Source organism: Pinus tabuliformis, chromosome 4_1 (assembly GCF_031772625.1).
Source record: "Pinus tabuliformis cultivar Carrire ecotype Pingquan chromosome 4_1, CPIR1, whole genome shotgun sequence".
NCBI lineage: Eukaryota > Viridiplantae > Streptophyta > Pinopsida > Pinales > Pinaceae > Pinus > Pinus tabuliformis.
The window spans coordinates 65,723,370-65,867,548 of NC_142303.1; the positions used below are offsets into that span (position 1 = coordinate 65,723,370).

The following is a 144,179-nucleotide window of genomic DNA, read 5'->3' on the forward strand; positions in this document are numbered from 1 at the left end:
ACTTTTCTTACAGTGTGATTAGTGCCAGGCAGCAGGTGCTGAAGTTCCTCACCAGGGAATAGGGTCCTGTTCCTGCTATGGTTGAATGATTTCCTTTCTTGTAGATTGATTTTCCTTTACTGTAACAGAGAAATCGTTTCTGCTATAATTTGATTGACTTCAGCTTTAATTCAGTAGAGTATGAATTAGTAGATTAATGAAATTAACAGGTGTGTGTCTTTCTTTCACTACAACATTGATCCCGCTTTTGAAATTGAGCATATCCAGTGCGCCATTACCTTTGAAATAAAAAGACCTTCTCGGGTTGACAATTTATGTGGAGCTCGAATTGTGAAAACAATTAGAGCGACCAACATTTTGGCGCCGTTGCCGGGGAAGGTAATTATAGATTTCAAAAGCATTTATTTTTTCCTTTTAATGTGCAGATTGTATGAGAGGACGAGGAAACCAGAAGAAAAATAACCGCACAGGTGGCAAGGGCTGGGGAGGACGAAAAACGTTTATTGACGAGATTGTATCGAAGGCTGAATCATCACAAAGATTAAGTTCTCGGAAATCAAAATTTCAGTGTTCTCCTCAGTCAGATTACAGAACAGAGGAAGTTGTGGGTCCTGAAAATACAGAAGAACCAGCAGCCAGCGCTGAAGAGTCAGAGGGAAGTATTAGCAGATCAGTAGAACACATTGAGGAAATAGTAGAAAGCGTTGGACGACCGGTAGAAAACATTGAAGAACCAATAGAGGATTCTGACGATCGAGAAAGTGCAGTAGGAGGACCAACAATGGAAGATAACAATGATGCATTCCTCTTTGGAGGAGGACGTGCAGGTCCTGAAGAAGAAAGAAGGGATGAAAATTCCCTTTCTACCTTGGGATTTCCCATCAGTGATCTTCCTGCAGGAACAATGAAAAATATCCCATTGTCTGCCCTACCTAACTTTCATGGTTTATCCACTGAGGATCCTGACGAATTTCTTTTTGAATTTGATATTTTATGCAGAAGTTATGATTATGTTACTAATGCTTAGAAGTTGAAGCTGTTTCCAGCCACTTTAAAAGGAAATGCCTTAAGGTGGTTTATGAGCCTTGGAAGTCAGGTAGTCACAACATGGGAGCAAATGAAACAAAAATTTCTGCTTAAATATCAAGACTACTGCCGGACGAGAGAGAAGAAGGATGAACTATTCAATATGGCACAAAAAACGGATGAAAGTCTGGAGGATTACATAGAAAGGCTGCAATACAACATACAGAGATCCGATCACCCGGACATAAGTAAGGAAATTCGTAAAACAATATTACTTAGAGGTTTAAGGGATGATTGTTTAAATATGTTAAATATGCTTGCTAAGGGAGATATATCCAAAGAATCATATGATGAGATTTGTGAACTTGCTAAAAGGTGCTCTAGGGGAGCTGCAAGAAACAGAATAAGGGATTCCACCTATTCAAGGGTACAGAAATCAGCCAATGGAGGAGCAACAAGAGCAGAAATAGGTAATCTACTTGAAGAATTTAAAACCGAAATGTTAAGTTCTTTTGCTTCGCAGATTGACACTTTGCAGGTTAAGAAGAAGCAGGCCGAAGCAGAAGCAACTCTGGCTGTCTTCTGCCCGAAATGTAGAGACAAGCATCCACTAAGGGAATGCCCAAGAGATAAAGTACCAGTTTGCACCCTTTGTGAGAAAGATCATGAGACAGAACAATGTCCATCTCTACCAGGAATAAAAGCAGCGTTGCAGCCAACGGAAGAAGAAGCTGAGGCAGTTTACCTACTAACTCAAAGAAGACAATGGCAACCTAAAGGGCAAGGTACGAACTCTGGTATGCCATTTAGTCGTTGGAACAATTATTCAGCTTTTGGCCAAACAAGTTACCCCCCCTTCAACCAAATGCAATACCCACTTTTCAATCAAATGAATTTCCCACCCATGCAAATGCAAAACCCTCCCTTTGTTGACCCTTCAATGTGGACTCCTTGGCCTCCACAGCAACCACCTCCTTTCAATCCTTGGAACCCAAATTGGAATAGTCAATCACTCCCGTACCCAAATCAAATGCCTCAATTCCAACAATCACTCTCTTTGCCATCAAATGCTCCACCAAATAACCAAATGAGACCCCAACTACCTGCGCAACCAAATCCTAACCCCAATAATAAAGTTGTGCAAGTCATTGATATTCAGAATCAGTCTATATTTCCTACTATGCAATGTAATGATATTCATCTGAGATCTGGAAGAATAGTAGAACCTATTATTGATGACATAACTGATTCAGATAAGAATGAAACCGAGAAACAAAAAGAAGCTCAACCACCTCCTAACAAAAATGTTGAATTAACAGAACCACCATTCCCCGAGCGTTTGGTTTTAACCAAAACAGCTGAAACACCTGCTTTCAATTTTATGGGGGAATTGCAAAATTTGTATATTAAAATTCCACTTTTACAAGCATTAAGAGATGTACCAATTTATGCCAAAACATTAAGGGATATTTGTGTTAAGAAACCTGGTAGGAAAACCAAGGATCCCCTTACAGTACACGTGATGGGAGACTTGTCTGCATTAATGTCCGGAAAAGCCCCTCCTGTAAAATATGGTGATCCTGGCCATCCTACTGTCACAGTTCAGATTGGTAAAGCAGTGATTCCCCGAGTTCTGGTAGACTTAGGTGCAGCAATTAATATAATGACTCTGGAAACTTCACAATTGTTACAGCTGAATAACACAATCAGAGATACACCCACCATCTTAGAGTTAGCTGACCGTTCCACAATTACGCCAGAAGGGATTGTTGAAGACCTGCTCATTTCAGTTGAATCCTGGAAATATCCAGCTGATTTTGTTGTATTGCAAACTAAAACAAAGCTGGGGGGACATCCCTTGATTCTAGGAAGGCCATGGTTGGCCACAGCTGATGCATTTATTAGTTGCAGATCTGGTTCAATGACAATTTCTAATGGTTATGAAACAAAACAATTAACTCTTTATCCTCACGCTACGCCAGTAGTCAATAATGAAGATTCTATATGGATGGATTATGATGATAATGCTGTTCAACCGATTCTAACTATAGGACAAGCTTTAACTCTTAAAGACAATACAGAGGATGAAATAATCAATAATTTCATTTGTGAGCCTTCTTCTGTCATTGCTGAAACACACAACCAATTAACTGCAATTTTTGAAACTGATGCACAAGAGAAGATTGAACCTGAAGATTCATCTCAAACTTTAACCACGACCTCATCCAAAAGCATAACAGTCGAAATTGAACCCGGTAAGACATTAAACATAAATCCTGATCTAACAGATTCTGAAACACAGCAACTAATGAAGTTATTACACGAATATAAGGAGGCATTTGCCTGGGATTACACGGACATGAAAGGTATTTCTTCTGAATTATGTACTCACCGAATTTACATTAAAGAGGGATGCCGACCTGTTTGTCAACCCCAAAGACGAATGAATCCTAATTTACGAGAAATTGTTAAAGAAGAACTTCAAAAACTGCTTAACGCAGGATTTATATACCCCATATCTGACAGTGAATGGGTTTCCCCGTTAGTAATTGTTCCTAAGAAAAACGGGAAATGGAGGGTATGTGTCGACTATAGAGCTTTAAACAAAGCTACTCAAAAGGATCACTTTCCCTTACCTTTCATTGATCAGGTGTTGGACAGTCTTGCAGGGAAGAAATTCTTTTCTTTTCTAGATGGATTCAGTGGGTATAATCAGATAAAAATTGCACCCCAGGATCAAGACAAGACCACTTTCACCAGCCCCTGGGGAACTTTCGCCTATAGAGTTCTTCCATTTGGGTTGCGCAATGCACCAGCAACTTTTCAAAGAGCTGTTATAGGAATATTTTCCGATATGCTGAATGATTGTATGGAAATATTTATGGATGATTTTACCCCCTATGGTGTGTCTTTTGAAGAGGCATTACAAAACCTTGAGAAAGTACTTAAAAGATGTATTCAAGCTCACCTCTCCTTAAGTACCGAAAAATGCCATATGATGATGAGTGAGGGAATAGTGCTTGGACATTTCATTTCATCTCAAGGTATTCAGGTAGATCCATCTAAAATATTGGTCATTCAGAATCTTTCTGTTCCTAAAACTCAAACTGATGTGAGAAGTTTTCTAGGACATGCTGGTTATTACAGGAGATTTATTAAAGATTTCTCTAAAATAGCTTCTCCATTATTTGTATTGCTTATGAAAAATGTTGAATTCAAGTGGACTAATTCTTGTCAGAAAGCTTTTGAAGAACTGAAGCATCAGCTGTCTACTGCTCCTATTTTGAGGGGGCCTGACTGGAATCTTCCATTTCACATATCTTCTGATGCTTCAGACATTGCTATTGGAGCGGTTTTGGGACAAGAGGAAAATCATCTTCCTTATGCTATATACTTTATCAGTAAGAATATGACCTCTGCTGAGCTGAACTATACAGTTACCGAGAAAGAGTTCCTTGCAGTAATCTATGCCATTAATAAATTCCGACACTATATTACTGGTTATCCGACTTTTGTGCACACTGATCATTCAGCTATTAAATACTTAATGAACAAATCTGTCACAAATGCTAGAGTTACCAGATGGCTATTACTATTGCAGGAATTTGATATTACAATTGTAGATCGGCCTGGTAAAGAAAATGTGGTGGCTGATTTTCTTTCACGGTTAAAAACTGACAATGATATTCCAGTAGATGATAGTTTTCTTGATGAATACTTGTTTGCAGTTTCTGCTCATTCTCCATGGTATGCAGATATTGCTAATTACTTGGTTGCAGGAAAACTACCAGCACACCTGTCATATAGAGAAAAGAGAAGAATTGTTCAACAAAGTGCCAGGTATAGCTGGATAAGCGGGTGTCTCTTCTATACTGGGCTTGATCAGGAGATCCGAAGATGCATTAGAGAAGATGAAGTGTATGACATATTGAAAGCTTGTCATGATGGCCCTTGTGGAGGCCATTTTGCTGATAAAAGAACAACACATAAAATTATGAGGATGGGTTACTATTGGCCCTCATTATTTAAGGATGCAAAGAAGTATGTAAGGGCTTGTGACAGCTGCCAGAGAATGGGTCAACCCAATCATAGAGACCAAATGCCATTAAACCCCTAGGTAGTTTCTGAACCATTTGAAAGATGGGCCTTGGACTTCATAGGACCCATTAACCCTCCATCCAATCAAAGAACCTATATATTAGTCTGTACAGACTATATGACTAAGTGGGTGGAGGCCAAAGCACTTATTAGAGCCAATGAAGAGGCTGTTTTGGCCTTCTTGTTTGAAGACATTTTCACTAGATTTGGAATTCCCAGAGAGCTAGTTACTGATGGAGGACCTCCATTCAATTCTCATGGTTTTAAATCTACCCTTCACAAATATCATATTCAACATAGAATGACTACACCATACCACCCCCAGGCCAATGGGCAGGTGGAAAGCACAAACAAAGTTTTAGAGGCCATTCTAACTAAAACAGTGAAGGACAACCGAAAGGATTGGTCCCAAAGGCTCCCTGAGGCATTATGGGCTTACAGGACTACTTGGAGAAACACTACAGGTTTTTCTCCCTATGAATTGGTTTATGGTAAAAATGTTGTTTTTCCTGTGGAATTTGAAATTAAAACTTTAAGGACTGCTTTAGCTGTTAATCTTGATTTGAATGATGTGCAGACAGCTAGATTGCAGCAGCTTTTGGAGTTGGATGAAAAGAGATTAGATGCCATTCACCAAACAAACATGATTCAGCAACAAAGGATGAAGTGGCATGACAAAATCATCAAACACAAGCAGTTCCAAAAAGGTAATTGGGCCTTGTTGTATGACTCTCGGTTTGAAAATTTTCAGGGAAAGCTACGTACACGTTGGCTTGGACCATATGAAGTAGATGATGTCTTTCCAAACGGAACGGTAAGGCTTGTAACAATTGATGAGGCTAAAACACCTCTACTAGTCAATGGCCATAGGCTCCGTTTATATAAGCGCCCTGTTTCTAAAGAGGATTTCAAGACTGCTTGCATGACTGATATTCATTATCTTTTTCTAGGGGAGTCTTCTGCTCCTCACAGCACTTAATTTTCTGCACTATATTTTTAGTACTAGATTAGATTTAGCACTAATAATCCCTGTCAAGGATTGGCATATTACAATTGAATTTTGCAGATTCTGGAAAAGCAATAAGGAGGACAGATTCATCATGAGAAGATCTGAAGCTTTCAATCAAGAAGCTTCTTCCCATCATTTTACCTCTTTCCTAAAGCAATATCCCTCCATACCCACATTACTTCTATCATTCCCACCACTCCTGAAATATCCTCCTTCAGTCAGTATTTCCCACCCCTTACTGCTGAAATAATCCCTTATCATTCACGGACCTAAGTCAGTTATCCCATTTCTCTGATTTTTCCCGTTGCTGAAACACCTGTTTCAGCAACGTATCATTGACTTTTCCCGTTGCTGAAACACCTGTTTCAGCAACGTATCATTGATTTCTCCCGTTGCTGAAACACCTGTTTCAGCAACGTATCGTTCATTTTTCAGTAGCTCAAACACCAGTCTCACCAACTGGTTATCATCAAAACAGTATCCCTCTTTGCTCTCATATAAGCTTTCTGGTTCTTCACGATTATACTTCAGATCCTTTTGGTGAAAACTATTCAGCATGTACCAGATTGAATTACACTCTGTTCTAAAAATCAACAAATTCTTCCATGCATATTAGAGCTATTTTGAAGCAACCGACACTTCGAATTATTAAATTAAAGGTAAAATGTAAGGTATAAGGTTTTAATGTAATTCGGTTAAATCATATTAAAGAGAGGATTTCATTTCATAATGATTGCATATCTTTACATGTCCAATCATTATTACACCATACGTAGGGGGGGGGGGAATTCCGAAAATTGAGTAATTATTTCGCATGAACCAAGCAGCCGCCCGTTGTCATATCTATTTCTGCCGTCATTTAGACTATGCAGCCTCTGTTGCAACAACTAGTGCGATCAGGGTCTGAGCTTACTGTATTGGTGCCTCTGCGGAAAACTCAAAGCTATAGCCATGGGAGGGTCGGCCATTAGAAATGAGCCCGGCTCCATAAGTCTTCTTCAGTTGTTTCCTGAAGTTTATCAGATCTTCCAACAAGTGGGATGGACAGTATATTTTGAAAGGTTGGGGGAATTTAACCCGGAACAAGTATTAGAGTTTGCACAAAACCTTGAAGACAATTTCTCAGTGGTCCAAGGGGTTCGCATTTCAGTGACAGAGGATGACATAGTTCAAGTATCAGGGTTGCCAGCTGAGGGCACTCGCTGGTTTAGCAGGAAGCAGGTCGTTCTTAACGCACAGCAAGAATTTCTGCGCCCGGACGAGCAAGTGGAACCCAGAGGCTGCGGGGTTAGTCTGCACTCACTTCCTCAACCATGGCCATCAGTGGCAGAGTTCATCAAACACTACTTAACATGTGAGGGGCGTTATCAGGTAGTGTACAATCATGATTTTGTTTTGATGAATCACTTGAGGAATGGACGATTGATTAATATCCCCTATTATCTGCTTGGTTGTATTAAAAACATGTCTTATTATTGTAAACGAGCCAAATCTCCAATGTCATCCCTTACCCATCACCGTTTATGCCAGTTGCTAATACAGAGGGGTTTTGCTCAGCAAAATCCCCCTCTGCAAGCCCCACCTGAAATTCCCCAGCCGGCCGAAATTCCTCTGCAAGCACCCGAAATTCCCCAGCCGGCCGAAATCCCTCAACAAACCCCAGTACCCCAACCACCCGAAAATTCTCAGGATATTCCGGAAATTCCTCAGCAGGACCAAATGCCTCAACCATCTGAAAGTCCTCATGACATTCCAGAGATTCCTCATGAAGAACAATAGGAAGAAATTCCGCATTCTCCAGTTGGCCCAACCCCGAACTCGCCTCATCTAGCAGAGCCAACTGCCCCCACTATTCCAGTCCCTAGTGACGATTCTCTAACACCCCCTTCTTCACCCGTTAAGAAAAAGAAGAAAACCTCAGCAGTCGCAGGCTCCAGACCACGGACAAGGTCCACATCTCAAATTCTTACCCCTCCGGAAAACCCTGTCCCCAGAAAAAAGCCCTCCCTTTCAAAGAAAAGGAAGGGCAGCAATTTTGCTGCCTTCCTACCAAAAATAAAAAGGAAAACGACTGTTGAGACAAAATCCACCTCCATTTTCCCTGACTTTGCCACTATTCTATTAAAATCTTTATCCCCATTCCAAACTTCCCAACCCGGCTCGTCCGAAGGCACTGCCACACAAGAACCAGCGCCCCGGGATAATATGACATTGTTTATAGGTCAGGAAGTGACTGCTCCACAAGAACCAGTCACTAGCCCAGTGACTGAAACACAAGAACCAGTCACTAAGGCACAAGAACACACCAAGCAGGATGATAGTAGGAAATGCCCAGTGACTGAAACACAAGAACCAGTCACCAGCCCAGTGACTGAAACACAAGAACCAGCCATTGGAGCACAAGAATCCATTCCTAGCCCGGTAGATGAAACACAAGAACCACCCACTGTGGTGCAAGAACCAGCTACTACCGTGCATCAACAAAATATTCCAACAGAGCCAATCAGCACACAAGGTCCACATACTATGACATCTCTACTGGAGGAAAATGAGTTCTTGAAGTCTGAATTAGAAGCTTACAAAACTGAATTAACCATGGCTCGGGAGGCTTTTGAAAGAGAACTCAATCTCCATACATTAGCACATGTAGCCTCAATGCAAAATAGGGAGCCATGTATGGAATATATGTGCAAGGAGTGTGGCAGCATTTATCAGGATGCAGGATACAAAGTAGTTAAGATTCAGCTCCCTGAAGCATCTACGACAGGTGGAATAAAAGAGGAATGCCCTACTGCTCCACAAGAACCAGTAGGACCCTCTATAAAGCAAGAAGAATAAGTCAAACCACAGATATCCCATCCTTTGCAGGCGGATGCAGCCATCCCGACAGAAGAAACGATGCCACAACACATTCCTTCTGATGCAGCCATCCCAACAGAAGAAACAATGCCCCAACGCATTACCTCTGAGGCAGCCATCCAGACAGAGGAAACAGTGCCCCAACCCACTACTTCTGCCAAAAAGACACAGACTCTGCCATGGGACCCATTGGAACAAATGAACAGATGGAAGAAGCAATATGCTGAAGAACAAGATATAATATTACGACAGCATAAGTTGCAATGGCAGAACCATGCATATGCTAACTGGGATAGCTGGGAACAAATACTGCAAGAGCACAGGGAATATAAGAAGGAAGCCAGATAGTCTAAGGCACGGATAGCCTTGATGTTTTCATTAGTGCGGAAATTGATGGTTACACGTAAACCTTCTATAAATTACTCTCTCTTTCTTACTGAACGATTAGTTTATTTTCAATTAAAAGCAATAGCAAATGGCAGACCACATGAGTTAATGACTTCAGAGAAATTTGTTGAGACCTTTAAGGAGGCCCCTGAAAGTGACCAGCATCTGCTGTGCGAACTCTACCTTCATAATGAGGCCATTCCTGAAGATAGGAGAGTTAATCTCATTCCAATTGCAGGCGATATACAAATTAGGGCATTTGCTTCATTTTTGTCTAATCAGCTCACTTGGCAGACTGCGTTCACTGCAAGCAGTCATAATGAGGAGAATAAACTCCTATGGATTAGACCAGAGCCTGTAGGCCCGGCCATGTTTATAGCACAGTATTATGAATTCTTGCAGAAGCCAGGAATGAACGAGCACATACAGCAATTACAGGCTTCAATCCTTTTTAAGTGTCAAGAGCACATTAGAATGAAGGGTCCTGCTGCATTGAAGGCCAATGATATCTTTTGGCAGCAGTCATGTAAGGAAAGACAGGATTATCATCCTTTTAACCCGCTCAATCTTCAAGCTGCATTATCCAGGGTCCCTAAGTACATTGATTGCATTCAACATTGTGGAGCAAACTGGATTGGGTATCATTTCCGTTTTCCAATTTTATGGCTGCCTTCAGACAAATATCAATGTCATTATCAGTTGACTGACAGAGAGGAAGCCTCGGCATGGCAACAGTTGCAGACCAACAGCGGATTCCGAGCTCCTACAGATGCCACCTTCTCCAGCTACTGCTTGAGTAATTTGCATGCTCCGTCCCAGTACTCAGACTCTGATTCAGACGAGGGGTTGCCTGAGGACATGCAACATTTTTAGCTGGGGGGGATGTTAGGACTCCACTATGTACCATTTTTGCTATATATTTTGACATCACTTTACTCTTAAAACCATGAACCTCAATGTCTTTTTCATTCACTTTATCCCAAGGTATATAGAAACCTCTTCTTTATTATATGGTTAATCTGTCTTACATTTAATTCCACAATACTCTTATATTTTATCATTTATTGAAGTGCATTGTTGCTAACATAAGCCAAAGATCGCAGATATGTATATGCCTTGGTGGGAACGAGCGACCGTTGCTGAAACAGCTGACTCCGTTGCTGAAACAGCTGACTCCATTGCTGAAACAGCTAACTCAGTTGCTGAAACAGCCGTCAAGCATGCAAATCCCGTTATGCGTAATTTGCGATTCTGGAAGAACTTTTTGTGCAATAGTAGCAACAGCCTGAAGATACGGTTACCTGGATCATCCTGAAGATAGCACTTATGTTGTCTCGGTTGTAACAGTATCTCTTTTTAAGAACAGAATAGCCCTGTTTTGGAAACAGAATCGAGATACTCGCTCTCATGTAAATTGTAAATGATGTCTCCTCTTTAAAAAGAGGAGACATCATCATTAGAGGGGGATTGAATTGTGAGTCACAGAACAGTATTGTGTGAGAACAGGAGCTAGTCTCCTTTTGTAATGTATCAGTTACTTTGACAGATGAATAAAAACTTCTTTTGAGCGTTCCAATTTAATTCTTTCTCTTGGGGAATCTTGTGAGAAGGAAAGGGCCCGCCTTCCTCACAAGATTCACCCGTTTGGTTCCTGTAGTTGTTTATTTCTTTATGTGTTTGCACTTTCCTTAATTCTGTTGCTGAAACACTAGTTACATGGTTTGCAATACTCTGTTTCTTAGCGCTACACGTATTGAATGCACGAGTGTATGATGTTGAGAGCATGTGCTGAAGATCCCTGTATAAAGGGATAGGGTCTTGCTCCCATTGATTGCTTTCCTTTGCCTGCAGTGTGATTAGAAACAAGAGGACATGTGCTGAAGGTTCCTGTTCCTGGGAATAGGGTCTTGATCTCTTGAAGTTACTTTTCTTACAGTGTGATTAGTGCCAGGCAGCAGGTGCTGAAGTTCCTCACCAGGGAATAGGGTCCTGTTCCTGCTATGGTTGAATGATTTCTTTTCTTGTAGATTGATTTTCCTTTACTGTAACAGAGAAATCGTTTCTGCTATAATTTGATTGACTTCAGCTTTAATTCAGTAGAGTATGAATTAGTAGATTAATGAAATTAACAGGTGTGTGTCTTTCTTTCACTACAACATTGATCCCGCTTTTGAAATTGAGCATATCCAGTGCGCCATTACCTTTGAAATAAAAAGACCTTCTCGGGTTGACAGTTTATGTGGAGCTCGAATTGTGAAAACAATTAGAGCGACCAACATTCATCTATGAGATACTCTGTTTTAAAACATATTTTTGTTATTTTCTCCTACCACTTTCAATATCAATGTTGTCTAAAGATATGTCAACTATCTTTCTCATAGCCTCTGTCGCTACAGCTAGTATCCTAATGGTCGTTGATTAATTTTCACTTTGTGTTAATCCATGCCCAAGGATACGCTTTCTCTTCTTTACCTTCGTTTCTAAAACCCTAATGAACTCAAGATCTAGCCACTGCATTTAAGGAAACATTTAGTTGCTAAATACTTAGTGGTTAACTTGTCATAGAGAACCCTCTTTGGGTTGGAAGGGCCATATTTCAACCTCAAAGTGGTTTGAGGTTACCTCAGTGATTTCCCTATATAGTGAGGGTTATTTGTATGTCATAATAGTGAGGGTTATTTGTGTGTCATAACATCCTGGCGCCATTGACGGCGAGGGGAAAGATTCATGCAAATATCTTAGAAGAATGACAATGATCAATTTTGACTTCTAATGGTGAAAATAGGTAAAAAAAAAAAAAGCCATTGTGCACTCTTCACCTGGTGACTCCATTGTCAAATTCTAGAATTTAGAACTTTTAGGGTGACTCCAATGTCTTAAGAATCAGAGCTTGAACTGTAGATGTTGAATATCCTTTGTCTACTCAAGGTTTTGGGGAGTATTTTGATATGTTTTATGATGATTAAGTGGAAGATGCTTTCTCAAATTTTTTACCGAGATATTTAACATTATGCAAATGTTGTGAGAAGAAGAGCTATTTTTTAGAATCATTTGTAGAAATTTTTTAGAAGGATAATGAGTTCTTAGATGCTTAAATTCAATCCCAAAGTTTCCATTATGAAAATAAGTCTTTTGAAAACATTTTTCTGCCAAAACAAGAGAAGGAAGTTTTGTCTTTTAATGTCTAGATTGAAGAATGTTTTGTTTTTTAACATGATTTTGACAACTCACAGCTGGAACCGTATGTTGAAGAAGAGAGTACAAATGAGCAATCCATATATGATAATTTAATCGTAGAATACCTTGAGCATCAACCAAAAAAAATATGTTTTCTATGGTCCTATAGTTGTCTATATGGAAGGATTTGTCAGCCCAAATTTTCATTTATGTCTTCACTGTGAGAACCATAAGCATCATCAGTTTCCATTGCCTCTAGAGTCTACATGTTTCGGTTTTGATTTTTCTAAAGCACAATAAAAAAAAATGTTATTTGAGTAGCTACTTGACTCGTTGCATTGACATTTTAGTGTCACTTGATTCACAAAATTTCCATCATCTTGGAGTGGAATGGTGATTAAGCTCAACACTCTCAGCATCCCTTTCAGAAGTGTGTGTTTTCAGTTTTTGGTAGCGAGTTTTTCAGCATTCAGTTTGCAGTTGTGAGCTTCCGACAATGTACAGTAGCATTTTCAATTTGATTTTGGTTTCATTTGTAGGGTTAGTTGATTGCAAGTCAAGCTACATATTGCAGGATAGATGTTGGAAGAATCCCAATCGATTAGGCACTTGTTCTATGAGTTCTTTGTTGCCTCACATCAAGGACAACCTGCCTATTGGAGCTGACCATAAATTACGTTCAAATTCATGACTGTTATTGATTTTTGTAATTTCGTAGTGCTCCTAGTGGGCTAATCTCGTAGCACTCTTAGTCTTGTGATTTCGTAGCGCCAATGTGCTCCCATAACAAAAAAATTGGCATTTGGGAAAAAATGTACAACGCTGTTTTTAATGAATTCGATAGAAGCGCTATAAATTAAATTGCAGCGAAGGTATTTCATTTCAGGTGTTTTACACTACCAAGTCCATTGTTAGCAACAACCGACAGATTTCAAGGTTAAGAATAATGGGAGGGAAGAGATAAATGTAGATGTTCTATTGGAAGCAACAAAAACACATAGCTGAGATTTTTGAACAATCATTGCCAAATTATTTGTCAACGATTTTTCTTATCAATTGACACTTCAAAAATAATCATCAACACAACCGAATCAATGATTATCACATGGTTGTTATCTCAGTTAAAGCTTCAATGGTAATTGTCTTGGGTCGGATGTTAAAAAGTTTCTTAAAAACTCGGGCCGTGACAGTTAATTTGACAGCGCTAGTTTATTAATTTCAAAGGAAAGCACTCGCAAATTAACTACTAGCGTGACAGCGTATCTTTTCCTGTTTTAGACATTATCTTCAATTGGAAACATTATCTTCAATTGGAGTTCCCGAGCAAAGGGAGTTGAATTTTTTAAAACCAAAAGAGGTTTTGGGAGGGAACTAATTAATTAACAAAAAAAAATCCCCCTCCTTTATAACAACTGTCATGGTTTGAGATATTTTTATCTATCTTTGAGGCTTATTTTTCCATATTTTCAGAAATTATATTTCCTATAAAAATGTAAAGTCAACAACTAAAAGTCACATGATCAAATTTGACTTGAGGATCAAAAATTATCTCCTTGAATTATTTTTCTATTTTGATTTAGTATGTTATACATAGATGAAAAGGTTTGGGATCTATTGATTTTGGATATTGAACCAGTAGTTTATAACGATTATTATTTCTGTAATGTACATGGTTGGAAATTTCATAAAAAATTGCAATGTAGGTGTGTTCTATGTTTATTCTTGTTAATCATAAGTGACTAGTGATTAGAAAAATGTACTGTTTCAAAGTTTAGAATTCATGTGTTGATATGTCCTAGTTTGTTTCTTGGTGAATGTGTCTTTCCTTTATTATTTTCATTACAAGTTTTTCTTCTTTATGCTTCAATGAAGGTATTAAAGATGGAATTCATGTTTCATTTTCATTCTCTTTCTTTACCATTCAAGTATCAACCTTGTTATCTAAACCGAACGAAATTCATGTATGACATGTGTGGTTTTAAAATAGTGTTTTGTTATTTTCTTTTACCACTTTCAATAGCAATGTTGTCTAAAGATATATCAACTATCCTGCTCTTAGCTTTTGCCACTACAACCAGTATCGTAATAACCATTGATCAATTTGAATTTTATCCAAATCCATACACAAGGATAAGCTTTCTCTCCCTTACCATCTTTTCGAAAACCCTAATGAACTCAAGATCTAGTCATTACAGTTAATGACACAACTACTTGCTAACCATTTAGTGACTAAGCTATCAGAGAGAACCCTCTTTGGGTTACTGGCGATAACCTTCAGCGTGAAAATCTAGTTGTAAAAGATTTTCCTTTCACGACTAAAATAAATTGTGACGGATAACAATTAATAACAAAAATATTAATGCTACATATTTTGATATTATAATTAAAACACTATGTTATTAATATCTTAAAAAGCTAACATATTCACATGTGAATTATAAAATCAAAATAAATAGTATTTTTAATAATAACTTCCGTAAGAATGCACTTTCAAATAAAGTACTTTGCATTAAGATGATATTAACTTGTGACCACTAAATAGTGTTTAAAATAATAAAGAACTTTGCATTGAGATGTTATCACTTCGTTCTCATTACAATGTTAAAATTTAAATACTATTTTATCATTGTATTAGTGTTTAATGGAGTGACATATTAACCATTCCAATTATAAAATGAATTAACTATATTTTTATCAACAACAAAAGGTTGGTAAACCCGAGCCAAAAAAATAAAAAAATTCACATAAACATTATATTATCTTGTTTACATGACCACTAAGATTATATTATTTTGTTTTCATGACAACTAAATAGTCTTTACGGTAATACAGAACTTTACATTGAGATGGTAGTATTACTTGTTCTCGTGACAACTAAGACTAGGCTAACGAAATTATAACAATATTATAATATTTTTATAAAATAATCGTTTTATTTTTAATATAATAATGTTTTTTTGTCTAATGTATAATTGATTAAGATTAAATTATAATTATAATATTTTACATATATATTAATATTTTTATAATAATATTTAGATTTTGAATTATTATATTAATAAAAAAATATATAATATAAATACACATCAAATAAGTGTTAATGAATTCAATATTTTTAGTGATAAAAATCATGAAGATAAATACAACCATTGTGATCAACCCACTTGTAATAAAGAAAATAAGGATAACCTTCTTATCTACTTGCATCGTTCTGAATGAATTCAATATTTTTAATGATAAAAATCATCAGGATAAATAAAACCATTGTGATCAACCCACTTATAATAAAGAAAATAAGGATCATCTTCTTATCTACTTGCATCGCTCTGAAGGATGTGAAGGCGTTATTACGGTGGGATACATTGTTTTGTTACCTTCGATTGCAATGGTGATTTTGGCTCTCGTTCTCGATGTACTCATGGGATGGTTTTTCTGGCCACTTTAGTTTTATAGTTTCCTTATTTCTTTTTTCGAGTTTAGTCATTTTGTATGTATCTTTTTTATTTCTTTTTTAATGAAATATAAGGTTACCTCAAATTTGTTTGAACAAACTATAGGAAGTGTTTACAAGTTCCTAGCAAGTAGGGATAGCGAAAACTCTATTTTGTATATTCTTTCGTCACGTTAATAACACAACTATTTTTCTAGGAATGAAACACAAGACTCTGGGCTAGATTTTGTCTCCATTTCTAAACTGGTTATATTTTGGTGAGCCATAACTTGTTTGTAATAGATTTTTTTTCAGAGAGAAAATCCATATATGGCCGAAGGCCTCATGATTACAATATAGCCGAAGGCCTCATGATTACAATATGGCCGAAGCTAGAATGCAATACGGCCGAAGCCAGAATACAATAAGGCCGAAGCCAGGCAGAATACGGCCGAAGCCGGCAGATACGGCAAAGCCATCACATATCGCCGAAGGGGGGACCAAGGTTCGAACTCGGCTGGGGGAGCGAAAGCCATCCACCCCAGCGGTCATATCATGCACGCTGGGTGCAACTTGTTTGTAATAGATATCAATGTATTGAAATAGATATCAATATAAACTATTCCATTATAATAGAAATTTACTACAAAAATTTACAAACGAAAAAAGAAAATAAACATAAAAAATATTGTCTAGAACTGATGAAGAGGATGGTGCTAATGAATATGATTATGGAAACGGAGATGGTGATAAGTAAGAGAAGTAATGAATATAGTTTTCAGAATAATTTTTGAACGATATTATACATTTTTATACTCATTAATCATTTTATTAGTAATGTGTTTATAACTAATAATATATAATACCCTTTATTTTTATTTTTTTTAGTAAAATTGCAAAGTGAACCATTTTTCAGGTTCTCAAGTAATTTTGGATGGCCTTCACATAAAGTTATAAAATTATATACACATTTAAATATTAATAATTTTTTAAATGATATATTTATACTCAATATTATAATTTTACTTCATGGTATTACTATGATAGTTTGAATATATAAATGGAACCATATTTTGGAAATAGAAGCGTTTTCTAAGATAATATACACTTTTTTCTAATAATATCTTGCAAAATAATTATGTAAGTTATAATTTTACATATTAAAAATAAATGGATGATAATCTATGGGGTTGGTTTAATTATTGTTGTCAACATTGTCATGCATTTGGTTAGTTCATTGAAAGGACATGTTTGGTTCAAAAACCCTCATACATTTAGATAGTTCATTGGTAAGAAGTGTTTGGTTGAAATTTTCTTAAAAGAGGCATATTATTTTATGTCAAAATATTTTCTAGGAAATTCATTTAGAAGTATAGCAAAGAATCTCTTATATGTCTTTGTAAAAAATAACCACTCTTCACTTTGAAATTGGATGATTCAAACTAATTAAATTAACCTACCAAATTTGTCACAATCTTCATATGATTTTAACTTCGAAAATGTAATTCCTACTTGTCTTAGTTGTGATGCTTTATAAGTATAGGAGTTTATTCCTAAGGATTAGAAGTTTGTTGAGGTCTAGTGGGTTGAAAGATTCTCTTCAACAAGTTAGCTTCCTAGATTAGTCTGCGATTGAGATATTCACTCAACCAAGAGATACGTTCAAGGTAGATTAGCTATCTTGAGACATAGATTCATGCATTTATATTGCAGTATTATTTCAATGTGAATAATAATTTTTGAGTGAATTATGAAAGTTTAACTTGGTATCAAAGCCCGTATGGGTCTGGCCTACCCTCCCTTATAGGATTGTTGAGGGAAATAGAGAGTATGTGTTCTTGTGTAATATTCTTTGTAGAATATATTTTCTGCTAGGGTTTTTTATTTTTCCATCATCTTAATAAGAACTAGACCAGTCAATCATACATATGTGTGAGGAGCTAATTGTGTGCTTCTTTTCTCAAGGCTCTAGAAGAGTTTATTTGTATTGGTTCTCTTGACATTTGGAAAGTTGAAATAGGGAAGCAGCAAAGTCATTCCATAATCATTTTTGTTTTGGAGAGGTCACATAGTTTGACCTCAAGGGAAGCAAGGTGTGGTGTCCTCGCTCAAAAATTGTCTTGGTGAGGCATATTTAGTTAAAGAGTACTGAACACCAATCGAGTTAAACATCGTGGAAACTCATTGTTTGTTTTGTGTGGAGAAGAACATCATTTCAGTACGATTGTTTTAGTTCAAATATGGTGTTAGTGGTTACTTGTGCTGTTTTGGAGGGAAATATATATTGGAAAATTATTTTGTGTTTGCTATTGTGTATCAAATTTTGGGTAGATAAATCCTCTACAGAGGCAGAAGATCATGGGACTAGTAAGTGGTGTGACCCATAGTAGGTCATTGAGATTGTTTCTCATGTCACATTATTTAGTGGATTCTACTTGTTTTAGGTTTGTGACCATTTTGGCTATGTTTTTAATGGGAAGGATCGATCGACCCAACTATTTCTTAGCTCATTAAAGCATCTGAGATTTCATGCTAGAGAAAACATTATTTTCTAGATCACATAGTTGTAGACATTTCAAAGCATTGTCAAGCAATCCACAGTCACTATGGCCAACTTGACACTACTGGGGTGAGTGTGGATGCTATGGACACCGACAATGATATGCTGATACAAGGTCTGTCTCTACTCTCACCTTCCACTCAACAATACCATTGACAAGATCAAATAGATTTTGTAATTTGTGGTGGAACAGTTAAGGTTCAAATCTTCGCTACAAATCTATAATTAAGTCTAGTCAAAGTAAGTTGTTACAATGTATTAATTGATGTAAAAATGTATTGATATGTGTTTAAAATATTTTTTATATTTGATGTGACAATTAATCTGGCCAACTATTGTTAGTATTTTTAGCCTCTATTGGAATTGGCCATTCTAACAATAGACACATTTACTTGTAGGAATTATTGACTACGAGATATGATGAAAGCATGATAGTGAGGATGGCAGCAAAGGATAGTGGTTGGAGTTGCATCTATTATGTGTCACATACATGTATTAGTAAGCAAGTCTATGATGTTTTGTAGTGGTCCTTGAAAAATTTGTGATTGTATGTACCTAAGTCAATTGTGATGTAAGTGTACCCCTATAAAGTTTGTGGTTATCTTTAAACCACTTTGTAAGTGCAGGTTTGTGGTAAGCGAAAAACCACTTTGCTATGTAAGTTTGTGGTAAGCCAGAAACCATAAGTGTGAGGGGGAAGTGGATAAGGATTCCTGTAGCATGGTTTAGGGTTAGCCAAGAAAACCCTAGTTATGATTTAGGGTCAGTTGACAAAACCCTTAGCATGGTTTAGAGTAATCCAATAAAACCTAGTGCATGGTTATAAGTAATTTGAGAAAAACTAGGTTGATAATGATGGAGGGATATTTACAAGTACATGTACATGTATGCAGATATAGTGGTTGACTAAACCATGTACACAAAGGCCTTCCTAGTAGATTGTTAGTTGCAGTGGTTGGTAACCATGAATTCGAGTAGATGGTTGTTCCTTTATATGGACATCAACATATTATATTTTATCATATCTGTAAACACAAGAAACACAAGTAGACTTTTTTATTAAGATGGGGACAAGAAGTAATTAAGGGGGGACTTGGAAAATATAATTCCTACATGTCTTAATTGAGATTCTTTATACGTATAGGAGTTTGTTCCTAATGTTTAGAAGTTTATTGAGGTCTACTTGGTTGAGAGATTATCTCCAACTAGATAGTTTCTGAGATTCGTGCATGGTAGAGATATTCACTCAACCAAGAGATTTGATCTCTAAGATACATTAGCTATCTTGAGACATAGCTTCTTGTATTCATATTGTATTATTATTTTGATGTGAATAATAATTTTTGAGTGCCTTATCCAAATTAAACTTTTCATAACACATCGATATTTTATAAAACTTATTTATTTATTAATTTTTGTTCTCATAAATTTTGGTTATGATCACCTGCTCCTTTTGGCATTTACATTGATAAGTTAGAAGAGTGTTTGGAAGCTACAAAATATGATGGCCCCAAGCTTGCAGGTATAGTGATTACTCTTCTGTTTATGCTGAAGATATTTTTCTTCTAAACAAAAGGAATGATGATCTTGACAACCAAATTAAACTCCTCCATTATTATTGATGCAATATGGGTATGATTGTTAATACCAATAATGAGTGTTTTTATTGATGTTTCAATATCACGAGTTATACACCACCTTTTAATTTTGAAATGGGCAAGTAGACTTATGAGACGTTTGGTGCAATATGCATAGATGACAAGAATTTTATCTTATTTAGTGATCTATACTGAATTCATGATGGTTGGCTATTTCATTCAAAGGATCCCACTCTTTAACTTCCATTTTAGTGGCTCCTCAATTACCCGATAATATTTAAAAAGTATTACTCAGTCTAGCAGCTTGACTTAGATAATAAAAAAGCATTATTTCTATTTCCAATAGTTAATTATTGCCCTTACGGAAGGAAGGAAAGTTCAAGTGTTGTGAGTGAAGCTCAAACTCAAGTTCAAGTGCAATTTTAGTCACAATTCACTTAAATTCAAGTACTAGTTTCTTAGCTTAGAGAAAGCTTTTTTTTGGAAATAGAATATTTCCCTCTCATATGCTCAGTAGTGTTCCCTCTAAAGTGAATCTCTTTAAATATTTGTAAACAAGTTATCCTTAAAAAATTCACATACTCACTCAATTTCTTGTATTTAAAAAGGGGCTTAAATCTTAGTCATTTCTAAGTAGAGATAGATCTGGCTTTAGGATTTTGAGCAAGCACTTCCGATTTTGGAGATCAGAGACAACTAGAAGAAGGTTTTGTCTTTCAGTTATGGGAAGAGTTCAAATTTTAGTTCCAATGCCTACCAAATCATGTCCAGATACAGGCCAAGTGCTCCAAAGGCCACTAAAAATTGAAGTGAGGGAAAGTTTAATTAAATTGTTGTGAATTCTCAAGTGAAAATAATCCCTATAACTGGTGTGAAAAGTGTTTGAGTTCCCTCAATGGCCATCGAGGAGGGTTTAAAAAATTTCCTAGCATTGGAATTTGATTGATGTGTTGTGATGAGAGGAAGAGTATGTGTGCCTAGTCACCTTGTTTAGAAACTTTTGGAATCTGAGTGAACCCCAATGATATGCTTGATATCTTCAACATCAAGCATTTAATCCATTGGCAATCAAATTTCTTAAATGAATAAGAAATTATGTTCAAAGAACTAAACCCATGCCTTGTTGATCGAGCCATGGGATAGGACTTGTGTCATGTAAAGAAGTCCACAAAGGTAGCCATGACCACTAGATGTGATATAAAGAACAATATATTTGACATACATATCCAACTTAAAGAGCACGAGCAAGATTCCTAAATTCATTCAAGAAATATTTAAAAGTCTTTAGACGCTCTTGCTTGACTTGTTGTTCATTCTTAAAAAGGTCTACAACACTAGGTGAAAAAAAATATCCATAAATGTTTCATCAGTCACAGTAAATAGGTACAGCCCTAGTTCCACTACTAATTTGTTTTGACAAGGAGTTAGTAAACCTACATTCAGAGCCTGTGTCACACTTTGTTTTATGAGGGCTTCACGGATTCTCCCAAAATGTTGGGAAACTAAAGAACAAACTTCAGTGTATGCTGATGAAGAGTTGTTTTCCCCAAATAGAACATTCGAGTTAGAATTTTTAGGCTCCTTGTTTTGACATGCACGAGAATTTTAACCTACACGAGAATTAGATACCAATGGAATTTGCCTCATCCATCCTCCAAATTTAGCTCCAATGCACCCACTGGGAATTACATATTCATTTTTCTTTGTTGCACCGATCTCACTAATTGGTTGATCTAGCAAAGGTGTGTCAGGTACAATCATTTGAATTCATTTAAGTGTGATATATGTGGATATTGGCGGCCACCTCATTATTCCTCCTAGAACCCTACAATCAGTTTCATCTATTTCCTTGTTCATTTGAGAATTTACTATTTTTAGAATTTTTTCCGTTCGTGTGAACTTCTGGAGCAGTTTTTACCCCGTAAATGGAATTTTCTTGGGGTCCACGACAGGTCTGTCAACATAGACAAGGGCATACGATGAAACTTGTAGTACTCAGATAGACATTTCCAAAAAGGTATCGTATGTGCCAAACAAAGATAATATGACCAAGTTATGACCCCAAGAAGTTGGTTGCCCAACTAACCCCAATAGGGCCCACAAACTCTTGGTGTTAAATCTCCTGGGTTAAGGTTTTTTTTGTTTAGGGTTTTCCCATGATTTTCAATAATAAATAGGCCCTTGAGCCTCATTGTAACACAGTTCAGAGGCATATAGCCACCACATCTCTTCTCATAGATAATTTCCCTCGCCTGAGCTATCTTATTTCCATTATGTTTGTAAGCATAGTTCAGTATTTTCCTATTAATGAAATGAAGTGTTTTTCTACTACATCTCTATGTTTATGATTATATTTGTATGTTGTTTCATTCTTGGATTAGTGGTATCATAACGATTTTCTCTTTCTCCATTTTTCCTTGCATGTCCCGAATGAGGTCAGGGTATAAGGAGTTAGGGCTTGATCTTCTTGAACCATTACAAGATGAACATCACGAAACCCAATTATCTCCCATGGTGGAAGAAAGAAATATGAGGGTGCAAGAGAACCTTTCAAAATGTTGCTCGAGGAATCCCTCAAGCGACAGAGGGACATGATGATGGATAACTTTGCTCAAATCCTTCGACGACTACCCACAGGGGATGCATCTTCATCCAGTAGCCACTCTGGATGTGCCACTCCTTTTAAGGTACAAGTTAATTTTAATATTCCCATATTGGAAGGCCTGATAGATGCAGACACAATAGATAAATGGTTAAATCTATTGGAAGGATATTTTTCATCCCATGACTTTTCCAATTGGGAAAATATTACTTTTTCACTTCTCAAAGCCACTCCACATGTCAAGGACTGGTGGGAAACCTACTCCAAACAAAAGGACGAGAGCGAACCCTCATTGTTTTCAGCCCCACCCACTTGGAATTCTTTCTGAGATACCATCAAGGAATGATATTATCTTTGTCGGGAGCTATGAAGACAAATACATAAACTGGACAATGCTCCGGTAGGGAAGGGACCAAGATGCGCCAGAGTTCACAAATATTTTTCATACCCTTCACATGAAGCAAGGTATCAAGGATACTAAGCGGAGTTGTTGCTTAAGTACCGTGGATGTCTACACAAGTACATCCAGGATGAGATGGAGTTCCTGGACATTTCCTTGCTCGATACGACATATTAGTATGCTATCAAGATTGAGCAGATATTTAAAATGAAGAAGCGGGACTTTGGATTTGCATATCCAAAGTAAGAAAAAGCTGCCCCTAAACTAATGAATAAAGGACCAAGCCAAGGCGGGGCTACCAAGGATAGCTCGCCAAAGCCGTAAGAAAACAACAACACCACAAACGCAAAGAATGATAGGGGAAAATGGTGTGAATTCCATAAGAGCTCCACTCACAATACAAGTGTGTGTCTCACCATGCATTCACTCATGGTCGAGCTTAAGGCTTCCGAATCAGACACAGGTTCAGACTTTGAATTGGAACCCAATAAGGGAACTGACAAAGGGAAGCATATCATTGATGTGGAGCCCAGTGCCACCGTGGCCAACACCAAGATCCAGAAGATTGAGCTTGAAGATCCATAGGAGGTGGAACGCCTCTTCCAATCACAAATGTGGGTGAAGTGTTCTCTAATAAAGTTCATTGTCAGCAGCGAGAGTAAAAAGAACCTCATTTCAGTAGAGGTCGTGAAGTGGCTAGGCTTAAAGACTACAACACATCCTCAACCATACACCATCAGGTGGCTTCACCAAGAATGATATGTTTGCATCAGCCACTAGTCTTGCCTTCACTATAGTACCAAGCCCTTCAAGGATGAGGTATTGTGTGATGTTTCTCCTCTTGAAGTTTGTGACGTATTGTTAGGACAACCATACTTGTGGAAGCGACATGTTGTATGTGAGTTTAGACCATGCTCTGTGATTATTACTTTGGCTAATAAGTTGTACAGGATACCGAAGGTAGACCCACCTACCTCCATCTCTTTGATAACTACAAAGAAATGCAGTAAGATCATTTCTTAGACCAAGATTTTTTTGTTATGATTTGCCCCCATTGCAAGAAGAAGGTTGTCACCATGGCTTCCAAGGAGGGCTCCTCTGCACAACAAAAATAGGTTGTAGAGGAGTACAGAGATATTTTCACCTCACCCACATGGGTACCTCTTCACTTTCGGGTTAAGAACTCCTTCAATATGACCCTGGGTGCGTCGTTGCCCAATGGACTAATATATCGACACTTTGTTCTAGAGAATGATGATATCAAGAGTAAGCTTTAGGAACTATTTCTGAAAGGGCACATCAGGCCAAGTTCATCACCTTGTGGGAGCTCAATTGTATTGGTGCAAAAGAAGCATGGGACTTGGAGGCTTTGTATTGACTATAGGCTGCTGAAAAAGATCATTATCTAGGATAGGTAACAAATTCCATAGATTGATGAGCTTCTTGACCAGCTCAAAGTGGCCAAATATTTCAGAAATATTGACTTAAATTCAGGTTAGCACCAAGTGCCTATTGAACACTCCGATGTGTGGAAGACTACCTTCAAACCCAAGGAGGACCTTTTCGAATGGTTATTCATGTTGTTCGGATTGTCGAACGGCCCTACAACCTTCATGAGACTAATGGACAACATCTTGTGACCCTTTACCAATGCATTCATGGTGGTTTATTTAGATCACATCTTGATCTTCAACTAGAGTTGGGAAGAGCACCTCCATCATATTCAATAGGTACTTCAAACCCTGGGATAACACAAGATGTGTGCTAACTTGGAGAGATACACATTTGGCCTGAACCAGGTTCAATATCTGGGATACATCATTGATGAGAAGGGTGTACATGTGGACCCATCCAAGATACAATTCATTCAGGATTGCGCAGCCCCAACCACTCTAACAGAGCTCCGCAAATTTTTGGGTCTATCCAATTTCTATTGTAGGTTCATGTTGGGGTTCTCTCATATCACTTGGCCTTTATGTCAAGTCACCAAGGGTGCAGAGAAAGAAAAGTTTTCTTTGTCAGAAACATAACAAAATGTGTTCTCTGAGTTAAAGAATCACCTTTGTTCTGCACAAGTGCTCGTACTACTAGACCTGCAACAACTGTTTGAGATTGAGACAAATGCCTGTGACTATGCTATTGGTGTGGTTCTTACTTAGCATGGGAATCTAGTGGCTTATCACAGTGAGAGACTTTTAGACACAGTCCGAAAGTACCCCACATACGACAAAGAAATGTATTCCATTGAGTAGGTCTACCATCAATGGAGGCATTACATTCTAGGGAAGGAAACCATCATTCGTACAAACCACTGACCTCTACAGTTCATAGAGACACAAGGGAAGTTGTAGAACAATCGCCATTAGAAATGGTCCACCAATTTGCAACAGTTACATTTTAACATTAAGTATAAGAAGGGTAACGTCAATAACATCGTTGAATTCATCAGTCGATCACTAGTCATGGCTCTAATCACTATGCTTGATTCCTATGGGCATGATACATCGGGGTGGCCGCATCTTTACAAGAGCGATCTAAAATTTGATATCATATACCAGACACTCTTGGAAGGGAAGCAAGTTACAAATTTTCACCCTCAGGATGCACCGTTATTCTACCTTGGACACATCTGTGTTCCTTCAAGTGAGCTTGGAAAGATGATTTGGGAGGCACACTATAGTCAGGTCGTTAGACATTTTGTAGTAGAGAAAACAATTGTGGTATTGCAAAAGTATTTTTTTTGGCCCAAACTTCGTCAAGATGTTGGGAAGTACATTAGATCTTGCATCCCCTATGCCATTTCCAAACCAACCGTCAAGAAGAAAGGCCTATATAGTTCTCTACCTAGTCCTAACCGGCCTTTAGAATTTTTCTCCATGGATTACATGTCGGGCCTTCCTTCTACTAAGCGTGACAACAATTGTGTTTTTGTGGTCACCGATAGATTCTCTAAGATGGCCATCTTGGCACCCTGCAAGAAGATTATCAAAGTAAAGGGCACTTCTAAGCTCTTCTTTGAGCGAGTGTGGGTACACTTTGGGATCCCATAGTCCATTTCCTCAGATAGGGATAGAAGATTCCTAAGTGCATTTTGGTCAATTCTCTGGTCGATGCTAGATACAAAAGTTACTAAGTCTGCGACATTCCATCCCCAAACTGATGGCCAAATAGAGGTTGTCAAAATGATAATCGTACACATTCCGTGCATGTAGAACTTGAAGAATCCATGCATGTGGGATAAAACTATCCCCTATGTTAAACACAACTACAATAGTTCTGTCGAAAACTCAACAGGCCACAACCCCTTTCAAGTAGGGTTGGGATTTAAGCCATTATGCCCCATTGATGTGGCCATTCTATTTGAAGCCACTCACGTAGATTCAACTCACATTCAGTCTGAAGCTAAAAGGGCTAACGGATTCATTGAGAGCATTCAACACATCTGCCATAGGTCCATGATATATTGGACATAGTGAATGCTAAGTACAAGTAGTGGCATGATCAGCATCGAGTGTCACACAAGTTCCAAGTGGGCGACAAAGTTTGGCTACATTTGCAGAAGGCGCACCTTACTGGACCCCACTGTAAGCTTCACCCACTCTAATATGGGCCATACACCATCACCAGGGCCATCAGTGACAATGCCTTCGAGGTCAGCATCCCACCATTCCTTGGTCTACACCTAGTGTTCAATGTAGATCACATTTAGTCATGCTTTCCACCATTTTCGTACACATCTCACATTGCAAAACAACTCACACCAACATAGCTCAACCTGCACTACATGGAACAGGCCAAAATTGATCATATCATGGACACACAGATCAAGAAAACTTGCCAATAGAGGATACTACTATATCAAGTTGTCAAAGCAGGCCAACTCCTTCACTATGGAAACTGGTTCACCAGGGACTTGGGTCAACAGAAATTTCCTCACGCCATGGATGCTCTTCACATAATGGGGTTCCTTGCTTCCTAATGGGGAAGGAATGATTTAGGTGGATGTTGGTGGGCACCCACCTATTCCCCCTAGACCCCCCAATCAGTTTCATTTGTTTCATTGTTCATTTCAACATTTACTATTTTTAGCAGTTTTTCAGGTTGTGAACTTATGGAGTAGTTTTAACCATCTAAACAATGTTTTTTCTGGGTCTATGGTAGGCCTGTGGCAATAGCTAGTGGCCTATGACAAATCATATAGTCCTTGACTAGAGCTTTCCAACAAGGTATCGTACGCGCCAAACAGAGATAATATGGCTAAGTTACGACCCCAAGAAATTAGCTACCCAACTAACCTTAACGGGGCCCACAAGCTCTTAGGGTTAGTGTTTTGGTTGTTTACAGTTTTTTCATGTTTCCAATAATAAATAGGCCCTTGAGCCTAATTTTAACATAGTTTAGAGGCATGTAGCCACCACATCCCTTCTCAGAGATAAGTTACCATCACCTGAGCTATCTTATTTTCATTATGTTTGTAAGCATAGTTCAATATTTTTGTATTAATGAAATTAAGTGTTTTTCTACTACATCTCTATGTTTATGATCATATTTGTATGTTGTTACATTTATATTTTATTTTGGATCAAAGTGGATCTCTTGAATCATACCCTATGTTTGGTGTTTCTTGCGGGAGCCCTCGTAGAGAAACATTCTCATGTTCCTCATCCAATCCCTCTTCTTGGGGACATCCTAGATATTCATAAAGGTCCTTAAACATTGGAGCAGATGAACAATTGAAACGATATACTATGGTTGATGGTCCAAATCAAAAAATCCATTTCCCATGTTGTCTTCTGACCTATAAACCTCAGAATAAGTACTTTTCAGTGAGTCCAAATGATGTCTCACAAGCTCTTTGTATTTCCTTATCAAATTTTGGATGAACTAGTTATAGGCTCACCTCAGAGAAGCATGAAAAGAAAAATAGCCTTGACGAGCGTTAGTATTGCAGCAAGGATGCTGCAACTCTTGGGCTACCAACTTTACTTATCAACCCAAGGTTCGTACAAACTGTTAGGCCAGGCAGTAACTCTCCAAAGGCAGAAAAACTGATTCGTCTAATTATTCCATAGGTAGGTTGTTGTTATATACATTAGTAGTGATTGTTCAGTTCATCTCCCGATGACTATTCACATTCCTGATTTATTTATTTACAAATTCTCCCACTCATGAAGATTAGGTGTCAACATTCCCCCCCTTAATCTGAAGGGATGTTGGTGAGTCCAAGCATCATTCTGAATCATTCAAGCTTTTCCTTTCCAAGTGCTTTGGTGAAGATGTCTGCAATTTGCTCATTTGTGGAACAATGACGGAGAAGGATTGTTTTGGCCTCAACATGATGCCGAATCAGATGATATTTAGTATTGATATGATTTGTTTGATCATGGAACTTTGGATTCTTGGCCAACTTTATTGCAGAGGTGTTATCAATCATGAGTGGAGTTGATTGTGCTTGTTTTACCTGCAAATCTTCAAGAATTTTCCTGAGCCACACAATTTCTTTCGTTGCTTCAGCTGCTGCCACGTATTATGCTTCTGTTGTGGAATCTGCTGGAACTGATTGTTTTCGTGATCTCCAGGAGACAGCTCCTGATCCAAGACTCATAGCATATCCTGAAGTAGATACCCCAGTTTCTTTGTCTCCATCAAAGTCTGAATCAGAGTATCCAATCAAGCTGAAGTCGTCCACCTGTGTATACTTGATTACAAGGTCTTGAGTTCCCTTCAAGTACCTTAGAACTCTTTTTGCAGCAGACCAATGTCCCTCACAAGGCTTTTGCATGAACCTGGAGAGGATTCCAACAGTAAATGAAATGTCTGGTCTGGTAGTAGTGGGGTAGATGAGACTTCCTACAAGCTGTCTATACTTTGTTGCATCCTAAAATTCCTTTCCTTCAATAGATGTGAGCTTTAAGTTTTGTTCCATTGGAGTAGAAAGAGGATTGCACTCTGTCATGCCAAATCTGTTTAACAAATCTCCAATGTATTTCTTTTGAGAAAGAAATATGGATTTTGGATGTTGGGTTACTTCAATGCCAAGATAGTAATGAACATAGCCCAAATCAGTCTTTTCAAAACTTTTCCCCAATTCCTTCTTTATGGATGCAATGTAGCTTTCATTATTCCCTGTCATTAAAAGATCATCTACATATACCACAAGATACACAAATGTTTTGCCAACTTTCTTGACAAATAAAGTTGCATCATCAAGATCAAAATGATTGAAGTTGAGTTTCAGAAGATGCTCAGTTAGTTTTTCATACCAGGCTTGTGGTGCTTGTTTGAGGCCATACAAGGACTTCACAAGTTTGCATACTTTATGTTCATGTCCTTTCACAGCAAATCCTTTAGGCTGGGACATAAAAACATTCTCTTTTAGATCTCCATTCAAGAATGCAGTTTTTACATCCATTTGATGGACTTTCCAACCGTTCTGAGCTGCTAGTGCAAAGAGTGTCCCGATGGTGGCCCATTTTGTTGTGGGGGCAAAAGTTTCCTCATAATCGACCCCTTCCTTCTGTGCAAAACCTTTTTCCACAAGCCTAGCTTTGTGCTTGTCAAGTGAGCCATCAGCTTTGTACTTGTTCTTGTAGACGCACTTGCAGCCAATTGGTTTGGTTCCAAATGGAGGATCAACCAGCTTCCAAGTGCCATTCTTTATGAGGGCATCATACTCCTTTTGCATCGCTTCTTTCCATTCATCATGAGAAGCAGCTTCTTTGAAGGAAGTTGGTTCAAAATCTGTAGACAAGTTCAATTCACAATCATAAGTAACATCCATATCAACAGGTGAATTAGAGTCATCCACATCACCTCCATTTTGTCGGTTTGAATTTCTGGTTCCTGATTTTCCAATTTCATCAGGATGAACACTTTCAAGTGTCTTTGTCAGCCACTTTGGGGGACCTTTCTGAGATGGTCCAGGCTTCTCTGTTGATTGAGTTGGGACTGAATCAAGATTGAGTCTCCCAATTCTATCAATTACATCACTTAAAGCATCATCCGTTGTTGGAGTTTCATGCAGAGGAGATTGTTCTTCAGAAGAAGATTCCACATGTTGTTCTAGTATAGGAATCCCCCCTTCAAGATGTGGAATCTGATTATCAAACTCTTGAAATGATTTCGTTTTTGCGAATCTATCCAAGCGATCAAGTTGCCGCTCAAGAACATTGTGAGATTTGGATGATTTAAGAAAAATTACATCTCTAGATACAACAAACCTTTTATTTACTTCATCATAGAGACGGTATGCTTTGGAGGTGTTTGAATACCCCAGGAAGATACACTTACGACTTCTAGCACCAAGTTTGTTTCTATGTACCTTTGGTATCAAAGCATAACAGGTGGAACCAAAGATCTGGAGATGTTTTACCGAAGGAACATGTCCATACCACAATTCATAAGGAGTCGTGTTTCTTATAGCATTAGATGGACATCTATTCTTTATATATGCATCACATAGAACAACATCAACCCAAAACATTATCTTTACATTTTTGAAGAAAAGCATGGATCGTACCATATTCAAGATTGTTCTATTCATTCTTTCAGCTACACCATTCCGTTGGGGATTATAAGGCACAATTGTTTGATGTTTGATCCCATGTTGGAAAAGATAGTTTTCAAATTCATTTGATGTATATTCTTTTCCATTATCAGTGCGAATAGACCCAATATGAGATTGTGCATCATTTTCAATCCATTTATGAAAATTCTTGAATGTTTGAAAGGCATCAGATTTGTTCTTTAATAAATAAAGCCAAGACATTCTGGTGTAATCATCAATAAATGTCATGATATATTTATTTCCATTTGCAGAAGGAACAGGCATTGGACCACATAAATCTGAATGAATGAGTTCAAGCTTCCTATGTTCTCTTGAATGTGAATCATGAAAAGACTGTTTGCTATGCTTTCCTAGAATGCAAGCATCACATTGCTTATGTTTCCTAGGAATTGTAGGCAAACCAGCAACACCATTTTTCTTCAATAAGCGGAGACTGTCATAGTTTAAATGTCCAAATCTAGCATGCCATAATAAACTTGATGGAAGTGTACCTTCTTCATGATGAGAGATATATGAGAAATGTTGTGCATGAGCAGAGGTTCCTTGCAGTTTGAGAAGCCTTTCTTCTTCTATTCCCCTCATGACAAGTGAGCGGTCAGATGCTTTTCTTACCTCAAGCTTTCCATCAAACATATGAATGGAGTGACCTTGCTGGCAGATGTGGACCAAGGACAACAAGTTTCTCTTGAGTTGTGGGAGATATAGAACATGATCTAGAAGAAAGTCTGGAAGACCAGGCAGTTTAAGCCTAATTGTGCCAGGCCCTGATGGCTTGTTTTTTGACTGATCTGCAAAGTATACTGCTCCATCAATATTGTTAGTGAAATCTACAAAAAAATCTTTTCTATGAGTTATATGATAGGTTTCTCCTGAATCAAGCAACCAATCATTTTTCGAAGAAGCAAGTGAAGCATTAAACAAATCTTCATTTACTCCAATGTTACATTGTGCCTCAATATAGTGAGCGGATTCAGGTGCTTTACCTTTGTCTGTGTCATCAGTTTTACCTTTCTGCTGGTTTCTTTTCTGCTCAATTTTGTCCCATGGTAGCTTGCATGTAGAAGCATCATGTGATCCATTTCATTTGCAGCGAATGCAATGCAGATCTACCTTTTCTCCTTGAGAATGTCTGCCCCCCCTGCCTCTGAAGTATCTTCCTCTTCCTCTTCGTCCACCTCTTCCTCTTGTAGAATCTTGAGCAGGATGCTTTTCTTTATGAGCAAGGCACACAGTCTCTTCAGAAGATTCAGGGGTTGTCTTCTTTCCAAAGGCTTTCTCTCTTTCAGCAAAGTTTTTCACAAGAGAGTCAAAGGTTATATCTTTAAGATTTTCATTTGCTTGTAAAGACTCAATATAATTGGAGTAGGTAGGATAAAGTGCCTTGAGAAAAGCAATAAGAGGGATATCCAGCTCAACCTTAGTGGATTTGATATCATGCATTATAGACTTTACTTCAGATGCAAGAGCAATAGGATCATTATTTTTCAGTTCAAGAGTGAAGAGTTTAATCATGAGCTGAACAACTTCAAGTGCAGAATGTGAGTCATAGAGTTCTTTCAACTTTTGTAAAGCTTCAAAGGCAGTTGAATATGATGAAATATGGTGACTCACCTCTTCATTTACAGATGCTACAATTAATGCATAGGATTTGTTGTTCTTGTTTTCCCAAATGACAAGCTCTCTGTCTGATGTAGGCTGCACTGGGTCATTGTCTCCTTCTTCGACACACACTCCTTTCCACAAATCATTGAAGATGAGGGTGTGTTTTATCATCCGGGACCATTCAGGATAGTTCTCCTTGCCAGTGAGAACTATTCCTACCATAGAGATGATTGAATGCATTCTGTAAAAAATACTTCTGTGGATAAAAAAAAACTTCTGCTGATAAAAAACTTCTACTGATGTACAGTGAAATTGCACCCAAAAAGGCATTCTCAAAGGATTTCAAATCTCTTCCTTACGCTACAACTTTATGCACTATATTTTCTTTAAATCCCTCTAATGTTAGATAAAAGCATCCAGAATAATACCAGCTTTTCATCCATACATTCACTCATATAATAACTTCAATACTTACAAGATTATCTGAATACTTATTACAATGATGCAAACTCGGTTTCACCTTATAAATTTCTGGGACAAAACATAGACACTAATCTTTGACTTTGAATCGTGATACCATAAAACAAAACTAGCACTTTCAAAATGGAGCACCCAAAGTGCACCCTACAACCTTCTTTCTCCCAGACATGGCTACGATTGTCCTGTGAAAACTGCAAGTCGCTTGGTTGAAGACAGCCGCTCGTCTTCTCTCTCTCTTCGATTCTACAAAGCCTCCGAAATAACCTATGCTCTAAGTCTTCCACTTTCAGCCAAAGAACACCCAACCAGAGTATGATCTTACCCGGATGTGGATGAAGACCCATGTTGAAGAAGCGCCTTGCCACTGGGTAAGGCTGAGAGCCACAATATAATTAGTGTGAGCAAACCACAATATAATTAGTGTGAGCAAACCACAATATAATTAGTGTGAGCAAACCACAGTATATGGAAAGACTGTCGCTTCCACGGTTTATGCACATTAATACAGTCAACGGTTTATTCACATTAATACAGTCCATGGTTTATGGTTTGTGCACATTAATACAGTCCATGGTTTATGCACATTAATACAGTCCATGGTTTATGCACATTGAAATACTTCTAATACAGTCCTGCGTGGAGGCACCATTTATGCACATTGAAATACTTCTAATATAGTCCACGGTTTATGCACATTGAAATACCATTACCTTCATCCGCTTCAAATCTTCATGCAGCTACAACTCTTACATAAATCACGATTCACCACCGGTGAGGTAGAGAGACGCCATCAATATGCAGAACGAAGAAGGACAGAACATCGATCTTTGCATTCCAAGGAAATGCTCAGGTCTATAGCTCCAGTTTCCAGAGAGCCAATTTTCTGGAAAATTAACTCAATCGATTCATTCACATAGCGCAGCGGAAGAGGAAACCGTTTCTCCAACAGAATGTACACAGAATAATCAAAGGAGGAATAACGCCCTTTTTTTTTTGAAACGTTTATGACATGGCTCTGACTATTTAGAGAGCGACAGAGGCAGAGGCAGAGCAGCTCTCTGGATAGAGGCAGTGGCAGCACTCAGGACAGAGGCAGTGCTCAGGACAGAGGCAGTGGCAGAGATGAAGGGAGTTACAACTATTTTTAGAACTGGCTCTGATACCATGTCAGGCCAGGCAGTAACTCTCCAAAGGTAGAAAAACTGATTCGTCTGATTATTCCATAGGTAGGTTGTTATTATATACATTAGGAGTGATTGTTCAGTTCATCTCCTGATGACTGTTCACATTCTTGATTTATTTATTTACAAATTCCCCAAATCATGAAGATTAGGTGTTAACACGAACTTGGAGGTGATAGTGTTGTATGCACAAGTAAAGTGATGGTTCTTCCTGTTGTCATTGTTCAGCTAGCAAGAGACCACTAAGGTTACAAGCCAAACTTCTATGGAGTCAAAGAAAGCTTGATTCTTTGATGGTGTTAGTGTCAGTGTTTCCAGCCTTCCTTTAGTGATCAAACATGCTCTTAAAAAGTGATTTTAAGGTGTTAAGGTCAAATTTTGTCGTTTCAGTGAGTCTTCAAGAAAAATTTGGTCACTAGGCATTAGGTATAGGGTTTTCTTTTACTCATGTCAAATTTGTCCAAATGTCGGTGCGTGTCACCATTCAGCTGAGTGTACAATCATTCAGAGGGTTGTCATCATCACGTCAAGGTCTAATGGGTCATTTTACACCTTGTTCATGCTTCAGTTGCGTCTAGGTAAGGTCATTTCCCTCTCCTAGGGTTTTGAAGGCAATTTCTCTTGGACGGTAAAATCCGGGAAATCTTGTATCCTGAATGTTCATATACCTTCCCCTATCCTTAAAGTACCTTATTAAACACTTCCCATCACCGAGATCCCCCAAATTCCTCATTTTCACACAAACCCTAGTTTCTTGCTATAAACCTAATTTTCAAGTCTAGGCATGTGTTTTGCCCTTTTTCACCCCTTCCCCTCACTCAATTTCTGAGATTAAACTTTCCCCTACTTCCTAACATCCCTCCCTACTTCCCAAAATTTCCTCAAGAATTTATAAGCTCCCTATCCCCTTCATTTCACTTCATTTCGACAAATCTCTTGTTCCACACATTAGGGTAGGTTTCGCTCAAATAATGTTTTTGAGCAAGGAAAGATGAATTTGGAAAAAATGAGAGAGAATTTTGTCCACAACAAGCCAAGGAAGAAAAACCTCCTTCAATTTTTACACAGGTGTCATGGTTTTAGAGAAATGTCAAAAATACAGTTGCCTCAGGAGAATTGATATACCTCTGAAGTGACCTTGGGGAAATCAAGTTTTATCCTAGTTTGGTTGGCCAAATGACTTTCTTGATGAGTCAAATGCTAACTAGACACAAAGATCTTTCCAATGAGCTATCATAAGCTCAATTTGGAGTTGATAAAGGCATTCAAAAGTTGACTGTAATAGCACTCTGCCTTTAGGCAGCCTCATTTGGCACATTTTGACCAGTTTTGGGAGATTTGATTTTTGACAGGGAAAATGAACTTCAAATTGAAAAATTATAGCTGGGTTGGAAAGTAGACTCAAAGGCCTTTCCAATGAGCTATCCTACACCCAATGTGGACACCAGGAAGGTCTCCAAACGTCTCCTGCAAAAAGCACTACGCACAGGCTCTATGTGCCGTGCCTCAAGCCTAGTGCGCTGCGCCTTCCCTGTGCGCCGCACCACGTGGCACATGCTTATGATAGGAGGCTCCAAATGCAAAAAAAATTATATTTTTGGATTTTTCATGAAAAATCATGACTGTTGGTGCATGGCCAAGAAGTTTGGGCAAGTTTTGAGTCCTCAGGAGGTCAAAAACACCCTAAAAATGACCTCTCTGCCCCTAATTTCACACACAGGAAGCAGTCTTGGGAGATTGAGGTTTTGGAGGGAATGGGCACAAAATTCAGAAATTCCACTTGGGTTGGAAAGAAAACAGGCAGGGCTTTCCAACAAGTACACTTGGGCTCAATTTGGACTTCAGGAAGTGCCTCAAACTCAGCGTCAAAGTGGCGCGACGCATACAGATTTTGGCGCGACGCATAGAGGATATTTGATCAATTTTTCACCTTCCAGCTCAGAAATTTGGCCAGTATGACTAATTTTTCTTTTGGATGTAATTTTTTATCTATTTTGATGTAATTGCATAAACATGATGTGATTTTGTCACATATTTACTTGTTCTAGAAGATTCATTCACCAAAAGGTGAAATGTGAGTGAATGAATCAGTTTCCTAGCATATAGGGGTAAGTTGTTTGACTACCTAGTTTTCAGTTCCTTGTTTAGAATTAGTTCAAACGACTCCTAGAATGATGAGCTCAACCCCTAGAGGCAAGGGAATGGGTTGGCCTAGTCTATATCATGTAATTCGTAAGTCATTTTCAGGGTTGGACTCTTGGGAAAAGTTTGGCACTCTATTGTACATTCACATCTGAATTTTTGGGTAAGGAAAGGCCATGGTTTTGCAGCATTGTTTGGGATCCATGTGGCTTTATGTTTTGATGGTGTTCTTCTCTAAGTAATTGTAAGTTCATTAGTGTTATGTGTATCATTTTCCTGCTTTTTCTTCTAAATTTGAACAAATGAGTGATTAAGGTAGAATCCATAACTGCTATGCTCTGCCTTTGAATTTGTTTAAATTTTCATGTTTTCATCTGTTTAAGGAGAATTCTTGAGACTCTCTTGCTCTCCTTAGCTCCTCACCAGTCTGATCTATCCATTCACTCACTTTAAAGCATCAAAGTGATTTCCTTCCTTGCCCCAATCAGAACTCTGCAGAAACTGTGCCTCATCCCTGAGCCCAATTTGCCTTTCCCTTCGAAACGCTTTTGCTTTGCATTAGTGGAAGTAGATAAATGCTGCTTCGGTCAATCTCTGGTCTAGCTTGTAGTCATGACACTTGACTTGCAATTTTCCCCAGTAACATGTATCAAGTTCAGATCTGATGATTGATGCTGGAAAACGATCAGACACTGGCAAGGCTGAAATCATTCACCTGGCAACTCTAAGTTAGTTTTGAGATCATATCTAAAGACACCACTGGAGGATGATCGTGACCAACAGAAACATGAAAGGACAATATGGACAGATTGGATATTCAAGTTGGAATTTCATCCAAGACATTTTGTTCTTTGTTATAATTTATTTCTTCTCTTTTCCCGAGAACGTCAAGAATGCTTTGCAAAGTATATTGTATTTGAGAAGAGATCCTCGGCCTGCAGTTGATTCTTTCCCTTTCAAGATTGTGAATACCAAATATTTGCATACCTTTGAGCTTGATCAAGACCTTTCTTCTGAATCTTATGATGACCATCTTAAAACTCATGAACCTCAAGAGACCAAAACTGATCCCGTAGCGCTTGTATATACTCCTACATCCTGTATAATCCCAGATAGGTATAAACCTCTTGTTTTACCTTTTGTTCTTCATGATTTCCCCAAAAACTATGATCTATACTTGTCGAGGTTTGACAGTGAATGTAAGAATGTCAACGCTGAGCAACATGTGCAGAATGTTGAGAATTTTCTAGATCTTTTTGAAGTTGATGTAGAAGATGTCAGTGTAAGGCTTTTTGCTCTTTCTTTGCAAGGCAAAGTGAAGAGTTGGTTCAAAGCCCTGCCTGATGTGAGCATCTCAGCTTTCCAGTAGTTCGTCAAAGTTTTTCTCGACATGTGGATGATCAGACAGAACCTTTTCCTTATTATAGAAGAGTATAACTAGCTAAAAAGAATGCCAGGGGAGACAGTACAACAGCTTTCAGCCAGATTTAATCAAGTCTATTTTTCGATGCCAGCTAATATAAAACCTCCTCCTAGATCTGCTCTCTTGCACTACCCAGGTGCCTTTGATTCAAAAATGGAGTTTCAGCTGAGAGAAAGGAACCTTGCAATACTTCACGAGATGCAGAACAATGCAGTAAATGTAGAGGCTCACTTGCTGCTCTGAAGGGCAAGGTTGAAGGAAGAAGAAATGAAAAACATAGATCCGAGGAATCGACATCTCTAGAGGTAAAGCTTGACATTTTGGCAAGTGCAGTGGAAGAGATGATGCAAAAAATCACTGCAAGGAATGATTATGATGTTCAATCCCATGGCTCACTGATTGAAGAAGAACAAGTTGTTGATCCAAAACATCTTCTTTCTTATCCTAATTGTTATAGATCTGATAATGATTGTCTTATTGATCATCTTGGAGAAGAGAGAACTATTGATATGACATGTATGCTTGATGATGTGTTTTATACTGATGATTTGCCTCAGTTTGATTAGTATGACGATGATTATGTTCTCCAAACAGAAGCTAATCTTGCAAACAAACAAGCAGCTAGTTTGTGGGAGGAAGAAATTCACTTTCAGTAGCTCGAATACAGTGATCGACCGATGCATATCAGCTACGATAATGATGAGGAAAGTGCAATAAATTTTGAAGTAAGTGAAGGATATTTGCCTTTTTGTTTTGATTCATGTCATTTCATCAGAGACAACTTCCGTGCGATTAGAAATCAGATGTCAACAAGTCTTGGTTTGGACCATCTTGAGGGCAATGAAAAACTTGTTCAAGACTTTTCATATCCAGATTTGCAGCCCCCGAATGCTTTTGATTGTCAAGTTTCAAATAAAGACTTGGAAGCTGGAACATATGCTCAGATGATGCAAGATGATTCCATACCATTTTGTCTCGAATCATTTAAGTTTTTGAAGGGAAAATTGCATAGTACATCTTCAGTAAAGAATGAGCAGCATGTAGGTAATCATGTAATCACATTGGAACCAATAGAAAATGGGTTGCAGCAGTCTTCTCAATTTTTTGATGATCCTATTGCTGATGTGTTGGATGATGTCTGCAGTCAAAGTCCTTCTCCATTAACTACATGTGAACTTGAAACGTGTGCTGATATAAACTTGATCCGGCAGCTGGTTTCTTTGTCATTTTTAGTAGGAATCTCGTCATAAAGCTCAGATAAAAGTTTACATTCATGTATTGAAGAGAAGAGAGGTAATCCATTGGATGAGATAAGTCCCACTGTGCTTGAACTTCAAGATCCTTATGCAATGTTCTTGGAGGTGGATAGAGAATCCATATCATTCAATGGATCCGTTTCTAAGTTGTCATGGCAGTTGCCTTTCAGTAGTTCTCTCTTGTTGTTCATAAGCAAGCACTTTTGGAGAATTCAAACAGTAGTCGAAATGCTTACTTGGTTACATTGGTTGTTTCATTTCACTTGATCGGGTGATGAATGGAACTGTTAGAGTAGGGTTTGATGAATAAGCTCAACCTTGAGCATCATTTCCAGTTTGTTGGTTGTGTTTACGTATCGAGTCAGTTTTTAGTTGAGTGAGATTCAGTTTGTGTCATCAAGTCATCAGTTTTCAGTCATGCATTTCAGCTTGCGTTTTTGACTCCATTGCCCAATGGATGAAGGCATTGCCTGCTTTCCCAAAGCTTGCGGTTCTTGGCACCTCCAAGGAGCTACCATCCCCATTGGAGCCAATGTTAGTGTCAGTCTTTCTAGCCTTCCTCTAGTGATCAAACATGCTCTACAAAGTGATTTTAAGGTGTTAAGGTCAAATTTTGTCATTTCAGTGAGTTTTCAAGCAAAATTTGGTCACTAGGCATTAGGTCTAGGATTTGCTTTTACTCCTATCAAAGTTGTCCAAATGTCAGTCCGTGTCACCATTCAGCTGAGTGTAACATCATTCCGAGGGTTGTCATCATCACGTCAAGGTCTAATGGGTCATTTTACACCTTGTTCATCATTCAGTTGCGTCTAGGTAAGGTCATTTCCCTCTCCTAAGGTTTTGAAGGCAATTTCTCTTGGACGGTCGAATCTGGCAAAGCTTGTATCTTGAATGTTCATACACCTTCCCCTATCCTTAAAGGACCTTATCAAACACTTCCCATCGCCGAGATCCCCCAAATTCCTCATTTTCACACAAACCCTAGTTTCTTGCTATAAACCCAATTTTCAAGTCTAGGCATGTGTTTTGCCCTTTTTCACCCCTTCCCCTCACTCAATTTCTAAGATTACACTTTCCCCTACTTCCTAACATCCTTCCCTACTTCCCAAAATTTCCTCAAGAATTTAGAAGCTCCCTATCCCCTTCATTTCACTTCATTTCGACAAATCTCTTGTTCCACACATTGGGGTAGGTTTCACTCAAATGATGTTTTTGAGCAAGGAAAGATGAATTTTGAAAACCGGAGAGAGATTTTTGTCCACAACAGGCCAAGCAAGAAAAACCTCCTTCACTTTTTACACAGGTGTCATGGTTTTAGAGAAATGTCAAAAATACAACTGCCTCAGGAAAATTGATGTACCTCTGAAGTGACCTTTGGAAAATCATTTTTTCTCTTAGTTTGGTTGGCCAAATAACTTGTTTGATGAGTCAAATGATAACTAGACACAACGTTCTTTCCAATGAGCTATCATGAGCTCAATTTGGAGTTGAGGAAGGCATTCAAAAGTTGACTGTAACGGCACGCTGCGTTTAGGCAGCCTCATTTGGCACATTTTGACCAGTTTTGGGATATTTCATTTCTGACAGGAAAATGAACTCCAAATTGACAAATTCGAGTTGGGTTGGAAAGTAGACTCAAATAAATTTCGAACAAGCTATCCTGTGCCCAATTTGGACACTGGGAAGGCCTCCAAAAGTCTCCTAAAAAAAGCACTATGCACAGGCTCTATGCGCCGCACCTCAAGCCCAGTGCATTGCGCCTTCCCTGTGTGCCGCTCCACGTGGTGCGCGCTTATGGTAGGAGGCTCCAAATGAAAAAAAAATTATATTTTTGGATTTTTCATGAAAAATCATGACTGTTGGTGCATGGCCAGGAAGTTTGGGCAAGTTTTGAGTCCTCGGGAGGTCAAAAACACCCTAAAAATGACCTCTCTGCCCCTAATTTCACACACTGGAAGCAATCTTGGGAGATTGAGGTTTTGGTGGGGCAAAGGGGCACCAAATTCAGAAATTCCACTTGGGTTGGAAAGTATAAAGGTAGGTATTTCCAACAAGCACACTTGGGCTCAATTTTGACTTCAGGAAGTGCCTCAATCTCAGCCTCAAAGTGGCGAGACGCATACAGATTTTGGCGCGGCGCATAAAAGATTTTTGATCAATTTTTCACCTTCTAGCTCAGAAATTCGGCCAGTATGACTAGTTTTGCTTTTGGATGTAATTTAGATCTATTTTGACGTAATTGCGTAAACATGATGTAATTTTGGCACATATTTACTTGTTCTAGAAGATTCATTCACCAAAAGGTGAAATGTGAGTGAATGAATCAGTTTCCTAGCATATAGGGGTAAGTTGTTTGACTACCTAGTTTTTGGTTCGTTATTTATAATTAGTTCAAACAGCTCCTAGAATGATGAGATCAACCCCTAGAGGCAAGGGAATGGGTTGGGCTAGTCTATATCATGTAATTCCTAAGTCATTTTCAGGGTTGGACTCTTGGGAAAAGTTTGGCACTCTATTGTACATTCACATCTGCATTTTTCGCTAAGGAAAGACCAGGGTTTTGCAGCACTGTTTGGGATCCATGTGGCTTTATTATTTGATGGTGTGCTTCTCTGAGCAATTGTAAGTTTATCTAGTGTTATGTGTATCATTTTCAAAGCTTTCTTCTTCTAAATTTGAACAAATGAGTGATTAAGGTAGAATCCATAACTGTTATGCTCTGCCTTTGAATTTGTTTAAATTTTCATGTTTTCATCTATTTAAGGAGAATTCTTGAGACTCTCTTGCTCTCCTTAGCTCCTCACCAGTCTGATCTATCCATCTCACTCACTTTAAAGCATCAAAACGATTGCCTTCCTTTCCCCAATCGGAACTCTGCAGAAACTGTGCCTCATCCCCGAGCCCAATTTGCCTCTCCCTGTTTCCAACACAAAATCCTCAAAAACTCAAATCAAACCCTTGTACTTCATACCTAGCCTAAGATTACCTTTTATTACAGTCATCTCGAGCCCCATCGATTATATTTTGCCGAGATTGACCCGGAGAGAGCCCTCTCCTGTCCTCGTAGGGCTAGCTACTAGCCCTACGGGGCTGAGCATAGTTTGATGTGGACCTAGAACCTTGTCTTTTCAGCCTGAGGCAAATCTAGGCTCTAACAGATGGAAGAAAGGTAAATCTACTTTAAGAGAGTTACTCTACTGCAGTAATGGAGAAGGACAACATGTAATGCTAAACCACATCGTAACCTAATTAACCATTTAAGAAGAAATGCTAAGCAGGAATGTGAGATCAACATAAAACAAATTCTACTATCTAAGTTGCAGAAGTAAGAAGCATCAATCAATACTAATGTGCAAGTAAAGAAACTAAACTAAATCTGTTTTCACTTTTTTGGTCTTTTTATGCAAACTAATTGTTCTTGTGGATGTGACTGGTGGATTAAGGGTGTTTGAGGATGGATATAAGGTTTATGAAGTGGTTGGATGGTGTGGAAGGTCCCTAGGAGGATTTTTGTGACTTATTAGAGGTTTTCCATCAATTCGGCCTCAAAGCAGGTCGTTTTAGGAAAACCTACAGGATGTGCTAGAAATCTATGGGATGATACTATAGGAATTATAGGAAACCTACAGGATACAACCAAGAGTTGAATGTGAGGTTTTTGAGGTGATCGAAGGCTTAGGAAAAGTGTGTGATGGGTGGAATGGAGTGTTAGAAGGTCTAGCATCATTTAGGAGTGAATATCCAAGATGATAGATGGCTAGATTCGCTCAATTTGTTTGTGAGAATTTCAATGAAAAATTATGAAAAACTAGTGAGGGTGATGGTGAAAAAAAGGGATGGATAAGCTAGATGAAGTTGAAGGTGGTTGTTGGCTAGGAAGTCTTCATCTCCTCCTGAAGCACCTACTCTGCATAAAACATGTGTGTCTTCTAAAAATCTATGCAACAAGATACATTTTCATAAACTAGAAAAGCATAATTAATGAGTCAACTGCCTATACTATGCATGAAGAAAGTTTCTAAAAGGAATGAAATCATGAGTGAGATCTATTGCTGAAATGGAGATGAAAAGGATGATAATGAAATCTACCTTGCAACATTAACCAAATCCTAAATTAAAGACAACAAACTCCAAACCTCATAAAAGAACTAGAAATCTATGTTTTTGGGGCTGTGTAAGGGTCCCTTCCTTAGGTCATCATCCCAGAGGGAGGAAGTGAGGCTGAGACACCTGCTAAAAACCTTGTGGTGATATTTTTTATCTTTTCTAACCTACTACTTAAAATGAGGCAGAAATGGAAGAAAACTATCACACAACCACTATAAGCTACACTACTTGTAATGGAAATCCATCTAATAAGCAAATTAACAATTAAGCTATGAATCTAAACTAAAAATACATGTATAATCAAGAGGAGCCTTGGCTGCTAGGGTTGGGCCCTAACCCAAGAGCTTCAACCCTCTGAGTTAACTCAGTGCTGGCTAAAAAAAAACACATTCTTATTCCCGAAACAATAAATTACATCAAAAGAACTGTCACAAGTTTTGAAGCTCAAAAATACAGTAGAGTTTTACATTCAAAAATCCCAATCTTCCTGAGGTCTTAGGAGTCTCTAATTACACATCTAAAGTCGCCAATGATTTCCTTAAAATTAGGGAGGCTCGGCTCCTAAACTCGTGATAAATTGGTGCTTTGTCTCTCAGTTTCTTGGATGCCTTCTAGTCCTCATGATTTGGTTGTTTGCACTCCGAGTTGATGTGATGAATGGAGGAATATTCCAATGGAGGAGTAGTAAATGAGGAGGATTTACCTCCTATAATCCCTCTCCCTTGTCCCTTTTGAGTGTTGACCTTGGTCTTTCCCAAAATTCCTTGATTTTCTCCTTTACTTTTGTATTCAATGCATGTTAGACCACAAAGCATAATATCCAACTCAATCTCACCTCATAAACAAAATATAATCAAAAACATGTAATACGTTATGAGAAAGGTTGGTTTGACTAAGCTAAGAGGTGAATTAAGGCCCATATAATTACCCAATGATGAGGGTCATCATTACCCCCTAGTGAAAGTGTTGCACATCCTTTGAGCAACTTAATCAATATCCATATCCTTCATGGCTCTACTAGCCTCTTTGACATCCCATGTCGCTGCTATGGTCTACCTCTTCTCACTGCCTCTTTTCTTCTTTTTATTTTCTCCCTTATAACATCCCTAAGAGTAGTGGTCGACTGAGATTTAGGCCTATCCAATTGACCTTCAACATTTTCATAGATTTCTTTTACATAGGTGTCCTATTGAGTGCCTCTCTCAACCATTGAGGAGAGTGATATTATCTTATCTTTAAGGTGTATGGCAGGGTGTTCCATCACCTCAGGCAAGCACATATACTATCATCTCCTAACAACCTGAACATGTCCTCAAAAAGTGAAATTGCTTGCTCTTTGGCAACAAGATATCTAGGTTCTAGCTGAGGATCATTTGCAATCAAATTATGGGTACTAAAGAGGGCCATGGGATTTGATTGTTGAGCTCTGATCAGAAGAGGTTCAGTTTGCTCTCTTTCTAATATCCTTTTCATCTCTGCATCTCTTGACTCTTCACGGTTCATCCATGATTCCAAAGCCATTAATTGTAGATCTCCTAGATTGGCATTAGGGTCCCATACATTCATGTCTGTGAGGGTCATCTTGTGCAAAAAAAACTAAGCCATTTTGCCCTTATCTTCTAGTGTACTTTGATCACAAAGATCAATAAACTGCCCGTAGTCCTGAAATGGCATGGTTCCTCTTTGTGCTAGGGTCTTAATCTGAAACTGTAGCCATTGTTATTTGAGGTAGAGAGAATAGGATTTAGCTGACATCCTACACTGGATTCCTTCGAAAGAGAGATTGGCCATACATTCCAATTGTTTCTCTCTTTCCTGTAGTTGTCCCCTCAACCATGCATTTTCTGTCTCTAGTTGATTTCTCATTATAGCTATTCTGTCCCTCAAGCCACTTAGCTCTTTGCCCATCTCCTTGTGTTTCTCTTCCATATGCGCAATGTCTCCACCCCCTTTGATTTGATGATTTGCATCCATCGGAGAGTTCTGGCCCTCTCCTTCTCAAGCTCGAAGAATAGTGGGATGGCAAACTTTTGAGTTATGACCATGCCTCCTTCAATAAACTGGTAATAGGAGTCTAGGTTAGGTTGGGGGCTGGTTTCTTTTGTCTCTGGGTCCTCCTCTTTAGTTTCTTGCTACTCCCCTACCTTTCTTTCCAATTTTTGTGCCTCTTGTAGATTCAGCACAATATCCTATAGGATTGTTTTTTCTTCCTATAAATTTTGTTGTGTATCTTATAGGATCGCCTTTCCCTTAGATGAAGTGGATCGAGTAGTAGGCCTCCTCACATTGGTGATAGGGGACTTAGGGGAAGGAATTTTGTCTTTTTGTGTAGGGGATTCTTCAATCACAATAGGAATTTTGGTTGATGTTTTTGGCTTCCCCTGCCTTATTCTTGCGCTCTTTCCTATCCTGAAATATAATGGGGTCTGCCTCTGCCTTTTTCCTTTTTGCTTGATTGGGGTGCTAAGAGCAGTGAGGGAAGTTGTTTCCTCTCTCTCAGTGGCTTCTGGAGACACCCTAGGTGACTCCTCCCTTTTTTTGTCCCCTCTTTTCCATTTCCTTCTTCCTCTATGTCCTTCCTATCTTCTTCTTCTTGTAGATCTTCATCATCTCTATCAGTTTCCTCCTTAATTTCCTCCTCTGTTTCTTCATCATCCTCCTTCTCTTCTCCCTCTTCTTCTTCATCTTCATCATGTTCCTCTGTGTCAGCTCCTTCTTCATCCATGTCATCCTTTTCTTGTTCTGTATCCTCCTCTTCCTATTTTACTTCCTCTTCACTAATAGCAGGACTAACATCATAAGTGAGAGCTTTGATGTCATCCTCCGCTGGCATGTCTCTGAAAACTGACCATGTTATAGGAGTTCTAAGGTTTTTGAGGGCATATTCGATGAGGACCCTAATCAACCCATGGTGAGCTAAGTATTGGAAATTCCCCTCTTTCACTTTGATTCTTGAGTCTATGAGTGATTGAAGCAGGATGTATGGTATGTTGAGCCTTTCGTGAGGGGGTTTTTCTGCTCAAAATCTTAATTCTTCAAGGATCCTGAAATGATAGCCATAGACCACACTATACCTACCCTCACATGAGATGTGTTTGATCAATTGGTAGCCTAACTAATTCCATGGATATGGCAGACTTTCCCTCCTTACTCCATTTTTGTCCTCAGTGGGTTCCTCACCTTCTAAAAAGAATTTTCTTTTTGCAACCTGGCTATCTCTTTTGTCTTCTTTTCTCCATGGTATTCCTAGGGGAAGTGTGGTGACTCTGCTGATGAGCTCAGGGGTGAGATCTACAGTGAGGCCCCTTATTACAACAGTGGCATGGATTCTAGTGAGTGGAGTGAGGGAGAGAGAAAATTCTTGAGCCACCTCATCATCATACCCTCTAAATTTTTTGAAAAACCCCATCCACTTATGTCTTGTGAAGATTTCAAGCACTTGGGGGTGTTGTTGGATTCTTACAGTGTTGGTGGGCTCTCTCCTATTAAACCCTCCTGTCATCTTGCTAGCGAAGTTTGAGGAGAAAATGAGAGGGTTGAAACCATTTTTTCAATTGCAGAACCAAAATAAAGATGACTATGTATGTAATTCCCTTTACACAGTTTCTAAATTCACTCAAACTTAGAGGATTCTTGGTTCATTTACTTGCAAAGAGGGATGTAATTACAAAGCCTACCTATTTAGATTGTTTACAGTGGCCAAATCCAATGATATCCCTTCTGAAATCTTCTCTGCCAATCCTATAGATAGTCTCTGTGTGTCCTATAGGAATTCATGTGCATGCTCCTGTACAAATTCCTGTGCAGTCCTATAGGAATTCCTCTGCAATGAAACAATGGAGTTTTGCTTTCAGTGGGTTTCCTAGGAATGAGAGCGACTTGAGTGAGGGAGTTTCGAGGAGGTGAAATACATGAATGCATGGGAACAATGTTTTATTTCCTCTTATGGTGATTCGGGGTGAGGTGGTGTGCTCGCACCAAAGGTACGTTTCCATTTTAGGTACGTTTCCATTTTTGGACTTTTGGACCTCACTACCACCTCGTCATTTCCCGCTTCTCGTAATCAGCTCCCACCTTATGGATCTGTAGTTTTAACTGCTTTTTGTCCTACTCCTTCTCTATCCTTGAGTTGACTACAGCCACATTTGAGAGGACACCTGATTGTGCATGTGTTGACTAAACGAAGGTGGCCAAGTTAACTCGCCATCTTTTCACTTATAAACCAACTATCTCGTAAACCTTACATTTTTTTGACTACATGATGCATATGAGAGAGAGCGGGATACTTACTTGTGGTTCCAATGCTATGCTGTAGTTGTCGAAGACCAGAGGTGCTGATGTGTATATTTGTTGCATGCCATTCTTGTTCCTCCTCTTGCTGTCTGCTAGTGGCTTCTTTATTTTTGCAGGTAGTTGTGGTTGAAGATATGATGCTGCTACTTTGGATCTCCTAGATCATCATGGTGAAGACTTGTTGCTAGTGTGATTGGTATTCTGTGGGGTAGGCTGCTATAGGATTTCCTACAGGATGTCTTGTAGTTGCTTCTACCTCATAACTCTTTAATCATTTTTCTTGTTGGGGCTATGATGATGGTGACATGGATGGAAAGAAGGAGTGGGAGTGTGGAGACAAAGAATATTCAGGTGATTCTCTTTATTCCTCTCTATTTCCTTTTTTTCGAAGACTCGAAAAAAAATCTTAAAACATATTTTTTTTTTGAATGGTGAGTGCAGGGATGATGATGTTGGACAAGGTGTGGTGATAGATCATGAAGAGGGTGAAATTTAGGGGCCTAACAAGTCCATCATTTGCCTTCTGATTGCTTCCTATAGGATTTTTGGGTCACTGCAATTCCTACAGAATCATCCTGTAGGTTTTCAGGGGATCCGATAGAAAACACAGTCTTTTCATAAATTGAAGCAATGGAGTGAAAAAATGAGAGAAATGATGGAGGGTTGCATGGTAATGGGTGAAAAAATAAATATGTGATTGGAAGGGGTATCCTTGGGATCCTCTTTTTTCCCTTGATTGTCCTTCTTGCCCACCTGTAACTGAAAATTTCATGATTAAAAGGAATTTTCTTTTTTGAAAAACAACTGGGCTGCCTCTGAGATGTTTTCACCCTACCTGTTTGCCTTGGGCACCTCAAGAAAGGTTTTCACCCAGGGATCTTTTTTATTCTCTTTTTCTTCTTTTTTTTTTTTGTTTTGTTTGTTTCTTTTTTTTTACACTAGTGAGCTGCCTCAAGAGGTTTTCAACCCAATGATGAGACTTAGGTGCCTCATAGAGGTTTTGGCCTCAGTGCTTATTATTTTTTCTTTTTCTTAGTGATTTGATGAGGGAGGAGCTAGAGTTTGCTCCACTATAATCACTATTTTATTTATATCTTCAATCAACTCTTGTTTTGATAAATGTCCTTTGTAAATTTTCAATTGGTGTCCATTAACAAGCAAAGGAATGGTTTCTTGATCTATGGTTCGGATTTGCACTAAACCATTATCATGGCATCTTTCAACAACATAAGGTCTGAGCCATCTCGTCCTTACTTTGCCCTTGAAGTCTTTATACCTAGAATCATATAACAACACCCAATTGCCTTCCTGAAATTGCTTCTCCTTGATATTTTTATCATGCCAGATCTTCCTCTGAAGTTGAACTACCTCTATGTGTAGGAGGGCCTACATTCTGAATTCATACAAACCGTTCAACTAGAACTGTGTCTCTTTCTACGCATTGCTGAGATCCAGATCTAGTTGGGCTACCATCCTTAATGTGTTATATTCAAATTCAATTGACAACAAGGCCTTTTTCCCATAGACTAGCTCATAGGGTGTGAATGCAGTGGTGGTTGTCCATGTGGTATTATAGGCCCAAGTGGCCTCAACTAGCCTTTCTGCCCAATCCTTCCTCACCACTTTGGTCAAGATGCCCTCTAGTGCTCTGTTGGTCACCTCCACTTGTCCATTAGCTTGTGGATGATAGGGAGTGGAGGTTCTATGCTTCATCTTGTGATGGTTGAGCAAGTCTTCAATCACGTTGGAGGTAAACTGGTTACCTTGGTCTGTGACCAGCTCTCTAGGGCGCCCAAATTTATATAATACATTCTCCCTTAGGAACTCAACCACCTCTTCTATTGTTGCCTTAATTGCCTTGGTTTCAACCCACTTAGTCAAATAATCAGTGCACACAATAATGTATTGTTTTTGCTTTGAAGGAGGGTGAATAGGCCCAATGAAGTCCATGCCCCACTTGTCAAATGGATCGAAATTCACTTGAGGCTGTAGAGGCGTTTCATCTCTTGGAGTAGGCCTTCCCATCCTCTGGCAGTGGTCACAATGACTAGTGTATTTTTTCACCTCCTAATGACAAGCTGGCCAATAATAGCCTGCTTGTAACACTTTGAATGTTTTCCTCTTTGCTGCGAAGTGGCCTCCACAAGGCCCATCATGATAGGTCAAAAGGATATCAAAGACTTCCTCCTCCCTGACACACCCTCTCAAGATTTGATCTCGGCCAAGTTTGAAAAGATTGTCCCCAATCCAAGTGAAGGGGGCACATTTCTTGACTATCTTGCTCTTTTCTTTGGAAGACAAGTTTGGTGGAACTGTGCTGATACCAAATAGTTTCCTATATTAGCAAACCATGGAGAGAGAACTAAAATAGAAAATAAGTACTCATTCGGTAGCTAGTGGTCCACCATTCCTTCTTCCCCCGTAGGCAGATTTACTCTAGACAAAAAGTCTGCAACAACATTTTCCTTACCAAGCTTATCAACAATGGTTAGATCAAACTACTGTAATAAAATTAACCATCTTATAATTCAAGCATTCACATCTGGTTTGTTCATTAAATACTTGATTGAAACATGGTCAGTATGCACAAATGTTTGATAGACTATAACATAATGCCTGAATTTGTTTAATGGATGCACAACAACCAAGAGTTCCTTTTCAGTCACTGTATAATTTAGTTCAGCCTTTGATAAATTATTGCTGACAAAATAGATAGCATAAGGAATTTTTTCATCTATATGACCTAGGGTTGCTCCTATGGCTTTGTGTGAGGCATCAACATGAATATGAAAGGAGAGGGCCCAATTTTGGCCTCGGAGAATCAGTGCAGTGGTCAACTTATCCTCTAGGATGTCTAAGGCCTCTTGACAGATGTTTGACCATATAAACTTAGAGTCTTTGGACAACAAACCAAATAAAGGAGAGGCCAACTTGTTGAAGTCCTTTATGAACCTTCAGTAGTATCTAGAAAACCCTAGGAAACTTTTGACATCTCTATGCTTTTGAGGGGGTGGGAGCCTTTGGATGATAACTATTTTGTTTGGGTCCACCTGCAGTCCTTGTTGAGATATTGAATGACCTGGCACAGTCCCTGTAGTCATTAAGAATGAACATTTTTCAGGACTGAGAGACAGGTTCAATTCAATGAATTTATGTAGTACTTTTCCTAGGTTAGACAGGGCTTCGTGAAAATCGCATCCATAAGGTGTAAAATCATCCATATAAATCATCGCCACATCATGGACTAATTTGATGGAAATACTCAAGACTGCTCTCTGGAAAGTGGCAGGAGCATTGCATAGGCCAAAAAGAAGGACCCTATAGGCAAAAGTACCTGAAGGACAAGTGAATGTGGTCTTATCCTAGTCTTCTGTGCAGATCTACATTTGGTTGTATCCACCGAATCCATCTAGGAAAGAGAAAATCCTTTTCCCTACCAAGCCATCTAGCACTTGGTCAATGAAGGGTAGAGGAAAATGATCATTCTTTGTGGCTTTGTTCAAATCCCTATGATCAACAAAAATTCTCCACTTACCATTTTTCTTGGGAACCAACACCAAAGGAGAGACTCACTCACTGTCAGAGATAGGGTAAATGAATCCTGCATCTACCAGTTTTTGTAATTCTTCTTTGACTATATCTTTAAGAGCAGGATTCATCCTCCTTTATGGTTGTTCGACTGACTTGCAACCTTCTTTGATGTATATGTCGTGAGTACACACTCAGGGGTGCACTCCCTTCATTTCTTCTAACTCCAAGTGAAGGCTTCTAGATTTTCCTTTAACATGTTGCATAACTTCTCTTCTTGGAGAGAAGAAATAGATGTATTGATCTTCAAGGTTCTCTCTAGGCCGAATTCTATGGTTTTGACATAGAGTGGGTTGGAATCGTCCAAGCATATGTCAATTGGATGATTGTTCTGGGTTTCCTTTAATGCTACTTCTAAGGGTAATGAACTGGGAATTGGACTTTGGAGCAAGCGTTCAATCAAGTCATCCTCATCATGGTATCCTCCTCCCATGGTTTCTTCTAAAGCATAAATTTGGGTGGAACAAAATTCATCTTCTTCCTCCTCCTCAAACCATAAAGCTAAGTCATGCTCTAGAGAAGGTTGGGCATGAGGGTATATGACTAACTACTTAGACATATGCCCATTCTTGATGGTCATATTCCCAGCTATGAAACTAATGTAAGCATTGGCAATGGCCAACCATGGCCTCATAAGGATGAGAGGGTAACCAATAAGCTTAGCCTTAGGCTGGAGAACTAGAAAATCTACAGGGTACTCCCAAGATTCAATGGAGACCATCACATCCTCCACAATTCCCTTAGAGGTTACTGTGGAAAGGTCTGCAAGTTACAGAACTATTGAGGTCTTCCTCACTGAACCTTGGAGGATGAGATTGAGCAAGGGGTCCTTGGTCATCACATTAATGGCAGCCCCAAGATCGATCAGAGTGTGTGGGACAATGTTGCCACTAATGTGCACATCTACTACATGTCCTCCAGGGTCCTAATATTGTGGACAGATTACCTACCCCAGAATTAATTCGGATATCTTCCGAATGACATTAATGGTAGGAGAATCCCTTTTTTTCCTCCCTGGATGCTTGAAGCAATTCTCCTTAATAAACTTATTGTAAATGGGAAGATATTTTATTTCCTGGAGAAGTGGGATCTTTAAACATAGATTTTCCAATTCTCCTAGAAGTCCAGTCTCTTTTGGGGTAGGCTGGAGTGCTTGGGCTAATCTCATAGGAAAGGGTGGATTTACATTAATGTTTCTTTCCTCTCTTTATTCCTCAACCTCCCTAGGTGGAGGTGGAGGTTGGTTATCCGGAAAAACTCTCCCAGATCTCAGGTTAATCTCCTGGATTTCCACAACATAGATGGATATGATGTCTCTCGACTGTATAGTTGCTGAGCCTATCTATTGTTTGGGTTCAGATTTGGCTGGGCAGGCATCTGGGGTTTCTTGGGTGGAGCAGAGTGTAGGAGCTATGGTTGGGAAGGTGGTGGAGGCAATATAGTTGAAGCATTGTTGTATTGGAGCCTCCACCCTTGGAGTGGTGTATTCCACTGAGGTTATGGCGAAGCGTAAGGTTGAAATGACTGGCTGGCTGGCTAGGAGTGATACTAAGATGCATAGGACCAAGGAGGGAGTGTAGACTAGGAAGGATGAGCAGGGGGTACCCAAGAAGGTATGGCTATGATTTGGTTGGTGTTGTAATATGCATGGGACGACCCTTGCATGCCCTGCTAGTATGGTCTAGGCCCATGATGTCTCCTTTGGTTAGTGTATCAAAGCTGCTCAGTGACCCCTTCAGCTCCTTGATGTACAACTTTGAGTCCAAGTAAATAAGGGCACTTGTCTGTGGAGTGGTTTTCTTCACAGACCGAGAAAATTTCAGTATAGTTCAATGGACATTCATTCCTGGGATGCCTACTCATGCATCTAGGAAAAATAATGGCCAAGGCTCTCTCTGCTTCCTGCTTCTTCTTAATGTTCATGGTGTCCATTTGCAAGGCAAGGGTTTGCAACATATCACTTTCAAAATCTTCCAGCATGTTCCTAATTTCACCCTTGATGGATGAGTTGGAAGATGATGAACTGGCCATAGGTTGACTACCCCTACCCTTTTTCCTGGCTGCCCGAGAATGGTTTCTAAAGATAGTCTTGATATCCTATAGGGTAATTGGTAGATATCTCCTCCTACTAGCAAATGTAAGGTATCTAGAAGATCTTCTATTACTCCCCTAAGCAGGACAATCTTAGTGACTCAGGGTCAAGTGTGCACCTCGCCCTTTTGTAACTAAGCTATAATCTTTCTTCGTAATCCTCTAAGGATTCATCATTGCCAACGGTAATCCTAAAAATTTGTTCTTTAGTATCCTTTAACCGACAGTAGTCCTGATATTTGTTGTAAAAGGCTTGTTGCATCTCAGCCCAAGTTATTATTCTATCTCCATGTAAAGCCATGAACCAGTGCAATGATGCATCCTTGAGGGTAGATGGAAATAGTTTTAACTTTTTCTCATCATTTGTATAGTCATATGTTTGGCATATAACAAAAAACTCAAACAGGAAAGTGTCATGGTCCTCTATGATCAGGCCATGGAAATGAGGTAAGGCAGAGGGTCTTATATTTTTCATCTTAGTGTCCCCATTGGTTTCGCTAATGGGGAAGGAAGGCACCCTCAACTCTCTCTCTATTCCCTCTGTCATTTTGCTCTTCAGCCATTGGTTCAGTAGCAATTGGTTCCTCTTCTTCTTCTTCCCCTATAGGTTCTTTAAATATGTAAGGTTGCTCACCTAAGGGTTCCTCCAGTTCACATCCACCGAAGAAGAGAGAAGGTTGGTTGTTGGATGCAGTGGGGGTATTTGGCAAAAATCTCCCTAAGTTGTCCCTATTCCTATGAGGCATGAAAGGAAATATTTTTTGTTTGGTTTTGTATTTTTTCAAACTTGGAAAGTACTTACAGAATTGAAATTGATGATTGAATGAAGATTACTCACAGAATGAAAAAGCTACTTGCTGAGTTGAAATCTTACTAGCAAAAATGGAAAGGAAGGTAGACAATGCAAATGCAAGAAAGGAAACAACTAGATTACTTTTGCAGAAATAAACTAATGGCAGAATATTGAAGACAAGAGATAGAAAAAAAGAAAGCAGTAATCACATTCTACTCAAAAGCCTCCCCGGAAACGGCGCAAAAAAGTGATGAGTACCAGTATTGCAACAAGGATGTTGTAACTCTTGGGCTACCAGTTTTACTTATCAACGGAGGGTTTGTACAAACTTGGAGGTGACAGTGCTGTATTCACAAGTAAAAGTGATGGTTCTTCTTGTTTCACTATTCAGCTGGAGAGAGACCATTGGGGTTCCAACCCAAACTTCTATGGAGCTAGAAGAAGCTTGATTCTTTGATGGAAGAAAGGTAAATCTACTCTAAGAGAGTTACCCTACTGTAGTAATGGAGAAGGCCAACATGTACTGCTAAACGAGAACATAACCTAATTAACCATTTAAGAAGCTATGCTAAGAAAAAATTCTAAATCAACATAAAACAAATTCTACTATCTAATTTGTAGAAGTAATAAGCATCAATCAATACTAATGTGCAAGTAAAGAAACTAAACTAAATCTGTTTTCACTTTTTTGGTCTTTTTATGCAAAATCAAGTATGCAAACTAATTGTTCTTGTGGATGTGACAGGTGGATGAAGGGTGTTTGAGGATGTCTAGAAGGTTTATGAAGTGGGTGGATGGTGTGGAGGGTACCTAGGAGGATTTTTGTGACTTCCTGGACGTTTTCCATCAATTCGGCCTGAAAACAGGTCGTTTAAGGAAAACCTACAAGATGTACTAGAAACCTAGAGAATGATCCTGTAGAAATTATAGGAAACCTATAGGATACAGCCGAGCACTAAATTTGAGCTGTTGGAGGTGATGGGAGGCTTAGGAAGGGTGTGTGATGGGTGGAGTGGAGTGTTAGAAGGTCTAGGATCATTCAGGAGTCAATATCCAACATGATAGATGGCTAGATTTGCATAATGTGTTTGGGATAATTTCAATGAAAAATGATGAAAAAATAGTGAGGGTGATGGTGAAAACAAGAGATGGTTAAGGTGGATGAAGTGGAAGGGATATGAAGTCTTAGTCTCCTCCTGAAGCACCTGCTCTACATAAAGCATGTGTGTCTTCCAAAAAGCTATGCAACAAGATACATTTTCATAAACTAGAAAAGTTGAATGAATGAGTCAACTTCCTATACTATGCATGAAGAAAGTTGTTGAAAGGAATGAAAGCATGAGTCATATCTACTATAGAAATGGAGATGAAAAAGATGACAATGAAATATACCTTGCAACATTAACCAAATACTAAATTAAAGACAATAAACTCCAAAGCTCATAAAAGAACTAGAAATCCATGTTTTTGGGGTTGCTTAAGGGTCCCTTCCTCAAGTCATGGTCCCAGAGGGACGAAGTGAGGCTGAGACACCTGCTAACAACCTTGTGGTGATCGTTTTTCTCCTTGCTAACCTACTACTTGAAATAACGCACAAATGGCAGCAAACTATCACACGACCAATCTAATCTACAGTACTTGTAATGGAAATTCATCTAATAAGAAAATTAACAATTAAACTATGATTATACACTAAAAGTACATGTACAATCAAGAGGAGCCTTGGCTGCTAGGGTTGGTCCCTAACCCAAGAGCTTCAGCCCTCTGAGTTAACTCAGTGTTCGCTCAAAACAAAACTCATTCTTATTACCCAAAACAATAAATTACATCAAAAGAATTATCACAAGTTTTGCAGCTTGAAAATAGAGTAGAGTTTTACAATCAAAAATCCAAATCCTACTGAGGTCCTAGGCCTCTCTACTTATACATATGAAGTCCCTAACGACTTCCTTAAAATTAGGGAGGCTCGGCTCCTAAACTCAAGATAAACTGGTTCTTTTTCTCTCACTTGCTCGGTTGCCTTCTAGTCCTCCTAATTTGTTTGTTTGCACTCCAAGATGATGTGATGAATGGAAGAGTAGTAAATGAGGAGTATTTACCTCCTATAATCATTCTCCTTCATCCCATTCGACTCTTGACCTTGGTCATTGCTAAAATTCCTTGATTTTCTCCTTTAATCTTGCATTCAATGCATGTTAGACCACAAAGCATAATCTCCAACTCTAACTCACCTCATAGAAATAATATAACCAAAAACATGTAAGAAATTATGAGAAAAGTTGGTTTGACTAATCTAGGAGGTGAATTGAGGCCCATATAATTATCTAATAATGAGGCTCATCAAGCCTCCAACCCCAACAATGATGCTTCTCTCGCAATCATAAGAGTCTTCAATTCTTGTGTGCTCAATTGGAAGCGTATGCCTCAAAGTAGGGTCAACTACCCGAATTGTGTCCAACCAAAGTGAAGAGCACCACTGCACACTAATTTGTTGAAGGAATAGAAGTAAACAGTGGGTAGGTGCTGTGAGTGTCTTTAGCATAGCTAAAATATCATCTGGCATCCTTTTTGGTTCACCCGTCTTTTCCTTGAGAACAAATCCAGGCGTATCAATGATTGCCAAATTTGGGAAGTAGGTATACTTTGCCCACATCACAATAGGCCTCGCAGAGAATACAACTCGGATTTTCTTCAAATCCTCCTTTGTTTTGCTTCTGATTGCATCAGAAATAGTAGAAGACAATGCAATTAGAGCTTCGCGTCATAGGAGTCCTCATCCTGAAATGGACATCATGGTTCTAGAGCCAAAGCATCATGCAACATTTGCAGCATAAACATACTTTGAGTTCCCATTTCAACTTCTTTGACATTGAATCCAAAGCTTATTAGAACTTCTAGAAAATAAATTTTCCATCAGAATCACCATCAAGGGCAACGATCTCCGGAATTGGGGGCTTCTCATCAAATGCCATAGCGCTAGTCTGCAACTGATTATAGGCTTCAAATAGAGATTGAAAATCGAGCAATGCATAGAAGTTGTAACGTACCACTTTGGCCTATCTCGAAATAATAGCTTATTAGTCTCCCAATTCTATAAATTTTTCTTTGTTTACAGCTAAAATCTAACTATTGCCTTACGTAATATTTGTATCGTGGTAGGAACAAGTATTATTTCTATTATTATACTCATTTCCTAACAGTTTATACAATCTCATAATATTGCATCATAATTTTATGCTTTATCGGATCGGTAATGGAACCCCTTAGATTCATATAAATAACATAAATATAGCAGAATCATTATTGAATGTGAAGGAATAATCATGGAATGCAACCTATGTAATCTTTTGGTTAATCAACACCAACATTAATGGAGTATTATCTTATGTTTACTATGGCCAGAATTAACCATGCATGATTAATATAATTAAGCATCATCAAGGTGATTTGACCAACCCTTGGTTCAACATGCATAACTAACTAATTAAACTACCCTTATCAAAAGCAATTCCTCAATTAGAAACATGATCCTGTAAGTCTCCCACATGCACGAGAGTTATCACTTGATGTTAAATGTAACAACTCTCTTAACACTATTATATGAACATTCCATAATAATGACTTCAAGGAGACATTATGGTAATCACTCAAATCACACACTATAGTTATCATTTTCCAAATGCTTAAGTATGGTCAAAGGAATACTTACATGCACCTCAAGTCCATAATAGCTGCAGTCATTACATAAGAAAACATTAACATCAGTAACCTATTTATGAATATTTGTCACGTGAAAACTATACCATGAATGGGTCATGGGACTGCTATCCATTGAACATGCTTCTACATTTAACTTTACACTAGAATGCAACATTCATAAGAAATCCATCATTCCCATAGTAGAGATAAATTTAAGCATCCTTATATCTTTGCTAACATGATTTTAATCTCATAAAAAGTAAGGAAAACACATACCATACAAGTGAATCTCACTAGATTAGTGGGAAACATCATCAAATTTGTTAATACATAAGCATAATACTATTCATCAAGCATTCTCATGGAGAAGAAATTTAAGAACTCTTCTCATAAAAAACTGGAATAATAACATAGAGAAAGAGAGAGAGTAAGAATCATCATACATACATTCCACGCATCTAACACCAACTAAACCTCACTTGGAGGGAGGACCACCACCACCCAGCCATGAATCACTTATGATTCCCCCCGACATGAAGATCTTTCCAAGGATCAACTATCGTCAATTGATCGATGCACTCAATATTTAATACCCTCTTTCATGATTTAGTTACCATTAGCCGCATCTCGCTTTATGGATTTTTCCATTTGCCTAGGTATTATCTGGAAAATCTCATCTTGATCTACCACGATGCTTTTCCACATAAAATCTTGCCTTTATCTCCCGCAAATATTTCATGTCCGATGGATCTTTATCTCCCATACATCTGATGGATATCCAATCCATCCAAGCCTATCTACAATCACATCTAGAAGCTTATCATGAAAGATTCATCTCTATCCCATTCCTCATGGGATTTGGCAAGCATCTTCTCTCTCTTAGTGCTCCAACCTCCAAGTGATTTGTTTTATTAATTTATTTAAAAACACATTTTCTTTTCATATTATATATCACCTAGCTTTCCTCAGCTTAGGTTTTGAATAGCTTAACCCACAAAGGAGGGTATCAAACCTAGCTTTCCTCAGCTTAGGTTTACAACATTTAACACACAAGGGAGGATATCACACCTGACCTTAACTTAGCTTAGGTTTACAATAATATAGTACAAAATGGAGGGGTGTTACATAATCCTCCCCCTTAAATTTTACATCATCCTTGGTGTATCACTACATCATGTCCTCATTCATAGGTTGCTGGTTTCTAAATCAATAGCTCTCATGGCTTTGCCATATGATGCAATTTTTCCGATGTACATGTGTCACAAGGAGTGCTCCAAGCATCTCTTCTTCCATAGCTACATTGGTCTCAAGGAGTGCTCACCTTTCATAGCTACCTGTAACATCTTTTCAAAACATTTGTGAGAATTTATAAATGCAAAAGTTTAACTACGATAAATATCATAATCTATTACTTAATATTATTAAAGCATCTATTGCTTATCAATTATTTTATATGAGGAATGCATGTTCTCTTCTTGCATTCTTTCAAGCCTTATTGTTTTTGTCGAACACCTACTTCTTGTAGTATCCCTACATATAATACACCAGTTATCATATTTTCCACATTAATATGCCTGCAAGGTCATAACAGATTATTTCACATCACAATATATATCTATATACATATATTCATTATAATTGTATGTATGCCAAACTGCGATTAACCATAGTTACTTATACAAAACTTACTTTCCTTCTTCTGGGTAACCTCTAGGTTTGTTTACCTAGCTAGACATGCTGTTGTGGGGAAAAATTCCTATTTAGGACGATCCTATCCACCTAAGGTGTGACAGCGCCTTAGCAACAAACGAATACAACTATTATGATTTCTTCCTTTATGAAATGTGAAAGAGGGGAGATTGGCAGACTTACCGTTGTCTTCCGGTTGTCCCTCGATATAGATCCTCTTTCCCTTTGTGTGTCTACAGCTACTCGCCTCCTCGCTTGCTCAAGAGAACAGCTACTTGAATCCCACGAGGTCACAAGAGAACAGCTACCTGTGACAAGAGAACAGCTACTTGCGACAAGAGAAGAACACAATACAAAGGCAAATATACATATTCATAAATGATTCAGGATTAGAAGTAAATCAAATACACTAATGCAATCATACAAAATACACCAGCATATAGGAAAGAATCAAGATAGCTTTATTGAAAGTAATAGGGTTCAGGAAGAGATACAACCCATAGGGCTCCAATCCAGCATCTCCTTCCCAGCAGAATGGAATTCCCTCTTCAGCTCCCTTCAAAGCATAAACACCCAATGTATCCAGCCACAAACCAACAACAATTCTTTACATTCACAAAATTCCAGCCTCCCAGACCTCTTGTAGGAGAGATCTATATATAGGGATATTTGAGAGAGGATGAGTTAGCTTGAGACTGGTATGAAGCTGACTAGTGTCCTCTCCCTCTCATAGTTCTTGAGTCCACTTGGAGGTTCTTGCTTCCACTTGGAGATTTGGAACCTCTTACTCATCACCAGTCGAATTCTCTGATCCAAGTGTCATTTTGGAAGCTTCCTGGGCATTGACACCTTGAGAAATGACTCTGCCACTTGTCCAAACTCGCTCAGCGCAGGTAGCCTTCTTTGCAGTTGACATTCAGCGCAGGTAGACAGTGGAGCATTTGACATTCAGCGCAGATGCTCAGTGGAGCAGTTGACATGATCCAGAATTGCCTTGTTTTTGAGTGTTTTCAGGTGGAGAACTTCAGTGAATTGCTGTGGTTAGTTGGCCTTGTTCCTCTAGGGGTAGGAACAACATGTTTAGGGACTTTGGATCCCTTGATTATCGACATTTCATGCTCAGTGATGCAAGGCACAAAAATGTCTATAACAGTTGCCCCCTAAAGTATGAGGCCGTTTATCGGGTGAAATGCTTTATCCAGGAGGGTCTGAAGTTCATCCATCTGCTGGGAGGAGACCTGTAATAAAATACAATACAATACATTATGATTCATTCTGCTTTCACGATCTAGCTGAGGCGGGCATTCCCATGCTCAGCTTTATAAATACATTTTGGTACATAGAACAGACGATCGTCTGGTGGTAGACTGATAATTCTGGCGAAACTATCATCCTTTGAGTAGGATGATCATATGCTGCAATGATGTACATATTAAATGTCTTTATTTTTCCTGAATATATATCGCAGCCCGGATGGATGAAACTAGATCCGGGGTCTTCAAACTCGTTCGATCTTCACTCTAAGTACAAGTCGATCCATGTGAGAATTGCGCTGAAGTCGAACATGGAAAGACATCGCTTGATTACCGGTCAATGATGCAAACCGTTAACAAGCGCGAGAGGAATCACCGATAATGATAATGACCCTCAAGGTACTGCAGTACAATTCACGTGGTGTGAATAAAGGACTTGGCGTCGAACACCACGCAAAATCTTCTGGTCGAAGGTCATTGATGTATACCTGTCACCGGAAGTGAGAAACTTGCCATTGAGGCATGCAAGCTTCAAAGTACTGAAGGGGGTGTTCCTAGATCAACTTCTTGGATAATGAGCTGATGTCGACAAGAAGCGATCCGTCACAGGAGGGCCTTAATGAATCATACATCAGTGACACGGAACGGAGCTAATGACTTTAATGGAGGTGAAAACGATCTGTGACATATGATTCAGGGTGGCGGTCATGAATGGATGAAGGATAATGTATGGTAGTGGATGGGATCCAGTTGACTCTTTCTAAACGACTTCTCTTGAACATATGGCGACACTGATGCGATGGATTGGTAGCATTACCCCAAATATGGATGGTATGGCGAGACCATGGTGGTGTGACCGGTGAATGAAACAACCCAACCCGAATGTGGTATGGAGGAAAAGTGTCATGTTCAAGAGCGACCTGCTACCATCAAAGTTTTCTTGATTTTTCCCAATTTTTCCCCAGTCATTGCTGACCAGTACCTCTTTATTTTTGTCAAGCTTGAGGAGGATAACATATGCTTGTTCTATAACCTGCCCTTCGGGCAAGCCCATCGCTATGTTTTAACGAGCCTAGCGATAGGGAAACTCGTTCTCGTCTAAAGACAAGTTTGTCGCTATTTAATCATTTTAACGAGTCTAACGACAAGGATAACTCGGTCCTTTTCATTTTTAGAGAGTCTGAAAAGGTACATAAAGTCAACTCCACAATTCCTTTTTCGTCATCTAATCCCTTAAGTCCGAAAAAGTATAAAACAATACAGAAGGGATGAGTTTTCGATAACTTTAACGAGCCGAATAAAACAAGCGCTCGACCTTTTTGTGCAATAATCCCTCAAGTCCAAAAAGATTAAAATCTAGAGGAGGGATAGCTCTTCCGGTCACTTTAACGAGCTGGAAGGCCAAAACTCGGCAATATTTTCATATTTTACGAGTCAGTTGAAAAGAGCTTAAAGAAGACTCGTCTTTTGAGGAACGAGTGATGAACAGGGATAGCAACTGATTCCAGGTACAGGTTGGAATTTTCCAATCACGGCAGTGTCACAAGGATGGCTAGGTGAAATCACTCTTCGCAGCTGTTCCTCAAAATGGGTAAACAATCATATGGGGGTGAACGATCGGACAAATGAAAAGTGAAGGTGGTAGGTGCACATACGACCAAGGCTTTTATGGCTGATAATTTTACGATCACAGTGGTTATTTACCGGGATAGGTTCATTTTTTAGATAAAAATGAGCTTAAACACTGGAGGAAACTTTGCTCACTGCTTTTATTTATATTTTAACGAGCATGAAGACCGCGTTAAAACTGCTCGGATCTTGCGTTTATTTTTTAACGAGCATGAACTTTATGCTAAAACTGCTCGATTATATAGTCAAATTTTAATTTTTTACCATAACTAGCTTTTCTCTTTTCAACGATAGTACTGCATTCTCAATTGCTGCATCAAACTTAGTTAGAAATGAATAATATTTGCATGAAAATGAGATTATCAACCTAATATTTCGCTTTGAAATACGTAAAAATCCATCAAAAGGTGTTTTTACCTTTCATTTTACCATTTCATTTGATCTTGGTTTGTTGGAGCTCTGGAGGTGCCTCTTCCCCCTTGATTTTCACCGGCTGATTTCGGGAGATTCTGTGGACGATTCTCGGCGCCGTCTGGATTAGGTAGGAGCTAAACCCTAGCTCTTTCTTTCCATGGTTTCCTTTTTTCATTCTGTGCCTGTTTTCCAGTCTTTCTGAGCCTCAGGGGTTTTGCCAGGGCGCCCTAACTTCAGCGCAGGTTGTCCATTCGAAACCTGCGTTGAATGTCAAGCTGCCTTAAGGCAGCCTGACCTTCAACACAGGAAGGACACTGCCTGCCTGCGTTGGGCTGAAAAAACTGAGTTTTTAGCACATTTTTGATGAAATTTCGCCAGTTTCTCATCAAATTCAGGATCTTACTCATTCTCTTGTTTGTTTTGCAGGAACATTTGAGCAAAATGTCTCTTACATGGCGAGAACGAGAACATGAAGAAGAAGATATGATTGCTCTCCATGACCCTGTCACGGTAAACGCATTGCGGAACTGTGGTCTACTGAAGTTCTTCCGTATCTCTAGTATGAGAGCACAGATTACTTTGCTGCAGTATATGCTTGATTCTTGGGATCCCATTAACCAAGTATTCCAGATTAGGGGAAAAACCATTCCCTTGACCATAGTAGACATTTACTTCTTGACTGGGTTGTCAAGGCGGGGTACCCCCATTTCTTTGTCAGGTTCGGCCCAGGGGAATGACTCCGTGAGAGACTATGTTCGCCAGTACTGCAGGGAAGGTTCCCAGCCGAGCAGAGACGACAAGGTTGTTATCCGTGAGATTACTGATAGGTCTCTCAGGTCCATTCTGTATACTATTGGTAGGATGGCCGGTAGCGCATCTCTACACGTTGTCAACAGGCCTCACGTGCAGCATGCCTTGGAGTGTCTCCAACCGAAAGTATTCAACTGGTGTGATGCAGTACTTGTCCAGATGAAAAGTCAATTGACCAAGGTAAAGGACGGGAAGCTGAAGAACTTTGGTTTTGGTTCTATTCTGACTGCCTTTGCCTTGGAGAAAATCCCACTGATGCAGCCTCAGTATATTGTACTCGACTTGCCTTCTCCGACCGAGCCACGCATGCAGAGGTGGGTCAATCACATGTCTAGGCATGCTGGTCAACCTCAGATTACTTTCACTGATGCCTTCTTCAGGTGGTTCGAGCGCCAGGAGATGGTCTTTTCCGAGTATCCATATGTGGGTATGGATTTCCGAGGTGATCCGGATTTGGTGTTACCGGATGGCGAACAGTGGGGCGCTATTGGTAAAATCTTTGACCATATTACTGTTTACTGTTTTTATTCATAATGTTGCTATGCTTTATTCTATCAATACTTTTAATCAAACTCTTGGGTGCATGCAGATGTTGGTCCTGTTCGTCCAGCAGTTTGTCCGAGACCGCCAGTTGCTGCCCCGGCAGTGGAGCCTGCTGGGAGAGTTATTCTTCGCGATCTTGACGACACTGAGACCCTTACAGCTGTGCAGGAGCAGGTTGAGAGCCTTACTCTCGGCATTCCAGATGTACGGATCGATGGGTTACCTTTACAGTTGCAGCGGCATACTACTGGTGTGCCTAGACGATGGACTCGTCTCTTGCGCATGATTGCACAGGCCGTGACATGCTATCATGAGCACCACTAGGCTAGGGTGCCCCCTGGCTTTTTGAGTTTTAGGTCATATGACCAATTTTTGTCTTGGTTACAGAACATTATGTATGAACAATAAACAGCTTACATATATTTTGATTTTCGAGTTTTATTCTGGTTGAGTTATGTGATCCGTATGTACAATCATTGATGATGTGTTCCTTTTATAAATGTTGCAAATGTCTATCTAACACATAGTTTGCTAATGAGTCAGTTAATGTATTTAAGTTTCTGGAAATATGCTGGTATTGAATTGAATCAAACTGTCTTTCCAAAATCTTAACCCTTAGGAACATGCGATAAATAGTTGGATTACGAACGGAATATATACCATTGAGTTGTAGTATTACAAGCTGTGAGTCTAGCCTGACAATTAGTCGGCGTATGCCATGTGTAATGGCATCAGAGAGTAGTTCTATCAACGTGCTATACTCAGCGATGTTATTCGTTGATTGCCCAATACATACACCTCTGAAACTTACTAACTCGCCGCTTGGATCAAAAATGGCCCAGGCTGCGGAGGATAGATTCCGCGTACTACGACTCGCTCCATCGGCATATCCAACAAATGTCTCCAAAAGTTTTGACATCTGCAACAAATGAGAAAGGTGGATCACTTGACCAGGATAAATACTTTAGCGAAAACAAAATACAACAAAAGCATACAGGTTACTATTTAAGCATAGTAACACTTGAGGTACAACCCGTTGCGGGGCTGCGCCAGTGGAATTCCGTCATAATCCATTAACTCGTAGGCTCCTTTTGCTAACACCCTTTTAACAATATAGGGGCCCATCCATAAGGAATTAAATTTACCTGCTCCCAATTTATCGGATTCTTGGTCATAAAGCAAGACCAAGTCACCTTCTGAGAAGACACGGGGTTTGACATTTTTGTCGAACTGAGCCTTGACTTGTTTCTTATGGGCTTCATTAGCCAAAGCGGTGTCATGACGGGTTTCATCCAATTGGATTAATTCCATGAAACGAGCCTCTTCTTTCGAAGTTCCGGGGAGGAGATCAATTGCGAGTTTAAGCGACGAAATTTCGCACTGGATTGGCAAGACTGCTTCCAGGCCATACACCAGTTGGAAAGGTGTGAACCCGGTCGCGTTCTTTACCGACGTTCGGTAGGCCCACAAGGCTGAGTACAGGATTAGGTGCCACCTTCTTTTATGAACCCCGATCATCCTTTGCAACATACGCTTCAGGACCTTGTTGATTGCTTCAACTTGTCCGTTGGCTTGCGGATAGTACGGGGTAGAGCTGTCGTGAGATAGTCCTAGTTTGGCAGCTAATTCGACCATCATGTGATTGCGAAAATGCGACCCATGATCTGTAACTATAGCCTGTGGTACGCCGAACCTGGCGACTACATGATTGAAAAATAAAAGGGCAGTTGTTTCACCAGTATTATCCAATGTAGGCATCGCCTCGGCCCATTTGGTAAAATAGTCAACAACGACTATAATATACCCATGCCCCCCGGTCGAGGTGGGGTTACATTGCATGAAATCGATGCCCCATTTGGCGAAAGGCCCAACAGCAACTATTGGCTGTAAAGGTGCGGGTGGTCTCCTGGTTTTGCTATCAAAAATTTGACAAGCATGGCAACTTCTGACTGCGATTATGCAATCTTTGAACATGGTTGGCCAGAAGTATCCTGCTCGTAAGATTTTTTTGTGCTGTAGCATATCCAGATTGATGCCCTCCACACACGCCTGAATGACACTCATTCAGGGCTTTTTCGGCCTCCTCATGGGTAAGGCACCTTCTCAGAACTGTATCGATACCACGACGGTAAAGCGTATCACCGACGATCATGTAGTCTTTAGCTTGGTATCGTATACGTTTTTGTTCTGAGTGAGAGGTGTTAGGCCTGAATTTTTGGGTTTGGAGATAAATTATGATATCTCCATACCACTCATCGCTTGTAGATATCAGAAACAAACTTTCGTCCACGATTGACTCTTCTGATGTTTCATCGTTGGATGACGATGGGAGATCGCACAATAATTCTGCGAAAACTAGAGCTTTCTTTGATTTGGACTTTACAAATTCCAGATCAAACTCTTGAAGGATCGCTATCCATTTTGAATATTTTCCCCCGAGCAACTGTCGCGACAGTATATAAGTCATGGGGTTGCAATCTGATAAAATGGTAGTTTTCTGAAAGAGGACATAATGTCGAAACCTTTGAATCGCTTGAACAGCTGCAAGCGCTAGTTTTTCAACATAAGAATATTTACTTTCTGTATCATTTAAGTTTTTAGTTAAATAATATATAGGATGTTCAATTCCATCGACTTCTTGAACTAAAACCATCGCAATGGTCGTATCCGCTGCAGCCAGATACAGGTTAAAATCTCTTTGATAGTCTGGGGCGTACATTAATGATGCTTTTACTAGACAATCTTTCAGAGCATCAAAGGAAGCTTGCGCCACCTGGTCCCAGACGAAAGGTACATCCTTTTTCAAAAGACGAGTATAACCTTTAGCAAGTTCTGCGTAATTTGGAATGAACCTCCTCAGAAAGTTTGCTTTCCCTTGGAGTTTCTGAATCTGAAGAAAATTTGAAGGTGGAGGCAAATTTATGATTGCCTGAACCTTGCAAGGGTCGAGACGAATCCCATCCTTAGAGACTACGAAGCCAAGTAAACGACCATAACCGACACAAAACACACATTTGTGCGGATTGAGTCTTATCTTGTAGTGTCGGCAACGTAGAAATATCGCTCTTAAATGCTGCGGATGATCAGTCCGCTTTCGCGAATGAGCCGGAAGATCGTCGAGATAAGGTTGAATGATGTTCTTGATGTCATGGAAGGCATAATTCATTGCCCTCTGAAACGTTGCCCCTGCGTTCTTTAAACCAAAGGGTAATTTTCTATAAGCGAATGTGCCCCACGGACAGATAAATGCAGTCTTTGACTGGTCCTGTGGGCGGATATTTATTTGATTATACCCGGAGAATCCATCCATAAATGAAAAGATTTCACATCCGGCGCATTCATCAATTATCTGGTCGATGAAGGGTGTAGGGTAGTTGTCCTTTGGACAAGCTTGGTTTACATCCCTATAATCGACACACACTCTGATTGTCCCTTGTTTCTTCATAACAGGGACAATATTTGATACCCAATCAGTTAGAGGAACCGGGTAGATGAAACCAGCATGGAGGAGCTTTTCAACTTCTGCTTTAATGGTAGCGGCTTTCTTGGGGTGCACCTGCCGAAGCCGTTGTCTTACTGGTTTGACATCAGGATACATTTTAATTTCATGTTCAATGATACTCTAGTCTATGCCTGGCATTTCATCATATGACCAAGCAAAGACATCTCTGAATTCGCGAAAAAGAGCGTTATATATTTCCAGTTCTGAAGGGGAACAACCTTTGCCGACATAAATATTCTCTACAACATTTGTCTTAGTCGAGATATTTATGGCTATAGTCTCTTCAATATTGGATAAGTTTCGCTCGGAATCCACCGTATTTACAGTATTTGATAGGAATTCAAAAACTGAAGGGTGATAAAGATCTTGTTGAGTATCTTCTTCATATTCCGGAAGAAGGGAACGATGGTGGTGATCACTCCATGGCACCCCCTCAATCAACATTGATTGTAGAATTCCTTCGTCAGTCCCATGTACTTTCGACCAAGGATCTAATGGGGTACCATATTCTTTAGATCTATCTACCCAAACGCTTGATGAGCGTTGATTTGGATTTGCCTCCCATGCTTGAAACATTGATTGCTACAATATTTCTAAAGGGCTTGGGGGCAAAACGATTGCATGATCCATGTCAACATTGTCTTTTGCGACCTTCGTGGAAGATATCATGTTGCAGGTTGCTACAAACGGTATATTTCCTATGTAAATAGGAGGTGGTAGCGCAAAAGTTCCCATCATTGTGGGGTCTTTCAATAGTCCTACTCTGATATCTTGAACTGAATGGTCGCTTCCATGGATCATGGGAATGCTTCCTGTAACTTGTGAACCGTTAGGGAGGAAGTTCTGTTGGTCGACGACTGTAATCCCTCCTTCAAACGGGAATGCGATCTTCCTAAAATAAGTCGACACAACAGCTGCCATGGCATAAATCCATGGTCTACCCAGTAGGATGTTGTAGTCAAGATTTCCATCGACGACCTCGACATCGATTTCCACTGTTTTTCCTCCCAGTTCAACCTTCAAGTTATTAAGGATACCGTACGGGGTATAAGTCCTTCTGTCGAAAGCTTTTAATGTTGTCGAAGATCGCGACAAGGTTGGAGATCCTAATGTTTTCCAGCAACTCATCGACATAATACATGTAGATGCCCCCTCATCAATAATTGTTCGGTGAACAGTTTTGTTGAGGGCTTTCACTTGAATAAGGAAAGCTAGTTGAGCTGGTAACTGAGGATCGTATCCTTTGTGATCAAAGGATACAAGATTGGAATCCTTAGGATCAATCCCGCCAATAGCCGATAACAAAGCCTGCCTTTGGGATGGGCAATTTTGTAATACTTCAAGAGTCGACATAGCGGATGGCGATTGGGCCAAATCTTCCACTATGTTATAATGCTGCGCCGCTCTGGTGCGAGGATTAAATGTCGACTTGTGTATTACTCCCTTAGGCGGTTTTATTGTTAATTCAGGAATGATGGGCGGTACAACTTCTGTCGAGGTTGTTGTCGAACTACTTGGTTGATCTTTACCTTCGTCGTTTGACTGCTGCGGATTCCCATAATCTTTGTTCCTTGTCGAAATCAAAGCATCATTTTGTTGTTTTGAAACCGACAACATAAGTACTTGTGACGGGGAAGCATTTCCACTATCAACCAGATTTTGACCTGGGTTGGGAAATGGATCAGTTAACACAGCTGAGGTTTGTGAAATTTTAAAGAACCTTTTCAACTTAGCTTTGAATGGGCAATTCTTTGTATAATGATCCTCCTCATCACATATTTGACATGGAAAATTTGGTTTCCCTTTCCCAGGAGGGTTTGAAGAATTCTTTCCAGGAGATAATTCACCCTGTTTCTTCCTCTTCCCTTTGTTTTGCTTCTTCTTGCTTCCTAGTTGATTCGTTTATTTGCCTTTATCTGCTGATACGACATTTACTTCCGAAGCAAGAATTTCTTCTTTTGCATTTTGATCCGAATTCTTACGGGCTTTCTTAGATGAAGCCTTTGTCGATTTCGTGTTTGCTGTGCCAATCACGCCATCACCGGCATGAGAGTCACTATTGGATTTAGGAGGAGGAGGAATTGAAAATTCCGGTCTAGGGGCATCAGGTATTTTGTCGTAGAGCGTGCCAGACTGAGTATAAACTAAGTCTAGGTACTGCGCACGAGCGATAACTTGCTCCTCTGTTACGACTCCCCCCTTTGCCACATCTTCCGTTATAGCCGGAAGTAACGACTTTATAAACCCTTCAGATAACAGCTGATCGGGAACGTATGTTTTAACCATCCTACGATGATGACGCCATTCATGTATATGATCAGATATATGAGTAGCAGTTGTCTGTTTAAAGTTGGTTAATATTTCTGTTCCCGTTTCATACCTTATCGGTAATTGAAAATGGGTTAAGAAAGTCGTGGCTAGGGAGCTAAAATTGTCGAAAGAGGCTCTAGGTAATTCAATATACCATTTAGCCGCTGGACCTGTCAATGTCCTCTGAAAAAGGCGAAGCCTTATCGAATCATCGTTCAGGGTGTTCGACGAACACCACAGATGAAATGTCATCACGTGATTCGATGGGTCTTCACCTGGATTTCCATTGAATTTAGGAATGTCAGATGGAAGTTTGTGAGGAATCGCTGGCCACCAAGGGGCATAAGAAATCGGATCGTTGGTTAACCGGTGTAAATCGGGTAACTCTAAAGTTGCCACAAATGGCAACTGTTGATTCAGGTTAGGCGAAGCATAACCAGGGTACGATGGAATCGCTTGAGCAATGGGTCTTTGCATACCAGCATAATGTAATTGATGCTGGTATGACTGATACGGTCGGTGGACTTGACCACTGTAAAGCGGTTGGTTTTGACCGTTTTGAATATACGGTTGTCCACTGTTCGCAAAGATCTGTTGCTCAGAACCTTGGTACACTTGCTGGAATTGTGGTTGTTGGTATTGCACTAGCCATGGTTGTGAAGCCATGTTCTGTTGCGCTATGCTAACCGTTGGACCAAGGTGTGGGGTAATTGTACCCGTTTGGACCTGTGTCGCCCCACCAGTTGGCGATTGTGGTTGTGACCCATGGTCAAGGGGCTGTTGCATTACAACCTAAGAAATCTGAGGTTGACATGCAACAGACATCGCTTGAACTTGTGACACTGTTACAATAGCAGGTGTGGTTGGGATGTTCGTCATAGGTACACATTGTTGCATAGAATATACAACCCTTGGTTATTGAGGTAGCATTGGTACCCAACCACTTGATGTAATTCCAGTATAACCTGAATACTGTTGAGAACTACCGTATGGATATCCTCCCGGAGGAGGTAATGAAAGGGCATACTGCCCCCCATACGGTAGCAATCCGAAACTCAAAGGGATTGTTTGCCCTTGGGGACTGGATGGCCCAAATTTACCTCCATAAGGATCAATCTGTCGAGTCTCAACATAAGAGTTGCCGGATATTATTCCGGATGAACAAACTGGAACAGACCACACTGTCGAAATAGTCCCTTGGTGGACTCCTTCTAGCTGTTGAGAGCTAGTCGGGATAGATGGTATGGCGGCAAACATTGTCGGAGTGACAGCAGGGGCTTCCACTGTCGCTATGTCATTTGACACAGTCCTAGATGTTGACGGTTGTTCAGACATTTTAAGTCTATCCAATAGATTGCCTAGAGATTCTACAGGAACTTCCACTTGTGGTGGATTAACTTCTGATGAAGGAAATAGAGTGACCCCGACTCCAAAATGGGTTGGAGTACTTGCTTACAGATCCTCTGCAATTTCCTCTATCGCAATCAAACCAGGTGGAAGAGGAAGACCGTCAGGTCCGTAAAATATTTCTGGTGCCGAAGAAGGGGTTGTTTCGGCAACGACAATTGTTTGAGGAACAAAACTCTCTGGACCGGTTACAGATGGAACTGGTTCAGTTACACAAGTATTTGCCCCCAGACCAGGATCAGTATTATTGTCCCTCTGTGGCTGTTGAACTTCTTCTATAGAGGCAGGGTTTCCAGAAATGCTTGGAGTAACCGGAATCTCAGACGTAGTTGGAACACTTGTTCTAACTTTGATAGGCGATTTCGAACCAGTTAAACGAGTTCGCTTTGTCCGTACTGTTTTCGATTCCGGAGACAAAGACGGTTGACTCGTAAACCTCCGCGAACGACGGGGTTTCAATTGACTTTCTTCCGCGATTGTGGATTACTCGACCAACCAAAATAAAAGGGGAAATTGGTGTTTCCGAATTGAATGAATTTTATTAGACGCTTTTAGACACAACTTGCTTTTTCACTTTTAAAGAGTCGAGAAAAAGCTAAAGATGACTCTAGTCTCCTTCGATGTTTTAACAAGCCCGAAGTGACAAATGCTCGGATGGACTTTTTCTGTTATAGAGTCTGAAAAAGGCCAAAAGGAACTGCTCTGGAGATCTAGGCAGAGGGTGTGCCAAACTTTTCGCAAAACCACAGAATACGTTTTACGGTACGGGTGGTCAATCTTCGTGAATGCTGTGTTCACTGCATTGCGATCAGTAGGGCAGCCGACACGGCTTCCTAAGGATAAAGGATATATGCCTATAGGGGTCTCCCAATATATACGCGACGGTACGTGGGAGCACAAATCCGTATTAGCGCCACCGACTCTCAGGAGGAATCACCCACCTTCTTCGAGATCGACAGTCACTATGTTTAACGACGCTGGAACACGTCTCTAGCCTAGACCTCTATGTTGTGCGTTATGTTACAAAGCGTTGTTAGGTTCATTCAGTTTATTTTAGGTTGATCTTTTTAAAGTTTTCCTTTCAAGGTTCACCACGAGATTTATGATACAAATTCCTAAATGCAGTCTAAGATGATAAGCAAGCTTTATTATCTTTCAACTTTGAAAATCCTAGCTACTAAGGGAAAAGAATAACACTATCTTTTCTCAAAGAGAAATCAGCACACTCTAATGCACTTTCCCTAAATCCAACATGCAAACTTATCAAATGCAAAATGCACAATGCAGGTGTTTGTTTTCACTTTCTTAGTATAAATGCCTACAAAGAAAGCTTTTTGCACAAATCTGAATTTTCTTTTAAAATGATCAATATAAACAAGTTCACTCTTTTCGAAAACAACAAGGGTAGAAGAGATTACAATCACTTTGCTTCTTTTCGAAATAAAGACTTGTTTTGACACTTAAAAGACACAAATTCAAACCAATAAGCAAAAGTAAATCAATAATCAAACTGCATATAGCCAACGAATCTCTCTTCTAAGATTATAATCAAATCTGAATCAAAGGCTACAGGATGACTTCTTTACTCATGCAAAGGAAGACTGTAAATGACGCTACAAACACATAAAAACATTCACAATATTTTTATACAAAAAATGAGGCGGAATCAAGCAAAGAAAAGCTTATGAGACTGGTACCTATGCTGGTCAAAGGCTACAAAAACAGAGATCAAAACAGGGCAATAAAGGACAAAGAACCCCAGCTGTACAAGGCCACACTGGTTTAGCGCAGGTCCAACACTGTCAGTTTGACATTCAGGCAGGTAGCCCCTTCGGGACCTGCGTTGAAATGCAGACTGCCTTCACAGTGTCTGCGCTGAAAGGGAAAACTCTCGTTTCCCTTGGTTTCTGGGTCACAAAATGCTCAAAAATCAACTGTTTCAGGCCAAATCAGAAACACAAGCAAGGTATAAACAGAGGGATACTTTGATAGGGTACTAAAGACTATCACAAGGATCAATCAAATCATTTGTCGATCTAGTTTAGATCATAGTCAAGTCCAACCAGTGGATCAAAGCAGCAACTTTTACTTTGCAGTTCAAAGTTGCTGTCAAGTCTATGAAGTAAACAAATGACGGAAACACAAATGAAATGAATAAACAAGTTCTTCCCCAGTGGAGTCACCAATTTGTTGTGGGGAAAAATGCCTATTTAGGACGATCCTATCCACCTAAGGTGTGACAGCGCCTTAGCAACAAACGAATACAGCTATTATGATTTCTTCCTTTATGAAATGTGAAAGAGGGGAGATTGGCAGACTTACCGTTGTCTTCCGGTTGTCCCTCGATCTAGATCCTCTTTCCCTTTGTGTGTCTACAGCTACTTGCCTCCTCGCTTGCTCAAGAGAACAGCTACTTAAATCCCACGAGGTCACAAGAGAACAACTACCTGTGACAAGAGAACAGCTACTTGCGACAAGAGAAGAACACAATACAAAGGCAAATATACATATTCATAAATGATTCAGGATTAGAAGTAAATCAAATACACTAATGCAATCATACAAAATACACCAGCATATAGGAAAGAATCAAGATAGCTTTATTGAAAGTAACAGGGTTCAGGAAGAGATACAACCCATAAGGATCCAATCCAGCATCTCCTTCCCAGCAGAATGGAATTCCCTCTTCAGCTCCCTTCAAAGCATAAACACCCAATGTATCCAGCCACAAACCAATAGCAATTCTTTACATTCACAAAATTCCAGCCTCCCAGACCTCTTGTAGGAGAGATCTACATATAGGGATATTGGAGAGAGGATGAGTCAGCTTGAGACTGGTATGAAGCTGACTAGTGTCCTCTCCCTCTCATAATTCTTGAGTCCACTTGGAGGTTCTTGCTTCCACTTGGAGATTTGGAACCTCTTACTCATCACCAGTCGAATTCTCTGATCCAAGTGTCATTTTGGAAGCTTCCTGGGCATTGACACCTTGAGAAATGACTCTGCCACTTGTCCAAACTCGCTCAACGCAGGTAGCCTTCTTTGCAGTTGACATTCAGCGCAGGTAGACAGTGGAGCATTTGACATTCAGCGCAGATGCTCAATGGAGCAGTTGACATGATCCAGAATTGCCTTGTTTTTTAGTGTTTTCAGGTGGAGAACTTCAGTGAATTGCTGTGGTTAGTTGGCCTTGTTCCTCTAGGGGTAGGAACAACATGTTTAGGGACTTTGGATCCCTTGATTATCGACATTTCATGCTCAGTGATGCAAGGCACAAACATGTCTATAACACATGCATCCAATGATTAATTCATACCTGCACACAAGGTATGTTATACACACCAATACACATTTCATTTTCCAACCTTGTAGCATATGTAGTCATACGGTCCCATATGTACTGTTGTACATAGTCTAGTTGTGGTACAACCTATAATACCATCCTCATGGTATCACCTGCATGACATAAAATTTATCCACATATTTTTCCACCATGTTAGTATCATACCAACATTCATTTATCATGGTTCATCTATGTAATTAAAAAAGTTTTATGTCATGTGTAAATCAATTCCAATTGTCATGTGGTTACAATATTAGTCGCATAGTATTGTATTCTAAATGAGACTATTAACTCATAGTTGTTGAATTTTAATATTCATCAGATCATTAATTCACCTCGTATGTTTTACTGTTGCCCTTTTTTTTATGCCTCAACAACATGTTGGCCATGCCTAATTTGGTGTATTTATGCATGAAAGTTTTTACTACTTTCAACCCTACACTCCTTGTAGTTGTAAGTGTTTATGATCTTAGGGTATTTACATGTTATCTCATCCTTAATATTAAATCACCCTTTACCAAAAGTTGAGTTATCTACTTTATGAATTCTTGTTTGAATCACACAACATTTCCTTATGTTGTGTAGACACCTTATCAAAGAAATCTGATAAGAGATCCTCTCAAAATTGCTTGGTACAAATTATGATGTCAATCTATTTAAATATATTGTAAAATATCATTTAATTGACCCAATGGTCCATACCATTTGTGTTAATTATTAATTACCATGGTTTGTACTCAAGAATACTTATAAGTTCCATTATGCATATCCATCAAAGATGCATATGTCTTGGAAATCTTTTTAATTTAAATTTCCCCTTAACCATACTTTATTCCAACCGAAGAATGAATCACATTGTATGTGGATGCATTAATCAAAGGATTAATTGAAACGACAATTTGTGCAGATTATATAGCCTTATATTATAACATGCTCTCACCATCCTTTACCTTGGTGTAATACTTTCATAGCAATTATACCATTAATAAGTTGTTTTTATAGCATGATGACCATATTTTAATCTCTGACCAGAATCATAGTCTAGTTTTATCTCTTGTATTCATGAAGGCAACATATGTAAGTGTGCCAATCAACTAATGATATCTTCCACCCATATGCAATACTTGTTATTAATTTTAACAAAATCAAACAACATTACTTTTAAGGTATTTTCTCCCTATTTTATGTTATAACATCTTTGGTTATAAGATTTTTCTTGTCAGTAACATTAATAACCTTCAATTTCTTTTTCCAGCATGACTCCTAACATAATCATGCATACTTTGCCTATTTACTATTGGCATATAACAGCGCAAGCATATATGCTATCTTCAATATAGTTCAAGAAACTCAAATCCCCTTCATGTAGGAAGAAACAAATTTCTACATGCTATGCATATTTGTAATCATTGATAGCAACATAACATTGATTCTACAAATCACAACTATGCCCAACATCTAAGCAACAAAACATATAGTTTATCACAACACAACAACAACTCCACACTACTTTACCAATATAATCATTAGTTCAGTCGCACTCTTTTCTTCTACAGAACATACTACCCCTTACTGGTCATTGGTGTAACCAACATTCTTATGATTGCTGAGCAATGACTTTTACTTCTTTCATCGCTACCAAAATTCATCAAAAAGTGCTTACATGGAAGATTCATATGACTCATTACTATGCATAGATATTAAGCATGGTCTTTTTCAAAACATTTTTATTTGAATGACCACTCCTCCAGAAAATGGTAACACATACAATTCATGACAGTGCATGGGTATATGTATCATTACACACAATACAATAAGATACAACAATGGTTTTATTTATTATTTAATATTCTTTTCCAAGGTTAGATGATTTTATTTAGCCTTGCATCTATACTGCAATTGCACCAATCACCATTTAAATCTCTTACCTATTTGAACATTCAATTCCAATATAGCTTTTCACACCATTCATCAACCGATTCATGTCATGGTTTTGGGATGTTGATCCAATGGTAGAAATTGTGTTAGAGGTTTTAAGCAAACTTTCTAATTTCTCTTTGTCACTCTTAATACCAGTTTTGCCCAAGTTTCCTTTTAGGTATATCTACTTTATATCATGCATATATATGTATCTTACCTTCACTTTCGATACCACAATCTCCACATGCTCAAACATGACTATTTTGGAGATTTACTTGAAAGTCAACCCTACAAAATAAACTAGAATTGTAGGTAGAAAATTTTCCTTTATGGAAATCCTTATACATAAAGATTTAATTCTTCTATGCAATTATAAATAAGAAATTATGTTTTTCATGCATAAATATTTATCTAACATACGATGTTCCATACTAAACATAGTGATGATCAAGTATAAATATGAATATAAGTATTTCTACTTATACATACGGTCCATGCAGATGCTTTCATGAGTATGGCAGCTCCATGAACCAAGCCATAACAACTACCTATTATGCCTCTCATTACTCACTCTACCTTTTGATACAATAAAAGACACATGCTTACTTTGACTGCTGGTTCTCATTTCGGTTTAAAATAATATGTATTCTTATGAAGTTCCATATCTAATTGTCATGGTCTTGTCATGCACCAAGCATTGTTTACGATTTTATTATGTTTCAAAGTTAGTTTAACATAATTTCCTCTCATTTAATTGTTTTCACCTGCCAATAACACGGTGATATATACGCCTTTGCTCATCTTTCAAGCTTTATACCTAGTTTGAAATCTTATCGATGGAATCAAATAAACTTACTATCAAAACCATTCAATGGAAGTATACCCTTTTTGTCTTTTAATGTTGACTTTTGTGCTGGAGATATGATTTTTTTTCTTTTTTTATAAAATACATAAACCTTTCTTTGCATCCAAATTTGCACATTTACTTTTTAGTTGAGGAAATGTTGTACTTTTTTTCATTCAATCAAATAGTCCCTACAAGCTAATCCACAAAACGAGTGCCAAGGCATGGGACAATCGAGCAATAGCTAGAAATTTCATGTTTCCTTTAAACTTGTTTAGATTCTTTAGGAGCAACAACTTAGCAAAGAAAAATATATAAAACTAGCAGCCATGAAACAAGGAACCATGAGTCTGTGGCCCTATGGCTATATCCTAGTGTTATTCATTTGTTTAATTATCCGGGTAAACCTCGCATTCCCAACTCCAGGTTTTCTTCTCTTTTAGTCTATATGCACATATACTTAGTATGTCTGAAATTTTCATGATGGATTCTTAATACCCATCACTACTCTAGTTTCTAACCTTCTTTTCTCACTACAGACCTGAAATAAAAATGAGACCCTACATATAATTCACACTCTGTTTTTTTTGTTGTTGGTAGAAGTCCCCAACCAAGGGACGTAACCTTCGTGAGGAGCATCTACATGCTCGAAAAACAGAATATTCCCCTAACTTAATGATATACAACTTATCATTTTGGACGATGATGGGTATATGCTTATACTATTTAGTTTTGGCATACCCATGACCCCTATATATGACCATATGGGTCAACATGCTCATATACCTTGTTTCATGGGCCTTTCCCTGTATAGACCTTTACTTCACCAGTACAAAGGCATACCCTTATGGCTTAGTATGGTACCCACATATTAAACAATCTCTGTGATGAAAATAGTATCATCGTTTACATAAGTTAGTTATATTCAACATGCATCAGTTATAACATAACATGCAACCTAATATACAACCCTGTATAATGGATTAGAATTATCATCCATAAGATGGTTAATCCTTAGCATGCATCAGTTATTGATTAATGTACAATTCAACAAATAACAAACATAATCATCCACAAGACAAGTAACTATCAGTAGGCATCAACTATTAATATAAAGTAATGTACATTTTGCACCTGATCAACGTAATCATTCTCAAAGATAGACAACCATCTATATGCAATCCATTAATAATAACATACAATTTTGCAACTAAGAAGGTTGGTTATCCACAAAAGATAATTCGGTCATTGGATCGCAACATAAATAACTAGCAACTCAATATAGATAAGAGCATCACAACATAGCTCTAACGTTTATTTTTTTATATATATCACCACCATCTTCCTCAGATTCTTCGAGCAACGAGGCCTTCTCAAGACCCACCTCAATGCATGATACCAATAGTCATTGAAGCCACGTGAATTCAATGCCAAAATCAGCAACATCAGATATCAGCGTTTGCAATAGATATTTGTTCAAGATAGCAGCACCCATGGAAAACATTAATCCTTCTTGAAGCTAAGACCAACGAAATGAAGGTTGTTTAACATCAAGGTAGCGCAAGTGCTTCTGTGCTCTCCCTAGAAGAATTTAACTGGATCTGCCGATCCCGATTCTCTTTATTGCTTCCCCTATATAGAGAAGTTAACAAACTTACATGGACACAGGAAAGTTAAGATAATCTTTATCCCTTTGAATTTAATTTCCGGAGGCAAAGGATCTGTGAATTCTTCATCGGGGTATTTTTGTGAGGAAGAAGGAACCAATCAGATTGGAAGAGAGGGAGTTGCATTGCAAAAGCTTTCCCTATGTGGTGATGTTCCTAAAAGCTAAGAAAAATGACTTAATGGTTGTGGAGTCATGCCGCTTATAGCAGCCTTTTCCCTATTCCACTGCTGGCATGATGATCCAAATTGGATCCATGAAACTAGCAAAGTGCTATGACTGTATCAAATCAGGATGGACTTCAAAAATTTATGAACAAAGAGCTATTAGGAAGACCTCTGGACAGGCACAGTTTGTAGCAAGTAAGGAACGACGAGGACCTTGATCAAAGCACATTGACCGAGGCCCATGGAGACTGCACAAGATGCAAACTGGCAATTAGCAAGTCTGGATCGGAAAACAGAGGTTGTTTCTGATGCACGATTAGTGCTTAGCGCTAATTGCACATTGTTGGTCAGAACCACTTGAGAAGGAAAATCCCCGAAGCACTCGGTCGCATGGGAAGCCAGGAGATCGTAAGGAAAGCGCTAAAGCAAAAGGCAGGCCCCACGCACCAAAATCGGTGGAATATCGGAGGCATATTGGGCAGTAAGTAGATTTGGCAGGAGGACGAGTGATTTCATACGTTGCACGACGCGTGTCCAGCGGATGAGAGAGAAAACCACCTCTCAGTGCGGGCTAATGGTCGAGCAAGTCAACCGCGCGATAAGAGCGAACACTGTAGGATCTGTGGGCTCCAGATGTGACGACGGAGATTGCGTGCGATGAGAAACCGGATCTGAAGGGAAAATATGTTACAACACATAAGGTTTGGAGTCTAATTTGACTACTAAGTTGGAGGATGAATCATTACACAGTGTAACTAAAGTACCGAACCGTTTGAGGAAGAGCTGGCACAGTTCGTGAGAGAACAAGTGGCCACTTCCTTGAGGGATGTTGGTGATGACGGAGAGGCAAGGAACTCCAAACGAACAGTAGCAGGTGATCCGAAGGGATGGAAGAGGAAGCAAATAGTCATGAGACAAATTAGCTTTAAGCCATGAACAAACAGAGAACAGAACACAGAAGGAGGAGAACAGAGACAAGCGAGAAAGAGGCAGTGAAGCAAGAAGCAGAAAACAGAGAGTCGAGCTAACCTATAGGGTTAAGGCAGCATCGAGTAGATAGAACCAAGCTTGAGAGGTTCAAGCAATCCCTGTGAGGATATCTGTCAGGAATTGAGCACCACATTGGACTCATCCCATCAAAGACTAGAGAGGTTGAGACTTGGTAAGGAAAGAGTCTGTGCGCTCTAGTGGCTTGGGAAATCCAAGAACCACCCTACTAAGCATCATCTATTTCAGGAGACTCAAATTGAGCTCCTCATTGTAAAGCTCTGCTTTAAAGACACAATAAGAAAAGGCCACCACTAAAAGCTGGACCAGAGACGTAGCCCAGGAGGATTGGGTGAACTCCTTATTAATTTGTTGTGTTCTTGTATTTGCTTACTATGTTTCTCTTACTTTCTTACATTTTCTAGTGTCTGTGTATTTTGTAATCCAATCGATCTGTTGCCTTAGATAACATAGACACACACCAACACATGAGTCTGTAATACCTTCATTCATTAATTATTTAACTGAGATAACTCACGAGTGATTTTTAGACCAAGTGGTATCAAGCTCAAGGCTATTGAGGTTAGACACGCTTGTGTTGGATTTAGCTGTTGAATGCTAACTAGATCAAAGCTCAAATTAGGAGAAGGAGAGTTGGTTGAAACTAATCCTGAAATTGGGAGAGTCTATCCTCAGAAGATAATGTCAAAGGAAGGTTCTATGGGGCCAAAACCTCAATTCATAGATAGTTTCCTAGCCATAAAGTCCATGGTAGAGGAAATGTATATGGACTTTAGAAAACACAAGGATGAAGATTCATCAGGCTCCAAACAAGATAAAGGAGAAGATGAGTCTCACTTCCATGACCACTCAAAAGGAAAGGGGAAAGAAGAAAGCTTTCTCACACCTCCTAATAGCCCTGAACATAAAAATAAAGCATCTTTGGTTGAACTAGATGTCGAATTTGATTTACCTATATATGATGGAGAGTTGAATGCAGAAAAGTTGGACAATTGGATTAGAAAAATTGATGTTTATTTCAGAGTGTAGAATATCGATTCAGACAAGAGAAAGATTCAACTGGCAAGCCTACACCTTGGAGGCACTGCCTTGGTTTGGTGGGAAGGCAAGACCCAAGCTGACCTGAAGAGACATGGTAAGACTATCTCTGTCTGGAGTATATTTGTTTCTGCAATCAAAAAGCAGTTCTATCCATTGGCCTACATGTAGCAAGCCATGAGGAGCTAGAAAACTCTTCGATAGTTGAAAGGGAAAATTGTACAGGGATACACTCAAGAATTTAGAAAGAGAGCATTGATTCTAGGAATCTCATTAGACTCACCTGAGACTCTATTGAATTACATTGGTGGTCTACATAGCTACATGAGGCACACCATCCTCATCTTTAATCCCACTAATATAAATGAGGTATCTGTACAAGCTACTCATCTAGAATCTAGAGGAAAGAATGGAAGTCCAAAAGTTGGGGGGATCATCCCAACCCACTGCAAGCAAGAATAAGGAGAAAAGAAAGCAGAAATGGAAAGCAAGGAAGGCTAACACTGCACAGAAAATCAAGGCTTCATGCACTCACTGTAAAAAGGATGGGCATGATGATGAGCACTGTTGGATTCTACATCCGGAGCTGAGACCTAAGAAGTTCGAGGGCAAGAAGAAGACTGTTGCAACTATTTAGAAAGATTTGGGGTCAAACTCAGGAGATGAAAGAACTATTGTAGCCACAGGTATAAGAGGTAATAATTCTTAAGCATCTACTAGTAATTCTGCACAATCTACTATTGATGAAGAAAATGAGATAAAAAGACATGAGCTTTTCCATGTTCGAGTTATTTCCAAACATAAAAATATTGATACTTTGTTTGATAGTGGCTCACAAGTAAATTTAATTTCCGAAGCAATTGTAAAGAAGTTGGGATTAGTGACTACACCTCACAAGAAACCATACCCGTTAGGATGGTTAAATGATAAAGCACAACTACAAGTGGCTAGACAATGCAAACTCAAGTTTTCTTTTGGGTCAGCATTTGTAGATGAGGTTGAGTTAGACATAATTCCTTTGGGTATATGTGGAATTGTTTTAGGAAGTCCCTACTTGTATGAAAGAAAAGCTATTTTCTATAGAGCTGAGAACAAGTATCTACTTGTTAAAGATGGAGTCAAATACTTTGTAAGAGCTTGTAAGCTCAAGAATAACTATACTCTCATAAACTCAGGGCAGAAGAAAAGAATGATAAATTCATGCAAACAATTCTTAATGATGGTTGTAAAGGAAAAGAAACCTGATAAAACCAATGTATTTGAAGGCTGTAATGCTAAACAGAAAGTTGATTTAGAAAAGGTTGTTTCAGGGTATGATATCTTGTTTCAAGAAACTGAAGGCTTGCCACCCAAAAAGGAAATAGTGAATGATATTATTTTGCAGCAAGATGCTCCATTTCCTAACATTGGAATGTACAGGTTGTCCACTTTAGAGAATGAAAAAATGAAGAAGCAGGTGCAGGAGTTGCTCGAGAAAGGGTTCATTAGACCTAGCACATCACCATGTGGGTCACCAATCGTTTTGGTGAGAAAGAAAGATGGCTCGTGGAGAATGTGCATTGATTACAGAGTACTGAATAAGATAACAATAAAAAATTGTTATCCCCTTCCTCACATAGATGATCTTTTAGATCAATTGAAAGAAGCCATTTATTTCTCCAAGCCAGACTTGCATAGTGGATACCATCAGGTCAAAGTTGCAGAACAAGATGCATGGAAGACTGCTTTCAAAACAAAGCAGGGATTTTATGAGTGGCTGGTTATGGCTTTTGGCTTAACTAATGCTCCTGCTACTTTCATGAGATTAATGAATGATGTACTCAGACCTTTTCTTTATGATTTTGTTATGTGTATTTGGATGACATTATGATATTTAGCAAAATGTGGGAAGAACACTTAAAGCATGTTAAGCAGACACTAGATGTTTTGAAAAGAGAAAAACTTTATGTTAAACTCTCAAAATGTGAATTTGGCAAAACATCTCTGAATTATTTGGGTTATATAGTAGGGGGTGGTGAATTGAAGATAGATCCCTCTAAAGTGGTAGTCATTGTGAACTGGCCTAAACCCAAATCTACTACGAAAGTTAGAAGCTTCTTAGGAGCAGCACACTATTGGATAAAGTTCATTTCTAACTTTTCCTCAATTGCAGCTCCCTTACATGCTTTAACAAGATTGAACAAGGTGTTTCAATGGGGAGGAAAATAGCAGAAAGCCTTCGACACCTTGAAAGAAAAGATTAATACAACACCTGTACTAGCACTGACTGATCTTCAAAGACCATTTGAGATCCAAACAAACGCCAGTAACTATGCCATGGGAGAAGTGTTGACACAACACGATAAACCCATATGTTATCATTCTGAGACATTTAATTCTGCAGTAGTTAACTATCCTACATATGATAAAGAATTATATGCATTAGTACAGATTGTGAAAAGTGGAAACATTACTTAATGGGCAAAGAGACAGTAATACATACTGATCATCAACCACTTCAATATCTACACTCCCAAACTAAATTGCAGAAATCAAGACACTATAGATTGATGGGTTTTCTACAACAATTTCATTTGGTCATCAGATATAAAAAGGGCATACACAATAAAGTTGTAGATATGTTATCAAGACCAATTATAAATGCATCTACTATACTTATACATAATTTTGTGTTACATGAGAGTTACATTGAACAATATGCTCAAGATATAGACTTTAAAGATGTATATCCAACTTTAAGTCAAGGGAAATGAGTAGAAGAATTGGATTATTATGTAAATGACCGACTCTTATATCATTGTGGGAAGTTATGCATTCCAGAAACTGAAAGAGTAAAGATAATTCGAGAAGCACATACTTCTCTAATACCAAGTCACTTTGGGGTAAGTAAAATAGTTGCACAACTGCAAAGATTTTGTTATTGGCCAAAAATGAATGAGACAATTTCTAGATATGTAAGAGGGTGTACTATGTGTGCAAAAAGAAAGCCCAACAATAGAAAACTAGGCTTGTACACTCCATTACCAGTTCCTTCTCACCCTTGGCAGAGTGTTTCCATGGATTTTGTTGGAGGACTGCCTAAATCTAGGAAAGGTCATGATTATCTGTATGTTGTTGTGGATAGGTTCAACAAAATGTGTATTTTGATACTTTGTAATAAACAGATTACAATTCAACAAACTACAAAACTATTCTTTCAAGATGTATGGGTTCATTTTGGATTACCCACTTCCATTGTATCTGATCGAGACACCCGATTTGTAGGAAAGTTTTGGTCAAGTCTGTGGGAATTGATGGACACCAAACTGAAGAAAAGCACAGCTTTCCATCCAAAAATTGATGGCCAGACAGAAGTAGTTAATAGGACAATGATCCAGTTACTCAGGGGATATTGCAGCAAGCATCCTAAGCTTTGGGATGAACATTTATGTTATATGCAGCATGCTTACGACAGAGCAAAACATTCTTCTACACAGAGATCTCCTTTTGAGACCTGTTTTGGTTTCACACCAACGTTTCCTTTGGATTTTGTCTTTGGTAAAGACACCACAATTGAGTGACACAATGATGTGGATAGGGAAACTAGGTTCATTGAACAAATCCAGGAGATCCACCAGGCAGTACAACAACAATTGGAAAGGAGCCAAGCCAAATACAAGGCAGGGCATGAAAAGCATCAGATGGAGCATAGTTTCCAATTTGGTGACCAAGTCTGGCTGTATATCAGCAAGGACAGGATGCAAGGTGAAGGTAAAAAGCTAAAGCCTATGAGGTATGGACCCTTCAAGATATTTGAGAAGGTTGGTGAGAATGCTTTTTTCCTTGATCTACCAGCTTACATGCACATATACTGAGTCGTAAATGTATATTGCTTAAGCTTGTTTGAACCTTCGGTAATTGAAGATCCCGAAGTGCAGAGTCAATTGCCTTCTATTGATGACCTGTTACCTGAATATCTTAATGAATTGCAAGAAGACATAGTTCTAGATAGGAAGGCGAGGACGACATGCAGGGGAGATGTTGAGTACCTCAGAGTTGGGCTCAAGGGTTCAAAGCCGAGCAGTGCAAAGTGGATAGAGATTGGACAAGTGAGACAATCATACCCTCACTTAGCCGATGCTTGAAAACCAACTTTTGGTGGTCCAAAAGCCTTTTTAGTGGGAAGGCTGTGATTCGAATTGGATCCATGAAACTAGCAAAGTTCTATGACCATATCAAATCAGGACATATGTAAAAAATTTATGAAAAAAGAGCTATCGAGAAGACCTCTTGATAGTGGAAATTTGTAGCCAGCAAGGAACGACGAGGACCTTGGCCAAAGCACACAGACCGAGGCCCATGGAGACTGCATAGGATGTAAGTTGGCAGTTAGGAAGTCCGGATTGGAAAACGGAGGCCATTTCTGATGCTCGATTAGCGCTAATCTCACCTCACTAGGAAAAAGCCGTTGAGAAGGAAAATACCTGACGTGCTCAGTCGCATGGGAAGCTGGGAGACCATAGCGAAAGCGCTAAAGCAGAAGGCAGGTCCTGTGCTCCAAAACTGGCTGAATATCGGAGGCATATTGAGCGGTAAGAAGATTTGGTAGGAGGATGAGTGATTCCATACATTGCATGACGCGTGTCCAGCGGATGAAAGACAAAACCACCTCTCATTGCGGGCTAACGGTTGAACAAGTCAACCGCGTGATAACAGTGAACACTGTAGGATTTGGGGGCTCCAGATCTGACCGCGGAGATTGCGCCCAATGAGAAACTGGATCTAAAGGGAAAATAAGTTACAACACATAAGGTTTGGAGTCAGATTTGACCGCTGAGTTGGAGGATGAATCATTACACAGTGTAACTGACGCACCGAACCGTTTGAGGAAGAACTAGCGTAGTTTGTGAGAGGACAAGTGGCCACTTCCCTGTGCGACGTTGGTGATGATGCAGAGGCAGGGAACTCCAAACGAACAACAACAGGCGATCCAAAGGGGTGGAAGAGGAAGAAAACGATCATGATACAAATTGGATTTAAGCCGTGAATAGACAGAGAACAAAACACAAAAGGAGGAGAACAGAGACAAGTGGGAAAGAGGCAGTGAAGCAAGAAGCAGAAAATAGAGAGCTGAGCTGACCTGCAAGGTTAAGGTAGCATCGAGCAGACAGAACCAGGATTGAGAGGTTTAAGCAATCTCTGTGAAGATATCTGTTGGGAATTGAGCACCACATTGGACTCATCCCATTAAAGACCAGAGAGGTTGAGGCTTGGTAAGGAAAGAGTCTGTGCACTCTAGTGGCTTAGGGAATCCAAGAACCACCCTACTAAGAATCATCTATTTCAGGAGATTCAATTGAGCTCCTCATTACAAAACTCTGCTTTAAAGACACAATAAGAAAGGCCACCATTGAATGTTGGACTAGAGACATAGCCCAAGAGGATTAGGTGAACTCCTTATTAATTTGTTGTGTTCTTGTATTTGCTTATTGTGTTTCTCATATTGTTTTCCATTTTCCAGTGTCTATTTATTTTTCAATCTAATTGATCCATTTCCTAAGATAACATGGACACACACCAATAGATGAGTCTGTAATACCTTCATTAATTAATTAATTAATTGAGATCACTCACGAGTGATTTTCAGATCACATGATGGAAACCTGCCACCTTGCCATCTTAAATGTCCCTGCCCCATGTGAGCAATGCTTGTATACCGATGGTGGTTAGAATTCGACTATAGGTAAATCTTAAATTCTTTTGGATAAACCATATTCGTATTATATTTAATTAATTTTTCTACTTTTATGAGCACCATTCTTTGAGTTTTTTTTTTTTTTTTTTTTTGGGGGGGGGGGGGGTGTAAGTCTATCCGGCCTCATGTAGTGATCAATACGATTGATGTAGTTTTATTCTTTAAAAGGTGTTGTTTCTATGATTTTGGGGCTCATTTTGTGATAAGCATCCAAAAGTCAATCATCTAAAAGAGAGAAACAACAATATGGTGGCATTTTCTACAGTTTTAAACCACTCATTGCCAATTTTTTCATTTGCATGCATCTAAGACCTCTTCTCACTCGGTGCTTCAATGGTGATGCTTCCCTCCATGACTTGGCTTTCATGGGTTTTTTTTTTTACAATCTTCCTCTGTATCGTTGATCATCCGAACAGATCTACACACTCCATATCGATGGTGGTGTGACTATCCATCTCTGCACAACGTATGAGGAAAATACCGCATCCGCTAATTCGGATTGGGTAATGAATGAATAAAACCCTCGCCGTCTTATGGAAGAGGAGAGACCGTAGTTGTATTTACGGTTGTATACTCTTTTCGTGAGGGAAAAAAATTCATTTCCTACCCTAAAATGCAGTTGAGCCCTTAATGAATGGCTCTTTGGCTAATTGAGCACTTAGTCTTGAATCTGTCACCTTTACTAAAGACCCTTCCTTCTTGGCAAGTTTAGCATTGGTTAGTAGCAGTAACCAATTAAATATTGACACAAGTGGAAACTACCCTTTTTTTGTCAACCAATAAATGGCTTGATATAGATGGCTTGATAGTTAGATTGCATTTAAGGAACTGTAATTCCCCTTGATGCTACAAATTCTCCATACATATACAACCTCACATGTGGTTTGTTAACATAGGTGAACCTTAATTTGGATGGGTAACCAAATCCTAATTTTGACACCATACGGTCCATCCAGAAGACATGTTCTAGTGGTGTGGCATTTAAGGGTTTCCTTTAACATACTCTTCCCATGCCATAGAGCCAAACCATTAGTTTTAAATGCTTTTACATGTGATATGTAGTGTACTATTATTATTATTAATTGTGTTAGTAATTGGATTCATCCTTAAAAAATCCTAATTTCCTTTGCTGGCAAGAAACCAAGATAATATGCACATGCTTTAAATTTTAAATTTACATTTTTATCCTTTTGGCATGCAACAAGAACCATGCATATGTGCAAGAACAATTTTAATATTTAGTTTTAAATCCTAAATAATACATATTTAATGCTTATACCAGGACCCTTTTGTAGACTTTGTAGGAGGGAGGCCAACTTAGGGCTTAATTTTTTTTCCATACCCTATGGAGGCGTATTGACCCATATGCCTTAAGGTTTGAACTTGATGCTCTGATACCATTTGTAACATACCCCTTTGGCCTATCCCAGAATAATAGCTTATTAGGCTCCCAATTCTGTAAATTTTTCTTTGTTTACAACTAAGATCTAACTATTGTCTTACGTAATATTTTTATCATGGTAGGAACAAGTATTATTCCTATTACTATACTCATTTCTTAATAGTTTATACAATCTCATAATAGTGCATCATTCTTTTATGCCTTATTGGATCCATAATGGAAACCCTTAGATTCATATAAATAACTTATATATAGCAGAATTGTTATTGAGTGTGAAGGAATAATCATGGCATGCAACCTATGTAATCTTCTGGTTAATCCACACCAGCATTAATGGAGTATTATCTTACGTTTACTATGGCTAGAATTGACCATGCATCATTAATATAATTAAGCATCATCAAGGTGATCTGACCAACCCTTGGTTCAACATGCATAACTAACTAATTAAACTACCCTTATCGGAAGTAATTCCTCAATTAGAAAAATGATCCCCTAAGTCTCCCACACGCACGAGAGTTACCACTTGACGTTAAATATAATAACTATATTAATGTTAGGATATTCCGACACATAGGATATAGTTAAGTTCAACTTGGTCTAGTATAGAGTTAGGTTAGAGTTAGGTAAAGTGTGTTTCTTTACCATTGTACATTTTGTAACTTACAATCCGACGGTCACGATATGTAGTGATCCGACGGTTCACTCTCACCTCGGTATTACCGACACTTGATCCGTGGCTTGACACCCGATTGGTCCATGAGTTCTATTTAAAGCGCATGGAGGGTCATTGTTCGGGTAATCCGTGCATGAGAGAAGCTTATGTAAATTTTCATTCTTTGATTAATAAATTGCCTGTAGTACCCACGTTCGGACAGGCCGTGGACTGTTTCCCTCCTTGCACTTTGAGGGTTTTAACCACGTCAAAAATACTGGTGTATTGATTTGAGATCTGGTTGTGAGTGGTGTCCTTTTGGTGTTCTTTCTGAGGAACTTACCCTGTAAATTCCTACATGGTATCAGAGCTATTTGAGGGCCGCGTCCGTTGGTGATCCAAATCTGAAGCCGGTAGAACTGCATGCGGCTATCGTTTCCTAGATCTGCTGTTTCTGACTGCTTTCGGGCCGAGAGGACTGCTTTGTTGCGTTCGGAGCATCTGTTCCAGTGAGGAACCCCTTTCGTTTCACGCGAAAAGGTTTCCGTTAGCCCTAGGTGCGTCATTTTTCAGATCGGGAGGTATACAGTGTTTTTTTTGCAGTTTACTGTTATTTTCTCTCTGCTTATTTCGGTTTCGGTTTATTTAGCCCTTTTTTTTAACCGGATCTATACCTTTCATTTCTGCGTATGCTCTTTGCCCTGCGACTTTGTGCGATCTGGGCAAATCAGAAACAGAAAGGAAGGATTTTTCTCATGCGTATGCTCTTTTCCCTGCACCTTAGTGTGATCTCGGAAAATCAGAAACATTGAGAAAAATATTTAGTTTTTCGGCTAAAGTTAACTTTGAGATTTTTTTTAAAAAATTTCTAGTTTTTTGGCTAAAGCTAACTTCGAGCCGCAAGGTTTGTTTTTCTTTGCATATTCGTGTTGGGTTTTGTGTTTTGTGTTTTGTAGGGAAAAAGAGCTTTCTCAAGGCAAGCACGCAAACCAAGGCCCCCCCCCCCCTCTCTCTCTCTCTCTCTCTCTCTCTCAAATTTTTTGTATAGATCAATTGGTTCAAAGCTATTTTAAGAGAGTAGAGGTCTTGGGTTCAAGTCTCCATTTTGTGGGGGCGGATTTTTTCATTCCCGCACATTCGCGCACTTTGCCGGCAACTTCAACAATTTTTTTTTTCAAAAAGCCATAACTTCTTCATCCGGAAGCCTTTTTCAGAGCCGTTTTTTTAAAACCGCCTATTTTTTCGAGATCTATCCATTGGAACACTTACTTTCAGCATCTTCAGCTTCAGTTTTTTTAAAAAAATGGAAAGTCCATGCCAAGTCATTCTTGACAGCACTAACTACTTCCAATGGGTAGCCTACATGGAAGATTTACTTAGAAGTAAAGGTCTCTTCAGAATAGCCACAGTCCAAGAGAAGAAACCAAAAGATGAAGACAAGGTTGCAAAATGGGAAAATAGACAAGATCAAGCACGTGGTTTGATAGGGATGTCTATTTCTCCTGATCTTAGATTCCACATTGCAGACCTTGAGACTCCTCATGAAGCATTAGAAAAACTCGCTAAAGTTTTTGGGATTAAAAATGAAATTAGAGCCCATCAACTTGAAAATGAGCTGCTTACTTTGGATCCTAATAATTTTTCTTGCATTGAAGATTTCTTTTCCAAATTCAAGACCCTTAGATATCTCTTGGAAGGTGTTAAAGTTAAGAAAGAAGATGGTAACCTTATTTATTCCATCCTTACTAAGTTGGGACCAGCCTACTCTGTATTTGTTTCCACTTTCCATTCTACAAGGGAAGCTTTCATTTGTCAAGGAAAAGACTACAAGGCCCCTTCCTTTGACTCCTTTTGTGATTCCTTAATAAGAGAACAAGAAAAACTCTTACACCTTGGTCTTCTTAATCTTGGAAACTCTTCCACGAAAGCGTTAGCCGCCCAGCAGCAACCAAATTCAAAGAATCCTAAGAAGTCATATCCTCAAAAGAATGGTCCTAAACCATCTCAGCCTCAAAATGAAAGATCATTTCAGCAAAATGATAAGACCAATAAAAACAAATGGAAGAAGACTGATAGACATTGTAACTTTTGTGATCGAGATGGCCACTTAGAATCTAAATGCTTTAAGAAGATGGAAGCCTTGGAAGCCGCAATGAAGAAACATAACATCCATGTGGAGCCTACTTCAACTTCAACTTCCGGAATGGCACTTTCTGCATGTCATTGTCAATCATCTCAGTCTGGTTATGCATTAAATGTATCTTCTTCTTCTTCTCATTCTCATGAGTGGCTCATTGATTCTGGAGCCTCTTGTCACATGGCCAAAAACCAAGCCATGTTTTCTTCTTTAAATGATTGTAACACCAAAAATATATATGTTGGTGATGATAGATCTCTTAATGTTGTAGGGACTGGAACTGTTCATCTAGACAATGGTGAGTTTAATGATGTATTATGTGTTCCAACCTTATCCTGCAACCTTCTATCTGTCTATCAGATAACTCATTCAGGTGAAGGTAAAATTGTTGAATTTTCACCTCATGATGTTGTAATCAAGGATCTAAAAGATCCTAAACAGATTCTAGCTACTGGTCTTGCTGATGATTCCAAAAGGTTGTATAAGTTTCACAACTTTGGGTCATCAAATCTTCCCTCAGTATTTATTGCTCATAATGATGAAGTGAGCAAACTTTGGCATGAGCGATTTGGTCACTTAAACTATCGCTCCCTTCAGCATCTATGTAAAGAAAATATGGTGACAGGTCTTCCTATGGTATCATGCAGAGATGGTGTTTGTTCCGGATGTGTACTCGGAAAACATCATCGGGACAGTTTTGACAAACGTGCCTCTTGGCACGCCTTAGCCCCTTTACAGCTTGTGCACAGTGATTTATGTGGTCCTCTTCCTGTTGCTTCATTCTCTGGCTGCAAATACTTCTTAACTTTCATTGATGATTTCTCCAGACGCACTTGGGTATACTTCTTAAAACTCAAGAGCGAAGTATTTAACACCTTTTTGGCCTTCAAAGCCTTTGTTGAAAAACAATCTGGACATCAAATTCTTAAGTTAAGAACTGATAATGGTGGAGAATATGTTAAAAACACATTCATCAACTTTTGAACCGAAAATGGAATTCAAATGCAACATACTGTTCCATACACTCCACAACAAAATGGTGTAGCTGAAAGGAAAAATCGCACCTTAAAGGAAATGGCTAATTGTATGCTGCAATCTAAAGGACTCAGTCTTAGTTTTTGGGCCGAAGCAATTAATTGTGCAAATCATATAATCAATCGCACTCCTACTAAGGTTCTAGAGAATATCACTCCAGAAGAAGCTTGGAGTTCCATTAAACCAGATGTAAGTCACTTTCGTGTGTTTGGAAGTGAAGCATGGGCCCATATTCCAGATGAAAAGCATAAAGCTTTAGAACCTAAGAGTGAGAAATGTACTTTTGTTGGATATTTTGAAGATGTAAAAGGTTATAGACTTATTCCATTTAAGTCCAAAAATGTTATCATTAGAAGAGATGTAAAGTTTGATGAAAATAAATCGGCCTGTGAGCCTAGTCCGGCGGATGTGCCACCTCTTCCTATCTCTTCTATTTTTGAAAACATTTCTTCTTCAGATGATGAAAGCGAGGATGATAATCCTCCCCCACCTTCTCAGGATCCTCAACTTCCACGATGGGTCCGTGCTACTCGGGATGCAGCAGGTGATCTTGCCGGTGATCCTACAGATCAGCGACGTACACGTTCTCAGTTTGAAAGAGCCTCTTCTTTACTGGCTCAAGCTCCAGTAAATCATGATCCTGACACTTTTGCAGAAGCTTCAGGCCATCCACATTAGGAAGCAGATATGAATGAAGAATATCATTCATTGATGACAAATGATACATGGGATCTTGTTCCTCTACCAAAGGGACGCAAACTTGTTAGATGTAAATGGGTTTACAGAACCAAGTATGGACCAGATGGGAAAGTTGATAAACATAAAGCTCGTCTCGTTGCTAAGGGCTTTTCACAGGTTGAAGGCATTGACTACACTGAAACCTTCTCCCCTGTTGCCAAAATGAACTCTATCCACCTTGTTCTTTCCCTTGCTGCCTCTTTAAAATGGGAAGTCCATCAGATGGATGTTAAATCTGCCTTCTTGCATGGGGACTTGCAGGAAAAAATCTATATGGAACAACCCATTGGCTTCATACAAATAGACTCCAGCCTTGTTTGTCGACTTAAGAAATCCCTTTATGGCCTCAAGCAAGCTCCTCGGGCTTGGTATGCCAAAATGGATAGCTTTCTTTTAGAATCTAGCTTTTCTAGGTGTCATTCTGATAATACTGTCTACACCAAGAAAGTGGGCAACTCTCTTATCATCCTTTCTCTTTATGTTGATGATCTTATTCTTACTGGTAGTGATCCCAACCTTATAAACCATGTGAAGTCCAACCTTAAAAAGAAATTTGAAATGACAGACTTAGGACACTTACACTATTTTCTCGGTCTTCAAGTCTTGCAATCCGAGGAGGGTATTTTCCTTTCCCAGTCCAAGTATGCTTGTGATATTCTTCGTCATTTTCACATGGAAGACTGTAAGCCAGCCCCTTCTCCCTTTCAGTCTGGAGTCAAACTTTCAGTCTCTTGTACTTCTCCTGAAGTTGATGCTACCTTATACTGTCAACTTGTCGGAAAACTCTTGTATTTAACCCATACTCGTCCTGATCTTTCCTTTGCTGTTGGCCTTGTTGCTCGTTTTATGCAAAACCCCCGTGAAAGTCATTGGAAAGCAGCTAAAAGAATACTTCGTTATGTTCGAGGTACAGTACAGTTTGGGATTCATTACAGTGCCAAAGCAGCCCTTCTGTTAGTTGGTTTCACTGATTCTGATTGGGCTGGTGACCCTGATGATCGGAAGTCTACTGCCGGTTATGTCTTCACTCTTGGTTCAGGACCTATTACATGGGCTTGTAAGAAACAGGCTGCCATTTCTCTTTCGTCAGCAGAAGCAGAGTATCGTGGTGTCGTGGAAGCTAGTAAGGAAGCCCTGTGGCTTCGTCATATCCTATCAGAATTTGGCTTTGAGCAGCAGCATCCAACCACACTTTGGTGTGATAATCAAAGTGCCATTCAGCTATGCAAAGATCCAGTCCAGCATCAGCGCAGCAAACACATTGAACTACACATGCACTTCATCAGAAAGCTCATTCATGACCATGTTCTTGAAGTGCAATATTGTCCAACAGATGATCAGGTTGCAGACATCTTCACAAAGGCTCTCACAGAGGTGAAGTTCACTAAACTTCGATATATGCTTGGAGTTCAGGAAGCTGTCACTAAGGGGGGATAGGCTCTAGTGCCTCCTTCCTTCTCCTATTGTGTCATATTTGTAAATCCTTCAATCCTATCCCAAGTTGTTCTTAAGGGGGGATGTTAGGATATTCCGACACATAAGATATAGTTAAGTTCAACTTGGTCTAGTATAGAGTTAGGTAAAGTGTGTTTCTTTACTGTTGTACATTTTGTAACTTACAATCCGACGGTCACGATATGTAGTGATCCAATGGTTCACTCTCACCTCGGTATTACCGACACTTGATCCGTGGCTTGACACCCGATTGGTCCATGAGTTCTATTTAAAGCGCATGGAGGGTCATTGTTCGGGTAATCCGTGCATGAGAGAAGCTTATGTAAATTTTCATTCTTTGATTAATAAATTGCCTGTAGTACCCACGTTGGGACAGGTCGTGGACTGTTTCCCTCCTTGCACTTTGAGGGTTTTAACCACGTCAAAAATACTGGTGTATTGATTTGAGATCTGGTTGTGAGCGGTGTCCTTTTGGTGTTCTTTCTGAGGAACTTACCCTGTAAATTCCTACAATTAACACTATTATATGACCATTCAAGAATAGTGACTTGAAGGAGACATTACGGTAATCACTAAAATCACACACTATAGTTATCATTTTCCAAACACTTAAGTATGGTCAAAGGAATATTGACATACACCTCAAGCCCATAATAGCTGCAGTCATTACATAAGAAAACATTAACATCAGTAACTTATTTATGAATATTTGTCACATGAAAATTATACCATAAATGGGTCCTAGGACTGTTATCCACTAAACATGCTTCTATAGTTAACTTTACATACAAATGCAACAAGCATATGGAATCCATCATTCCCATAGTAGAGATAAATTTAAGCATCCTTATATCTTCGCTAAATGATTTTAATCTCATAACAAGTAAGGAAAACACATACCATACAAGTGAATCTCATCTGATTAGAGGGAAACATCATTAAATTTGTTAATATGTAAGCATATACTATTCATCAAGCATTCTCATGGAGAAAAAATTTAAGAACTCCTCTCATAAACAACTAGAATAATAATAGAGAGAGACAGTAGGAATCATCGTACACACATTCCACACATTTGAAACCAACTAAACCTCACTTGGAGGGACAAGCACCACCACCTAGCCATGAATCACCATTGATTCCCCCCGAGGTGAAGATCTTGGCAAGGATCAATTGTCCTCAATTGATCGATGCACTGGGTATTTAATACCTTGTTTCATGATTTAGTTACCATTAGCAGCGTCCCACTTTATGGATTTTTCCATTTTCCTAGGTCTTATCTAGAAAAGCTCATCTTTATCTCCCACGATGTTTTTCCACATAAAAGCTTGCCTTTATCTCCTGCAAAGACTTTATGTCCAATGGATATTTATCTTCCATCCATCCCATGGATATCTAATCCATCCAAGCTTATCTAAAATCACATCTAGAAGCTTATCATGAAAGATTCATCTCTATCCCATTCCTCATGGGATTTTGCAAGCATACCCTCTCTCTTGGTGCTTCACCCTCGAAGTGAAGTATTTTATTAATTTATTTAAAACCACATTTGATTTTCATATTACATATCACCTAGATTTCCTCAGCTTAGGTTTTGAATAGTTTAACCCACAGAGGAAGGTATCAAACCTAGATTTCCTCAGCTTAGGTTTACAACATTTAACACACAAGGATATCTACTCTACTGAGATTGAGAGTGATATTCTACAAAAGTTGTCAACATATCTACTCTACTGAGATTGAGAGTGATATTCTTGCCTCTATTTTTGGTTGGGTGCCATCATGGATGCCTTTGGCGAGGGAATGCTCTGATGAATCATCCTTCTTACTAGGTAATGAATTGAATCCGTGATCTCAACTAAAAAAATATGAGGGGATCAAAGATTTGGAAGCTCATGTAGCTCCAGGGACTTTAATGTTGAACCCTCCTTGACAAAGCGTGGATGTTAGAAACAAGCCGAAACTCGTTGAAGGTTAGGATGAAGAATGCACTCATTGAAGGTGATGTTTAAGATGTTCTTCAAGTTTATCAACACTGAGACCACCGTGGTTACCACATGATACCTTTTCTACGCAAATGGGCATCTGGAGTGCAGAAACACATTGAAAGAGCCAACAACAATGATCATCCACGTGTTAGATGTCAAATGAGGTGTGAGATATCAATTGGACAGGCGTGAGATATTAATTAGCTTGAACGACGAAAATGAAGGCTTAATATTGGCTGGGGTGAACAATATTCACTCACCCCAAGCCCGCAAACAAAATTCCTTTCGGCTTAATTATTGTGGGTCCTAGAAGTTACCTTGTGCATAGTGAGGAGAAAGCTTTCTCTACACAATCAAAGAACCTTCCTCTGCATTTCAGCATAATTAAATTTTTAGATTAATTGGTTGTTGTGTTGAGTGTGGAAGTGGATTTCATTGTGTCGAGTGTGAAGCCACCTCTCGAGTGTGCAAGAAACCACTTAGACATGCACAATTAGTTACACTAGATTTTAAATATCAAACCTTATTACATAAGAGAAAATTATAATAAAAATAAAAAACTTGTATGATAAGCTAAAAAAAAAATTAAAACAATCTTATCCTTAGATCTTAATGCATAAGAGGAAAATCTATATATATATATATATATATATATATATATATATATATATATATATATATATATATATATATATATATATATATATATATATATATATATATATATATATATATATATATATATATATATATATATATATATGTTATGTTAGGTTAACAACTCTCAAATGTTTTTCAATTTCAATTTTTTTCTCAAGCCATATAACATGAAGCATGCTTTATTTTTATATGTATATATGTGAATTCATATATTCCATGTTTTGGTATTGATGCAACTTTGATATTGTGCTGAGTTGACTTTCATTGTGCTGATTGTGAAACCACCTCCTCACTTTGCACAACTAAATTTTAATACCCTATTTACCTATTCCCTATAAGTTAGAACTTATAACCTCTCACCAAAAACATATATGAGATAAACATGTCACTATTTCATATATAGGAAGATATACGACTGCAACATATATCACTATGTTCCTCATCATTGAGAGCTCGACATAAATGCAATATGGAATTTTCAAATTTCATTTTAGATACTAATCTGATTACTATCTTTACAATTATATAATATATATGCACACTTCCTATTTGGCACTATACATGTTTCAATGCATGAAATGTAACATATGAATATTACAAGTTCAAGCTACTTACCCTAGTATTAGTGAAGCACAAACTTTATAACTTTGATTCATTAGTTAGCGTAAACTATTTCATCTCGATTTATTCATTTATCCATTTTGATTTGTTGGGTTACTATGTTGCTTTGTTATTTAGATGGACGTGGGAATCATTCTACTGTCACTTTTTTCACTGTTTCACCATGCTCCATCATTGGTATTGTTTTCCTAACCTAAAATTAAAATTGATGATGCAGCTCAATAAATTCAGATGAAGTTGTGGGTTAGAACAACCTAACAATAGGTCAAAGACGCTTCGCACTATTTGATAAGCTTAAGCTTCACTAAGCAAGTGTTTCCATTTGTGCATGTGAAGCTCACCCACTCCTCCCAATTTGTGATGATGCTCACAAATGCAAGGATGTGATGCCTTCAAATCCTTGTTTCTACTTCCCTCCCCTTTATCTAGACTGCATCACATTCAATTACAACAAAGCTAGAAATTTGGATCATCTATGTTCTCAAATAATATAACAAACACAGTCACAAACGTAAGACCATGTTGTTTCTAAAGTATTTCTTTTTTGTTTTTAAAGGTTGTCTTGCATATTGTTGAACTTTCACTTTCTAGACAACTTTTTGCATAGATTTTTCATTGTGTGGAGAGATTTCAATGTACTAGTTTCTTCCTCACTCTACATAACATTTAATAAATTAATTAAGAATAGAGACACTTACTATGCTACATTGCAACCATTGAAACCATTACCTTTATTTTCAATCTTTTATCACTTATTATTGTAATAAATTTATTTTATAATTTAGTAATAATATAAAACATAAAATTGTTATAATCTTTCATTTTTATTATAAAATAAAAGGTGCAATTTAAAAAAATGGTTTATTTTCCCAACTTTTCTGTAGTGAATAGGCCATATAATACTGACGTGCACATCAAGCCCATAATAGCTACAGTCATTAAATAATAAAACATTAACATCAATAACCTATTTATGAATATTTGTCACATGAAAATTCTACCATGAATAGGTCCTAGGACTGTTATCCACTAAACATGCTTCTACAGTTAACTTTACATTCGAATGCAACATGCATAAGAAATCCATCATTCCCATAATAGAGGTAAATTTAAGCATCCTTATATCTTTGCTAAATGATTTTAGTCTCATAACAAATAAGGAAAACACATACCATACAAGTGAATCTCATCAGATTAGAGGGAAACATCATTAAATTTGTTAATACGTAAGCATATACTATTCATCAAGCATTCTCATGGACAAAAAATTTAAGAAATCTTCTAATAAACAACTAGAATAACAACAGAGAGAGAGAGAGTAGGAATCATCATACACACATTCCACACATCTGACACCAACTAAACCTCACTTGGAGGGAGGAGCACCACCACCCAGCCATGAATCACCATTGATTCCCCCCGAGGTGAAGATCTTGGCAAGGATCAATTATCCTCAATTGATCGATGCACTGGGTATTTAATACCCTCTTTCATGATTTAGTTACCATTAGCAGTATCCCACTTTATGGATTTTCCCATTCGCCTAGGTCTTATCCAGAAAAGCTCATCTTTATCTCCCATGATGCTTTTCCACATAAAAGCTTGCCTTTATCTCCCACAAAGATTTTATGTCCAATGGATATTTATCTTCCATCTATCCAATGGATATCCAATCCATCCAAGCTTATCTACAAACACATCTAGAAATTCATCATGAAAAATTCATCTCTATCCCAGTGGGATTTGGCAAGCATATCCTCTCTCTTGATGCTCCACCCTCGAAGTGAATTATTTTATTAATTTATTTAAAACCACATTTGATTTTCATATTACATATCACCTAGCTTTCCTCAGCTCAGGTTTTGAATAGTTTAACCCACAAAGGAGGGTATCAAACCTAGCTCTCCTCAGCTTAGGTTTACAACATTTAACACACAAGGGAGGATATCACACCTAGCTTTAACAGAGCTTAGGTTTACAATAATATAGTACACACGGGAGGGGTGTTACAAAAGCTGTCAACATATCTACTCTACTGAGATTGAGAGTGATATTCTTGCTTCTGTCTTTGGTTGGGTGCCATCATGGATGCCTTTGGCGAGGGCATGCTATGATGAATCATCCTTCTTACTAGGTAATGAATTGAATCCATGAGCTCAACTAAAAGAAAAATGAGGGGATCAAAGATTTGGAAGCTCATGTAGCTCCAGGGACTTTAATTTTGAACCCTACTCGACGAAGCGTCGATGTTAGAAACAAGCCGACACTTGTTGAAGGTTAGGACAAAGAATGTACTCATTGAAGACGAAGTTTAATATGTTCTTCAAGTTATCAACACTAAAACCACCATGGTTACCACATGATGCCTTTTCTACGCAAACGGGCCTGTGCAGAAACACATTGAAAGAGCCAACAACAATGATCATCCACGTGTTAGATGTCAAATGAGGTGTGAGATATCAATTGGACAAGTGTGAGATTTTAATTAGCTTGAATGACGAAATTGAAGGCTTCATATTGGCTAGGGTGAACAATATTCACTCACCCCAAGCCCACAAAGAAAATTCCTTTCAACTTAATTATGGTGGGTCCTAGAAGTTACCTTATGCATAGTGAGGAGAAAGATTTCTCTACACAATCAAAGCACCTTCCTCTTCATTTCAGAATAATTAAATTTTTATATTAATTTGTTGTTGTGTTGAGTGTGGAAGTGGATTTCATTGTGTAGAGTGTGAAGCCACCTCTCGAGTGTGCAAAAAACCACTTAGACATGCACAATTAGTTACACTAGATTTTAAATATCAAACCTTATTACATAAGAGAAAATTATAATAAAAAGAAAAAACTTGTATGATAAGCTAAAAAGAAAAATTTAAAACAATCTTAACGTTAGATCTTAATGCATAAGAGAAATATATATATATATATATATATGATATGTTATGTTAGGTTAACAACTCTCAAATATTTTTCAATTTTTTTTCAAGCCATATAACATGAAGCATGCTTTATTTTTGTATGTATATATGTCTATTCATATATTCCATATTTTGGTATTGATGCAGCTTTGATATTGTGCTTAGTTGACTTTCATTGTGCAGATTGTGAAACCACCTCCTCACTTTGCACAACTAAATTTTAATACCCTAGTTACCCATTCCCTATACGTTGGAACTTATAACCTCTCATCGAAAACATATATGACATAAACATGTCACTATTTCATATATAGGAAGATATACGACTGAAACATATATCACTATGTTCCTCATCATTAAGAGCTCAACATAAATGCAATATGGAATTTTCAAATCTCATTTTAGATATTAATCTGATTACTATCTTTACAATTATATAATATATGCACACTTCCTATTTGGCACTATACATGTTTCAATGCATGCAATGTAACATATGAATAGTGCAAGTTCAAGCTACTTACCCTAGTATCAGTGAAGCACAAACTTTATAACTTTGATTCATTAGTTAGTGTAAACTATTTCATCTCAATTCATTCATTTATCCATTTTGATTTGTTGGGTTATTGTGTTACTTTGCTATTTAGATGGACATGAGAATCATTCTGCCATCACTTGTTCGCCTGCATTGTTTCACCATGCTCCATCCTTGGTATTGTTTTCCTAACCTAAAATTAAAATTGATGATGCAGCTCAATAAATTCAAATGAAGTTGTGGGTTAGAACAACTTAACAATAGGTCAAAGGCGCTTTGCACTGTTTGATAAGCTTAAGCTTCACTAAGCAAGTGTTTCCATTCATGCATGTGAAGCTCACCCACTCCTCCCAATTTGTGACGATGCTCACAAATGCAAGGATGTGACGCCTTCAAATCCTTGTTTCTACTTCCCTCCCCTTTATCTAGACTGCATCACATTCAATTACAACAAAGCTAGAAATTTGGATAATCTATGTTCTCAAATAATATAACAGACGAAGTCACAAATGTAAGACCATGTTGTTTCTAAAGTTTTTCTTTTTGTTTTTAAAGGTTGTCTTGCATATTGTTGAACTTTTACTGTCTAGACAACTTTTTGCATAGATTTTTCATTGTGTGGAGAGATTTCAATGTACTAGTTTCTTCCTCATTCTACATAACATTTAATCAATTAATTAACAATAAAGGCACTTACTATGTTGCATTGCAACCATTGAAACCATTACCCTTATTTTTAATCTTTTATCACTTACTATTGTAATAGATTTCTTTTATAATTTAGTAATAATATAAAATATAAAATTGTTATAATCTTTCATTTTTATAATAAAATAAAAGGTGCAATTTAAAAAAATGTTTTATTTTCCCAACTTTTCTCTAGTGAATACGCCATATAATTTTAAGCTAGATTGTGATTTAGTTATTTAATATGTGTTTTTAATGTGGAATTAGATTTAGAGTCGTACAAATCTCAAGGCACTTAACCCTGCAAATTACACAACTTAAACTTACAATTCATAAAAATAGAAAGAAAAAATAAGAAGACAACTTTTCTATCTACTCATTAAACTATTTTGTTTGTTTTCAGCTTAGTTATAAAGCTTTGTATCACTTTTTGGACATTAAGAAAGCTATGCTACTTGCAATGGCGAAAGCCCCGCCCAATAGCAAAAAAGTGAAGTCAACAACCCCTCAAGCATGAAAAGTTTTCAGGATTCAAATACAGCACAAAATAAATCTTCATGTAACAGCAAAGCAGATCTCCGAGAGCAAACTTCTTTTCCGACTATCTTCAAAAGGACGAACACAACAGATCGCGAAGCTAAGACACCAATGTCCGAAGAACTAGAAGAGACGAAGGGGATGCAATATAAAGGAAGTTGGAAGACCGTAGAGAAAAAAAAGAAAGCTACAATGCCAATCTTGCCAAGAAATACTAGAAGTGAGACAATTAAGAACTAAGAAAATTATAGGCCCAATAGACCAATTTGATCTCATTAGAGGTTAACCACCACCATCATCATCATCAAAATGTCATTTTTATTTTTTTCATAAAAATGACGATTTTCTCTTAAAAAAAATTTAATCATTAAACTATGTTTAATATATATAAATAAACTTTTTAATAAATTCTTTTAATTTTCATAAAAATGTGAAATCACAAGCATCGGTGTCTTTTTCGACACTTGCCTTTCATTTAGGCTTTAACAAGTGACATTCATACTTAGCTAATAATAATGACGAATGTCAAATCCGAAGGCATGGCGATGCCAATATATGAATAAACTCTTATTTTTTTTATTTCAACTGTCACACTATTGGTTCATTATACCTTTTTATCGAATAAACTTGCAAGGTTTTATTTATATTTGTTGTGGATTGAAAGTAACGGCTACTATTGAACCTTAGTTGGATGCGTGATGCGTTGAGAAGGGAAAGGTCGGTAATCTATGTTAGGTCAAGAGTTTGCACGGCTGACCCGTGCTCTACAAACCGACAACCTATTTCACCCCAGCAACCCCATTTATCTGCGAGAATCTGGCCATACCATTCTATCAAAAATAAAAAAACATGCTGCAGATTCCAAGACTGAGTGAAAATCTTTTGAAATTCTCTCTAATGTAACACTTGCGACTACTTCTTCCGTTTCCGTTTGTTTTATTTTTTTTTTAAGTTGATGTGATTTTTTTTAGCAAAAATACTTTAACAACTAATACTCTGTCAAATCCTTAGTTTTAGTTATGGCTGTGCTATTTTTATAAAATATAGAAATTAAGTTTTGCACACGAGTAGTTTGTGGCACTGTGCGGCATCTTATAATGATTCATTGAAAATGATGAGAATGTACATTGTGTTTGATGTGAAGGATTCGCTCCGTAACCCGGCTGTTGTATCTGTTCACTTCGATATATATATGTAAATATTGCTTCTCCGGGGATGCACCTCTCCTCTAAATTTTTTTTTGAAAATTTTCATAAATAAATTCAGACTAATTTTAAACCATCTAATCTTACAAAATAATTTTATAATCACAATTTACTTTAACTTTTATCAATTGATATTTAATGTATGTAAGATTGTGATCGATTTTGTAAGCTGTATAATAAGTTTTTGAATAATAATTCATTTTTAATAATATAATTATATTTAAAATTTTCTCATAATAAAAATCTATTTGTATTAAAAAAATATTACTTTTGCTGTAAATTACTCTTCAATATATCCTCCTTTTTATTAACAAATAGAAGCTTTATGCAATTGACATATGGAAATATTCTATCATAAAAATTGAAATATGAAAATATTCTATCATAAAAACTGTTTAGCTGTCATCTTTTAATCATACAAGTTAATACTCTTTACCTTTTGAATGCCCGATGTGTGTGAAGATTTTGGAGCTTACATTATGTGTACTGAACATATTTTTTTGGACTCTGGATTAAGATGAGTTTGACTCTGAATTGAGTGGTTCCCTTGCAGCTGTGCTAGGCATTGAGGTACTAATCATTTTAAATAGAGGAACAACTTATAATATCATTTCCGTATACTACCTTATAATGGAATAAAATATGTGATTGTGAGAGGTGTAATCATCTTTTTCAAATTCTAACACATCAATCCTCCCCAATTATGAGATAACATATCATGCTGTGAGACATTGACACATCACAATGAAAAGATGATAGAAGAAGACAAACGTGATCAAGAATTTTCTTAATGTAATGAATGCAAAAGTTGTTCCATACCTAACAATTATATAGGAAAGCTCCTTGTCTATGAGTTCGTGTCAAGTACGACATGACAAAGGGAGAGTAGGGTGACCAAAGGCTTGGGAAAAGTTGAACAAAGGGCATGGCTTTAACAATTTTAAATGTCTTTTCTACCTTTATGGACACCTATTACACACATGTAATATTTTTCAATTATTGCAAATTACAAATTTTAGGTGGTCTATAGAACTGGTATGTAATTTTTAAAATGTTATGTGATGTTTTTTCGCGTGCCCCATTACGTGGCTTAACCAATGTAAAGCATTGATAGCTTTTGTTTAGTTCCCATTCTTCGTGATTTGTGCTTTCAAACGTTGGTTTTTAATCAATATTATTTTAACATATGTTACTCGCTACGAATGCAAGCTTCATTCAATGTTTCTATATTTATCTCTAGATTAAACTTAGGGTATTATAGTAAATTATTTTAATTGTAAGAAAATAGAAATGACTTAGAGTGGTGAGATTTGAGAGGAATTTTCCTAGTAGGAATTTTGTGTATATAAATTTAAAATTTTAATTAAATTATTTTATGACTCGAATAGGTTTAATTTTGGGGAAAAAAATTTCAGGATATTATTGAACCATATATTAATATTGAGTTAGGATAAAATTTTAGTTATATTTAAAAACTATATTTTGTTGTTATTAGATTTATAATTTAAAGATGGTTTATTTTGTAAATTTTTTCATTTTTAAAATGGTTTTTATTTTTATTTTTTTCATTATTACTTTAAAAATTATTGTATTTTTTTTTTGTTATGGGTGGGGTGGTGATGATAATGTCATCTATTGAGACCAAATTTGATTTTTGGAATTCTAAGAAAGCTAAGGAATGATGTAGGAGCATCCAGCTAAGGGCACCATGACCGGGTGTTGGTCTCCGCGAAGGTGGAAAGTTTATCAGTGTTTGGTCTCTTTATGTTTAATTATTCAAAACAGAATGTAGGGACTTGTTTTTTTTTTTAATTTCATGATTAGTTAGGGAACAGTACAGTTAGTTAGGGTCACTGTCACAATTGTTTGTCTTTTAGTGAATAATGGTCTTCTAACTGTTTCTTTCATTTTAGAAAAGAAAAAGACAATCATGTCAAAATGTAAAAATCTTGCAGCGCAAGAAGAACTGAATGAACTAAAAGTTATGTAACTAATACAATAAACAACTGAAAAGTAACTACACATAGTTTAGATAATTGTGGAAAAACAAGTACAAATACAAAATTGTAAATCATTCTAAGGGTTCAGCATACGAGTACAATAATAGAAGACAGAGAAATTTTCTTTCATTTTCGAATCCAACCATCTGTAACAGTCTTGTAACATTTATCTATATTTTTCTTCCCTAATCATTAAATAGATCAGAATAGCAGATATGGTGCATGCGTATACTTTCATTTTCTTTCTATCCTAAAGAATAGAATGTAGACAGCAAGAAATTGCACACGAGTTTCCAACACGAAGGTTGGCAATCAGCAAATAAAGCCCGCGGCCGGAAGAGTCAAGTGGATTACAAGCAGATTGAGTGAGAATGAGAACCTGAATGCTAAGTAATAAAAGCCAGACAGAGGTAACAAGTGTAACTCAATCCATCATAATTTTATTTTCATTCCAACGAAAAAAAGCATATATTTGTTTACATATGACAGTCCAGGGTTAACCCACCGGACAAAGTGAAAAGAAAACAAAACCAATGAACCAGCAAAACCCTAGACGAGGGTTTTGGGACGGCCACCCTTCAATACAAATTTACAGTTACAAAAGAGTGAAATATAAACAAGGTTTGTATCAAGTTAAACCAGGTCGCATAGTGACGACAGAGGGGCATAAACGAACAAGTATTGGGAACTCCAATAAAAAAAAACCAAAAGACCCTAATCTTAAACATGAGTTGATGACAGCGGCAGAGCCTACCAAGTAAGAGCTGAGGCACTCACACCAACCATGTCCAGGAGCAAACCCCTGACCTACGAGACCAAGACAGGGCAATCCTGTCAGACCAACTGTAAGCAAAGGAAAACAAACGAAGGCTAATGAACTTCATACACAGTGAGAAAAGCATTTACTTGGAGGTTTATCCATGCGGAAAGAATGCAAGCCATTGAGCCACAGTCCACGGTGAAAACTTGACACCGAGGAGCAATCATTGTTAGAACTGGAAAAAGACGAGGGAAAACATAAAACATGGATAGAAAGCTTACCTGAAGAGACATTGTGAGCAGAAAGAGGCCACCGCGACTACAACCTGAAGCATGTGAAGCCATTAACCAAATTTAGCAAACAGAACCACAATAAAACAAGAGAACCGAAGAAAAAATACCAGTTGAAAGACCGAACAAGAAAAATACAGTGGTCATTTTCTTACACGAACGAGCAAACCGTCACTCTGTGCCAAGGAGCCGAGCGAACAAGTCACCAGAATGAGCAACAGAGCCACACCAACAAGTAGCACAGACCATAGCCAGTGCAGGCAGAGCCTGTGGCTCATCTCCGTCCATATACAACATAGAAAACCACTTCCAGACCAAACCCTCAGCACAATAGAATTGCAAGTGTAAAAATGAAAAATGATATGGTAACCAAGGTTTTGTGTTAGGTCCCTATAACACTAGTGATTACCCCATTACTATTGTAGTTGTATTCCTTATTAATATTATTGTGCCCCTATTGTCCCCATATTGTTATTACTATGCCCCATAAAATCCCTCTATTGTTATTTTTGTGCCTTTATATTATTATTATTAGGTTGGCTCGGTTATATTGTGACTCCTTAGACTCCTATATATAGAAAGGAGGTTTTGTGATTTGAATCATCCAAGAATTGTTCATTTGTGTAATGTAAAGGAGGTTTTCCCCCTCAAAGAGGCTGAATTATAAGGCGTTTAACTATCTTTTCTATCATTTTGTGAGCTGGTTTCATAACATTTGGTATCAGAGATTCGGATTCTAGGGTTTCACTACTCCAAATAGGTCATCATGGAATTTTCGCTATAACTTTTTTTCTCCGACATTTTAGAAGCAAAATAAAAAACCCATTTGAGACAAAATCGCACTGAATCTCAGATCCAAATTTCAGAGATTTTCGCGCTACATTTGCGGAGATATGATCTGAGGAAGTTGGTATTTTTGCAGACTCCTGAATTATATTCAAAACAAGTGACCTAGGGAAAATCGTCATAACTTTCTCTCTGAGCATCAGATTGAAATTTCGTAAGAAGGTACAAAAAGAGGACGAACTGTAGTTTCTTGTATATCTTTTGTAGAGCAAGAGGTCAAAACAGGGACACGTGGCATGTCATACAAGTTCGCTCTATTGAACTAATCTTTAATTAGGTCATTGTGGGAGATTTGGCATAACTCTTCCTTGGAGAATCCAACTTGGATCAGACTGGTGGCATTGGAAAGAGTACACGGAGGGCTACTGCAGAGCACAATTTTAGAACTGGATGATATGAAATTACAGAGATACATCAGGGGCAATATCGAGCTCCTACAAAGTGAAAAAAGGTGTGTAGATTTTTTTAAATCTTTGCTTAAGCTTGGTTTGAAAAATTATTTTGAAGGAATTCAAAGGGCATAGTAGAGCATTATTATCGGTAACTTATGCCCTGAGGAAAGAAAATGGAAACACCTAGTAAGCAACCTGAAAGCTCTAGCATGACTTACGAAGAAGAGGAAGAAATGCAACATGATATATCAAAATTACGAGAACAAGTGCAACAAATGTCACTCGCACAAAAAGTAACAGAATCTAAGATGGATGGTTTAAAGAAATATGTAGAAGCTAAGATGAATGACGTGGAAGCTAAGATGAATGATGTGGAAGCTAAGATGGACGATTTGAAGATAGATTTGAAGACAGATTTGAAGACAGGCATGGTAGATTTGAAGATAGATTTGACAAATTTTATACAAGAAATACTTACTAATGGTGAAAGGGTAGTAAAGGAAACTCATGATACGAACAAAAGAAATGTTAATCATGATTTCATAGACTCTAATGTTGGATTGAAGACCCACCATATTCCAAAAATCGATATGAAGAATTTTGATGGCAAGGATCCCACAACATGGATATTACAGATGGAGCAATTTTTCTATCTCAATAATGTGCAAAACACACAAAAGGTATGTATTGCAACTTTATATTTGAAACAAAATCAGTTTGTATGGTATCAATGGCTTTGCTCTTGTAAACAAATTATCACTGGGGCAATTTTTATGGAAGAATTGACAACACATTATGAGGATACAAAAAGCAACACTTTTTTTAGCCAATTGGTAAGTCTCAAACAAAAGGGTTCAATAATGGAGCACATTAAGGACTTCCAAAAATTGAACATAAGGGTAAAAAATATTCCAGAGGAGCATAGGATTGATGTGTTCATAGGGACTTTAAAGGATAATATCCAAAATGATGTTCACCTTTGGGAACCTGATTCATTACAGAAGGAATTCAGGTTAGCAAGAAAAACGGAAAGCAAAATTATGGCAACCAGGAAGCATACCACTCACAACTATAAAGATGGAAGTGTTGTTGCCCCTAGTCTTCCACAACCTATAAGGTTGACACCACAACAATTGGAAGAAAAAAGAGCAAAAGGGTTTTGTTATAGTTGTGATAGAAAATACACTAAAGGTCATAAGTGTGCTGAGAAGAATTTATTCTACATAGATTGTGAAGAGGAAGAAGAAAAGGAGCAAGAAAGGTCAAAAGAAGAGGATATACTCCAGGAACAAAGCCTAGATAAAGAAGAAATGAATTCGACCATATCTTGTAATGCATTGGCTTGAATTACCACTCCTCAAACCATCAAGATAGAAGGACAAATCAAGAAGAAAAAGGCAATAGTGTTGATTGATTCAGGAAGTACCCACAATTTTATTCATTGTAAGATAGCAAAAGAATTGAATTGCTTCCTATATCCAGCACCAGAGTGTCAAGTGATGGTTGCAAATGGAGGAACCATAAATTACTCTGGAAAGTGCCATAATATCAAGCTATCCATGGGAGAATATGTATTGACTAGCCCAATGCTTTCCATTCCAATGGGAGGTGTTGATGTTGTACTAGGAGTCCAATGGCTACAATCCTTGGGTACAATAGCTTTTAATTTTCAAGAACTTTTCATGAAATTTTCTGTGGAAGGAAAGGAAGTTAAATTAATGGGTATTGCAGGGAAACCGGGAAAGATAATTAGCTCTAACGGTATGACAAAGCTTCTAAAAAAGGAACAAAGAGGTGTAATTGCACAATTGCGTTCGCTAGATGTTTCCACATCGAAATCATCTATTTCTCTAGATCTCTAAAACGTCTTGGACAATCATTCCAAGGTATTTGAGACTCCCAAAGGTCTTCCACCTATTCGTGATCATGATCATGCTATTCATCTGATTCCAGGAAGTGTTCCTCCAAACATTAGGTTGTACACATATCCCTATGCCCAAAAGAGTGAAATTGAACGTATGGTTGCAGAAATGCTAGAGGCTGGTATAATTCAACCTAGTCAAAGTTCTTTCTCTGCTCCAGTAGTATTGGTGCACAAGAAAGATGGATCATGGTGCATGTGTCTGGATTATAGGGAGATCAAAAAGCTCACTATTAAATATAAGTTTCCCATTCTTGTCACTGATGAATTATTGGATGAATTGCATGGATGAATTTACTTCACCAAGTTGGATCTTTGTTCAGGATATCATCAAATCAGAATGAAGACTAAAGACATTCCGAAAACAACATTTAGAACTCATGAAGGTCATTATGAATTTTTGGTCATGCCTTTTGGCCTTACCAATGCACCTTCTACATTTGAAGGTTTGATGAATTCCATTTTCAAACCCTTCCTTAGAAAATTTGTGTTAGTATTTTTTGATGATATACTAATCTACAACAAGTCTTGGAAGGATCATGTTGAACATGTTGACAGGGTGCTACAACTATTGGAGGAGAAAAAAATATATGCAAAAATATCCAAATGTTTCTTTGGAGTACAAGAGGTGGAATATCTGGGTCATCTTGTATCTCATGAAGGAGTTAAGGTAGACTGTAGCAAAATTAAAGCCATTAAGGAATGGAAAATCCCCACATCCATAAAGCATCTGCAAGGATTTCTCGGGTTGACAAGGTATTATCGCAAGTCTGTTAAGAATTATGGGAGAATATCAGCACCTCTAACAACATTAATGAAGAAAGATGCATTTTCATGGACTCTAAGCAACAAAGGCCTTCGAACATCTTAAAGATGCAATGTGCCAAGCACCGGTCTTAGCTACACTGGACTTCACAAAAACCTTTATTGTGGAATGTGATGCTTCAGGAAATGGAATTGGTGCTGTTTTAATGCCAGATGAAAGAATCATTACTTTTGAAAGTCGTCGAATCAAGGGAACGTTTTTACACAAAGCTATTATGAGAAGGAAATGTTGGCAATACTACATGCAGTTAAGAAATGGCGACCCTACCTAATGGGAAGACACTTCAAGGTAAAAATGGATCATGATAGCCTTAAATACTTTTTATAACAATGATTATCCTATGAAGAGCAACAAAAGTGGGTCACAAAGATGTTGGGTTATGACTTTGAAATCATCTACAAAAAAGGGAAGAAAAATGTGGTGGTAGATGCACTCTCAAGAAAGGATGAGGATGTGGAAGAATTGTTGTGCGCCATTTCTATTATCCAACCAGATTGGATAAACGAAGCAAGGGAGGAATGGAAGAATGATGAAGAAGTGTGGGCACTTATTCGAAGGTTACAACAAGATTCCAGTACATCTGATACATTTAGCTGGCAAAATAATTCATTATAGTAAAAAGATCACTTATACCTCTGTAAGAATTCCCAACTCAAACAAAAGAGTCTTATGGAATTGCACACTTCTCCCTTAGGAGGGCACTAAGGATTTTTAAAAAGTTACCACAGGGTTAAGAAGGAATTTTTTTGGGATGGCCTTAAATCGAATATTCAAAATTTTGTGGCAGAATGTTTGGTTTTCCAACAAAATAAAGTTGAAACAATTAAGACCCCAGGTCTATTACAATCTTTATCCATTCCAAGCCAACGTTGGGAGGAGGTTTCAATGGATTTTATCACAGGTTTACCCAAGTTTGAGGGAAAGAGTGCCATCATGGTGGTAGTTGACAGACTTGCCAAGTATGCACACTTTTGTGCATTATAACATCCATTTAAAGCCAGTACAGTTTCTATTGCATTTATGGAAACAATTCAAAAGCTACATGGAAACCCAAAGATTATTGTAAGTGATAGAGATCCCATTTTCACTGGAAATTTTTGGACAAAATTATTTTCTTGTCTCAGTACTTAGCTCATAGCTCATCTTATCATCCTCAATATGAGATAGTAAACAAATGTTTGGAAGGATATCTTCATTGCTTTGTATTTGATAAACAGACACAATGGGTCAAATGGTTGCCTCTGGCTGAATGGTGGTATAACACTTCCTTCCATACAACAAGAAAAATGACCCCATTTATGGCACTTTATGGATATCAACCACCATCCATCACATCATATTTAAGAGAAAATTCTAAGGTTCAAGCAGTGGAACATCACATCGAGCTTCAACAACAAGTCCTCCAACTCTTAGAGGATAACCTCGTGTTGGCATAGAATAGAATGAAACAATAGGAAGATCAACATCACAATGAAAGAAGTTTTGATGTAGGTGATTGGGTATTCCTATGGCTACAACCATATAAACAAATGTCCCTCAAGCAAGCTAAGAAGGATAATAAATTATCACCAAAGTATTATGGTCTATACAAGGTGTTGCAAAAGATGGGTACTATGGCATACAAATTGGACCTTCCTGTAGCTTCTCGAGTGCACCCAGTTTTCCATGTTTCATGTTTAAAGAAGGTTATAGGCGACAAGCTCCTAGTTCAAACAATATTGCCAGAAATTGACAAGGAAGGAAAAATTATGTTGGAACCGAAAGTAGTCACAGAAACAAGAACTCAACAGCTACGAAATTGATCAATTTCAGAGTATCTCATCAAGTGGAAGAACTTATCCACTGAAGATTCCACATGGGAGGATGAGAATTTTATACAAAAGCATCCAAAACTACTCAAGCATTGAGGACAACACTTTTTTGAAGGAGAGGGGCATGTTAGGTCCCTATAATACTAGTGATTACCCCATTACTATTGTAGTTGTATCCCTTATTAATATTGTTGTGCCCCTATTGTCCCCATATTGTTATTACTGTGCACCATAGAATCCCTCTATTGTCATTTTTGTCCCTTTATATTATTATTGTTAGGTCGACTGGGTTATATTGTTACTCCTTAGACTCCTATATATAGAAAGGAGGTTTTGTCATTTGAATCATCCAAGAATTGTTCATTTGTGTAATGTAAAGGAGGTTGCCCCCTTGAAGAAGCTAAATTCTAAGGTGTTTAACTATATTTTCTATCTTTTTGTGAGTTGGTTTCATAACATTTTGGCATAGAGCAAAGAGCGGGAAATGATAACCGAGGTGCGTACTTCCAGCTCTACAGTAATAAATTCTAACATAAATTCCAATCAATATAAATCCAGAACCATCTCACGATTAACCTCTAATCACCGGAGTTAGAACCTAATCATTGTTTAATTATATGTTTGTGGATTAAGCAATCACATTATTGTTAATTCTCAGCATGTGGAAATTGTGGGCTGGTTGCATCATAGTGGTATCAGAGCAGGATTTAGAATTGGCTTGAGAAATGGATGTAGGAAGACGAGGTCATGGAAGAGGTGCTCGGAGGATAACAGAGGAAGGATTAAGAGAGGAGATCAGGATCCTTACTGTTTATTTAGAGGCAGTTGAAGCAGGAAGGAGAAGGGATCCAGAGGTAGGAGATGACAGTGAAGAAGAAGCCATAGTAAAAACAAATGGATCAGATGAAGAAGGGCTGGAAATGAGACAGTTGAGGTCAGTCCTATTGGCGAGCAGCAAGCCTAAACCAGAAATTCCAAATTATGATGGCAGCTTGTCCACAGAGGTTCTGCTGGACTGGATCAGTGAACTAGAAAAATATTTTGAGTGTGAAGAGGTGAGTGAAGACCGTAGAGTTAAGTTCACTGCGAAAAAGTTGAAGGGACACGCAGACCTGTGGTGGGACAGTGTCCAAAGAGAGAGGAGGAGATTGAACAAGTTGCCAATCAAGAAATGGTCAAGAATGGTGGCCAAGTTGAAAGGTGGATTTTTGCCTAAGGATTACCAAATTGCACTACATTGGCAAGTGCACAACCTGAAGCAGAAAGGGATGACAGTAAGGGAGTACACTAAAGAATTCTATCGGGTAAATTTAAGAGTAGGTTATATGGAGGACACCCCGCAGAAAATAGCCAGGTATGTGAATGGTTTAAGGTTAGAAATATTAGACGAAATCAACATTCTTTCCCCGAAAAACATCGAAGAAGCATACTAGAGTGCTATGAAAGCAGAGGAGAAGATCACCCAAAAAAAAATGCCAGGAGAGGATGGGGAACAGGCAGAGGACGAACTGCCAGTAGTAATGAAGAAGGCAGCAGTTCCAAAGCTTCTGGAACAGCAGAAAGAGGTGACAATATGAGAGGCGGTAGGCCATATCAGCGAGGCAGGGGAAATGGTCGAGGCAAATGAGCTAGTTATTAATGTTACAGGTGCCACAAGTGGGGACACAGATCATTTGAGTGTCTTGAGGTGGAACAAGCTGGACAGAGGGGTGCGTATATCGCATAGCCAAAAGAAGTAGAGGAACCTCCCCAAGAAGCAGAAAATGTGCTGGAAATAGGACAAGCCTTAGTTTTGAACAAGGTGTTGCTGAAACCAGCCAAAGAAACAACTGAACAAACTCAGCAAAAAGCTTTGTTTCAGACAGTTTGTAAGTCACACGGTAAGTGCTGTAAGTTGATTATCGATAGTGGGAGTACAGAGAACCTGGTAGCCATGGAGATGGTGGAAATGTTAGGGTTGAAGCGATTGAAAAACCCCACTCCTTACAAGGTATCATGGTTACAAAGATGCCATCAGCTATTGGTAAATGAGCAATGCGAATTGGAGTTCCATATCAACAAATATAAGGATAAGGTCATTTGTGACATAATGCCAATGGATGTATGTCACATACTACTAGGCAGGCCATGGAAGTATGATAGGAAGGTGGTACATGATGGGAAGACAAATTGTTATAAGTTTGTCAAAGATGGGTCAAGCACACGCTTGTGCCAATCAAGGAGGAGGAGACAACGGAAACAAGTGAGATGAGAGTGTTTTTAATTGGCGGAAAGAAGTTCTTGAAATAGATTGAACATAGTGAAGTGAGCTATGCTGTTGTAAGAAGAGAAAAGACAATGCTACTACACACAGAGGTGTCAGATTTGCCCACAGAAATTCAACATATGTTGCAGGAGTTTAGCGATATAGTGGTGGATGACTTGCCAGATAAACTTCCCCCTAAAAGAAGTATAAGTCATCATATTGACTTTATACCGGGAGCAAGTTTCCCGAATAAGGAAGCATATTGGATGAGCCCTAAAGACAATGAGGAGATCAGAAAGTAGGTGTAGGAATTGTTAGACAAAGGGTCGATAAGGGAAAGTTTGAGCCCTTATGGAATTCCAACAATTCTCATTCCCAAGAAAGGAGAAGAATGGTGAATGTTCACAGACTCAAGGGCCATCAACAAAATCACCATCCGGTATAGATTTCCACTGCCACAGATGGACAACATGATGGATTTCCTAAGCGGGGTAGCATATTTTTCCAAGATTGATTTAAAGATTGGGTATCATCAGATTCGAAATCTAGAAGGGGATGAGTGGAAGACAACCTTCAAGGCTAATGAGGGACTGTATGAGTGGCTGGTAATTCCATTCAGACTGAGCAATGCACCCAGTACCTTTATGTGATTAATGAATGAAATGATGAAAGAATACATTGGGAAGTTTGTAATAGTGTACCTGGATGACATATTAATTTTCAGCAAGACAAAGGAGGAACACTTTCGACATGTTCGAAAAGTGTTGGAAAAATTCTAGTAGAATAAGCTGCTAATAAATCTGAAAAAATTTACTTTTCTGCAAAAAGAATTGGTTTATCTGGGCTTTGTAATTCCAGAAAACGAGTTGAAGATGGACCCAGAGAATATTGCAGCAATAGTCAACTGGCCATCCCCAAAAAGTCTGTTTGAGGTACGTATTTTTCATGGGCTACTGAGCTTTTACCAAAAGTTTATAAGAAATTTCAATGAAATCTGCACACCTATGGTGGACACTATCAAGAAGGAAAGTCAGCCTTTTCATTGGACAGAGGCAATAGAGAGGAGTTTTCAGCTACTGAAGAAGAAGTTCACAGAGAGACCGATCCTGAGATTGCCAGATTTTAAAAATCTTTTTCAGGTTCGCTGTGATGCAAGTAGTATGGCTATTGGAGTTGTACTCACCCAAGAAGATAAACTTGTTGCATTTTTCAGCGAGAAGTTGAACGAAAGTAGGTAGAAGTATTCATCTTACGACAAGGAATTCTATGCTATCGTCCAAGTGCTGAAGCACTGGAGACACTATTTGTTGGGAAATGAGTTCGTTTTGTTCTCAGATAATTCTGCACTTCAGTATGTGATGCAACAACACAAGCTGAATCACAAACATGCTAAGTGGGTTGAATATTTGCAGAGTTTCACCTTTGTGTTGAAACACATTAGCGGGCAGGCCAACAAGGTGGTAGATGCGTTGAGCAGATGAGCCCTACTCTTACAAGAGAGTACTATACAAGTGCTGGGCTTTGAGCACTTGAAAGATTTGTATAAGACTCACATGGACTTTAAGGAGGCCTACGAAGTGTGTCAGAATCCTTTGGTGAGAGACAATAGTCCATAGTTGGACTATAATTTGCAGGAGAATTTGTTGTTTAGAGAAGGACAGTTATGCATTCCTGACTGCTCGATGACAGAGAATATCATTTGGGAGAAGCATAGTGGAGGTCTAGCCGAACATTTCAGTAGAGACAAGACATTAGAGTAGTTTAGCCATTTTTTCTTTTAGCCAAGAATGCAAAGGGATGTGCAGATATTTGTGACCAAATGTAAAGTATGTCAGTTGGCAAAAGGGCATAGTCAAAATACAGGACTTTACACGCCATTGCCCATTCTAGGTAGACCATGGGACTCAGTCAGCTTGGACTTCGTCTTGGGTCTACAAAGGACACAGCAGGGTTATGATTCGGTAATTGTAGTAGTGGACTCGTTTTTGAAGATGGCACATTTCATCCCTTACAGAAAGACCAATGATGCCACTCACGTGAAGGCAACTTCTGGCATACGCGCTCCTTCTCATATGCCTACTACTATTTTATTGTTGCCTTCTCAGTGTCCCGCACCTCGTGTGCCTTGGCCACTGCTTCTCCGTTCCTTCTTTTCTCGACCAACTACACCATCTATAGTTTTGCCTCCTCCATTTTCCTTTGTGCAGTGGAATTCTCTGATTCCAACGCCGAGCTGGCAGGAGCGTGCCACTACATCAGCCACGACTCAAGCACGTCGAATATGACATCGTTCATGGCCAAGTAGGGGAAGCTAGTTCCATTTCTTCGTGGGGTCCTTGTGCGCTCAGATATATATGTGATAGAAGTCCAGCTTGAACTTCACAAAGCTTTGCAGACTATTGTAGACAGTGGGCGATAATGCAGCTTGCAGTTAATCCCCATTCTGATGCTCATCTCCATGAACACCTAGAATATTTTGTTGTTTCTGATCCTCTATGCATCTTTAGTTGCCCATAGCAAAGCGTACTTCACTACCTCTAGAATATCCTTCACAATCATGGGGAGGTGGCTGTCCTCAGGCAATTCCCTAGGCACCAACACTATGGATAGTAGAAGCCACGCATAGTGGAAAGTCTTCCCCTGTTCCTATGCCTCGTGGCAATTTTCCAGGAACTCCTTGCACAAGTACTTTGACTAGTTGAATTGGACCCCCTCTGCACACTGCGCAGAAAGTGCTACCAGCGGTGCGGGCACCTCATCCGTGCGACACTTCTACATAACCTTGACAGCCAGTATCTGGGTCACAACTCTGACTGCATTATTGTTGATACTGGAGATCACGTACCCTCTCTTCTTCTTCTCCAGCTTGAATTGTTTCTTCATGGCCTCCGCGATGGCCAGATCGTTGCTCTTACCCTCCGGAATATCTATTGGTTCCTTCTGCTTGAAAGGGAGTCAGGTGACTCTACGAATTAGGTGGTCTGTGATGGGGATGCGCTCCTCCAGGCACAAGCACCCATCATGCACGATTCAGAGCAGCTGCCTGATGACAAAAATAGTTACTGGGGTGCGATGGTAATGCGGCACAGAGAGCAGGTTTAACAACTCTTCTTTTTATACTCCGTACAACCACTTATGTGGCTGCAACTCTATGACTCTTGCAGATGCGTTTTTCTTTAGCCTTAGTAGTTGCGTGGTTGCGAAGTGTGGGAATTTCTCATGGTCTGTGAGATACCAATATTCAAACTTTAGAGCTAACACTCATGCTAAGTGTGCTCCTTCAAAAATGATATCATCGGGGAGCAATGGAGTCTGCAGAGAGCTTTTGCTCTCATCTAGGTCATTAGTCACCCTTGCTTTTCCTTTCCATGGAGGAACATACGCATGCAACCTGGTCAGAGGGTTTGCACCCTGGATTTCTTCCTCCATTTCTTTGTTGTCCTCCTCTTCCCCCAGGATTTCCTCAAGGTCTCCCTCCTCGTCAGTGTCTTCTAAGTTAATCGTCTTCCCCTTTTCTTCCATGGTCAATTTAGTTTTTAGCAGGTTTCTAGGGGACACACGCACTGGTATCATGCGTTCCTTGTCTTTCTTGGGCCTCGGCATGCATGGCTATTTAGGGATTTCTTCAACTATCCCAGTGCTTTTTGGAGCATCTCCTATCGTCATGGCCTGCACGACCTCTTTAGCGGTCATCTCTCCGTTATCCATGGCTTCCTCTGGCATGGTCATACTATTGTTCTGTATATCTCTCAACGGTTCAGGTAGGTGCTCAAATAATGCCTTCGAGTTCAAAGAATCGAATAAATCAGAGTTACTAAATCTTAGGATGCACAATAGCTCAGTTCTCAAATGGCCAAGTGTTGTTTGCTGGGTAGCCCTTTGCAATTTATAGTGCTTTTTTAATTCAAATTTGACCCTTCCCCCCAAATCCAATCCATTAATGCTCCCTTGGTTGAAAAGTTTTCCAAATCTAGCTCATAAAGTTTTCCTTAAATGCCTGTCGCCCACTCCATTTGGTCTCAAGCCAAGCATTACCTCTTGAATAGTGACTGCAACAGTCACTTTCCAGCCAACCTATGTTGCAACAAAGCTACCTGTGTGTTGTCATGGACCCTTTGACGCTTCGCTCTTGCATGCAATATTCACATTGCGCAGCTCCTGGGTAGAGTAGTTTATAGTCCCGCACCTCCTTTCAACTGCCTGGAGTGCTAAGACTATGCCTCCCACGGCTAGTCACGTGGCCGAACCACCTATATATGACTTCAACCAACTACCATTTACTTTTCCTGGAATGAGTTTGCTATTTAACTTCACCAACTGCACCATGCCACCATCTATGATATCCTAATAAGATATGGTCCCATCTCATGTAGCAAACTGAGAAAATCTCGGTGGTGGTCTCTGAGTCTATAAATGTAATCAGACTCATCCACCTTTATTATATCGGTTTTCTATCCAGAAAGTGCTTCTTTATTCCTTCCTCAAGCTTCTTGACTTTTTCTTCCACCATGGTGCTTTTCTCCCTCAACAGACCTATTTCATTCATGAGTTCTTAGAGCCTAAGATCACCCTCTTAGATCTCTTCATCAACTCCCAACCGTTCGTCTTCACGCTCTTCTAACGACGCAGGCCTTTCTTCGATGGATCCACGGTTCGTTACCCCTGTGAGTGCCATGAGGCGCAGACTAGGCATGATAGACTCCATAGGTGTTACGGCCTCTACTCTATCAACCAACCAAAAAGGTGTCTATCTAAGTACGCGTAGGTCCCAACCACATCGCTGTGCATTACATGCCTTGTCAAATGCTTTCGTGTGGATAACCTTCTGTGGGATTGTTCTTCCCACATACCTTCTATCCGACCTTAAGAGCTAATTGCACATCTCCAACCCCAACACAAGTTTATTTACCATAGTTCTCAAAGTTTAGTTCATGCGTATCCGCGTAGGTTATTTTCCATATGTCGGCATCCATGTGGCTAGATGTGCACGTGGATTATCCTATCCATCATAATTGTCTGTTAGTCACATCTCAGGCTTCCCAAAATTTGTGTGCATCATTCTCCTGCATTCGCGCCAGTCCTCAAACCTCCCTTTGTGCATACCCCACCACCACTCGGGTGTAGTGCACAGTACCTAATTCAAGGCCTGGAAACATTTCTTTTCAGGCACCTCCCTTTCAAATGTACCTAGGAAAGTATCTACCTCACATAACCCATCATAAGCAGGCAGATCCCTCACTTCTGTCGATACGTAGTGCAACGATCTTGCCATCATATTATAGTTCAACGTGGTAGATGGGTCCATTTCTGGCTCCGGCCTATCTTTTCTTCCTGAAGTGGAGGCATCAGTGAAGCTCTTCTTAGCTTCCATGAAGATTTCCTTAGCAAGCTCCAAATAAAACTCTACTTCTTTCGTCGAAGCCTTGTGAACCCAAATACTATCTTCGGGATGCTTTCCTTTATCATCTCCCATCGTGATTCCACTTCAAAGCACAATCTTCACATTCAGATCTTCCTCGCGTGGCTCAGACCTCATCCTCTACATGTTTTGAGTTGGGGTAGGTGGTAGCGCTCCCTTGTCATGTATCCTAGCTATCAACGTAGGACAATCTTCTGTCTCATGATCAAACAAGGTACAATACAAACATGATGGAATTTTTGGGCTCATACAATCACAGGCATAATGTCCTGGCCCTTCGCAATTGTAGCATATCATTTGTTCGTAACCTCTTCTAGGTCCTCCTCCACCTCGACCTCATCCGCGTGCCTGAAATCCTGTTCCCGCCACTTTGTGTTCTAGTCTAGGGGTCATGTTTCAGCCTAAACCCTGTAAGAGGGAGTTCTATCCATCATTAACTCATAGCTTCTACAAGTGCACTCATCGTGTCCCATTGATCTACAAAAGTTACAGAACAATTGCTGCAAATTTTGAGTATACTTCTATAACAAATGGCAGTTTTCTGTAGCGTTTTTCCCTCCTATTTGACAAATCACACATCACAAAGCAGGCGTCGTGCTAGGTCCTTCTTCTACCTCTGGTCTTAAGGGAATCGGTCCTCCTCTTGCAAGGTAATTTGTGAACACCAAGAAATGGTCCTTATCATGAACCTTACCCTTGCATTTTACACACCATAACTCTTCACACACTTCCAGGCGAGCTGTCTTGTCCTATTTTAGACTCTGCATCTCAAGGTATAAGTTTTTCAACTGCGCGTGTATTTTCTGAACTCCTAAGTTAGGATCATACATTGGGGTCTCATGCAGCCTCATCATGATTTCTAAGGCCTTTTCTTGAGTCGTTAACTTCTACTACGATAGCGTGCTCCTTAAATGTGGCGTTAACGATGCTACAAACCATTCATAATGTTTTCCATCCATCAGACTCATCTTAGTTTCAAAAACTGTGCACTTCAACCTCTGATCTGACTCCCAAGGAGTTTTTCTTGGTAGCATCATGATTTCTTTGAATCCAATGATCAACTGTGCTTCAAAATTCGACCTGATAAATTCTCTGTTTAGCACTGCCTGGATATCCTTGATCCCCACATTCTGATTATCATTCAAGTGCTTAATATACCAGGTGAGCGCGCGGTCCTGCAAAGCGCTGACCAACATCTCTTTCTTTATATTATCATTTGTAACTCCCTGCACTTCCCATATGGCCCTTATCACAAATGAAAACTGCTCTAGATCTTCATCTCCTACTCCCTCGAACATAGGAAACTTTATTGTGCTTGCCATATTGAATCGCAATGGTGGCGGAGGTTGTACGGGTGAAGATGGAGCTAAAGGTGGTGAAGCTGGTGGCAGTGTGGGTGGGGGCTGTATGCGCGGAATCCTTTGTCTTGTCAAATCGATCGCACTTCACGATGAGACCTTCGCGAGCTCTTCGTCTTACCCTCGCGGAGGTGAAATCAAAGGGCTATTCTCTGGTCCCTTACTTCCTTCCTTTTTGTAGGTTTTTTCGCTTCATGTAGCTCTAAACATCAACGTAATTGAATAACCCTATTTTCACACAATAGCATTTTAATCCAAGTATTCAGAGACTTTACGTACTTGCCTCATGGTCCTTTGAGAAAGTATCACTCTGCCTCGCTGTAGTTGATTGAAGTATCTACCACAAACTTAGTAACGAATCCTCCTATAATCCGATCAAGCCAGTGATCAACAGCACATGTGATCTTATTCTCCGATGCTTCCAATATGTGCACCAACTCTGGGGTCCACATAGTAGGACTGTCGATCTTCCACCTTCATTGGCTATCTACTAGCTTAGCAATCCACTCATACAACTCAGTAGGGAATGATGCAAAAAATATCTCATGGATTTCTGTGTATAAGTATCAATCTAACCACTCTTCTTTTGTTAGTCGAGGATTCCTATTCTCCTGCGTCGCAAACTCATGAATCCTCCTGTCTAATCAACCTTCAATTTCCTTCTTAGTTGGATTCCAATGATACGACATCAGACATCTCTATGTAGATTCTAGTCTCGAAAATGGAACCATTTGTTGCATTGAGGTGGCCTGACCCAGGTTTAAAGTTAATTAGCAAAATAAATCCCTAAAATATTGGCCCTTTCGTCAATAGCTCGCGGAGCACGAACTAAGGTCTCACCTGAAGCAGTATGGGGGGATGTTGAAACCAAGTTTCTGCACCCTTGAGATGTCTAAGGGGTCGATTTACTCCAACTTTGAATGGCTTTGTGTAGGCCACTTCACGCACTGCCCTGACCTGCGAGGCCTTTGCAATCTGTTATAATCACCTTTGTGAAACCCTAACCAAGGGCTGAGGTGATTTCGTGCTGCTAAGGCAACAATATGTGCTATTTCTCCAAGTTACACCATGGATCTTACTTATCTTCTCATAGTTGTTAGTTAACTTCGCGTAAACAGATACGTTATGTTATATTCACTTAATCAAGACAATCATATATGTTCGTGCAACATGTAAGAAGCGGAAATGGAGTTTATACCCAATACATTCAATGTAGAAAACAGTAAATAAATACACAGGATTGGTATAAAACTTCTCTTTATTAATGCTTCAATCAGTTACAGAATCAACCTGCCCTGCACACTCAGCTGCAGGGGTCCATGCACTGAGCTGCAGACTACTGAGCCTCTGTGCACTTAGCTGTAGAGGCTTCTCGTACCCTATGACCCAAGAATTGACTTTACACTTAGATAGGACTCAATTCTTCATCCTTCATTCATGACTTCCTTTCTCTTATTTACAACTTAGAGCCCCACTCTATTTATATAATCCAATGGTCCACGGACCATGGGTAGATCTCTAAAGGAGACATTACATTACAAAAATGAGAGTAGACAACCCTATGACCCATTTAGAAGCTCGCGCTCCGCGCCCACAAAACGTAGAGTCTTTACATCAAATTTAGTCAAAATCTGGGCTTTAAGCCCCAAAACTTCCCTTGGGAGATCCCACGCCCAACAAGTATCATATGAGGCTACAAGGCTTTTCGATTCAAAAACTGACAAATTATGTGTGTTTTCAAGTTGCATGAGATGGAAAGAGGGACAACCATTAAATACCATCAAAATGATGAAGGAGAATGAACAAAATTTGATTTATGTTTCAAAGGCTAGGTGTCCTCATGAGAATGTGCATAAGGTAATTTCTAGGATATATTTGCAGCAATATGTTTTAGCAGAAAAAAAATGGAATTAACTTCTGCAGACAATGAAAGGAGAAACGAAGAGAAGCATTCATGTAGAAAAACATGTAGATTCACAAGCTCATGTAATCTACTCTTTACAGTGGAAACCCATATACATTGAGCAAACAATAATCTACAAAGGAAGAGAATCAAAGGCACATAACACAATAAATATCTGGGGAAAGCCATAGCTTAAAACCCCACTATTTGTTTTGTATTAATACAGAAAATCAAGATGAAATTACAATGTTTGTTCTCTCAAGAACTATCCCAGCACTCAGCAAATTCAATCTCCAACTCATAATCAAGATCAAGGCCAAAGCTTAGCCAATTCAAAAGCTCTCCAATCACTATTCCAATGTGTAATTCCTATGAACGATAGCTTGTATTTAAAGGGAAATAAAGACTCTAAAAATAGTGCAATCCCTCAAGGATTAGTTCTTGATTGCATTCACTATCAGTGCAGCTCACAAAAATCTAAAACGAATAGTACATTGTCCCTGCACTCTAGTCTCAACTGGGTCTTTCTCAGAATCGACATGCATGAGTTTATGATTGTGGAATCTTCAGTTAACTAGAGTAGAACTAATTAGGTCACTAGCGTCCTAACTGAATGTTTACTCACTATTATTTCTTGAAATTGGAACTAATTTAACTGGACTTAACTCAATAAATTGAGTTAACTAATTACAACTCATTCATAACGCATCCTGAACTCCTATAAGTTAGGGATAACATATACATGTCTTCTAAAAGACTTCCAATTCGAATTTCCTAAATTAATTAAGTTAATTAAACTTAATTAATTATTTTCAAATTGCTATGAGAAAATAATTCTATTTTAATTCATAGTTTAATTCAAGGACAATTTAAACTGGAATTTCTTGTTGCCATTTCTCAACACTCCCTCTAAATAAGAAAGGGATTATCCACTACATTGATCCTCTCTCTATGAAACTCGCGTTTACATCTTGTCAATGCCCTTGTCATGATGTCAGCATATTTCTTCTCTGTGGGAATGTAATCTAACAACATGTTATGTCTCGATACACAATCTCTGAGATGATGATACCAGATATCTATATGCTTGGACTGATCATGAAAAACTATATTTTCAAAGAGTTTGATACAACTTTGACTATCAAGATAAATCATTGTCAGATCCATCTGCTAATCAAACAAACCAACCAGGATCTTCCTCATCCAGATAGCCTCACATGTTGCTTGACTTGTAGCCATGTACTCTACCTCTACCAAATTGATTGCAACCGATCTCTATTTCCTCCTGTACCAAGAAACTGCAACTTACATAATACTAAATATTCCTCCTGATGTGCTCTTCCTCATAGATGGACTCCCCTCTGAATCTGCATCAGCGAAACCTTGAAGCTTCACTCCCTGTATCCTTTTGTACAGCAACCCAAACTAAGTAGTGCATCTGAGGTATCTCAATACATGCTTTGTCGCCTTCCAATACAGCTGTGGAGTACTAAAGAAGGTATGTTTTTGGCAATTATTTTAGCATCTTTTCATTAGAACATACAAACCTTTTGCATCATGAACTAGGAAAATGATAAGGGATTGTAATAAAACTTGTGAGATTAATGTGAAAAACGAAAGCACTGACAATTGTCATTTTCTTATGCAGGAAGAAGGAAAAACGAAAAGCTGCCATCCCAAAGGAGAAGACAAGGACGGGTTAACTGTTGTCCCTTTGACGGAGAACCGTATGCAAACAAGGCAAAACAAATCAAAGCGAATCAGCCCTAGAAAGGAAGTGGAGATATCGGCTCGGCGCAAGAAAGAAAAGAGATAACTGAGGACTAACGGTTCAGTGAATCCCTTAGGATCCCTGGATCTTGAGGGATCGCTGCTTTAACTATTTTTTGCACCTAGACATCTCCGCCTTCACCATTATAAAAGGGGCAGCACTATTAGCTCGAGGGGTCAGTCGAGTCTGTTATGTTTTATGTAATTTCTCTTAAGATTGAAACTTTGATCATCGAGTCTCCTTAAGAACTGATCTATTGTAATTCCGCCTTATACATTAATACAAACTTGGTTGCTATTTCATCTCTGAGTTTGGAATAACTTCAAGCGGTGTACCCCTGGAGGCTAAGGGCCCAGCCCTAGAGGACACTTGCTCCTGTACTATTACGTACGGTTTATGCATGGTTTGCTTATCAGCATTATTTGGTAATCTGATGTGTTTTGTTAGTTTACATCACATGCTCTGTTATGTTTAATTCACTGAGGTTTCTAAAGACAGAAATATTGTATTAACTCTGCAATGTATCACTATTCTTTTAAGCGTTGATATAATACTGTCGGTCTTTACAGAATATTGTTGCTGTTCAATTACAGAGCCTCTGTGCTGTGCACTTACTCATTGATATTACGGAATTCATCTTAGTGATTATGTCTTTGTGATTGTTGAGTTTATAGAAATTGCTATTCCATCCTGAAATAAAGTCCTACTCTTTCTAACTGAGATCGATAACTGGATCAGATTAATATTAAGGTGTGCCTTGTGTATGTATGCGTGATTTTCAAGCGTTGTTCTATAATCCATAATTAATTAGTGCCGTTCCATTCTTGTGTGTTTTTCAATTCGTCCTTAAAAGTGAAAGATTGTCATTTGATTCCTGCAGGACACGACTATTGTATTTGATCTTGTAGACTAAGGTGTTACTGCTTGTTAGACTTAATTGTTGTTACAGTTTCTTGTTTGTTGTTCCATTTCAGGTTTGATGTTCTATTTCTTATTTGCTGTTCCATTTATTATCTATCATTCCATCTCCTGTCATTTGTTATTTTGGTGTGAAGAACGATCTAAGGCTGTAGTGAGCATTGACATTTACTGTTTGGCTCCCAGATCCACGATCTGTTCTCTGATTTCTTTTAGTTCCATCAGCTTACAAAGGGATGAGTTACTGTGTTATATACCTAGGGGGGATAATATGGGGTACCAAGGGTGGTACCCAAGGTAATAATGTAATAATGGGATGGGCCATAGTAATAAATAAGGTGGTTAACCCATGTCATGTAAGGGACCACAAGTAGTTAATAATAATGTAATGGGCCCATGGTATTAGTGGATGGTATGAGGAAACCATGGTAATGATGCATGGTATTGTATGTATGAGGCCTATATAGAGGCTAGAGACTCCACATGGAGAGGAATATGAAGAGAAGTATTCTTTTATGAACATGCATATGGCTTGTGGAGTGTTCTCCTTCCTTAAGGAGTGAATGTATGGTGTTGCCCTACCTTAAGGGTTTGATATCAATAAAGAATTATTTCATCTTATTTCTGGGTTATTTGCATTATCTCATATTTTCATATCATATCTATAGTATTTCTGGGTCAGATCTACAACAAGTGGTATCAGAGCTCTTTCTTGGGCACAAAAGTGGAGATTTTTTTATATTTTTTGCAGGGTTTCTGGGGCGGCGAAATTGCAGATCAGATCTGTACGTTTTGGTGCCAGATTTGTAGAATCTAATTACAGATCTGTATTCCTTGTGAAAAAATATCCAAATTCAAAAAAAAAAATCAGTTGAATCGGAGTCCGGATGAAGGAGATATCGCTGATTTAAAAATCAGTGGGGTTGCAGACAATTTTCAGGACAGCGAGTTTGCGGTGCAGATCTAGAAGTCTTGGTGCCAGATCTGCAATATCTAATTGTAGATCTGGAATCTTTGTGAAAAAACACATGATTTCAAAAAAAACATCAGTCGAATCGGAGTCCGGATGAGGGAGATATCGCTGAATTAAAATCAGCTCTTTTTGCAGAAATTTTGGGTGACGACGGGAGAGTACCAGCGCAGATCTGAAATTTCAAGTGTTTGGATCAAGATTTCTACCACATGGGCAGATGCAGAGTGGTTGTTGCATTTCTAAAAACATGTTATAATAGAGATTCTGAGCCATATTGACGGATCTGTGACCATTTCAATTTTTCACCAATATTTTTGTGATGGCGGGCCTAGATCGGAGTTCGATGGACTTGTATAAATTTGACGGTTCTCACACGTCAACATGGCTAGCACAAATGGAGCAGTATTTCAGATTGAATCATATCCTAGATGATTGGACTAAGCTTAGCGAGGGGACCATGTACCTGGACAATGAACGATGGCAATGGGCGGAATGGCATCAGCGTTGCAATGGACCTTTTCAGAATTGGGATGCCTTCAAAAAAGCTCTTAGAGAGCGCTTTTACCGTAAATCAAAACTTGTGGATAAGCACACACAGACAGACACACAACCTAGCAAAGCTTTTATTTTTACAGGAACGAAGGAAACCAAGGAACCAAAAGGGTTATTTTTGGCTGGTATCTCTGTATTGCAGGTTCATGGATTGATTCAGAAGGAGAAAATCATTGTGTCTATCAATCCGAGTTGCAAACAAAATCTTATAAATGTCAACTTGGCAAAGAAATTACAAGTCCCAGCAAAACAAATTGAACATATAGAGGTTGATGATAAGGATGTTCAAATCTATAAGGATTTGAAGATTTCTATGGATAAATATGTGTTGCATGGTGATTTTTATCCCTCAGAGATGGATAATATGGATGTTGTTTTGGGATATCCTTGGATGGAATCCGTGGGTACTATCAATATTAATGTGCAGAAGAAATTCCTGAAGCTATGGTATAAAAATAAGAAAATTACATTACATGATATTTCCATCCATAAACAGGTAGAGCACATGGAGGCTGAAGCAGAAGATGTTCAAGGGACTGACATATCAGATGATGAGCCTTTGATGATCGACAATCAAACACAAACAGAGGCTGCAGAAGAAAATGTTACAGGTGATGATACATCAGAGGAGGGCTCAGTGGTTGAAGTCATATTGAAAAAGAAGACACCACAACAGGCACCACAGCAGGGCGAAGTCAAGCAAAAGCCATCGTGGGTTAAAACTTCAACATATCATCACCCACGTCACCCCGCAAGACAACCATCATGGAAACCAAGTAGTCACATGATGGATAGAAAGGAGAGACGATCCACCTACTATACATCAACACAGAAGAGCTGCCACGGTCAACTTCCATCTCAAGCGAGCGAGGCACCAACGAGATCAAGGGTTCACCTTTCTCTTGGATGGCTAGATGCACGTGCATGGTATCAGTGGACTACTCTTTTGAGTAGATCTTATTATTTGTGTTCTTCCCATGTTTTGGGGACGAAACATGCTTAGGGGGGTGGAATGTTATATACCTAGGGGGGATAATATGGGGTACCAAGGGTGGTACCCAAGGTAATAATGTAATAATGGGATGGGCCATAGTAATAAATAAGGTGGTTAACCATGTCATGTAAGGGACCACAAGTAGTTAATAATAATGTAATGGGCCCATGGTATTAGTGGATGGTATGAGGAAACCATGGTAATGATGCATGGTATTGTATGTATGAGGCCTATATAGAGGCTAGAGACTCCACATGGAGAGGAATATGAAGAGAAGTATTCTTTTATGAACAGGCATATGGCTTGTGGAGTGTTCTCCTTCCTTAAGGAGTGAATGTATGGTGTTGCCCTACCTTAAGGGTTTGATATCAATAAAGAATTATTTCATCTTATTTCTGGGTTATTTGCATTATCTCATATTTTCATATCAGATCTATAGTATTTCTGGGTCAGATCTACAACAAGTGGTATCAGAGCTCTTTCTTGGGCACAAAAGTGGAGATTTTTTTATATTTTTTGCAGGGTTTCTGGGGCGGCGAAATTGCAGATCAGATCTGTACGTTTTGGTGCCAGATCTGCAGAATCTAATTACAGATCTGTATTCCTTGTGAAAAAATATCCAAATTCAAAAAAAAAAATCAGTTGAATCGGAGTCCGGATGAAGGAGATATCGCTGATTTAAAAATCAGTGGGGTTGCAGACAATTTTCAGGACAGCGAGTTTGCAGCGCAGATCTAGAAGTCTTGGTGCCAGATCTGCAATATCTAATTGTAAATCTGGAATCTTTGTGAAAAAACACATGATTTCAAAAAAAACATCAGTCGAATCGGAGTCCGGATGAGGGAGATATCACTGAATTAAAATCAGCTCTTTTTGCAGAAATTTTGGGTGACGGCGGGAGAGTAGCAGCGCAGATCTAAAATTTCAAGTGTTTGGATCAAGATTTCTACCACATGGGCAGATGCAGAGTGGTTGTTGCATTTCTAAAAACAGGTTATAATAGAGATTCTGAGCAATATTGACGGATCTGTGACCATTTCAATTTTTCACCAATATTTTTGTGATGGCGGGCCTAGATCGGAGTTCGAGGGACTTGTATAAATTTGACGGTTCTCACACGTCAACATGGCTAGCAAAAATGGAGCAGTATTTCAGATTGAATCATATCCTAGATGATTGGACTAAGCTTAGCGAGGGGACCATGTACCTGGACAATGAACGATGGCAATGGGCGGAATGGCATCAGCGTTGCAATGGACCTTTTCAGAATTGGGATGCCTTTAAAAAAGCTCTTATAGAGCGCTTTTACCGTAAATCAAAACTTGTGGATAAGCACACACAGACAGACACACAACCTAGAAAAGCTTTTATTTTTACAGGAACGAAGGAAACCAAGGAACCAAAAGGGTTATTTTTGGCTGGTATCTCTGTATTGCAGGTTCATGGATTGATTCAGAAGGAGAAAATCATTGTGTCTATCAATCCGAGTTGCAAACAAAATCTTATAAATGTCAACTTGGCAAAGAAATTACAAGTCCCAGCAAAACAAATTGAACATATAGAGGTTGATGATAAGGATGTTCAAATCTATAAGGATTTGAAGATTTCTATGGATAAATATGTGTTGCATGGTGATTTTTATCCCTCAGAGATGGATAATATAGATGTTGTTTTGGGATATCCTTGGATGGAATCCGTGGGTACTATCAATATTAATGCGCAGAAGAAATTCCTGAAGCTATGGTATAAAAAGAAGAAAATTACATTACACGATATTTCCATCCATAAACAGGTAGAGCACATGGAGGCTGAAGCAGAAGATGTTCAAGGGACTGACATATCAGATGATGAGCCTTTGATGATCGACAATCAAACACAAACAGAGGCTGCAGAAGAAAATGTTACAGGTGATGATACATCAGAGGAGGGCTCAGTGGTTGAAGTCATATTGAAAAAGAAGACACCACAACAGGAACCACAGCAGGGTGAAGTCAAGCAAAAGCCATCGTGGGTTAAAACTTCAACATATCATCACCCACGTCACCCCGCAAGACAACCATCATGGAAACCAAGTAGTCACATGATGGATAGAAAGGAGAGACGATCCACCTACTATACATCAACACAGAAGAGCTGCCACGGTCAACTTCCATCTCAAGCGAGCGAGGCACCAACGAGATCAAGGGTTCACCTTTCTCTTGGATGGCTAGATGCACGTGCATGGTATCAGTGGACTACTCTTTTGAGTAGATCTTATTATTTGTGTTCTTCCCATGTTTTGGGGACGAAACATGCTTAGGGGGGTGGAATGTTATATACCTAGGGGGGATAATATGGGGTACCAAGGGTGGTACCCAAGGTAATAATGTAATAATGGGATGGGCCATAGTAATAAATAAGGTGGTTAACCGATGTCATGTAAGGGACCACAAGTAGTTAATAATAATGTAATGGGCCCATGGTATTAGTGGATGGTATGAGGAAACCATGGTAATGATGCATGGTATTGTATGTATGAGGCCTATATAGAGGCTAGAGACTCCACATGGAGAGGAATATGAAGAGAAGTATTCTTGTATGAACAGGCATATGGCTTGTGGAGTGTTCTCCTTCCTTAAGGAGTGAATGTATGGTGTTGCCCTACCTTAAGGGTTTGATATCAATAAAGAATCATTTCATCTTATTTCTGGGTTATTGGCATTATATCATATTTTCATATCAGATCTATAGTATTTCTGGGTTAGATCTACAACATACTGCTACTAAACCCTTGACTGATAAATTGCCTAGTTTTCTGAAGGTGTGGTTTAATCTTTTGAAGTAGTTTGTTGTAAACAATCATCCATTTACTCTTGTATTCTTAAGCATTATACTACTAGCATTACTCTGGCAAATCATAGCCTCAGACTGAGACACTCTTTGAAATAACAAAATGTTCCTGGATTAACAAACTAATGTGAGGTAATTAGAGGTGAAAGAGACCCTTTTTATAGCTCGACAACAACTTGATAGGCCTAACCATCGCTTGACTATGCTGGTTAACTGCAGAACACATATATGGTGATGTGTTTACCAAATACATGAGAGAACCCACAAGCTTCCTGTAAATGGTAGCTTCCAGTACTTCTCTTGAAGTATCATCTTCCTTCCTCCAACTACCACCTCGAGTAGTCTCCATGGGTTTACTACTCTCCATGTGGAATCTCCTGAGTATCTCATTAGTATACTTTCCTTGAGAAATAAACAACTCCCCATCTCCCTGCCATACCTCCAGGCCAAGAAAGTAATGCATGAGACCCATGTCCTTCATCTCAAACTCTCTTGCAAGATCATCCTTCCAAGATTTGATGAGCTTCTCATCACCTGTTAGTATGAGATCATCTACATAAAGTACAATGATCAACTTACCTAACACCACTATGTGGTATAGGTTCGCATATGCTTCACTCTCCGTGAAGCCCAACCGAGTGAAGTAGTTATCTATCCTGGTGTAACAAGCATGAGGTGCTTCCTTCAGCCAATGCAACACTCTCTTGAGTCAGCACACATGTGACTCAAGGTCCAAGGTTTCAAAACCTTTAGGCTATTTTATGTACACCTCTCCCTCAATTATCCCATTGAGGAAGGCAATCTTCACATCCATATGATGGATCTTCCAACCCATTTGTGCTGATCGTGCCAAAATAGATCTGATTGATGAGTACCTTGCAATAGGAGCAAAGGTCTCATCATATTCATTCGTCTCTACTTGTGAAAATCCACTAGCCACAAATCTGGCGTTATGCTTCACCAGACTACCATCTGCAGCTTGCTCAATGGGAACGCATAACTGACATTTCCTCTGGTCTTAGGACCATATCCCAAAAGTTGTTTCAAACTATGGAGTTAAAATCATCCACCATCGCATCAACTCAAACTGGTTGTTGCACTACTTCCTAAAAGGAAGATGGCTCTATCACAACACATGCACTGATAAGTGACATGTATCCAATGTACCTCTTTGGTGACCTCCTTTGTCTGTGCTAAGAAGAGGGTGCTCCCACATTCTCCCATGCATCATACAACAATCTGTTAGCCTCTCTAGTGTGCCTTCTTCCCTCTCTAGAAGACTCTTCCTAAGTTGATGTCTCCCCTCATGGAACCTCTGCATGTGGCTGCTCCACATCAATTTGAGGCTCCTCAAACATAGGAAATAAAAATTCATCCTCTGCATGTAGCTCAAGCTCCCTCTCAAGGGATACTCACATGGCCTTATCCTCATCAAACTTGACATCCCTCCAAACCACTTTCATCTGATTGGTTTGCATGTACACCCGATAGTTGTGGGGAGTATCATTGTACCCTACAAAGATCCCCAACTCTACTATTGGCTCAAGTCTCTTCCATGCATCTTTGGTCACATGGCAATAAACTGATGATCCAAAAATCCTGAAGTGACCAACATCTGGCCTCTTACCATAATAAGCTTCCTCTGGTGTTTTACTCTCAAGTATCTGATGTGGGCTATGGTTCTGAACATAAACCACTGTGTTTCATGCCTCAGCCCACAAGTGTAGTGGTAGGCCCTGATCATGCAACGTCACCCTTGCTGACCCTACTATGCTCATGTTCTTCGTCTCGACAACCCCATTTTGTTAAGGGTTATGAGGTGCTGTCAACTCTCATTTAATCCTTTCCACTGCACAAAAGTTCTTAAACTCATTCGAGACATATTCGCTACCATTATCACTTTGTAGATCTTTATCCTTCTTGCCTGACGCTTTCTCAACCAATGCTTTGAATTCACAAAACTTTGTGATGTCTGATCCTTTCTCCGCATGGAAAATATCCAACATTTACGAGAATAGTCATATACAAATATAACATAATATATGTGTTTGGCGATGGATAGTATCGAGAATGGTCCACACACATCTGAATGGACTCTCTCCAGAATACACTATGCTCGACTATCTTTTTCTCTAAAGGAAGACTTAGTGTATTTTCCCAAAGTACAACCCTTGCATGTATTGACTTGCTCAAGCGTACCTTTTAGAAGACAGGTAGATATTTGCTACAATATCTTCAAAGCCCCATGATGTAAGTGGCCCAATCACCTGTGCCATAACTTGTCAATGTCTCGGCTCAACATATTTTCTGCTTTTGAACTCAAAGCAACACAATCATCTACCTCTATCCTATAGAGATTTTGAAATCAAATCCCTATCTTCTTTACTTGACCCGTGGCTAAGTGTCGAAGGAATGCCTTTCCTTTCGAAAAGATCACATCATAGCCACTATCCTCAAGCATGTGAATGGATACCAAGTTGTTCATCAGTCCAGGTACATCCATAACCTTCTTCAAGATGAGTGGAGCTGAATGCTCCCTTCGAAAAGTAATAGTGCCCACACTAGTAAAACTATAATTACCATCATCACCCATCTCAATATGCATCTTGAGATCTTTCTCCTCAAGTTCACTAAATAACTCTTTATCACCAGTCATGTGGAAAGAAGCTCCATTGTCTAAGTACCAAACACTTCGCATCACTGAAGACACCATGCATGCAATGAGGGAAAATTCCAATTCGAATTGGGAGGCCAAAGCCTCACCCACTGCTCCTCCTGAGGACCTCCCCTTAGACTTCTTTAATGGCCAATTTGTAGCAAAGTGACCCATCTTGTGACAATGAAAGCATTTAACTTTCGCCATGTCCTTCTTCTTACCTCCATGATAAGAATATGATTTGGAATGAGAAATTTTACCTTTCCCCTTCCTTGACTTAATCGCTAAGGCACAATTCTATTCATCATCAGTATTTGATGAAGAGCCATTTGTGGTGCTCCTCTTGATCCATCCTGCATCAAATCTGACCATAGTCCTTCCCAATCTAGCAGCTTCTCCCGACCATTGACGGAGTCTTGATAACTATGCCAACTCTTTGGGAGTCCAAGAAGAGAAAGGCTCACCATACTATCCTCGGCAACTGTGATTCCAACACTTCCAATTTCATCCCAAAATTGAGTGAACTTGGTCAAGTACTTTGGAATCGTCTCAACTTTCTCCATCTTGATTTTACGAAGTTTATCCCATAGTACCAACTTCCTTTGATCACTTTTATTCTCATACAAGTTTGCCAATGTTTTCCACATAGCATTCAGAGTTTCCTTGCCATGGAGACTTGAGACAATGTAGTCTTGAACTCCCTCAAGGATTATCTGCCTTTCCTTCATCACACACTTCTTCCATTCGGCCAAGTTTTGTGGATTGGGAACTTCTTAATCAATGAATTCCTTCAAGCCATTATCTTCTAGCATAGCCTCCATCATGTCCCTCCACACTATAAAATTTGAGCTTCCTCCCAAGGAATACTCAATCCTCAACCCATGCAACGCCATTTGGCTATCTTCAAGTATGTATGCAAATTCAGCTTTCACCTATAACCCCAAAAATCAAAACTTCAAAATCTTCTCGAGAGAGCTGTTTATAAATCAACGATATCTCCCTCATTTGAAATCTGATTCGGTCGATTTCGTTTTTGAATTTGGGTATATTTTCCCAAGGAATCAAAATCTAAAATTGTTTCTAAAGCTTATGCACATAAATTCTAAGAACGTCTCTGAAAACTCTCAGCGCAAAAAACAATCTTGCTCGATACCATGTAGAAAAACCTGTAGATTCAGAAGCTCATGTAATCTACTAAAACAAGAGACAATAATCTACTTCTACTCTTTACAATGGAAGCTCATAAACATCGAGCAAACAATAATCAATAGAGGAAGAGAATAAGGGGCACATAACACAATAAATATCCAGGGAAAGCCACAACTCAAAACCCCACTATTTGTTTTGTATTAATCCAGAAAATCAAGATGAAATTAGTATGCTTGTTCTCTCAAGCACAATCCCATCACTCAACAAATTCAATATCCTTCTCATAAGCAAGCTCAAAGCCAAATCTTAGCCAATTCACAAGCTTCCAAGTCTCTATTCCAATGTGTAATACCTATGAAGGATAACTTGTATTTAAATGGAAATAAAGCCTTTAAAAATAGCGCAATCCCTCAAGGATCAGTACCTGATTACATGCACTATCAGTGCAACTCAGGAAAAACTAAAACAAATAGTACATTATCCCTACACTCTAGTCTCAATCAGGTCTTTCTCAGAATTGACATGCATTAGTTTCTCATGGTGGAATCTTCAGTTAACTAGAGTAGCACTAACTAGGTCACTAGTGTCCCAACTAACTGTTTACTCACTATTAGTTCCTGAAACTAATTGGAGCTAATTTAACTCCACTTAACTCCACTTAACTCAATAAAATTAGTTAACTAATTACAACTCATTCATAACTCATCATGAACTCCTATAAGTTAGGGAGAACATATGCATGTTGTCTAAAAGACAAGTTTCCAATTCAAATTTCCTAAATTAATTAATCTAATTAAAATTAATTAATTGTTTTCAAATTGCTATGAGGAAAGAGTTCTATTTTAATTCACAGGTTAATTCAAGGACAAATTAAACTAGAATTTCTTGTTGCCATTTCTCAACAATTCAAGTGTAATGCTGAATATATTTGATGAAGAAATCCTGTTTCTAGAAAATTTTCTACCAAAATATGAGTCTAATCTATTGATAAAACCATAGGATGAATATTCAACTTCATGTGGAAAGATCTTGATGAAGAAATGGATATTTTAGATAAATGACTACAGAAGGACAAAAGTGTTGAAAACCATTGGGAATTTGTAAGCTCAACTAAATAAAAGAAGCAAACTGAAGTGACATAGAGTAGTGGCATAAGAGAGGAAATGTAGGAGACAGTAACCGATAACAACAATAATTTTTCGATTATGTGGAGAATATCCTGTGCAATATAAAATTTTAGGGACATAATATGAAATGAAAGTGGAGAAATTTGAAAAATCGAGGAGCAACGATCAACAAGAAAGCAATAGAAATATGCATAATATCTGTAGCCAGAGGATAGGTTGGATGTCGAAATAAAGAAAGTCAGGAAGTTGATGTTAAATAATTCTCATGAGAAGAGGTATGCAGGGCAGAGGAGAATAAAGGATATCATATTGTAGATGGTAGAGCAAGTTTTCATTAGCAAAGGAGGAAGACTAGTACATCAAATATGGAAACTTATAAGGATGAAAAAGAAAACAATAGAGAAATGACATGACAAGGAGAAGGACCAACTACAGCATAATGTTTGGGATGAAGGAAGATTCACTTTATCAACATATGGTCATGAGATCACAAATCTTTTTCACCTCGGGAGTCTGATGCAGGTGCATAGGCCGAGAACAAAAAATGTCGAAGTCTAGACAAGATCTTAGCAATGTGATGGTATGATCACATGGTAATGCTAAGAATGTTTTTTAAATGTTAATAAATTCTAAATATTTAATTTAGGAAGTGATTTTTGATTTTTTAGAAATAAGTTGGAGAAGATATTTTCTATTGTAAATATATTTTTTAGTTTCCCTTATTTTGTGGAGACAAGGAAATGATTCACATTTTTATGAATCTTGGTTTTCATAGTGAGTTTCTTTTGGGAAATGTTAAGAAAAGAGTGTTTGGAAGTTCCTGGAACGAAGAGAAAAAGGAGAAGAGAGAGAAAAAAGAGAAGAAAAGAACTCATTGTTTATCTTTGAGACTATAGTTATGAATGGAAAGCATCACCTTACCTTTGAATCTGTGTAAACTGGAAGGCATTTTTGTGTGTATGGGGTTATGAAAAACAATTGAGCTATAAGTTATGTGATTTTTAAATGAATTAAAACTGTGTGATTACGCTGAATCAATTTCTCCTTGTTAACCACTATTATTTTTAGTTTCAATCGTGTTAATACTCGTAATTTGAGAGCGTGTAACTTGTTGAAATTATTTACATTAGGAATTTCTACATTGTGGCTTCAATTGGTGTGTGGTTTGTCCATTTGTCTTTTGGGATTCTTGTTGTATTGATATTAAAGTATGTAGGAGGAATGTGCGAACTATGTTTTGAAATAGTGAAAGTGTGGTTTCTTTTGTGTGATTTAAGTGTTGTTACAACGAGGGAGAGCACCCTATTTTGGGAACAATGTCAAATCCTTTTTGACTGGTTTTGTCTTTTCTGATTAGCTAATTTATAATAGCATTGCAAACTTCGATGAAGGGAGGTAGGTGAATTGTATATTTTATTAAGCAGTCATTCAAGGATGTGAAAGTTGATCTCAAAAGAGTGAGTAGATTTTTCTTCGTAAAAATCGCTGAGTGAATTTGATAGTGCACTTCAAAATCGTTTTGTAGAGGCTACCAAATAATTTTGTAGCGACTATAGAGTCAATTAGAAATGGATGGTAGATAATCATTTCGTAGCGACTATGGAAAACATTTATTTTTTAGAGGATTGCATTCCGATTTAAAATCCCCTTTTTGTGTGCTTAGTATTTCCCATTTTAGAGTACTAAATTGCTAATCAAGACCTATTGATGAACTAGTGAATCAACAAATGGTGGAATATCGATTTGCAAGTGATGGTTGGAGAAAGTTGTAGGTGCTCCAACCATATAGAATTCACATAATTGTGTTGGGATTTGTGTTAATATTGCCAGGTGGAAAAGAGAATCCCCCTTTTAAGAATGCTAAGAAAGGTAAGGGTAATTTATATTGTTTGGAATTGTATATGTTAAAGGCGAAATACATTATTATATGGTTAAGTAGATTGGTGATTATATGGATTAAGTAGATTGGTGATATTGGTGCCGGTGTGAGTTGACTAACATTAAAATTACATTTTTTAATGCATAAATTGATTCATGACCTCCAAAACCTAAACCCAACTTTACAAATAAAACATCTTAAAACTTATGATTCATTTTCTAAATTAAACATCTTAAACTTGTTATTTTCAAAACTATCTATTAAATCATGGCAAAATTAATGGGAAAAAATAAGAAAATCACTATTTTATCTATTATTAAAACATGCTTAAAATATATACATATATATTTTAAATTAAAATTTTAATCAAAATATAAAATTCCAAGCATCATGGTTTTCTTCGAGACTTTGCCTTTCGTTTAGGCTTTAACAAGTAACAAGTAAAATTCGTACGTAGTTAATAATAATTTGAAATGTCAAATACCAACACACATCCTTGTATAGTGATGCCTTTATCTACGAATAAACATAATCCATAGAACCTTTCTCATTCAATGGTCACACTAGAGTTGGCTATCTAGTAAAGTGGGGAAGCCAGTGCTTGCCTGTGGCTGCTACGGCAAGGATAGGGACGATATTTGGCCTTTCTCATTAGCAATGCTAATGAGATCTGGTTCGACCGCAGACGTCCCTATGCGCAGATAATGCAAGTCCCACAATGATGGTCAAAACTCTCTCTAATTCACCATTCGACGTAGTTGATTCATTCCATCTTTCTCTCACATAAAGTTGCGAAGCTTGATTTATGGTTGCTATGGAATGAGAATAACGGCTAGTAATAAGCGGAGTTCGATGTATTCACTAGGATAAGGGCGGAATCCGTGTTATGTCAAGACTTAACATGGCCGACCCGCGCTCTACAAACCGACAACCCATAGCGTGATTGATTTGCCATTTATTGGGCGCTCAAACACTCGATTCCTCGGCGAAAATCTGGCCATACTATTCTACGAATAATGAGAAAACACTCGGCTAGAGATTCCAACACAGTCAAAATCTTTTGAATATCTTTCTTGGTATTTCTCAGGTAATACTTCTTGTCTTTCTTTGCCTTTCTCTTTTTCTTTTTTTAAAATTTGGTGTTACTTGTTAATAGTAAAAATGTTTTAACACTTCAGATTCAACCAAACACTAAAATTGAATGGTCTTAGTTACAGCAATGCAGTTGTGATTTTTTTATAAAATATCAAAATTAAGTTTTGAAATATTTTATAATTAATTAATTGAAAAATAATTTTGAACAATCTAATATCACAAAATAATTTTATAATCCTACTTTACTTTAACTTTTATCTTCTTATTTAAAATATGTAAGATTGTGATAGCTTTTGTAAGATTTATAAATTTTTATAATTTTTTTTTATTATTTTCATACTTAATAATAATAATAACAATAAATTTGAAATAATTTTGTTGTTGTTAGGAGTGGATCACCAATAAGTATTTGAATAATAATAATAATAACAATAAATTTGAAATAATTTTGTTGTTGTTAGGATGTGGGATCACCAATAAGCATTTGAATAGGTGATTAATGGTAAATAGTGTTTTAATAGTACACTCATTAAGTGTCAATCTAAAGTCTCATGGTTTAATTTACAATAACTTTATAATTTAGTTAATTTTTATTAATTGGACGTGTATCATAATGCATCTATTTTTGTATTTATTGATGGTTATCAATATTTACTATCCATTTAATTTATATGATTGAGCTAATATTAGTCTATAACATTTTTTTTTTAAATGTCATATCTTAATTTTAGTCACAATAAAAATAAATTAACATCTATTTATTATTTGACTTCATATTATTAAAATTTACTTCTAATTAATTTTGACTACGTCATCAAACAAAAATATTCCTATATATATATATATATATATATATATATATATTATATTTATTACAGATCATTAGGGAAAATATTTTCTATCCTCCTTTCTTCACTCAAATATCAGGTGTTTTAGAGTAAATTAAAATATTTTAAATAATTTACTTATAAAGATTTTTATTTTTATTTTTTTAAGATAAAAATATAAAAATTTCAATTAAATATAATTTTTTAATTAACTTTAATATATATTATAAAAAAAACTTGTTATTTCATTACTATTTAAACGTTATTAACTTAAGTTTTTAAATTAAAATTGATACTAGTGGTTGAAGAATTGTTTTTTTTTTATAATCCCCTAATAAATGTTATTTCCCTAAGTAATCTAACTTAATTTTTTTAATTAAAATTGATATTAGTGGTTGAAGAATTGTTTTTTTTTTTAATCCCCTAATAAATGTTATTTCCCTAAGTAATCTACTTTTAGTTCCCCTTAGTTTGATAGGTTAAACTATCTATCTATTTATATCTATAATTTATTATATTTAATTTCTTGTCATATCAAAACCAATAACATCATCATCCCATTTTAATGTGTTTTGATGGGTGATATGCCTAATAATAATATATTCAAAAAGGTGTATTATAATATTATATTCTTCGTGTTAGTGTACAGTTTTTGGAGAAGTGTACCAAAATTTCTTACTTAAGTTATAGGTGATTTATAATCCTAACAAAAAAATGGTTGCTTCTATGCTTCACATCTACAATAAATCATGAAGAAAAACCATGCAACGCAATAGATCTTGCAAACAAAAACATATAACAATAGAAAATTAAAGTGCAATATCCCATTGAAAGACTTAATCAAATGATACTTTTATTAGTACACTGGGTTAGGAGAAGTTACAACATGGGTCTATAGTTCTCCCTCCGTGAGATGGATCATTTTCTTTTCCTTGTGCTTCAACAATGCACTTCTCTTCAATGTATAATGAGCAAAAAATAAAAATGAAGTTTGAACTGCAATGGGAGTTGAAATGGTATGAGACGATAATATTCATGACGACAATGGTCACCGCCAAGAATAAATAGAAGAACCTCTATTTGTTAATTAGTTCAAACACTTTCTAAGAAAGATATTTGACCTTTTATTCTTAAATTATATTTTATTTTTTTACAATTTTTTTATAAGTAAATAATAATGGATTAAAAGTTCATTTATTTAGATCATGACTATTCAATAAAAGATGTCATAAGCTATACAATCCACTTTTTCCATATATGAAAACATTGCCTACATCCATATAATTTTTGTGTTATACAATTAATCAAAGAAAACATAGCCATTAATCATAGCCATTAATAATTTTGATTTATTTGAACAATTTTTGGGTTTTCAGCCACATATTTGTTTTATTGGAAACTATGTGAGGGTTGAAGGTTGTGTCCATGCAAACGGGTTGGCTAATTAGAAAGGGTACTTTTTTTGAATTTTTAGTAAGTTTAAAATTATAATATTATATCTATCTATCTATCTATCTATCTATCTATCTATCTATATATATATATATATATATATATATATATATATATATATATATATATATATATATATATATATATATAATAATAATAATAATAATAATTATAAGTTTTGAAGAAAATCAATCAAGATAGATATAAAAGAACTCCTCTAATGACTAGGACAATGCTTATGAGAGAATTTAGTTTGAGGTTGACAAGAATGGAGGAATGACATGATGGAATTCAAACAAACTTACACAGTAAATAAGAGCAGTTAGAAGAAATATCAATCAAAATTGCAATGCCATATAATAGGATCAAGTAGAACTAAAGAACATGGTAAGAAAAAATATCACTAAATTATAACAAACTTTAGCCATGTTAGAAAAAATCTTAATCAACATTACCTCATTATAAAACATAGTGAGTCTAGAACAAAATGTTTTAGAAGCTTCCAATTCACTAAGCTCACCTAACATATCCAATCCCAAAAAAATTATACCTCAGAGCCTACCTACTACTCCAAATCCACAGTTAAATATATCTACTCATGACATAGCCAACCAATCTTTGAAAATTTCCCCACAACAAAACTATGAATTGTCAAAATTCAACAAGAATGAAAACCAAGTTGTGGCATGGTTCAAAAAAGAGAAAGAATGTTTTAAGATATAAATTATTATTTAAATTGTTTGAACATATCAAGGAAGAGTATTTTCTTCACAAGATTTTGAGGCTACAAAAGAACAAAAATGTGGATGAATTTACATGTGAATCTGAAGCTAGTTGCAAGAGTACCTAGATTTTCAACAAGAAGTTTAGTTTGATCTTACATAGCTGAAACCACACATCAAAAATAAGATAAAGCTACATGATATTATAATAATGGAAGATGTAATAATAAATAAATAAATATAGAGAAGGAATTTGAAAGTGTATCATTGTTGAAAATTGAGAGGTAATTTATTCAATGTGAAAGATGTCCCTAACTATGGAAACAAAAAATGGAAATTTTCTTCCACCATATTTAGAGGAGTAAAACATAATTTGGAAGCCCAATGAATAAAATAAGGTAAATGCAAACATTAGGGTGAAAAATGGTACTCCAAACATAAATTCCTTAGAGGAAGTAATATCAACAATTTATATATATGTTAAGCAAAAGAGAATTTAGATAATGATGATTTAGTTGAAGAAGAAGTTGAATTTCCTCATCATTTCTACACAAATTTAGATAATAAGAATGCACTACACATATCACTATAAACCATGATAGGAATAACTTCTCCCGAGACCTTAAAATTAAAAGGGAAAATAAAGAATAAAATGTAATGGTCCTAACAGATATGAGAAACACTCATAATTTGGTTGACAAAAATATTGAAAAGAGGTTGAATATTTTAATATATCTAATGCTGAAATATGAAATTTATGGTAGTAGATTGGAAAAATTTTAAGGAATAATGAAATGTTGTAATGTTAGATTACATATTCAATACTAAAATTCATAATCCTTCTATAGGAGGAGTGGATGAAATCTTGGGCATCCAATCGCTACAAACATTAGGAAGTTACTTCATCAACCATAAAAAACACTTTATAAAGTTTAGATGGAAAGAAGAAAATTGTAATTTATGTGGGTTCCAACCACCTCTAAATCGAATTTCATCCTCCTCGTTGGCATTGTTGTCATTGATGGAAAAGGAACATCACATGCATAAAGGCATGCTAATTATGTTTGATGGATTGGGTATGTTTGTTGATGTATGCTCTATTGATGAGGTGTTGTGATGCAACTTGTTAGAAGTAAGGTAGAAGAAAAAATACTGCAGAGATTATTATGTAACAAAAATGAGTTGAAGAGGTGCAAGGCAAGGCAACGTGGTGCATTTAAATATGCTTATGTTGATGCTACATTGTGAAGGAGTTGTGATGATTTCTATTGAATGATTTGAATATGTTTATGTTGTTATTGAACTATTCATTACTATATTGTTGATCATAGTTATGCTTGATGGAAAAGCATGTTGAGTTGATTTCACAATTAATGTATGCACAAATGAACATCTATTGTTATGCCTTGGAGTTGAACAACTTGCTTTCATATGTTGTTATTGCATGTTGAGCCGTTCACATGTTGATGATGTTGAATATATTGTTATGGAAAAAGAGAAGCTCCAAGGTATGCTAGATATTCTAGAACTACTAAAAATAAAACAAAGGAGTAGCAAGGTATCATGGCACAGTTGGTGTATTTACAATTGTTTGAACATGTGCATTGAGTTATGCTTACTTTGATGCACTCATTATGGAAATGTAGTTCCATATGTTGAGCCTGTTTTTTATCATAGACTGTTATGTTAGAGAGATTAATGCGATGCAAGGAAAAGGAATGAAGAATGTTGTTAAGATTTTGATTTTGTGATATTATATTTTTTTATGTATTTCTAATGTATGTTTCAAGGGCTATGGTTGCTATGCTTGTTGATTTAACCATTACATGTGGTTGAAAAAAAAATTTGTGGACACATTTAATTTATTTTAATATTCAAAATCTCGAAAGGTGTGAAACGAATGAGTGGAATGCAAAGAGAAAATGTGTTTAACTTCATATTCATGTTTGGAATACGAATAGCCATCAAAGATTGTTTATCAAAATGTGTGAGGTTGCAAGGCTATGTGGTTAGAGAGTTAGAAAATGTGAGGGTTGATTGAGGTGATGTTTGTTAGTTACCTAGTAGATATATAGAACTAATGTGAAGTGGATTTGAGGAAGAGAAGAACAAAAGACAAAGTTGGAGATATGTAGATTTATATAACAGGTAACCCACCATGTTGTCTGTTGCATGTATCACGGGATTGTAGTCTCCTTTGAAGTTAAAAATTGATAAAAAGAACAGGTTGGATCCTATTGAGGTAG

At 38.2% G+C, this 144,179-nt stretch overlaps 1 pseudogene; it reads right to left on the bottom strand.

Moving 5' to 3' along the window:
* Positions 1-55,989: 55,989 nt before the first annotated feature.
* On the bottom strand, positions 55,990-121,050 carry LOC149174169 (dynamin-related protein 5A-like; annotated as a pseudogene).
* Between the last annotated feature and the right edge of the window lie 23,129 nt (positions 121,051-144,179).